The following is a 121,896-nucleotide window of genomic DNA, read 5'->3' on the forward strand; positions in this document are numbered from 1 at the left end:
TTCCTCCGCAGGGCCGGTGAAGGCGGCTCCAAGCACGGCCCTGCTCCCCGCCCTGTGCCTGTCCCAGCGGGCACGGATGGAGCCCTTGGACAGCCCCGGGCTACCCGAGCCTCGCTGCTCCCTCCCCTGGGACAGGCAGAGGGGATGAGGGCTGGGCTGGGCTGGCAGCCCCGAGGCACAGCGAGGGACATGGACCCCAGAGCCAGGAACGGAGGCTGTGCCCTCCTGGGCACACCGGGAAGGTGAGTAGGGTCTGAGGGAGCAGCCTGGGGGAGTGATGGGCTCAGAGCAATGCCCCAGGGCAGGGGGACACGGGGACAAACTGGGCAGGAGCAGGAGCATCCTTAGACCTGCTGGAATCCTCGTGACCCACTTGGGTCCTGAATCCCTGTAAGTCCCTACAGCCCATGGGGGCGAGCAGCTGGAGCTGAGGATGGCTCCTGAATCCAGGGCTCCTCTCTGGGTCATCCCTCATGGCCCCGAAGCTGAGGAGCCTCTGCCTGGCTTTGCAGAGGGGACTGTCCCACCCCTGCCCCCTGGCCACGCTGGGCTCCTTGGAAGGGACAAACATGGTGGGGAGGGAATGTGGGCACCACTCCAAGGGGGGCACCTCTGTGTGGCAGGCCCAGGATGGATGGGTGTGCCAGGCTGGAGGATCTGTGCCAGCTCACCCTCACCTCTGTGGTGACACTGTGCACGATGCGCTGTGCCAGCCTCACCTGCACAGGGACACCATCCATGGTGGGTGTGCTGTGCCAGTGTCACCTGCACAGGGACACCATCCATGGTGGGTGTGCTGTGCCAGTGTCACCTGCACAGTGACACCATCCATGGTGGGTGTGCTGTGCCAGCCTCACCTGCACAGGGACACCATCCACGGTAGATGGGCTGTGCTGGGATGGAGAGGCTGTGCTGTGTCATCCTCACCTCCGTGGTGGCAGTGTCCCCAGTGTGCTGTGCCAGCCTCACGCCTGCACTGTGACACTTGGTGACACCATGGCCAGTGTCTCCCCAGGCAGTGTCCAGCTGGACAGACCCACAGGCACCGTGAGGGAGGATCCCTGTGAGGAGCAGACGCACTCCAGGTCCCACCAGCCCTGGCAGGACTCCCTCCTTGGCTGCCCCACCCCACTCCGTGCCTTCCTGCATCCCGCCTCGCTGAGTCCCTCCAAGGACACCTGGAGATGGGGGGTGGCCTTCCCCTTCCTGCAGTGCCCCGTCTGCCCTGCCTCAGCCACAGCACTGCCTCACTCTGGCATTCCCAGTCCCCTCGAACATCCCTGTCTCCACACAGCCGTTTCTTCTCCTTGTACACGGACACAGATCCTCTCTGGTCACACGAGGCCCATCCCACTCCAGCTCCCTTTCCCTCCCTCCCATCCCAAGGGAAGCTTCTGCCCATCTCTGCCCGTGCCAGGACATCCCACCTGTCCTCGGGGTTTGCTCAGACATCAGCATCTCCTCTCTGCTCCACCAGCACATCATCCCTCTCCTCATCCCACCCCTTTCAGTGAGTGCCCACGTTCCCCGTGCTTGATCCATGCCTTTACCTGTCCTAGAGCTCCTGCCCTGCGCTGGAAGGGGCTGGCCGAGCCCAGACCCGCCGGTGCCGCTCTGCTGCAGCTGCAGCCGCTTGCGGCGGGGTGATGGAGACGCTGCAGCCAGGGGGAAGAGCTGAGGATCCCACAGCGGTGAGGGTGAGCTGCCCGCCGTGCCCGCTGGCACGGGCTGCCGGCTCCTGCCACTGCGCCTCGTTCCTAATCTCCTCAGCAAGCCGAGAATTAATTGTTCAGCGGCTCCCAGGACGCCCCGGGAACGGCCGTGCCCGGGGGCTTTGGCTCCCCTGGCCCGGAGAGGGCGGGCGCACCCCGAGGTGCCGCACCCCGAGGTGCCGCACCCCCGACGCCGGGCGGTGATGGATGGGTTCGTGCCCTCTCACCGGGGAACCCCGAGGGCACGGGGGTGAACCCGAGCCCAGAAGAGATCCGTTCCTGCTGGAAGCAAGAGGGAGCCACGAGGGGAGGGTGGTGGGAGTGCTGGGGTCCCTGGGGAGATCCCTGTGCCCTGCTCGATGCCAGGGGATGGCCACAGGGACCTGACCTTGCCAAAGCCACTGGGACAGTGGCACCGGTTCTCCTCCACGCAGATAGAAACTGGGAGCTGAGGGGGGATAACCCTGGGAGGGGGATAACCCTGGGATAACCCAAATCCCATCCTGGGCAGCTCCACTGAAGGAGCCTGTTGGCGCAGGAGTGGCTGGGAGCCGTCACCCTGTGTGCAGCCACCTCGGTGGGGGGATCTTATGGGGACAGGGATGGAGTAAACCCTGGAGCAGCCCAGGCACCTCCACCAGACATCCCAATGTGTCCCAGCAGCCCCCAAGCGTGTCGAGGGTGGTAGGATGAGTTGCACCCCTGGCCTGGCAGAGGCAGGAAGGGGGGACCAGGCACCCACCACCCCCGGGTGATGCTCAGATGGGACCCTGTGGAAGCAGGGGCTGAATCCCTGTTGGGAGACATGAAGGTCCGTGTTGGGAGATCGCAGGCACCGGCAAGAGGCTTAACTTAAAAAAAAAAGGTTTATTTATTTCAAGATCTTACTTTTTTTTTCTCCTTTTTTGTTGTTTTTACCTGTATTTCAAAAAAAGTGGGGCAAAAGTACAAAAAAAGTCAGTTGCGGAACGGCAAAGGTTTAGAAATCACAGCGCGGAACGAACCCAAGCGAGAAACACGGAGCACGAACCAAACACCCCCACGACACGGCCGAATTATCACTGGAATTTTTGTTTTCCTCGATACAAAACACACCAAAGCATGCCACGGAGCGGGAGGGACGCGGGGCGGGAGCAGAGGCTGCGGGATGGGGGGAGCCTGAGCCTGGCTCCGGCCCCTTGGCCGTCCCGGCCCCGCCGCTCACGTCAGGTTGTTCTGGAGGCAGTTGAGCTCCCCCACGTCCTGCTCCCCTTTGCCGCCGTCGTGCTTGGGCGACGTCGAGTTGTGGATGTTGAACGGCTCCTCGTCCTTCAAGCAGGATTTCAGCGAGTCCTGCAGCTTGTGGGGAGCGCTGGGATCGTCCTGCGGGAGACAGGGGGGTCAGGGCAGGGCCGGGATGGGGCGAGACTCAGCGAGGGCACCCACGACCCCTTGCAGAGAGCCACTGGGGAGACAAACGTCCCCTCCCAGCTCAGATGGCGGCACGGGGGGATCGCGGCGCTCGCAGCACAGGGACAGGGTCCGACCCCCCCCGCGGTGTCCCCCAGCACAGCCTCCCCACCTCGGTGCTGCGGCTCCCAAAGCGCCCGGGAGCTGCGCCAGCCTAGGAGCCCGTGCCAGCCACGGGCGCGTCCCCCGGCCATCCGCCCAGCGCTCCCGCCCGGTTCCCGTTCCCAGCCCGGCGCATCGCCTCGTCCCCGCGACAACCAGCCACTCCCGGCGGCGCTTGGCAGGAGCCCAGAGGGGCTGGCTTTATTGCGGTTCCTCAGCGTACAGCCGGTGCCCCCGCGCCGCTGGCAAAGCCGGGCACGCCTCTTCCCGACGTCCCCCCGCTGCAGCATCCTCCGCGCCGGGGCCGGGCTGCGCCCCGAGCCTGTCCCGCACCCCCGGCGGGAGCGGCCCCGCCGGCACCGGCGCCGGGCTCCGCTGTCGGGCGGCGGCTGCGCCCGCACGGTCCCGCTGTGGGGGCAGGAGGAGCCCGGGACTGGGGGCTGCCAGGGCGGGCCGGGCCGGGCCCCGGTGGTTCTGGTGCCACGCGGAGAGCGGCACAGACGGGGACACCCAAGGACGGGCGTCACACAGGGACAGGATCCCCATCTCCTGGGCAGTGACATCCGGTCAGTCCGGAGCTGGTGCCATTGGCTGCAGGATCCCCAAAAACCCCTTTCCGGGGGTGCTGACCCTGCTGACCCCTCCTCATCCTCGGAGCGCTGCTGCGTCCCAGGCACCGTGTGCCGAACCCTCCAGCTCCGGAGGGGACGGGGGATGTGTCAGCGCCCGGCGAGACGCCGGGGAGCGGCACCGAGTTCATCCCGAGGTTGATCCTCTCGGCAGCGGGGAGGGAGCCGGCCCCGGAGCCTCCTGCCAGGGCGGCTAGGGCTGCTAAAGGCGGTCAGAAGACGGGGAACACCGGCCGTGGGTGGGGGAAGGCTAAAGGGACCTACGCTCCTCCTCCGGCTCCGCAAAGCCCTTCGCTTCTCTCTGTTCCGAGTCGAAAGACAGCAGGTTGGAGGGGGATCCCGGGGGTGCCGGGGGGTGCACCCGGAGTGTGTCATCCTCCAGCACCCGCGGCCATCCGCTGCTCCTGCCCGGCAGTGCCGAAGCCAGGGAGCATCGCCTGCCCGTCCCCTCCCCGAACACTCCGGCACAGCCAACCCTGCCACCCGCACACGGAGCCAAAGCCATCGGGAGCTCGGGGTGGTGGCTCCTGGGGAGCCACACAGGCAGGAGGGGACGGGGAAGGGACAGGGGGGTGACACTGCCCCCCTGCCTGGCCTAGGTCCAGTTTAGGTCAGTAGGGACCCAGCAGCGAGGGCACAGAGCTGTGACCATGGCAGGATGGGGACAGGAGGGCAGCGCTGGGATCATGGAAGGGTCAGAGGTCACCAGACAGAGGGACAGGGATGGCATAGAAAGAGGGACGGGGGGACAGTGCCACACAGCTCCTTACGTTTGGGTGGGAGCCCTCGGCGATGGTGGAGAGGGAGAAGTTGTCGTTGTGCAGCTCGGACGGGGTGCGGTATCTGCGGGGTCAGGAGAGCAGGGTGAGAGCAGGACCCCCGCAGCCCCGCCCATCTTTTGGGGTGACCCTGGTTTGGGGGGGGGACTGCTCCCAGCGCTGGAGGTCTGTGGGGGTCAATGTCCCCAGGGATGGAAGTCTGGGTTAAATGCCCCCAGATCTAAGGGCTTTGGAGGGATAAATCTTCCCCACTCTGGGGCTTTGGGGTTTTGTAACCCCAGCTCTGAGGATTTGGGGAGCTAAATGCCTCCAAGTCTGGGGGCCTTAGGGACTTAGTACACCAAGAGATGGAGGTCTACGGTTTAAATGTCCTGAACTCTAAATGTCCCCAGGATTGAGCTGGCGCTAAAGGAGCCCAGTGTGACATTTTGGGGGGCTCGGTGCCCCCAGCTCTGGGGATTTGGGGGTAGCTGGGCTCTGGGCAGGAGAGCGGGAAGGGTAGCCCGGGGCAGGGCTGGAGAGGCAGACCCGGGAGCTGGCACGGAGCCTCCCTGCTAATTACACTTGGCATTTCCAAACACTAATTAACAGCTCATTAGGGACCGGGCTGGGAAGGCTCCCTCCTCCCTGCTCCAGGAGCTGGCCAGCAGTGGCCGGGGCGGGGGGGTGACCCCGAACCCTTCCCTGTCACCCCACAGCCCTGTCTCCAGCCGGACCGTCCCCGATGGCCGCCCAGCCGCTGTCCCCAGCTCCCAGCGAAGCAGATTAACTGGTGCCAGCCAGGAGCAGCTTTAAGGGATTAACCGCGGAGCAGGAGCCACAGCCACGTCCCCCGCCTCCGGCAGCTTTCCCACCCACCGTCCCCGCGTCCCCAGCGGCACCGGGAGTTCCGGTGACGCCAGCAGGACGGGCCAGCACCAGCAGGGCAGGGGTGTTGGGGGCCGCCCGGGGTGTCCCCGTCACTCACTTGGTCTTGCGCAGTTTGCTGTTCTCCGTCTTGAGCAGGTAGAGCTTCTTGGCGAAGAACACGGTGAGCATGAAGAGCAGCAGCACCACGAGCGCGGCCGAGCCCACGGCCACGCACATCACCTGGAAGTCGGTGACGATGGACTCGCAGCGCGTGCCCTTGTGCCACGTGTAGTCCTGCGTGTTGCACCTGCCGGGGGACGCGCTCAGAGGCATCCCCCGCCCCCAAACGCGTCCCCCCGCCCCAAAACGTGCCCAGAGCATCCTCGGGGGATGCGGTGTTTGTACCTGCGGGGGTTACGGGTGTCCGAGGGGGATGGGATGAGCGGGTGACACCCGAGAGGGGTGGCACCGAGTGAGATCGGGACACTGGGGCACGCCGAGAGCAGGGTCGGGGTCTCCTAGACGGTGCTGGAGCCCCGCGCCAGTGGCTTCCAGCCCCAGAGGCGGCGGGAGCGGGGAGGGGTCCCCCGCGTCCCCCCGGGCTCGGTGCCAGCCGCGGGGCACACCCCGGTGCGTGCGGCACAGCCGGCGTCGCCTCCCGGCGCAATCTGCCGGGCCCGATTAGCGCGGCCGCCCCGCAGGCTCGGCTGCGCGGCCCTGACCTAATTCCTGGGCAGCCGCTGCCCGGGGGCAGGGAAACCCCCCTGCATCCCGGGGGATGGGGCTGCGGGGCACCGAGAGCCCGGGAACGGGGTGCCGAGGGGTGGAAGGGTTTGGAGCAGAACGAAAAAGGATGGAAACACTGGGAGCAGGGTGTCAGGGGCATGGAGGGCCCAGGGATGGAGCACAGAGGATGGAGAGCCCAGGGATGAGGAGCATGGAGCATGGAGAGCCTGGGAATGGAGTGTGTGGGGAGGAAGACTGCAAGGATGGGGTTCATGGAGGATGGAGAGATGGGGAGTGGGGAACACAATGGATAGAAACACTGAGAATGCCAGGCCAGGAGGAAGGAGAGCCCAGGGATGAGGCAGAGGGAGTGGAGAGCCCAGGAATGAGGGACTTGGGGTGGGACAGACCAGGAATGGGGTGAAAGGGGTGGAGATACCAGGAATGGGTTCCAGGGAGATGGAAGCACTGGGAATAGCATGCATGGATGGTGGAGAGCCCAGGGATGGGATGAATGGAGTATGGAGAGACTGGGAGTGGGGGTGCACAAGGGCTGGAAGGACTGGAAATGAGATACATGGGAATGAGATACATGGGAATGGAGAGCCCGGGGATGGGGTGCAGGGGATGGAATGCAGGGGATGGTCAGCCCATGGATGGGGTGCCAGGATGGTGAGGCCCAGGTTGGTGTGCAGGGATGGTGAGCCCAGGGATGGTGAGCCCAGGTTGGTGTGCAGGGATGGTGAGCCCAGGGATGGTGAGCCCAGGGATGGTGAGCCCAGGTTGGTGTGCAGGGATGGTGAGCCCAGGGATGGAGTGCAGAGATGGTGAGCCCAGGGATGGTGAACCCAGGGATGGTGAGCCCAGGGATGGTGAGCCCCACACCCCCAGCCCGCCGGGCCCCGTCCCTTACCGGCAGAAGGCCCCGTGACTCTCCACCAGGTAGCACTGGCCGCCGTTGTGGCAGTAGCTGGGGACGAGGTCGCAGAGGGAGCGGCAGGAGCTGTTGTGCCGCACGTACCCGCTCCGGCACTCGGAGCCGTTCTCGGGCGGGCCCCGCTCCCCCGGCCGCGGCCAGGCCGTGGGGCTGCCCCCGGACAGCCCGGGCGGCGGCGGCGGGGCCGCGGCGCGGTGCCCGGTGGGCCGGGGCTCCTGCGGGGCCGGCGCGGCGCCGGGCACGGCCGAGGCGGGCGGCCGGTAGCCGTTCTCGTCCTCCAGCCCGCCGTCTTCCTCCTCCTCTTCCTCCTCGTCCTCCAGCTCGTCCTCGTCGTCCCCGTCGGCGTAGAAGGAGGTGGTGGGGTAGAAATCGGCGTCGTCGAAGGGCGTGAAGTCATCGTAGAGCTCGTGCAGGGCCCAGGGCGTGGCCGCCCCCTCGGGCTCCCGCCGCCGCGCCGAGCCGGCCGCGCCCCGGCCGCCCCCGGGGAAGCCCCCCAGTCCCTCGCCCCCCTCGAACAGGTCGTAGTAGTCGACGTCGATGATCTCGGAGCCCGTCCGGTCGGCCGGGGGCTTGGGCGGGCCCGTGGCGGCCGTGACGGGCTCCTGCAGCCACGTCAGGTCGGTCCAGCCGCGGGCCCCCTGCGCCGGGGCCGGGCTGGAGGCGGCGGCCCAGAGCTCCGGGGGACCCCCCGAGTCCCCCCCGGCGGCGGCCACGGGGCCGGGCTCCTCCAGCACGGGGGTCCGCGGCGCGGCCGAGCCCCCGGCCGCCAGCAGCAGGTCGGATTCGGCAGAGTCGGTGGCGAGCTGGGGCCCGGGGGGGCTCGGCAGGGCGGCCGGGAGCCCCCCGAAGCCCCCCGGGCCGGGCGGGGAGGCCGGCGTGGGTCGGTCACCGCTCCCGGGCTCCTCGGGGCTGCCGAGGGCCACCGGCACCGTGCCCCCGTCCCCGGGCCAGGTGACGGCTCGGGGGGGCACGGCGCTGGCCTCGCCCTCCCCGGCGCACCCCGGGCACCCCTCGGGCACGGCCGAAGGCTCCGTGGTGGCCGTGCCCCCCCCGGGGGGCTCTAGCTGGGGTCCTGCCGCGGTCCCCCCGGCGCTCGTGCTGTTGCTGGGTCCCCCCGGGGAGTCTCCACTCGCCAGGTCCCATTTCGGGGGGCTGCTCTCCAACGAGCCCTCCCAGGCTCTCCCCTCGCCAGCGCTGGAGTTTTGGGGGGGCCACGCGGATGCTGGGGGGGGGGGGCAAGGAGAGAGAGAGGTGTCAGAGATGCCCCCGCACCCCTGGGAGGACGTGGCAGCCTGGGGGGGTCCAACAGGTCCCCCACCTGCTCCACCTTGCACCCACCTGGATGCACGACAAGGACGTGGGGGACAGGGAGAGCTGCACCCCGAATCCTTGAGCCTCTCCCAGGGACCGATGGGGTGAACCCCACAGAAGCCCCCCAGCTCTGTGGGTGCCCCTATAGCCAGCTCTGTGCCGCCCCCCCTCAGCACAGCCCCCCCAACACAAGCAACCCCCGGCCCTGCCCCCTCAGCTGCCCTTCAAGGAGATCCATCCCTCTGCAAAGGGATCCAGCCCCACTGCAAGGGGAGCCGGCCCTCCCCAAAAGAAATCAGCCCCCCATAAGGGGATCCAGCCCTCCTGTGGTTCTTGTGAGTGCTCTCCATACACACAGCGGGGGTCAGCTCCCCGTGTCGGGATCCAGCCCCGCTCCCCGCCCCATCTCTGCGAGGGGATCCAGCCCCTCCGGCTGCTGCGGCTGCAGCCGCTACACACAACGGGATCAGCCCCTGCGGCGGGATCAGCCCCTCTGCAATGGAATTCGGCCCCTTCCGAGGGGATCAGCCCTCTCTGCCTCCCGCATGTCCATCCGGACACACAGCAGGATCCAACCCCCTGCAAGGGGATCCAGCCCTCCTCCGGTTCCTGCTAGTGCACCCCATACACAGCCCCAGATCCCGCCCTGCAAGGGGATCCGGCTCCCTGCAAGGGGATCCAGCCCCTTTCCAAGGGTATCCGACTCCCCCTGCAATGGAATCCAGCCCTTCCGAGGGGATCCACCCCCCCTCCGGCTCCTGTAAGTGCACCCCACAATCCCGAGAGGATCCAGCCCCTGCAAGGGAATCCGGTCCCTCCTGCAAGGGGCTCCAGCCCTCCCCTGGCTCCTGCGGATGCTCCCCCTGCACGCACGGGGATCCAGCTCCTGCCGCAAGGGATCCGGCCCCGGCAAGGGGATCCAGCCCATCCTGCAAGGGGACCAAGCCCCACGCACGGGATCCGGCCGCGGCCAGCGGATCCCGCCCGCCCTGCAAGGAGATCCAGCCCTTCCCTGGCTCCTGCAGATGCCCCCCCCGTGAAGGGGATCCAGCCCCCGGCAGCAGGATCAACAGCATCACCCCCCCGCAGCGGGATCAGCCCCCGCCCGGAGGGATCCTCCTTGCCCCGGGGCTGCAGCTCCCGGCAGCGGGATCCAGCCCCGGGAAGGGGATCCCACCCCGCAGCCCCCGCCCGGACCGCAGCCCCCCCCCCGCTCCCCACCCGGGGGATCCCCCCCGCCCCGGGATCCGCCCCCCCCCGCCCGTGCCGTGTCCCCGGTCCCGGTACGCACCGAGGGCGCCGATCGCCAGCAGCAGGGCCAGGGCGCGGGGGGCGCGGGGGACGCGGGGGGCCATGGCGGCATGGAGGGACCCCGGCTCCGCCACGGGGCCGGCACCGGCAGCGGCTCCGCCCGCCCCGCTCCGAGCGAGCCGCGCCGAGCCGAGCGGAGCCGCGCCGAGCCGGGGGGCCGGGCCGGGCGGCGGGGGCGGGACCGCGGACGCGGCGGCGGCTCCGGGCACGGGCACGGGCACGGCACCCCCCCGGCACCCCGCGGGCAGCGCCGGGGGGTGCATCCCGGCACTCCCCGGCATCGGGGAGCTCACAGCCCGGTACCCGCAGTATCGGGGGGACACACCCCGGTACACCCGGCATAGGGGAGCTCACAGCCCGGTACCCCCCAGTATCGGGGAGCTCCCAGCCCGGTACCCCCAGCACTGGGGGGGGATACACCCTAGTACCCCCGGTATCGGGGAGCTCACAGGCCGGTACCCCCAGCATCGGGGAGCTCATAGCCCGGTAACCCAGTATCGGGGGGGACACACCCGGGTACCCCCAGTATCGGGGGGGACACACCCCGGTACCCCCGGCATCGGGGAGCTCACAGCCCGGTACCCCCACGCATCGGGGAGCTCATAGCCCGGTAACCCAGTATCGGGGGGGACACACCCGGGTACACCGTATCGGGGGGGACACACCCCGGTACCCCCGGCATCGGGGAGCTCACAGCCCGGTACCCCCCAGTATCGGGGAGCTCATAGCCCGGTAACCCAGTATCGGGGGGGACACACCCCGGTACCCCCAGCATCGGGGAGCTCATAGCCCGGTAACCCAGTATCGGGGGGGACACACCCCGGTACCCCCAGCATCGGGGAGCTCACAGCCCGGTACCCCCAGCATCGGGGAGCTCATAGCCCGGTAACCCAGTATCGGGGGGGACACACCCGGGTACCCCCAGTATCGGGGGGGACACACCCCGGTACCCCCGGCATCGGGGAGCTCACAGCCCGGTACCCCCCAGTATCGGGGAGCACACCCAGCCCAGTACCCCCAGCATCGGGGAACACACACCCTGGCACCCCCAGCATGGGTATCCTCTGGGGACACCGGGGAGCACATTTTCGGCACTCCCAGCATCGGGGGGACACCCCGCGGAAGCCCCCAGCCATCCTCGGGGAGGGACACCGGGAGACACATCCCGGCACCAGCATCCCTGGGGCAGGGGACACAGAGGGCACACCCTGGCACCAGGGTCCCTGGGGGAACACCAGGGACACATCCCGGCATTCCCCGCATGCATCGGCACTCCTGGAGCAAGGCACGGAGACACGTCCTGCCCCCCAGCACAGGGGGAGTCTCTCCCGAACCCCCCCAGCGCCGTGCCCCTCTCTGACCTCCCAAACTGCTCCTGCATGGGGCGGGGACCCCCCAGCACCGGCACCGGGATCCCCTCCCAGCACCCCCAGCCGGTGCGGGGGAACCCTGCCTGCACCCCCACCCCACTCCGGGGGCACCGCGGGGCTCTGGCCCGGGCGGGGCTGTGCCCCCCAGCAGAGCCCCCCGTGCCGGGTTGGACCCTCCTTGCCCCCGGCGTGGGCGCCCCACGGCCCTGGCAGTGCTGGCCAGTGCCAGATTGGTCCAGATGCCACCAGCTGCCACCACGGCCTCTGTCACCCGTGGCCTGTCCCCGCGGGCACCGTGGGCTGGCTCCCTCGATGGGCGGGGGATCAGGGGGTCAGGGGGGGCAGGGGGCTGCTCCAGGCCCTGGCCCGGGTCCAGAGGCAGCGTCCGGGGAAGAGCCGGGAGAGGAGAAGGGCGCGGACCCGCCCCGCCTCGCCCCCAGACGCCACTGCCGCAGGGTGGGGGTGGCACTGGGACAGCACCCGGGGACAGCCCGGGCTGCTCTGGGCTCTCAGCCCGGCCCGGCGGTGGGAGAGCGGCTGCTCTGGGCTGTCCCTGCGCCGCTGGCTCCATGGATACCTGCCAAGGTCACCGAGCGTCCTTGGACACCTCCACCTGCAGCACAGCAGGAACGTGTCCGTCATGGCTGCTCCACAGCCGGCATCCCACCTCGGGCATTCCACATCCTGCACCAGGCATCCTGCCCTGGGCATCCCAAACCCTGTGCTAGGCATCCCACACCCCAAACCCTGCATCTCAGACCCCAAATATCGCATCCCATATCCCAAATCATGCATCCCATGTTCCAAATCCTGCATCCCATATTCCAAATCTCGCATCCCCCATCCCAAATATCACATCCCATATCCCAAATCCTGCATCCCATATCCCAAATCCTGCATCCCACATCCCAAATCCTGCATCCCATATCCCAAATCCTGCATCCCATATCCCAAATCCTGCATCCCACATTCCAAACATTGCAGGATCCCAAATCCTGCATCCCAAATCCCAAATCTCACATGCCAAACATCACATCCCATATCCCAAATCCTGCATCCCCCATCCCAAATATCACATCCCATATCCCATATCCTGCATCCCATATCCCAAATCTCACATCCCAAATCCTGCATCCCACCGCAGGAGTCCCCATTCAGACATCCCTTACCCCACACCCCACACCCCACACCCCACACCAGTGCAGGACTCCGGGGCAGTGCCAGGGGACCCCATTCCAGTGCCCCCCACTCCCACGTGGGACCCCCTGGTGTCCCCCCCGCTCCCCCGGGCCGTGGGGGGGGGCTGGGCTGGGAATGGGGTCCTCTGTCCCCCCTCTGTGCCTCCTGGCCGGGCTCCTGCTGGGAACAAGCCCCGCTCTGTCCCTCTCAAAGGGGGATTGAAGGGGCTGCACCTGCTTAGCATTCCCCAGGCTCCCGGCCCGGCCGGCGTTTCCAAGGGGACCGGCCCGGGGCCGCCGGGATGGACAGAGGGACACGGCCCTGGCGGCTGGGAAAGGCGGGGAGGGGGCGGGGAAGGGGCTGGGGGTGCCACGGGCTGGGGGTGCCAATGCCAGGGCCTGGCCTGGCAGCAAGAGGCTGAGGGATGATGGGTGGGATCTGGGAATGGGGATGGTGCTGGGATGGAGGGGATGGGATCTGGGAATGGGGATGGTGCTGGGATGGAGGGGGTGGGATCTGGGAATGGGGATGGTGCTGGGATGGAGGGGATGGGATCTGGGAATGGGGATGGTGCTGGGATGGAGGGGGATGGGATCTGGGAATGGGGATGGTGCTGGGATGGAGGGGTGGGATCTGGGAATGGGATGGTGCTGGATGGAGGGGGGGGATCTGGGAATGGGATGTGCTGGGATGGAGGCTGGGATGGGATCTGGGAATGGGGATGGTGCTGGGATGGAGGGGTGGGATCTGGAATGGGGATGGTGCTGGGATGGAGGGGATGGGATCTGGGAATGGGGATGGTGCTGGGATGGAGGCTGGGATGGGATCTGGGAATGGGGATGGTGCTGGGATGGAGGGGATGGGACCTGGGAATGGGGATGGTGCTGGGATGGAGGGGATGGGATCTGGGAATGGGGATGGTGCTGGGATGGTGCTGGGATGGGGCTGGGCAGGGCAGCAGCTCCGCAAGCTGCCAGCCCATGGAAGCTTCCAGCACCCACAGTAACCCCTGGGGGCAGGAATCTCGTGGGGCTGGCAGGGACCCCGGGACCCCTGCTCCAGGCCTGGAGCCACCCAGGGTCACATCTTGGGCACCTCCATGGCCCGAGGCTCAGCCAGCCCTAGGGACAGACCAGGAGGTGTCCTGGAGCACAGCTCCTCCCCTCCAAGGGCTCTGTGCCATGAGAGCCCCGGGGCACCTCTTGCAGGGGTGTTGCCCATCCTGGGGATCCCCTGCCACCCTCAGGTCCCCTCAGGGTATTGACATCCTGGGGCTCCAGCCAGTGTCACCCCTGGGTTCAGAGCCCCGTGAGGAGAGACCTGGTGCTCCTGGGGACAAGAGAGTGTTGGCACCTCCACCTGCCCAGGGGACAGGGCTGGGACATTCCCTGAGCCCCACGGCTCCGTACCCATCCCTGCTCCCATGGCTCTGGAGCAGCTGGGTGGGCAGGAGCAGCGAGGGTGTGACCCCAGCTGGGGCAGAGCTCGGGGGGCAGTGGGTGCTGTGCTCCTGCTCAGGGGGCAGGAACATCCCTCTGGGACAATTCCAGAGCCTCCCTGTTCCCACAGCCCCGGGGCAAAGCGGGGCTGAGCTTTTCCAGCCCTGGGCCCAAAGCCAGGAGCGGCCCAGCCCAGCAGGGAGTCACAGCCAGATCCCAGCACATTCCTACAAACCTGCCTTGGACTGGGCTTCCTCAGCAGCAGAGGGTGGGGCGAGGGATGGCAGGACAGACGGACAGGACGGACAGACAGATGGACAGCGATGGCTCTTCGGTCTCGAAGGAGAAATCCAGCACCAACTCCCTCACTTGGGAAGAACCAGCTGCTGCTGCCAAGTCTGGGTTTTCCTGGGGGAATTACTCAGAATATTAAAGATTATTTCAAAGACAGAATTGCAGCCACCGTTTGGGGCCCTTCCAGAGCAAATCCCTGAGCGCTGCCCATCCTGCAGGGATCTGGGGAGGGATCTCATCCCAAACCCCTTCCCTGCCCACTTCAGCACAGGGAGTGGATCCTGCCCTACCTGGGGATCCCCAAAAGCCCAAGGGAGGGGCTTTGCTCCCCAGTCCTGCCCCACCCTCCTGCCAGAGCTTGGCTCTGTCCCACCCTGGGCAGGCTCAGCCCCATCCCTCAGCCCATCCCAGCTGGCAGCTCCGTGTCCCAGGGGCTGGGGGCAGCCCCACACCAGCACCTCCCTCCTCCCTCGGGGCACCACTGGCTGCAGGTGCCAGCTTGGATTGTGATCCGGGATCCCATGGGGATGGACAGACAGATGAAGGCCTGGGGGAGGCCCAGGCTGGGCTGGGATCCTCACCTTCCCAGCTCCCTGCCCTCAGCTGAGCACCAGGAATTGCCCCATTCCTGTGTGCAGTGATGATGCCAGGGGCATCCAGACCCATGGATAATGGGGGCAGTGGCATTTCCCCCCAGCTTCTGTCCCTCCCTTCTCCTCTCCCTGGGCTGCCTCTCGCTCCCCCCTCAGCCAGGGGCTGGAGAGGCTCGAATCACCTTTTACCCATATTTCTTTCATTAACAATATTGGAAAAGTGCAAAGAAAATGAAGACTTGGAGCAGAGAACCAGGACTGAGGTTGGTGTTTCCTGCCCCGGCTCGGGCACTGCTCCCCTCGGCACGTGAGCCCTTCCCGGTCTCACATCATCCTGGATGCTGAGCCCGAGCCCAGGGCTGAGCCCAGCTCAGCCAGACGGGATTTAGGAACGGCTTTGTCCCGGGCTGGGGTTGACACCGCCCGGGCTGGCTCCCGGTGACGATTCCCGATGTGACACCGATCCCTGGAGGAGCCGCTGCAGCGCCGACCTTCAGCCTCCCCCGAGCCAGCCCAGGACACGCAGCCCCTTCCTGGCTCCCCCTGCCCGGAGCAGGCACAGCCAAGCTGCTCCCGCAGCCGGCCCATCCCACAACACCCCAAGGCACAGCCCCCGGAGCAGGAGCCGTGTTTGGGATTGCAGGAGCGGTCTGGGGGAGGAGGCTGGAGGCACAGACACACACAGACCCGCAACTCTGCGTGTCCTGTGGTGCTGGAGCCGGGATCTGCCCAAAAACCCTCCCGACCTGCACACGGGCTGGTGCCTTGGGTCTGCAGGGACAGAGCCCAGGCAGGGCAGGGTCCCGGTGTCTGAGCAGCCTCGGCTCTGCTGGACCTGCCCGAGGGCAGAGCCCCTGGCTCCTGCTCTCCCAGCCATCCCCGAGCCACAATCCCCTGGGGCTGCAGAGGGAAAAGGTGGGAGAGGTTTGATAATCACCTGTCACAGCTCTGAGCTGCAAGGAGCAAGGAGAGCCCTGAGTAAAGCAAGGCCAGGCTTTGGGGAGAGGAGCTGGCAGGGAGCTGCATCCCAAGGATGGAGCTGTGCATCCCAGGGATGGAGCCCTGCATCCCAGGGATGGAGCTGTGCATCCCAGGGATGGAGCTGTGCATCCCAGGGATGGAGCTCTGCATCCCAGGGATGGAGCTGTGCATCCCAGGGATGGAGCTGTGCATCCCAAGGATGGAGCTGTGCATCCCAGGGATGGAGCTGTGCATCCCAGGGATGGAGCCCTGCATCCCAGGGATGGAGCTGTGCATCCCAGGGATGGAGCCGTGCATCCCAGGGATGGAGCTGTGCATCCCAGGGATGGAGCCGTGCATCCCAGGGATGGAGCTGTACATCTCAGGGATGGAGCTGTGCATCCCAGGGATGGAGCTGTGCATCCCAGGGATGGGGCTGTACATCCCAGGGATGGAGCTGTGCATCCCAAGGATGGAGCTGTACATCCCAAGGATTGAGCCCTGCATCCAAGGCCACGTCCCAGCTGCCAGCTGTGCCAGCTGTGGTGTCTGTGCAGGTGCATGTGCACAGGTGCCAAACGAAGCTGTCCCTGAGCAGGGTCACGGGCAGTGCCAGCTGCTCCCACACCCTCCTGCCCGCCTGGAGGAGCCGCTTTAGTTCTCGCGGTTTTGCCAAGAGGGCACTCCAGGCCCTTGGGAGGAGCTGGCACCTCCCGGGCTTTGCTCTCGGTAACGCCGCTGAGTCCAGGCTGAGTCCAGGCGGCTCTTCCACAGCAGGACAAGGAGTGGGGACTCAGCTTCCTCCCGAGAGGAAGGGGAGGGCGCGGGGAGGGCTGAGCTAAGCCCCGAGGGGTGAACCCGATCTCGTCCCTCCCACGGCTGTTGAACCTCGGCAGGAGGGAGCCCAAACCGGAGAGCAGAGAGAGCCAGACCTGCAGGGCACCGAATGCACCCGGAACACCCCAGCATCCTGGTGCTGGCACTGGGAAGGAGCAAGGGAATTCCAGGGAATGGATCCTGGGGGTCTGGAGGCTCCCCAGCAGCAGCTGGAGCAGAGCTCACCGAGGAGATGTCCCTCAGGTCCCTCTGGGCTGATCCTGTGCTCCCCCAGGTCTCTGGGGAGAGTGACACGGAGCTGGGTGGGCATCCTTGGTCCTGGCACATGGGGACCACCAGCTCCATCCCAGGGCTGGAATTCTGGGAGCAAGACTGGAAGGCTGCTGGCTCAGATGGACACCAGGTTGTTTTTATCAGGCTGCAACTTATAAAGACAGAAAATGAGAGATTTGGGGGAAAAAAAATCCCAATAATCAGCCCTCAGTTTGTCCAGGGAACACCCAAGGGGTGCTGGAAGGGCCCCTGTGCTGTGACCCCAGCAGCATCCTGGGGTTCCTGTGGAAGGGGAAATTCCCAGCACAGGCAGCCAGGTGGGAGCTGCTGCAGGCAAAGGGGGACAGTTCCTGGAGAGGTGGGCAGTGATGGCCCTGGCACGGCCTTGGCACAGCCCTGGCACAGCCCAGCCCTTGGCTGGTCACCCAGAGCCACCATCAGCCCTGTCTGGGGCCCGTCTCCTCCTGCTGGGATTTGGGGGGATGATCCAGGGTGGGCAATGGGGTCAGCCCTGCACTCGTTCCTGTCAAACCTGCGGAGTGAGAGGAGGAGCTCCCAGCCCTGCAGTTCCCTCCAGTGGAAGTTTCCTGTGACAGAGGCACCGGGATGAATCAGCAGCGAGGGGACAACGAGCACTGAGCCACCTCAAACTCTCCACGAGCCCCAGGGTGCATTTTGGGCTTTAAATCGGCCAGAAAAGGACAAAAATGCAGCTTTTCACACATCTGGGGCGGAGTTGGTATCGGAGGCAGGACAGGGGAGGTTGAGGGTGTTTTAGGGATGGACAAAGGCTGTGCAGTGCCTGCTCTGCTCCACAGCGGTGCAGAGAGCAATCCCTGCGATCACCTCTCCCTTCCCCCAGGATCCGATTACCGGATGAAGATCCAAACCCCTCCCAGCTGCACCGGCAGGAGGGACAGGGAATTTTCTGGAGCAGGCAGAAGAGCTCACCCTGAGCAGGTAATTCCCTTTGTCCTAAGGACATCTGGGATTGAAGTGACCCCAAAAGAGGTTTTGGAGCAGACACTCAGCCAGCTCAGAGCCCTGTCCAACCCCCTTCAGCCACTGCACCTGTACCAGGAAACAGAACAGCCACAAATTCACCCCCTCATCCCAGTCCCTGCTCCAGCAGCAGGAGCAGCCCCAGCCCAGCTGTGGGGATCCAACACCCCAGGATGGTTTGGGTTGGACTGGAGGGACCTCAGAGCCCATCCAGTGCCACCCCTGCCATGGCAGGGACACTTCCACTGTCCCAGGTGCTCCAAGCCCTGTCCAACCTGGCCTTGGGCACTGCCAGGGATCCAGGGGTAGCCACAGCTGCTCTGGGAATTCCATCCCAGCCAGGAATTCCCAATTCCCAATCTCCCATCCATCCCTGCCCTCTGGCAGTGGGAGCCATTCCCTGTGTCCTGTCCCTCCATCCCTTGTCCCCAGTCCCTCTCCAGCTCTCCTGGAGCCCCTTCAGGCCCTGGCAGGGCTCTGAGCTCTCCCTGGAGCCTTCTCCTCTCCAGGGGAACATTCCCAGCTCTCCCAGCCTGGCTCCAGCCCTGCAGCAGCTCCAGGTCCCTGTGCTGTTGGCTCAGGGGCAGCTCTGCAGGGGGGTCTCACCTGAGGGGCAGAATCCCCAATTCCTGCTGCCCAGGCTGGGATCAGCCCAGGCACAGGGGGGTCTCTGGCCACTCCCTCAGCCACCAGCATTCCCAAACTGGGATCCCACAGCCCATCCATGGGATCCCAAAGCCTGTCCATTCCTCTCTGCCCAGCCCGGCCTCAGCAGCTGCTGCCACCATGAAGATTTGAAGTCTGTAAAAAGAAAACTCCCACAACTGACATTTATGATTTACCAGTTTCTGTGCATCCCTCAGGAAAATGATCTTCAGGATGAGAGGAGGAGAAATGACCATTGCTGGGACAAGCCTTGCTGGAATGCAAAGATCCAAGGGCTCCTTCCCTTCCCTTCCTGTCCTGAGCAGGAGCAGCTCCGAGGAGCCCTCAAGAGGATGTCCAGCAGGAGACCCCCAGCCTGTCCAAGGAGAATTCCCAGCTGGGAATGTGGCTTTCATGGCATGTCCTGAACCTGGGGACACAGCTCTATCCCTGGGCTTCTCCTTCCTAGGGAATGAAGGACTGTGGGCAGTAGGGGTGCCTGGAATGGAGGAGGTGCCACTGCCGAGGCAGAGGCTCCCACTGGGAATGGCTGGAATATCATCCAGACTGGATTCTGGTTTCAGCTCAATCAACACCACAGACCCTGCTGGAGCCTGAGGAGCCCGGAGGGAGCACAGGGCACTGAACCTGGCAGAGCAGCTGGGTGGGACAGCAGTGGGACAAGGCCTCCCCCAGCCCCATCAGAGCTGTGATCCAAGTGGGAAGCAGGACCCCAACACCAGGGCTGGGGGCTGCTCTGCTGCAGCCACTCCCTGGGCTCTGGAACCTGACAGGACCTGTCCCCCCAGCACAGTGCCAGTCTGGGAAGGGTCTGCACTTCCCCTGTGCCTTCCCTGCCTCCCCCAAGCTCAGGTTTTGTGTTTGCTCCTCTGGAGTTCACACCCAGCCCCAAAACAGCCCAATTCCCACACAGCAACAATTCCCAGCTCTTCCCACACACAAAGGCAAAGGAGACTTCACAAACTCCACAGGCTTTGTACAAAAACCGCTTTTTTTTGCTTTTATTTCACAAAATTGGGTGGCTGCTGCAGGAATCAAACCGGCCCTATACAGAGATCAGGTGAAAAAGTGGGCACAGGGATCATTTATACAGAAACAAAACAGAGTCCAGGACCCAGGTCCTCGGCAGGGTCAGCACTAGGACAGTAAAAAATAGTCTCCACCTGGATCCTGGGACCTGCTCATGCTAAAAACAACCTGAGGTTACTCTAAACTGGACTAAGGGCTGCACCAGAAATCCCACGCTCACCCCAAAGAGCCTGGAGGGGAAGGAAGCCTTGGGAAGGGGAATGGGAAGGCCCCGGCCGCTCTCTGTGCTGGAAGACCTGGCAAAGCCTGAAGTTTTAAATGCTGGAAGCAGCTCTGGAGGTTCCAGAGTCTTTGGGAGCCTCTCTCCAGCCCAACCTGGACAAAAGCCACCCCTGAGGTCAAGGAGCAGCGTCCAGACCCTCGGCAGGGAAACCCCAAACGCTCCTGGGCCAGGAGGAGGGCAGAGAACCCGAACCACAGGCAGAAAAGGACTTTTTGCAGGACTTTTCCCCAAGTTTTGGCAGCCTGGAGGTGTGCAGCAGCAGCAGCAGCTCTGGAGTGCTCCCAGACCTGCCTGCTCCCCTCCCCACCCCTCCAGCTGCACTGGGGGTGACAGGAGCTGTCCCAGCTGCCACCCTGGCCGTCCAGAGGTAGTTCTGGCATTCCCATCCCAGCCATCCCAACCCAATCCCAAATTCTAGCACTTCTTCGCTACCTACTTTAATTTTTTTTGTTTGTTTTCTTCATTTTAAAAAGTACAAAGTATATGCTCCAAAAAGAGGGACTAAAAATGGGGGGGGGGTTTATTCCTCAGTTGGCTACTGCACCAAACTACTCAGGGAAGGTCCAACTACCACCTCCAAAGGCAAAGGAAAGGTAAAAACTGGAGCGAGAGAACTCCTACCATTGAGTGGTTTTATTCTGATTGATTCACTCCTGGTTTCACTGCCACAGATCAATATTTCCTGTAATAAGTTAGAGGCAGCTCTGGCTGCAGCCACCAGCAATCCCTGCGGGCAGGGCTGCCGGGCTGTGCCCCTGCTCTGCCCCAAGCTCTGGTTTGGCCTCTCCTCTGGGTGCTTCGCTGTGCCCAGACCCAGGAACACCCAATGCCCCCGGGGTGGGCACGTCCTACAGCTCTGCTCCTGCCCTAAGACCTGCACCCCTCCACCCTTCGGGAGAAGCCCGAGCTCAAAGCACCAAGAGGAAGGAAACCAGCGTGGAGCTGTGCAAGGCAAGCAGGCCAAGGGGTGAAGGGCTCCCCAGCAGCAGCGTGGAGGCACTGCTGGCACCCCTGCCTGCAGCTCTCCCCAGGGAACGCCGCCGTGCCAGCCGTGCCAAGCACCCCCACGGCGGAGAGGAGGGGACACCTCCCCAGGGAACAGAAGGGAACTGAGGAATTCTCTTTTGGTCACCACTACGCTGCTGTGGAAGCTCCTTCCTCCTTCCTGGGCTGCCTAGGGAGCGGCTGAGGCCGGCGGGGCTCCGGCCGGGGGTGGGGTCACTCCTTCGGCGGGCGGAGCAGGCTGAGCCGGGCCGGGATCTGCGGGGACACAAGGGGACAGTGAGCGACACAGCGGGGACAGAGGGGACAGCAGGGACAGGGAGGGATCTGCGGGGACAGGGGGGACAGCAGGGGGACAGGGAGAGATCTGCGGGGACACAACAGGACAGCAGGGACAGGGAGGGACAGCAGGGACAGGGGGGACAGGGAGGGATCTGCGGGGACACAAGGGGACAGTGAGCGACACAGCGGGGACAGAGGGGACAGCAGGGACAGGGAGGGATCTGCGGGGACACAACGGGACAGTGAGGGACACAGGGGGGACAGAGAGGACAGCAGGGACACGGGGGGGATCTGCGGGGACAGGGGGGACAGCAGGGGGACAGGGAGAGATCTGCGGGGACACAACGGGACAGCAGGACAGGAGGGATCTGCGGGGACACAGCGGGACAGCAGGGGGACAGGGAGAGATCTGCGGGGACACAACGGGACAGCAGGGACAGGGAGGGACAGCAGGGACAGGGAGGGATCTGCGGGGACACAGCGGGGACACAGGGGGGACAGAGAGGGGACAGTGGAGGACAGCAGGGGGGGCTGGACACAGAGAAGGGACACCACGCCCGTGTGTCTCCAGACCACGGGACAGACAGTCTGTCCGAGGGAGTTCCTGCAGCCAGGACCCAGGAGCAGCACCATGGCAGCTCCTGAAGCTCTGCTGCACCTTTAGTTTGCTTTTCCACCACCCAGCACTGCATGGGCTCCGTGAAAGAGGAAAAAAATTCCTGTATTTTTATGGACAAGATGCTGGGGATGCAGCTCAGCAGCTGGCAAATCATGCCAAGCAAGTTCCAGAGCTGGAATTGGCACCTCTCACCTCCCAGCTCGGTGCTGGAGCCCAAATTACAGCTCTGCTCTGTGTAAAACAGATGGAACAATAGGCCTGGTATCAGCAGAGGCTGCTCCTCCCTCGGAAGGATGGATGTAGGTTGGAGCAGAGGAATGCAGAGCAGGAGGGAAGGAAGGGGGGACACAGAGGGGCAGCCTCGTGCCCAGAGAGGAGATGCTAATGGAACATGACTGACTTGTTTAGCAGGGGAGGAAAAAAGGAGAAATTAAGAGAAGGGGAGAGCGCAAACAGGAATACAACCTGACACAAGAGATTCCCAGCGGTAAAGGCTCGGGGAAAAGGATGGAAAAGAAAGGCTGGGGAGCAGAGGAACAGGAGCAGTGCCCAACCAGAAATAGCACAGAGCTCTCCTGCTGGGGCTGGGAATGCCCGTGAGTCACAGCTCACAGCAGCTCCGGCTCCTGAAGCCAAAATCAAAAGGGCTTTTCCCAGTTATTTTTTTGGGAGAGGTACTACAAGTGATGGCAATTCCTGCTCGTCTGGTGAGAGCCACACCGAGCGTTCTGGGGGTGAGGATTCCTGAGCAGCAGCTGGGCCAGGCTGCAATTAATAATGGCAAATTTATTGAGGAATTCCTGATGGAGAACTCCCCAGTCATCCCTCCCTGTGCCAGCTTGTCTTCTGCCTTCTGGGCTTGGCCACACTCTCACACTCATCCAAGCAACTCCCACACCACGGCTCCTGATCCAGCTGCTTTTTTGGCTGCCATAAATCAACCTCATTTTTGGAGGTACAGATTTTATACTGGGAATGTTCTTAACATGGTTTATCCTCTCCTTTTTCCTAATCATGATTTCCATGCTCCAGTTCCAGGGTGCCAAGTTTGCAGTATGGAATTATTGAACTGGATCCTACTCTGACCTCCACTATTTAGAAATTACAGTTAATTCCTGACCCTCCACTAAAGTCAGGAGAGGCTTTTGATCATCACCACCAAGCCTCTGTATGGTTATAAATAAAATAAGGGCTGTTATAAATAAAATAAAGGACAATGGGATGTGTTGGGATGCCCAGAGGGCTGAGGAGCACTTAAAGCTTCCAGCACATCCCTGGCAGCACTCTGGGGCTGGCAGTGTGCACAGATCCCACTATTCCCCAGGAAGCAGGAGGTTTGCAGGGCAGGGGAGCCCAGAGTGCTCAGATCCCACTATTCCCCAGGAAGCAGGGTTTGCAGGGCAGGGGAGCCCAGGGCTGTCCCAGAGTGCTCAGATCCCACTATTCCCCAGGAAGCAGGAGGTTTGCAGGGTAGGGGAGCCCAGGGCTACCCCAGAGTGCTCAGATCCCACTATTCCCCCAGCAAGCAGGGTTTGCAGGGCAGGGGAGCCCAAAGTGCTCAGATCCCACTATTCCCCAGGAAGCAGGAGGTTTGCAGGGCAGGGGAGCCCAGGGCTATCAGGGCTATCCCTGCCAGGCTGTACTCACACATCCCGTTGGGGGCAGCCAGCGGCACACGTGGCCCCAGAAGGTTCCCGGCCATCGGGGCCATCCCGGGCGGGGCCGCCCCGCCCCCGCCGTGGATGCTGCCCGGCATCATCCGGCCTGGCATGGGCTGGCCCGGCAGCAGGGAGCCGGGCAGCTGGCCTGCAGGGAGGGACAGACAGACACGCTGAGAGGCTGGGCAGGGACAGAGAGCAGGGCTGTGCCCCCAGCCCTGGCACTGCCCTGCGGCACTGGCGGCTCCATACCCCCAGCACACCCCCAGGAAACCCTTCTGACCCCCAGCACAGCCCCAGGGGCACCTGGAACCTCTCCACCAGGGCACAGTGGGGGACAGCAAGGCAGAGCCAGTGCTGGCACTGCAGGCAGGAAGGGCATCCGTGGTACCCAGGTGCTGGGCAGCAAATGCAGTAACGAGGCATCAGAGGAAGAGCCCTGATGGGAAGGAGCAGCCACGAAGGCTCAAGGATTAATTTGGTGGGAGAACTGAAATCATACAGTTGAAACTGGGCTGCACAGCAATTCCTGCTATGATTCCCTGCTTTGCTGTGAGGGAGGATTGCAAGGCTCTGCCTCACAAGCCAGCTCTGTGGGAGACCTCCCTGTTCCCAGTGCAACACCCGGCCCCAGGCACCCCCAGCTCAGGGCTGATGCTTTAAAACCTCATTTGAGGGATGGTTTGGCACAATCCAATTCCATTTCCTTCATCACACTTCCATGGAGGGACAGGATTTCAATGAGACAGGGATGGAAACAGCTCCTGCCCCCTAACCCCAGGCAAGGGGGGAAGGACCTGAGAGCCAAAGGGGCTCCAGGAGAGCTGGACAGGGACTTGGGACATGGGACAAGACGCAGGGAATGGCTTCTCACTGCCAGAGGAATGGGATATTGGGAAACTCATCCAGTTCCAAGCTCCCAAAGACTCTGAGGCTTTGGAGCAGAAGGAGATATTCACAGCTACAAGGAGTGTCACTCACTGGCAAAATTAAGGCTGATCAGGAAATAAAAATATAAAAACTGGAACAATATAGCTGTGTTTGAGAGGGCCAGGAAAGGTGGGAACTGAGAAATTCCCAGCCTGGGAGCTGCCACCTGACAGCAGCCTCAATAATTTGGCCATCCCTGAACACCACAGGCCTACGAGAGCCCCTCTCACTAATGAAGTGATTAATATTAAAATCCCTCTTCTGAAACACCTGAAGCTGAATCAGACTTTACTACACACTGAGTGGCTCCAGTGAAACTCCAGCACTGGGCAAGAATTCCCTCAGGGAAAGGCTGCCAAACCCACAGGGACGTGAAGACTCAAGGATGTTTTATATGCAAATCAACCCCAGCTGAGCTAAAACCACCACTGAACTGCAACTAAATCTACTCTACAAAGTGGCTTTTCTTCATAAATGCAAAGTGTGCCCCTGCATCCCTGGCAGTGCCCAAGGCCAGGCTGGACACTTGGAGCAGCCTGGGACAGTGGGAGGTGTCCCTGCCACCACAGGGGTGGCACTGGATGATCCTTAAGGTCCCTTCCAGCCCAAATCAACTCCAAATGTCCCAGCAATGCTCTCTGGGAAGCTCCCTCCTCCCTGGGCCATGGAGTGTCCTGAGCTTTTTTCCCTGTTCAACCCTGGAGGTTTAAAGCCAAGCAGCTGAAGTTGTGCATAAGCTGAGAAGCTCCCCTGCCCATTTTCCCCTTTCTGACACAGGATGCACCATTTCTGTCTCAAAATGAGCTCAGGGAGCTGGCAGAGGAACAAGGCCATCCCATCCCAGCTCCAAAACACCCAACTGAGAGCAGCCAGGCACTGACCCCATCCTGAGTGGGGCTGACCAAGGGGAAATCACTGCTGCCACCACAGCACAACCACAGCCCTGCTTCCACTGAGATGTTTTCTTTTTTTCCAAGAGAAAGCGCTCCAAGACAGCGGCTCAAGCAGAAAATGTGCAAGTGTGACCTACATAGCGGGGAGAGCTTAGGAGCAGCAGCTGCAGGAAGAGATGCAGCCCAAAGGTTCAGCACAACGAGACTGAAGTGACTGAAACCCCTGACACAGAGGGGCAGGGCAGGCTCACCTTCCCCTGCTGCCAGTGCAGCTCCACAGCCCAGGGCAACGGGCAGGATCTGCCTTCAGAGGCTCTCCAAGGTATTTAACTCCATTAAAAAGCCTCTCCCTCTATTAAATCAGCACTTGAGGAGCACTGGGCTGATAAGCAGCCAGAGGGGTTTTGTTTTGATGCATGAGGCTTGGAGCTGGTCCAAATCCTCCAGCACCTCTCCCTGCCCAGCCAGTGCAGGGAAAACCTGTGGGCACAGCCAGGGCTCCGTGCAGGCTGGCCTTGGGTGGGCAGGGTTTGGGAGGGCATGGAGCAGCCTGGCTGACCCCCTGCTCTGCTGCTGAGGAGCTGCCTCCCAGCCCTGACACAGGAGAGGCAGAGAACAGCTCCAGGGAATGCCTGCTGGCAGCCCAAGGTGTGCTCCTTCCCACTGGGAACAGCTTTCACAGCCCCTGGGAATCCTGGAATGGTTTGGGTTGCAAGGGACCCTAAAGCTCATTCTCATCCCAGCCCTGCCATGGGCAGGGATATTCCAACAGCAAATCCACCCTTCCCTCCCCCTCCCCAGCCAAGCAGTGTGAATAATAAACCACAACAACTCATTTAGCCTGGTGTCTGGGGAAGGAGAGGCAGAGTTTCCACTTCACTGGCACCCAGCATTTCTGTTCCTGCCCCTCCCTCCAGAGCCCTCCCGGGCCAGGGCTGGCCCTGCTCAGGGCACCATTCCCAGGGACACCATTCCCAGCCCCCCTGGGGCACCATTCCCAGGGGCACCATTCCCTGGGGCACCATTCCCAGCCCCCCTGGGGCACCATTCCCAGCCTCTCTGGAGGCACACAGGAGACACAGGAGCATCTCTGGGGAGCTGTTGCTGTCCCCCTCCCGAGGAAGGGATCCCCACCACACCCTCCCGAGGAAGGGATCCCCACCACACCCTCCCGAGGAAGGGATCCCCACCACACCCTCCTGAGGAAGGGATCCCCACCACACCCTCCTGAGGAAGGGATCCCCCACCAAACAGCCCAGGGAGAGCTCAGCCCTCGGGAGGGGAGGGCAGCACAGTGCTGGTCCCTCCAGAGGAGCTGCTGTCCTGGGGTCACTCTGACTGACTGCTTGAGTCCAGGAATCCTTAATGTACCAGATATTTACTGCTCCTGTTCACTACTCCAGCCCCAAAGAGCCACAGTGCAGCAGAGGGAGCCCAAGGTGGTGTTCACCACCCTGACAGCTCCACTCCCAAATTACACCCTGCTCACAAGGCCATGGATCAGCTCCAGCCCCTTCCACCACCCCTGACTTGGATCTCCTTTCACCCCACTGCTCCCTGCACCTCCCCAGCAAGCTCTGCACATCTGATGGAGAAACAGGAAGCACTGACAGCTGACAGGGAATATTTACCTAAAGGAAGTGAACTCAAAATCCTTTTCTGTACCCAAAAAGCTCCCTGGAATCATCACCAGTCCAATAAGGAAGCAAATAGCATCCAGCAACTCAGTGTAAACCCACAAATAATGAAATGCTCAGCAGCTGAAAAACCCCAAGCCCAAAATTCCTGACAAAGTCTTTTTTTTTGAGTATTTCAACTATTGACAGAAAATGAGGTAAAATCTATCAGGGAACACGTTATTAAAGTTGCTCATCCAGCTCTGGTGAGAAGTGTATCCTGCCCTCCTCATTCCATTTCTGCCTTAGGTGAGAAACTATTTACCAGCTGAAAATCCCACCTGCAGGAAGAGCTAACAATGACAGCAACTAATTCCCAGCTATCTCTTCCTCCAAGGATTTCCAGAAGTTTCTCCCATTCCACACCATGGGTATCACCAGAACCAGGAGCTCCCATCCCACTGATCACCAGCCCAGAGCTTGAAGAGAAATCAGTGGAGTGCCCAGAGTGGTACCACAGGAAGAAACTGGGAATTTGATTTCCTACTGCAGTGACAAGGTGCAGCTTTTCCCAGTGAAACTGGAACCCAACTTGGTTTTCCTATTCTAAAAGTTTTCATTCCAAAGGGGAATGAAAAGGGCAAAGGGGAGAACAAAATAAGCTCAGGGAAATGAGTTCTGTGGTCCAGCAGAGCCAGACACGGCCATGCCAAGGAGAAGTGGTGACCCTTGGCTGGAGATGTTCTGGAGATGAGCCCAGCACTGGAGATGCTCTCCACCACCACATCCAGACTCACAGCTGAGCCAAAACCCACACTTCTGGGAAAAGCCTCACTTTTAACTTTAGCTAAGAGCTTGACTTTACTGCTTGTGCCCCTGAGCAGGGATTTATCCTCCTCTCTTCCTCTCCAACGCCATCTGAGATCCTTTCCTCCCTCTGCTTCCCACCATCCCTTCAGCTCTTGCTCTGCTCATGCTCTGCTGAGCCCAGGGTGGCACCTCCAGCTGCTGCTGAGCTCAGAACCTGTCAGGAACCCCCAGTGAGCACCAAGGTGAGTGAGGTCTGCACTGAAACCTGGCCAGAATGCAGGAGCTGGGCAGGTACTCCCAGCCCAGCTGCTCCACGGTGCCCCTGGATCACTCTCAGGTTTGGGGGTTTCTCCTCCCCATCCCTGGCAGTGTCCCAGGCCAGGCTGGACACTGGGGCTTGGAGCAGCCTGGGACAGGCAAGGTGTCCCTGCCACGGCAGGGGTGGCACTGGGTGATTTTCAAGGTCCAACCCAAACCATTCCAGGACTCCACAATCTCCTCACACACAGCAGATTCTGGGATCTCCACAAAGGCTGAGGACACTCGGGGGCAGATCCACTGAGAGAACTCACAGGTGTGGGGTGACCAAGCTGCAGTTCAGCAGTTTGCCATTTCCTCTCCATGCTCCCAAGTCAGAATAACTCTACTGTGCAGCCAAGGAGCTTTGGCACCCCTGGGCTTGCCAGGATTCCTAACAAACTTCCTCTGATGAACCCAAGGCAATGAGCCTCCTCTGCTCCCTAGGCAAGATCAGCTGGGCTGTGGCTGGACACACAGAGGGGTTTGCTCCAAACCTAGAGTGGGCCTCAAGCTCTTCCCTTTACAAGAGCATCAAAGCAGAGAACTGTCAGAGGTGAGAGCAGATCCTGGTCCTGGGGAATGAGACAGCTCTGGATGCTGCTGGGAGCCAGGAGAGCTGAGCCTCAGCCAGGGGAGGTGCTGCTGGGAAAGGCAATCTATTGAGCAGCTTTGATCAAACCTGGAAGAGGGATGTTGTGACTAATGAACAGAGCACATTCCCTGTGCCTGGAGGGCTGTGAGGGGCTGCAGGAACAGGGCTGTGTGAGCCAGGGGAGTTCTCAGCCCCTGTGAGCAAACACAGCAATGCTTTAACCCTGTCCCAGTGCCAGTCTCCACAGCAGCGTGGGAGGGACAGCTGAGCATGGATGTGCCAGGTTCCCTCCTTTCCTCTGTTCTCATTTGCCACTTGTCCCTTCCCAGGTTATTCCTTCATATGAGCAGCCCTGAGCTGTGCACACCCCACAGAGACTCAGATGTTAAATCTGAGTCTAAAACTACACCCTGTTTTATCACACTCCCAATCTAATTCCAGCAAAAACCACACCAGCCCCCTAACAGTCCCAGGGATTTTTGTCCACCCAGGAACTCCCTGAGCCCTAAAAGCAGAGTGAGCCTGAGCCCCACCAGACACCTCTTCCCTCCCTGCCCAGCACCAGAACTCTGCACTGCTGAGGGAACCCACTCTGACTGCTCTGCAGATCCACTTGGATTTGAGCCTTCCCATTTTCCTGCTCACCTGCAGATCCTGCTCTTTTCCTGGGCCCTTCTGCTCTCTCCCAAACCAAACACTTTTTGTCTCAAGAGGAAAACCCAAGTTCCTGCAGCTTCTTGTTGCCATGTTCTATGTGGATTATGACACCCAAACTTTGCAGCTTCTTCAGCAGCTGCCTATGAAAATTCTTCCCAAATATTTTTGGCTAATAACTGATCAGGTTTTCTTCTGGAGCAGGTTTTGGTCAAGCTCCTCCTTGGCTGTATCCAGTCCCACAGCCAGGTTCCCACGTGCCAGGCACTGTTATTTGATTTTAAATTACCATTTCAACAACCTTTAGCAAGTAAAAGCTGCCAATTCCCATCACCACCTGATCAGCCTGTGGAATCAGGAGTACCCACCCTTGGAGACAGCCAGCCCTCAGCAGGACAAGTGCCCTGCCAGCAGGAGAGGCTGCACTGGAGACTTCCAGGTGACCCCTCTGACCAACAGAGTCCTGTGACCCTCCCCTGGCACCAAACAATGCAGGAGGACACAGGAACCTCTCACAGTCAGGTCTGCTGCCAAGGAAGGTCCTTGAGGAGCTTCCTGCCCCTGCTGCTCCTCCCAGTCCTTTCCCTTAATTTCTGCACATTTGGTGTGCCATGAACTGGAGAACTGGAGGAGTGATTGTTTTTGAAGGAGCATCTGCTCAGATCACCCATTATAAAACAAGTCTAAGGAAATACAAATAACCTAAAAACATCTGCAAGTGCTTTGGCAGCTCCATATTTCACTTTAGAGCTTGACTGTCCCAGGCAGGGGACTCCCAGCCCTGCTGGACAATCTGCTCTGGGGCTGATGAGCCCCCCAAGGAAGGAGGTGTTTTCCTGTGGCTGGAAGGAATTTCTGCTGCTGGTGCCCACTGCTCCCACCCTGGCACTCCCCCCCTCCTGATTTTTGGGGTTCCCCCCCTCCATAAGACACCTCCTCCCCACATCTGGGGTGGGAGCTCCTCAATGAGGCTGCAGAACGTGCAGAGCTCATCTTGGCAGCAAGCTGTGTCTGACAGTGGCACCACCATAAACCAGTAACCCAGAGCAGCAGGGCCCCCTGGGCACCCCCCCTGGCAGCCCCTCTCCCCCTGGCACACTCCTCAGGGCAGCAATTCCCTGCTCCCAGCTCTTACCTGGCTGAGGTGGGTGAGGAGGTGGCATCTGGTGGTGCATCATGGGGTAGGGTGGGGGCTGCTGGTGGGGCAGCAGCCCTGGGTGTGCTGGTGCCCCCAGGGGGTTGATGCCAGGCCCGCTGGGGTGCTGGTGGGGCTGCTGGGGGTTCTGGCTGTGCTGCTGCTCCATTTGCTGGCGAGCCCTTAACTCGGCGTACTTGAGCTGCTCCATGTGGAAGTTCTGCCTCTCTGTCAGCAGCTGCTGCCTCTGCTGCTCCAGCTGTGCCAGGACAGAAGGACAGAGGTCAGTTAGCAATGGTGCATTTCAAACTGCTCCTGCCTCTGCTGCTCCAGCTGTGCCAGGACAGAAGGACAGAGGTCAGTTAGCAATGGTGCATTTCAAACTGCTCCTGCCTCTGCTGCTCCAGCTGTGCCAGGACAGAAGGACAGGGGTCAGTTAGCATGGTGCATTTCAACTGCTCCTGCCTCTGCTGCTCCAGCTGTGCCAGGACAGAAGGACAGAGGTCAGTTAGCAATGGTGCATTTCAACTGCTCCTGCCTCTGCTGCTCCAGCTGTGCCAGGACAGAAGGACAGAGGTCAGTTAGCAATGGTGCATTTCAAACTGCTCCTGCCTCTGCTGCTCCAGCTGTGCCAGGACAGAAGGACAGAGGTCAGTTAGCAATGGTGCATTTCCAACTGTGCTCCTGCCCATCAGTGGGTTGGGCTGGAAGAAGCCTCTCATCCCAACCCCACCAAACCCAAAAGGAACTGCTGTCCTGTGGATCATCCTGTGGATTTTTGCAGCAGGTTCTGGGAAAGGCTCTGGAACTTTTCTAGCTGGGACACATGAACTCACCTTGTCCTGTCCTAAAACCTCTCAGCAGCACAGCTCGTTACTCACTGAGCTCTGCACTGAGAACTCAGCCCTAGCACAGCTCTGGAAGAAACTGGGGGTTTTCCTCTCCATCTTCTGCATGTTGGGATGAGGGAGAACAGGACTCTCAGGGGATTTTCTAGGTGAGCCTGAAGCAGAAGGTGTGTGCAGCTGCAGGAGCTCAGGGATCACAGGCAGGATCCTTCTCCATCCTGAGTGCAGGAATTGGATGCCACAGCAGCCAGACACTTATTTGCACTATTAAGAGCTATATGTAAAAAACCTCATGCCATTTAGGCCAATTAACATCAAACAGGCCACTCTGATTAATTATGAAGCCATGCAGAGAGTGAGACCTGGCCTAGGGAAGGTGCCCCTGCTCTGGGTGGAACTGGATGATCCAGAAGATCCTTCCAACCCAAACCAGTCTGAGGCTCCATGAAAGACAAAAAAAGCTACAGAAAGCATTTCCTACCACTGGGCACGTGTCTGAGGGGTCAGGGCTGTGCTGAAGGAAGTGAAGTTTGCCTTATTTCAGGAATATTGAACCATGATTCCCACAGCCCTGCCGGAGCCGGGGCTGCGTGACTGGTGTGCAAATCCTGCAGCAGTGCTTTAAGGTGGGCTCCACCATTCAGCTGAAAAGCAGGTTGCCAAGGAGACTCTCACCTAGCAGGAGTTCTCCAAAAACCCCAAAGCTGCCTCATAGCGGTGCTGGCCGGCTGGCTGCTGACGAGGCAGGCGGGGAGGGGAAGGCACAGAGGCGCCTTTGAGCAGCCCCAGCTGGGCCGAGCTCATGAATTAAACACGAGCCCGGCTCCCGGCCACAATGGCATCATTCACGCTGCCCTGGCTCTTTTCTGCTCTCATCTGCTGAGGGAAGCACCCGATAAATCCACCCCACCGCGGAAATGGGGTGTGTGGGGAAACATTCCCGAGGTGGCAGACAGCTGGGAGAGGAATTCCTGCAAATGACCCCAAACAAAGGCTCAGGCAACACTTTTTTGTTCCTTTGAGACCCTTTTGTGGCCCTGCTTTGCTCTCTTCGCGGCACCCCAGCCCCTTACAGCTTAAAAGAGTCTTTGCAAGGATGCCCAAACAGCAGCCAGTGCCTGAAGATTCACATTGGAGGAGGAAAAGCAGGGAAAACTTCCCTTCTACACAACCCCTGTGCTTGGGATGGGGAAAGGCAGCTGGACAGAGGAAAAATGCCACAGAAAGACAAGTTAGAATGTGAGCTGGTGCTAAAGCTGAGCCAAGCTTAAGCTCGGGCTCTAGTGCAGACCCAAAGCCCTGGTTCTGCAGCAGGCTCTGTCCCACCTGGCACAGCCCCCAGCTGTTCCCCCAGACTGGCACTGAAACAACTTCCACCAATATCACATTTCCCAGTGGGAACTCCACCAGTGACCTGAGCTGCTCTCCCAGCTCAGTCATTCCTGCAGCTGGAATGAGGCAGGACAGGCTGAGAGCCTTCAGCAAGGTCAGCTCTGCCCAGAGCCCCAGGGCTGGGAGGGGCTGGATGTCACCCAGGGCAGGGTCCCCTGGGCTGTGCCAGGTGGGTTTGGGATGTCTCCAGAGAGGAGACTCCAGCCCCCCTGGGCAGCTGCTCCAGGGCTCTGCCCCTCCATGGACAGAGGCTGTTCCTGTGCTGGGCTGGAGCTGCTGGGCTTTGGTTTGTGGCCACTGCTCCTTGTGCTGTCCCTGAGCAGAGTCTGGCACCTTCTCCTGGCACACAGCTGGGAGATTTGTGTGCATTGATGGGATCCCTGGGAGCCCTCCCTCCTCCAGGCTGAGCAGGCCCAGCTCCTGCAGTCCCTGCTCACCAGAGATGCCCCAGAGCCCTGAACATCCCTGTGGCCCCTGCTGGACCCTCTCCTGCAGAGCCTCCCCACAAAAGCCCACTCAGGAAACCAGCTGGAATTCAGGGAGGTGGCTCTGGCTGTCACAGCTGACAATGACAACACCCAACAGCCCTTTCTGTGCTGCTGTCAGTCGTGCACCAGGAGGGGCAACTGCAAGCACTTAATGCCACTGACACAACAAATCAGTGTGCCACAGCCTCATCTCCAGCACAGAGCTTCCCTCCAGGGGGAATTTCTCCATGGAAAGGGTGGTCAGGCTTTGGAAGGGGCTGCCCATCCCTGGGGGTGTCCCAGGAACCCCTGGAGGTGGCACTCAGTGCTCTGGGCTGGGGACAAGGTGGGCACTGGGCACAGCTTGGACTCCAAGGGCTGGGAGGGCTTTTCCAGCCTCGGGGATTCAGGAATTCCTCCCTGAACAGAACCAGCAAAGCTTCAGGTGCCATTAGAAATTGTGGGTGGGCCAAGCTCCACCAGCAGCCCCTGGTTTCCCACACTCAGCAGTGGCACTGCTGACACTGCTCAGCTCCAGCACAATGAAATAAATGTGTTTTGCCTGAGATGTGACACCCTGCAGGCTGCAGCAGCGACTCCTGTCAGCACTCCCAGCCCCTGCTCCCTCCCTGCAAGGAGAGCCAGGGCAGCAGGAATGACAGGCCCAGGGTGCAGTGGCAGCAAGGAGGCTTTGCTGCTTTAATTATTCCACTAAATATCCACAATGACAGGTGAAAAGAGCGAGTTTAACCACCAGGAAGCCAAGGGGAAAATCTGTATGCACATTTTTAAAAAGGGAAATGTCATATGCCTCAAAAGGGAGGGGGAAAAAAACCCTCCCTGTCACTAATGGAATATATCCCCCAAAGAAAGAATCTGCAGGGAACCTTTCCAAAAGGGCTGGGTCCATTTCCTGAGCTGCCACTCAAACACAGACTGAAACACTGGAGGATGTGGAGCAACCCAGAAATTCCTGCTGACATCCTGCTCCAAGAGAAGTCCACATCTTGTCAGACTCCATCAGTGTGATGAGGGGAACTCTGGGTTGGAAAAGGCTCTCCATGGAGAGGGTGGCCAGGCTCCCCAGGGATGTGGCCATGGCATCAGGCCTGGCAGGCTCAGGGAATGCCTGCAGGATGCTCTTGGGCACACAGTTTAGTTTTGGGTGCTGTGAGGAGCAGGAGCTGGACCTGGTGCCCTTTCCATGAATGCCAAATGGGGCTGTAATTCCATTAAATTCACACAGAAGGGCAAATGCAGAAATCCCTGCAACTACAACTCAACATAAGCCAGTCTGAATCTTCAACCCTCCCAGAGTAACTGTCCACTCACAACAGTGAGGCAGCTACACACAGAAAAAAATTAAAAAACTGATAAAAATGAGATTTTGAGTAATCTTTCAAGCAGCTGAAGAAGAAACACTTCTCCCAAGGCCTCTGGCACTGCACGTGACACAACTGCTGCTAATTCCTGAGTAATCCAGGCCCAGACAGCTCCTCTCCATGTCCTGACCTCACTCCCTTCCCCTCTCCTGGAGCTGCTGCTGCCTTCCCCGCTCAGGCAAACCCATCATCACCAGCTCAAAGTGAGGCTGGCACTCCTGAGCATTCCCCTTCCACATCCCACTCCCAGGGCTTTCCCAGGAGCTGCTCCGAGTGCCCCCAAAAGCTGAACTGTGTCCTTGGAGCCCCCTGGGTCAGGGGGAAGGCACACAGGGCTGGTTCCCTCCACCCCTTCCACTCCTGGCAGGGCAAAGCTGCTCTGAGGTCAGGCACAGTCCATGGGAAAGGGCCACGGGAAGCTCAGCTCCACACTCCTGCTCAGAGCAAGGAAGAGGAAGCAAATCCAGGATACCCCAGTGAGCTGCTCCTGGAACAGAGAAACACTGCAGGGAGCAGGCCAGGGCTCAGGTGGCACTGGGGGAGGGAATGATGGGCTCCAGCTAAGGAGCAGCACACAGAGGAGAGGGGAGGAGCTGCTGCTTCTCCAGATGCAGGCACACAGAGCTTTGCAGGGAGGTTGAACCCCAAATTGCACTTACTGCCTCTTTCTCCCGGTCCATGATGGTTTCCAGCTCCTCAAAGTGGCGAAGTTTTATCTCCAGCTTCTTCATCTGAGTCTCCACCAGAAGGGCCACCAGGGACTTGATCTTCCTCTCCTCCACAGCTGCCAGGTGCTGGGGATGAAACACAGGGGGTGTTCTGTGACACTGGGACAGGAAGGGGCTGGGAGGGAGGCAATCAGCCAGCTTCAGCCATCCTGCTCCACTTCTGGCAGGAAACAGGGAATTATAAATCCTGTGCTGGGAACCAGAGGCCCTTGGAAGATTCCTAAGGTTTAATCAAGTAAACAGGTGTGAAGGTTTCATCCAAGAGGTGTGGAGGATGCTCAGAGCAATCCAGCTCTGCCTCAGAGCTTCCCCAGCCCTGGGCACAGGGAGCCCTTCCAGAGGGAATGAAATGAGGGAGAAGGAAGGGGCTGTGCAGGGGAGTCAGCTGAGGGTCACCCAAAAAGCTCCCAGCAGGACACACAGAGGAGCTGTGACCCAGAATGACCCCAAACCAGGGAGATGGCACTGCCATGCCTTTGCCATTAAAATAGATTCTTCTCAAGCAGAAGGCAAATTGATTTTTATAAGGATTAGCTTCATGCCATTTATATCCACACATAAATAACAGCAGAGATCTGTGTGTCTATATCTGATCCATGAGGCAGCCATGGAAGTGTTTCACACCCTCGGAGTGTGACAAGTGTGGTCATGATGCCTCTCCCTGCCTCTGTAAAACCCTGGGCTCAGCAGGAGAACACCCTGAGAGTGCAGCCTGGGGGGCTCTGTGCTCACAGATGGGTCACAGGGAAAGGTGAGGGCTCAGGGAGCAGCAAACAAGGAGAAGCTGCAGCACATCCAGCTCCAGCTGCAAACAGACCCTGCTGAGGGAGCTGGGCCCAGCCTGGGACAAACACCCAGCTGGGGGAGCAGCATTAGAAACCTCCTGGGACCCTGGACAGAATCTGAACTTCTCAAAGCCCTGGGACAGCGTGCCACTGACAGTGTTCACCTCCCTGAGCCAGCAGCAGCCAGGGAGGGCTCAGGAAATGTGAGCAAATGCACTCCTGACTCTCTACAGTGAATTTCAAATCAGGTCTGGGAGAACCAGAGTGACCCCAAGCTCATCCAACACATCCCTGAGAAATTCCAGCAGCTGTTCCAAACCTGACCAAAGTGCTGCACACAAAATAATGAAACAAAGCTGACAGAACAGGAAATCTCATGTTAAATAACACTGCTCAGTAAAACAAACTTGTTTGTGTGAAAATTCAGAGTGAGGGAATCACCTGGGGACACAGAGTCTTCCACCAAACATTTCACTCTGTTTCACATGTGCAATTTTAATAATGAAATGGGATGAACATCTGATCAAAGCACATGATTAGGTGAAGGACAGGTATCAAATACACCTTGGAAAGGAAATTATCCCTGAAGTTTTTCCTAGACAGACTCAAAGGGGCTCAGCCTGGCACTACCCAGGGCTTTCCATGGGCAAAGGACAAATCCCTACAGCTGCAGCTGAGGAAAATCAGGAACACAAATTCAGTGGGGTCATCTGAAATGTCTGCTAAACCCATCCCTGCACCAGCCTGGAGCCATAAATGAGCAAGTGATCCTAAAGGGCTTTTCCAGCCTAAATGGTTCTGTAACAAAGAATCATGGAATGCATGAATGGTTTGGGTTGGGAGGGACCTTAAATCCACCCAGTGCCACCCCTGCCATGGCAGGGACACCTCCCACTGCCCCAGGCTGCTCCCAGCCCTGTCCAGCCTGGCCTTGGGCACTGCCAGGGATCCAGGGGCAGCCCCAGCTGCTCTGGGCACCCTGTGCCAGGGCCTGCCCACCCTGCCAGGAACAATTCCCAATTCCCCACATCCCATCCATCCCTGCCCTCTGGCAGTGGGGGCCATTCCCTGGGTCCTGTCCCTCCACCCCTTGTCCCCAGCCCCTCTCCAGCTCTCCTGGAGCCCCACTGGGATCAGGAATGGTCTCTTCAGTCCCAGGCACCTCCAAAGGAATTTGGGGAGGCCACGAGATCAGTGTTTGGCAGGAGGTGAAACTGGGACCAGAACAGCTCTGGGAAGGGGAAGAGATGGACCAAGAGCAGCAGCTCTGCAGCTCAGTCCCAGCTGGAGCAGAGCAGGAGCCATCAGGGATTCTTCTGCACAGGAAGGAAAAACCAGCTCACACTGGGTGTCCACTGAGGGGAAAGGGAGCAGAAGGTACTGAAATTCTAATGCTGTTTGTTCAGAAACCAGAACCTGTGAGAACACATTTCAGCTGTTGGTCTGTGGGAGATGCAGAGTCTCACCCTGAACATTCATCTTCACCTTTCCTCAAACAGCACAACTCAACTTCTGGAAGCCACTGATCCCAAAAGAAAAAAAACAAAACAAAAAAAAAATCCAAAAAACCCCCAAAAAACCCACAAAAACAAAACAAAACAAAACCCCCAAACAAACAAACAAAAAACAACAAAAAACAAACAAACAAACAAAAAAAACCCCAAACCAACCAAACAACAACAACAAAAAAACCCCAAAAAACCAACAACCAGGGAAAAAACCCCAAACAAACCAACCCCCCTTTCAATCCCTTGTCTTTAGCCCCCATCTTCACTCAGAATCCAGCTGCAATATTGCTCTGATAGGAAATCCTAAGGAAAAGAGCTTTTCACATGACCAGGCCTAGAGTTGATGATGAAGAGTTTAATTACTCCCTGAGACACAGACCACCCAAAGCTCTAATATTGTCTGGCTTTTTGAGGGAGTGGGAAGAGAAATCCCTGCTGAACCTGAATTCTGCTCTGAAGTGTCAGCCTCCTAATTACCATAGATTATTGCCTGTAATGGAAAGCTGAAGCTCTTCCAGAACATTATTAGTGCCATAATGAAAAGTGCCACCAGCCAGGCTCCTGCTCCCTCCAACTCCTCATCTCCAGGGGAAGGGAGCAGCAGCTCACCTTCACTTGGAGCAAGTGGCCTTGCATCAGACCCAGATGAAATCCCATGTCTCCTCACACAGACACAGGTCTGTCCAACTTGGTGAGGGTATCTGTGAGTCTGATGAGCTGAGGGACACCCACAGACTCCAGGTGATGCACAAGGGAGCCACTCTGGGCTCTGCACTTCACCAAAATGCTGAACCTCAGCTTTGCTGCAGTTTGGGATTTAATGGACAGGGAGCTGTCTGCCCTGTGGGATTGTAGAGCCTGGATTGAAAGGTAAGAACTAAACCATCCTCCATCTCCTGGCTGCAGAGGGAGGGACTGCACAGGACATCACCCACCAGCCTCACCCTGGGGAATGCAGCTGGGGAAAAAGTCTGAAGCTCAAGTGTCAAAGATCAGAGTGGAAAAGTTAACAGAACACACAACATCTCACTCAATGCATGGAAATCCATCAGGAATAAACAGCCAAGCCTTGCTCTTGGTTTTACAAAGCAGGTGCAATATGGTACTGAATCCAAGAGCGATTAAAACACCCAAATTAAAACTTGAATCCAGAGAAATTTGTAAAGAGAAAACAGATTTGAGAAAGATACTCTAAAGGCAATGAAAGCAGTGTGGCTCCTGCAAAAGGAAAGGCAAGACAACGTGCAATTAGTAATTACAGGGTAAAGAAAAGCTGATTCAACACAGCTCATTAGAGACCACACACAAACAGGATTCAAGGGGACACCAACGTGCCTGTAACACAACACAGGGTCATTGAGGTGTCTGAGAGGTGCAGTGCCAGCACTCAACATCCCTCTGTGCCTGCCCCAGCCAGAGCCCAGGGGCAGCAGGAGAGCCCATCAGAGGGTCTGTGCCCCCCAGCAGCCAACAGCCTTGCCAAGAAGCCACACACACTTTGGGGCTATTCCCTAGGGATGTTCACCCACTTCATAATCACCCAGGGAACTGCTTAATTAACACTGTTCATTATCTCCCCCAGGGGCTCAGGCAGGAGAAATGAAGGCAGCACTTGTGCCCCCGTGGGCTATCAGGGATCAGAGGGTGAGCTCCAGCTCTGGGAGCCAGGGGCACTCCAGGCCCAGCTCTGCTGTCCCTGGCAGGCAGGCCCAGGCTGCTGGCACAGCACCAACCTTGGCTTTGGTGGCAGCAGAGGCCAAGGCAGCAGCTGCAGCTGTGGCCACGTTTCCTTCCGAGATCTCGTGCTCCACTTTCTTCTTCCCAGCCTCAGCTTCTTTGTCCTTGCTGCCATCAACGTTCTCCTTGTTCTCCTCTGCCTCCTTTTCCTCTGCAAGGGCACCACACTAATTAGTCAGGCACTAATTAACTCATCCCCAGTTCCAGCACTGCTCCCCATCCAAACGCTGCCAGGGGAGCCCCAGTTTGAGAGGATCTGATCCAACAAATGGGGAACTTTAAATGCTTTTCATTCCCATCCTCTCAATTCAGCACCAGCTCCCCCTCACCATTTCCAAATCAACTCCATCAAACCCAGGCACTCCTGATTGTCCATGCTGCTAAAATCCTGACTCTTGGATGGCAGGAAAACAGCAACATGTGCATTCCCATCCCTGGCAGTGTCCCAGGCCAGGCTGGACAGGGCTTGGAGCAGCCTGGGACAGTGGGAGGTGTCCCTGCCATGGCAGGGATGGCACTGGATGGGCTTTGAGGTCCCTTCCAACCCAAACCATTCCATGATTTCATGAGGCACAGGGGAAATGACAAAAAGAATAAGGTTTTATGTAGATGTTGTTACCCCTCAGCCTGTCAAAATCCAGGCTCTGCATCACTTCCCTGGGAAACTGAGCTGAAATATTGACTTCCAAGAGGAGAAATGAGCAGAGAATCCCAGAATGGTTGGGTTGGAAGGGAATTCAAAGCCCATCCAGTGCCACCCCTGCCATGGGCAGGGACACCTCCCACTGTCCCAGGCTGCTCCCAGCCCCTTCCCACCTTTAACACCTCCAGCAGTTCCACCTCCTTGAATCCCAAATGATCAAATGCTGTGGAATTTGGGCAAATCCCCCCATTCCCATGCCCCACAGGCACTGGGGGCTGCAGCTGCTCCCCCATGCCCAGGGCTGGGAAGCTCAGGCAGGGATGTGGAGCCCGAGCTCTGCAGGGAGGCTCAGCTGGAGCCTCTGTGAGCACAGAGCAGCGCCAGGAGCCAGGGGAACGTTCCCAGCTGGGCTGGGGCCTGCCAAGGCCTCTGGGGAGGGGTGGGCAGGGGCAGCTCTCCTCACCTGCCTTGGGCTCTGCAGCCCCGTCGCTCTCGGGCTCCTTGTCCGCGTTCCGCTCGCTCTCCCCTTCCGGAACCTTCTCCCCCTCCTCGGGCTCGCTCTCGGCTTTGCTCTCCACCTGAGGGCATGGCAGGGGGACATGGCAGGGGGACATGGCACCCACTGCCAACTCTGGGCATGGCTTCCAGCGAATTCCTCACACAGTGCAAGGGGAACATTTTAGAGGGCGGCTGCTGCTCCAGCCAAAACTGACAGACAAACCCAAAATGTGAATAAAAGAGCAAGTCCTGTGACCAGGCCAAGCTGGGTTACTCTGTGGGTACAAAAACTCCTGAACTAAGACCACAGAATCATGGGATGTCTGGGAATATCCAGATTTCCAAGCCCTGAGTGAGTCTTCCCCATTTATCTGTTCCCAAATGTCCCTGTGGATCAGGGAGGCAGAAGAACTACCTGGAAGCAGAGTGGGAAATGACCCCAAGGCTGCACTGATCAGCCCCAGGTTAGTCTGAACTCCTCATCTGCCAAAGGAGGCAACAAGAAATACCTCCTGTTGCTGCAGACTCCAGAAAAGCTATTTCCATTTATTTATCAGGAATGTAGCAGGAATTAAATAATAAATAAACAAAACATTCAAAATTAAATTTACATCTATAATTAAAATATTAATTTTATTAAAATACATATTAAATATAATTATATTAGTACATAAACAAATAAACTAGTAATAATTTAAATATTAGAGTAATTTAGCAGTAACTAAACTGGTATCCTGGAATTGCTGGTTTAATCCCAGCTCATGTCTGAAACACCCACTGCAGTTTGAGGTACCTGTCTGTGGACACAGGTTATGAAAAAGCCACAAATGTGTTCTTGTGCTCATTACCAACAGGTTGAAGGAAAATGATAATTAGTGCCTAAAGAGGTGATCTTTGAGGGCAGGGTGGATCACCCCCAGCACCACAAACACATCCATGCCCAAGGGCCCTCTGGGGAGGATTCTCCTTGAGCAGCTCAGCTGGAGGCCCCAGTGGCTGTGAAACAGCTGAGTGCTCCAAAGGCAGCGTGTGCTGAGAGCCCTGCTGGCAGCAGGAGCTGGCCCTGGCCCAGGAGCTGCCCTGCAGTGCCAGCCCAGAGCCCCCCAGGCCAGGGTGCCCCCCTGGTGCAGCTCCAACCCCAGCTGCCACAGCATCCCTGCTCCCATTCCCTTCCAGAACACCTCCCTGCTGCCTCACTCCAGCACTGAGCTGGAGCTCTGTGCAGGCAGGAACTGTCCCTGTGGGGACACAAACTGTCACAGCTGTCACCTGTGTCACAGGCACCCCAAAACTCCTGGATTCAGGGTTTCAGGGGCAGGAGCCTCCCGCCAGCAGACCCAAACTCACCTTCTCTGCTGGCTGCCCCTCTGCCTCAGTTTCCATCTTCTCTTCCTCAGCTCCATCTGAGAAACAAACAGGGAGGGTTTAGGGTTTTGGAACTGCCCCCACAGCCCCTCTCTCTTCTGGGCTAACCAAACCTGCTGTTCTCCACCAGTGGCTCCAGGAAAGGGCCAGCACTGAACTGCCACAGCCCAGGCTGCCCCCACCCTGCCCTGGGGCACTTCCATGCCCCCAGCCCTAAACCAGAGCACACAGAGCCCAACTGGTGTTGAAGTGAGACCAACATGAGGACAGAAGAAGCAATAACAAAGATGATGGTTAAGGAGTCTCTGTTCCAGAGCAGGAGTGCTGGAAGAGCTGGGAGTGCATCCTGTGCTCAGGACACAGCCCTTGGAAATCCATTTATTGCTTTATAAAACACTGATTTAAAATGTTCCTGTAATGACAGCTGGTTCTGGAGAGCAGGGGATAACAACCAGCCATGGAAACACCACGGAGGTGTCTGGATAATGTTCTGGAATCTAGAATATTTTGTGGGATTGGTCAGAAGTTCAAGAAATCCTAATTCATCCACAGCTCTGCAAGGAGAGACGAGAGGAAGCACAAGCTCATGGTCCTGGCCAAGGATTTCACAATTTGTACAGAGGCATTAAAGGAGCTTATTTAGATCCTGGACTGGGGTGATGCAGAACTGCTGGTGACAAGCCCTGATCCATCTCTAAGCTTCTGAAGACATCAGCTGGTGCTGGGGGCTCATTTTCAGTAATCCTCATTTTCCTGCTAATTCCTGTGTGCTACACTGAGGAAAAACAAGGTACAAAGTGTTCTTCTTGAACAGCAACAGCTCTGAAGAGAAATCTTTACACAGGTCCCTTCCACACAAAAGAAAAACCAGCTAAAATGTCTGACTGAAGGGTAATAGTTTTCCTCTTGGCCTATTTTAAGATGATAAACCCCCTTATCTGAACTATCTGCCACCATAATTCAATTTAGGGAGACTGGGGACGTTCTCCCTCACAGGTTTTATCTCAGAGTTAGGATTTAGTGACCCAATAATGTCACAGGCAAAATCTCGATTAGATTTTGTCAGACAGCTCTTTCAAGCCTAGAAGCAGAGTTCCAGACTGGGCTGGAAAGTGTCATTCCTCCAGGAAAGGGAAGGGTTTACCAAGAAAGCTGGATTCAATCCTTTGAGACAAAGAAAGGGAGACAAAGTGCAGAACATTCTGAGTGTGCCCAGGTTGGTGGAACTCAAACCAAAAAAATACTGCATAGAAATGCCTAAATTTACATTTTTGGGTGGGGAGGATCATTGAGATCATCCCATTGCCACCCTGCCATGGCAGGGACACTTTCCACTGTGCTGGGGTGCTCCAAGCCCCTCCAACCCATCCTGGGACACTTCAGGGATCCAGGGACAGCCACAGCTGCTCTGGCCAGGAGAGCCTTCCGTGCACCATGGGAGCTGCTGAGGGACTGATGCTGCTGCTGCTGTGGAGAAATTCCCAGGATCCCAAATCCCTGAGGCTGGAAAAGCCCTCCCAGACCATCGAGCCCACCCTGTCCCCAGCCCAGAGCCCTGAGTGCCACATCCAGTCATTCCTGGGACACCTGCAGGGATGGGCACTCCAAACCTCCCTGGGCAGCCCCTGCCAAGGCCTGAGCCCCCTTTCCATGGGGAAATTGCTGCTGGTGTCCCTGCCCTGGCCCAGGCTGAGGCTGATCCCTCTCCTCCTGTCCCTGTTCCCTGGGAGCAGAGCCCAGCCCCCCTGTCAGGCTGTCCCCTCCTGGCAGGGAGGATCTCCAAACAAACAGCACATCCCAGACAGACAAACTGCTTCCAGCCACTCTTCTCAAGGCAAAGCACACAGAGCATCTCCAAGTGCTCTCAGATCCTCCTGGGTGTCAGGACACACTGATGGACACCACCCAAACCCAGGTGCTCCCTCCCATGCCCAGGGACACCTGGGAAGGAAGGGACATGTGACACCAAGATGATTCCAACACCCTGATTTGACCCAGCTCCCCTGCCCTGGCTGCAGCAGCACATGTGAGGCTAAAATGAGGCTGACAGCTTCAGACAGGTTGTGGTCAATGGGTTTTGAAAAGTGTTTTCCTGCATCAGCTGCAGAGCCCTGACACACAGTGACAGCGTGGTGGCTGCAGCTCCCAGGGCCACCAGGTCCCAGGGGTGGGACACCACGGGACAAGGGACAACAGCTTCAGTTATCCATTGTTAGTCTGGGGGAAATGAGTTTGCCTGGGTGGAAGCAGGTTTGGTTCTGAACCACAGGCTGCTCAAAGGATCCAGGGTCATTAAGGCTGGGAAAGCCCTCCAGGACCATGGAGTCCAAGCTGTGCCTGATCCCCACCTTGTCCCCAGCCCAGAGCACTGAGTGCCACATCCTGGGGCACCTCAGGACTCCAGCACCTCCCTGGGCAGCCCCTTCTAACATTGAACAGCCTCTCCATGAAGAATTCCTCAAAACAGCAGAGTCTGGTAAAACTTACTCCCTAATTCCACAATGAAAGGATGACACAAAGGCCACAACACGCCTGACCTTCTGCACAGCCATGAGAGAACTGCCTCTGGCCCTGGCACAGCCACAACCACAACTGCACTGATTTGCTGTGTGAGCTAATGAGCCTACTGAAAATACACCCCAGAGGACCTGATCAGCCTGGGACAAAGGGGAAGCCTTGACTTTAAGGAGAGAGCTCCTGAAATCCCTTTCACCAAAGATGCTCTTGAAGTCTGTTCAGCAGGATGTGGGAATCAGGGATCACAGAATCCCAGAATCATTACAGCTGGAATTCACCTCTGAGACCATGGAGTCCACCCTGTGCCAATGCCCACCTTGTCCCCAGCCTGGAGCACCCAGTGCCACCCCCAGCCCTTCTTGGGACACCTCCAGGAATGGGCACTCCAAACCTCTCTGGACAGCCCCTGCCAATATTTAACAACCTTTCCAAGGAGAAATTCCTGCTGATGCCCACCCTGAGCCCCCCTGGCACATCCTGAGGCTGCTCCCTCTCCTCCTGTCCCTGTTCCCTGAATGAAAGGACATTTCTTAGGTCAGGAAGAGGCAGATGTGTGAGCCACCCAGGACACCTCTCAAGAGGGAAAATCCACTGGGAGATGAGGAATCATCATCCCTCCAAGCCCCTCTTTCACCTGAACCAGCAGGTGTTCTGTTTCTATGGAATTTTATTGTTTTTCACATTATCTCTAAGAAAACTGAGCCCTTTTTACTAACACATGAAGAACTCAGGGCTGAGTTCTGCCCAAGCCAGTGACTTCACAGAGAACTCAAATGGACTTTAGGTCAACAAGGAAACCTGTGAAACATCTCCCTGCTAAGAACTCCCTGTGTTACCAAAGAGATGCAGGAGCAGCAGATCCAGAACCTCTGCTGTAGTGAGAGGAGCAAACAAAGCTCTGCAAACAGCAGTGGGGTCACCTGCCGGAGCTCCAGCTCAGCAAACAGTTTAAGATGCCCTCCAGACAGCCCAGACTCCTCTGTTCTCACTGAGGCAGCACACAGCCTGTCACAGCCAGGCTGGGACATGAATACTTAATTGAGAGGAAATCCTCGATAGCTGTGGAAACATCCCGGCCCTGGGTATGATAATGAAGCTGTTATCTAAACCATCATTTACATCTCCCACCATAACTCAGGGCTGCCTCTGCTCCTGCCTCACACAGCCTGGGGGCTCAGCAACAGGGGGGCTCCAGGGCAAGCCTGGGGAGCTGGGAATGCTGCTGGGGGAGCTGGAAAAGCCACAGCAGCTCCTGTGTGAGCCACAGAATTCAGCAGGAGAGGAGTGATGGGCTCAACCCCTGGGGTGCAGACTCAGGCACCAGGACACACTCAAAACTATATTGTTATTATATTATTAATTATTATTAAATAACAATATCAATACAAATACCTATTATTATTATTATTATTATTATTATTATTATTATTATTATTATTATTATTATTATTATTGGCACTCTGAATCCACTGGTTTAGGAATGCTTCCATCACCTCAGAGCTCTCACCCTGGAGAGCAGCAGACAGAGAAATCTCCCTGCCAAACATGACCAAAATAACTGGGTGTATGTGCCCTCTCTGTGTGTGGTTTTCTAGAATGTTGTGTGTTTGGGAATGAATCAAACCCGTGCCCAAAATGGTGAATTTAACTCTCCCCTGGCAGCATTTACTGGGGATGGGATGCAGGAAATCAAAGCCCCTCACTCAGGGGCACAGAGCAGCTGCAGCCTGAGGCCCCCAGGATGGTGTCAGGGGAAATATCTGCTGGAGTAAGACCTGAAATGCTCAGGTACCTCCAACACAGCCCCTGCAGAGGCTGCCTTGAGAAATCAGTGTCCTTGGCCACCTTGGAAAGACAGGAACAAAGACTTCCTAGAAATCATTAAACACCACAGGTGTGCTGGACATTCCCCTTCTCTGGAGCTTAATCCCAGTCGCAAGGGCTGGGTCCCCCTGTGCCCCAAGGGGGCTGGATCCCCCCCTCTGCCCCAAGGGCCGGGTCCCCCTGTGCCCCAAGGGCTGGGTCCCCCCTTTGCCCCCAAAAAAAGGGGGGGGCCCTGGGTCCCCCCTGTGGCCCCAAGGCTGGATCCCCCTGTGCCCCAGGGGCTGGGTCCCCGCTGTCCCCAAGGGCTGGGTCCCCCCCCTGCGGCCCAGCCGGGTCCCCCCCTCTGCCCCAAGGGCTGGGTCCCCCTGTGCCACAAGGGCTGGGTCCCCCTGTGCCCCAAGGGCTGGGTCCCCCTGTGCCCCAAGGGCTGGGTCCCCCTCTGCCCCAAGGGCTGGATCCCCCTGTGCCCCAAGGGCTGGGTCCCCCTGTGCCCCCAGGGCTGGATGCCCCCTGTGCCCCAAAGGCTGGTCCCCCTCTGCCCCAAGGGCTGGATCCCCATGTCCCCAGGGCCGGGGTCCCCCTGTGCCCAAGGGGGCTGGGGCCCCCTCTGCCCCAAGCGGGGTCCCCCTCTGCCCCAAGGGCTTGGTCCCCCCTCTGCCCCAAGGGGCTGGTCACCGCTCTGCTCCCAAGGGGGCTGGGTCCCCCTCTGCCCCAAGGGCTGGGTCCCCCTCTGCCCCAAGGGGGCTGGGTTCCCCTGTGCCCCAAGGGCTGGGTCCCCCTGTGCCCAAGGGCTGGGTCCCCCTGTGCCCCAAGGGCTGGGTCCCCCTCTGCCCCTCTCGTGCCACTGTCACTGGCACAGCTGCAGAGCAGCTCCAGTCAGTTCTTCCACAGCCTGCACTGGGGCAGGATTCAGAAAGCTCCTGGTATTTATTGTGGGCAACTGTTTTAAACCTTAGAGCAGCTTGTCCAGAGCAGCTGGGGCTGCCCCTGGATCCCTGGCAGTGTCCCAGGCCAGGCTGGACAGGGCTTGGAGCACCCTGGGACAGTGGGAGGTGTCCCTGCCAAGGCAGGAGTGGCACTGGATGGGCTTTAGGGTCCTTCCAGCCCAAACCTTTCTCTGACTCTATGAAGGCAGGAGACAGAGCCCACCACACTCACCACAGCATCTGAACCACTCCAGTCCCCTCGTACCTCCACTGAAGCCTCACTTTATCAACTTAAAAGGAATTATCACCAGCTCTTAGAAAACCTAACAATGAAGACTTAGAAGAGGAGATTCTTGGGTATTAACTTAAGCTCCTCCAATCTGTTCCAGTCATTTTCCCTTTTCACATTCCATATTGACTATAATTCACTGATATTAAAAGTTTTAAAATTATTATGGAGCTCTGATATAATTTTCCTTTTGAAATATAACAACTAATGAACTTTAATTCTAGCATGGAACCTTAGACAGATACTTTTATTTCTCCATAGTTGCATTTAAATATAAAAACAGCATTCTGTGGTTCCATTACAGAATGGATGGACAAGACACAGGGAATGGCTTTGAAGAGAAAGAGAGCAGGGTTAGACTGGATATTGGGAAGGAATTGTTCCCTGGGAGGGTGGGGAGGGACTGGAACAGTTTTCCCAGCCCTGGATCCCTGGCAGTGCCCAAGGCCAGGCTGGACAGGGCTCACCTGGGACAGTGGGAGGTGTCCCAGCCCATGGCAAGGGTGGCACTGATGATCCTTGAGGACCCTTCCAGCCCAACATCCTTCGATTCCATGCCAATAAACCAGCCAGTGGGCTTTCCTTCCCATCTGGAGCCCCAGCAGGTGTTTGCAGCCCTGCAGTACAATCCCCCAGGTCCGAGCACAGCCACAGCCCATGGCACAACCTCTGCCACGGACACTGGGGGTCCCTGTGCCCAGCTCTGGGGGGTGGGAGGCACCACAGACTGCTGAGTGACCCAGTTCACTCGGGCTGAGCAGCTCCCCCAGGGAGAACCATCTGCTCCTGCCCTAATTTATTCCATTAGTCAGAGCCCAGCACAAATCGCATTAACGCCGTGGGGCCAGGCCCAGCTCCCCTCACTGCTCACCCAGAGCTGCCTGCCTGGGACCTGCCCTGAGAGCCCCTGACAGGCACCTCACATCCCCCTGCCAGCCTGGGCCAAATTCCCCAGAGAAAGGGCCAGAAAGGGCCAACCTGCAGCCTGGCAACGGGGACAAGTCCAAGCAGCAAATGTGTTACAGGGGACATGATCAGGACAGGGGGAACAGCCTCAGGATGGGCCAGGGGGGCTCAGGGTGGACAACAGCAGGAATTCCTTCATGGAAAGGATTGTTAAATACTGGCAGGGCTGCCCAGGGAGGTTTGGAGTGCCCATCCCTGGAGGTGTCCCAGGAAGGGCTGGGGGTGGCACTCAGTGCTCTGGGCTGGGGACAAGGTGGGCATTGGGCACAGCTTGGACTCTGTGACCTTGGAGGGCTCTTCCAACTGAAATGATCCTGTGAAGTCCTTAACAAACCACAGTGACCCCTGCACTGGGAGGATATGGGAAAGGGGAACAAAGACTGGAAGAAAAATTTAACTTAAGCTGACCTTATTTTAAACCAACTCTGAAATTAAACTCAGCCCCAGATGGAGTAAGGCAGAGATTTGGTTTATAGCTGACTTGCAAATAAACCCAAAGCTTGTCCTTCCAGCAGAGCTTCAGTGCCTGCTGTCAGCTCTGAGGAACAGGAGCAGCAGATGTTCCAGATGTTTCTCTTCCCCTTCCAGCACACAATGCCCACCATCCCAAAGCACCGAGCTGCCTCATGGCAAGTCTGTCGCACTGAGTGCAGAACTGAGATGTGTGACAGAAGGGCTGAGCGGTTTGTTTGCTTCTTTCCTAATTAAAAACTATCTTGGTGATTTAAGTGGCATTCTGCAATCTAATTTTCTGGGTAGTTTTGCAATGGACATCTAGAGCTATAAATAGCAGCCCTCTGTGGGCAGCAGTTGATAAGTGAAGAGCACCAAGCACAGCCCCTCGTGATGCCAGCCCACAATGTGGCACCTTGCTCGTGTCCCTGCACAGGGTGACAGCAGGGCAGCTCTGCAGGGCAGGAGCACATCCCAAACCCAGCCTCCCAGTCAAGCTCCATCACATCCTGCTCAGCTTCCCCAGAGCCAGACGTGCCTTTTCATGTCCAGTCACTGAAGTCACTGAAATCATTTGTGAGAGGCTGAACAAAGCAGGAGCCAACAGGGCTGAGAGAAAGTAGCACTGACAAGATTGTGGATCTGTAACCAAATGAGGAGAGTAAAGCATGAGAAAGCCCTGGGGAGTGTCTGCTCCTCCTGCTGGGGAGAGCCACCAGGGCCAACAGAGAGGGGCACACGCAGCTTCACTTCCCAGGGAGCTGCTTTGACACTCCAGAGCAATCAGGAACCAATCTGCACCAGGCAGGGTTTCAGAGAAGAGACTTAATAGCAGAATATTTGCTGAACACCACAGAAATTAAACCAGAGCTTGTTAACACACACAGGTAAAGCCCAGCAGAATTCCAGCCCAACCAGAGGCAGGACTGGGTTATCATGTGCCACTCCAGCACTCCATCAGAAATGCCTCTGCTGCTGCCTCCACAGTGAGCAACACACTCAGAGGACCAGATCCACCCTAAAGCCCACTGCCCAAACCTCTCAGTTTGCTTTAACCCCCCCAAAGGCACAAACAAAACTGTAGCTAAATGCACAACATCATAAGGAGACAACAGATTTGCGTTAATAATACAAATTAATTGCATTACTTTAGCAGAATTAATAATAAATTTAGTCACTTTAGACTGAAGGTCTTGCACAACTTTCTGTGCAAAATCTTCATGACTATCATTTTGTCTTGAGTTCTCCAACACCCAACCAATGGAATATCCTGCTCTGGTATTTTTGGTCAGCCCCCTCTGTGCATCCCAAGTAACAGCACTTCCACACAGAGAGCAGAACAAACTCCTACAACTCAAGGTATCCCTAAATTCCTTAGTTCAGTGTCTGAGTCAATCCTGCAGAGAGCACAACGACCCATCCCCTTCTCCCTCCCCACAACTTCCATCTCCTGGAGGAGGAGGATTTGGAGGAGAATGTGGGGTTTCTCAGGACTCAGAGGAAATGCCCCAGGGGATGCAGCACTCACCCATCTTCTCGGGCTCCTCGGGGCCGGTGCCAGCGATGCAGCTGCTCTCCAGCCCGTAGGTGGGATCCACCTTCCCTGAGGCTCGAGCTGCTTCCTGCACCTTCTTCACGTGGGCCTCCACCAGCTCCAGGGGCACCTCCTCTCTGACCCGGGAGAACTCCTCTGGGGGACAGGACACACAACATGAGCCCTTCTGGGGCTTCTGCAGCAAATTAAGTCACATTTTCTCTGACTGGTGGGCAGGTAAAGCCTGGGACAAAGGGAATTCTCAAACAGCTGAGATCCTGGCACACAAGGTGGTTGATTCTGTATTTCAGGTGTGGTAGAAAAGAGTCTCTTCCCAATTACATGAAATTGTGTTTTATGTGGAAAAACAAGGAAAGAATTGAAAGGAACTATTTTATCAAGTGGACACACCCAATGTCCACTGAAGACTTGAACCTTCTAGTAAAAGATGTCCCTGCCCATTGCAGGAGGTGGAACAGGAGGTCCCTTCAAGACCCCTTCCAACTCAGTCCAGTCTGGGAATTCTAGGATCTCTGGCAAATAATTTCACACAGGTTAAACAGGAAAACTGCAAGATCCACACTGAATTTACCCAGAGCTGCACTGGTGACAGTGCTCAGAGCAACAGCAAGCACCAGGTGCAAATATATTGGGAGCAGTGAGGGCAGAAGGCAAGACCAGCCATTCTTGGGCACTCAGTGGCCTTCTGGAGCCACTCCAACTTCACACAGCGTGCCTGGGCTGGGAGGGGCTGGATGTCACCCAGGGCAGGGTCCCCTGGGCTGTGCCAGGTGGGTTTGGGATGTCTCCAGAGAGGAGACTCCAGCCCCCCTGGGCAGCTGCTCCAGGGCTCTGCCCCTCCATGGACAGAGGCTGTTCCTGTGCTGGGCTGGAGCTGCTGGGCTTTGGTTTGTGGCCACTGCTCCTTGTGCTGTCCCTGAGCAGAGTCTGGCACCTTCTCCTGGCACACAGCTGGGAGATTTGTGTGCATTGATGGGATCCCTGGGAGCCCTCCCTCCTCCAGGCTGAGCAGGCCCAGCTCCTGCAGTCCCTGCTCACCAGAGATGCCCCAGAGCCCTGAACATCCCTGTGGCCCCTGCTGGACCCTCTCCTGCAGCTCCTTGGGCTGGGGAGCCCAGAGCTGGCCAGGACACCCCAGCTGTGCCTGAGCAGGGCACCCTGGCTGCAGATGGGATTTCGGGGAAGCAGAACACAAACCTGGGGAGAGCAGAGCTTCTCCTACATAACTGTACCCCCAGCTCCTGTGTCTTACTGCTCACTGAGGAGTCTGCATCCCCATGGCTGGAGGGGCAGGCACACACAGGGCCGGGGACACGGGGTGAGGGAGGACACGGGGTGAGGGACGAGGGGCACGGGGACGAGGGGCACGGGGGACGGGGGGCACGGGGACGAGGGGCACGGGGGACGAGGGGCACGGGGACGAGGGGCACGGGGGACGAGGGGCTGTGCCGTACCGAGGGCAGCCTTGGCGGCGGCCGAGGCCACGCGCGGATCCACCACGGAGGCCAGGAAGGCCACGGTGCTCATGACGGGGTTGCCCGACTGGCTGAAGGGCACGGGCTGGTAGGCCAGGGGTCCCAGGGAGGCGTCCGAGTTCTCCAGGTAGGGATCCTCGATGGGCAGGCGCAGGAAGTGCAGGATGCACTCGTCCTGCGTGCGGCTGCCCACGTGCTCCGACACCTTGTTCCAGTCGTCCTTGTACATCTCCAGGGCCTGCAAAAGGCAAAAGCGGCGGCTGCTCGGGGAAAGCAAGGCTGCTGTGGGCAGGAGGATTATCCATACTGGTTATTGTGTGATGGAGCAGTAAATGGGGACCAGACAACTACTGAAAATGGGGCTTTTCTGGCATCAACGTTATCTGCGTAAGAAATGTGAGAATTTCCCTGAGGTACCAGTGACGTTGAAGCCACAGGGATCATCACAGGAGTGGATGCTGTTACTGCATCAGAAAGAATTGTCAGAAGCCTTGGGATTTACTAATATCTGCACAGTAGGTGTTTCCCCATTTTGCTTCCACAGAGAACTAAATCTGCCTTTCCACCAAGTCTCACAATCCTTTAATTCCCAGCACTCCCCCCAAGGACTCTTGTTCCCTCTCTGAAGCTCTCTGGGGCAGGAACAGGATCTATTTCTCTATTTTTATTTCTAAATGTGGACTGGCTGTGATGGTGAAATCAGTCTTTAGATCCACCAGATGCTATGGAAGTGGAAAAGCATCAAACCAATAGACCAGGGGAAAAGAGGGAAATCTATCCCACACCCTGAAGCCAGGAGAGAGCAGTTCTGCAGGAGATGTGCACAGTGTGATTTCTGTTAAATCAGGGCAAACAATCATTACTGGCTAGATAAGGCACCTGATAAAGTAAGAACCTGTAGACGATCTCAAAGACTTCCTCAAGAAAAGTCTTAAAGCAATTTAACAGCAATGAGCTCCTGAAGGCCCTGCACTAGTTCCTGAAAACCCAACACATTAATCCTGTAACAAGCTCCAAGTCACAGCCTAATAAATTATTACTCCTTAACAAGCCTTTTTTTCCTTGAAAATTGTTTTAGTGCAGTATCTGGACAGAATAAAATAAATACTGACATATCCTGAACCATGAACTTTTACATTTCTGAGAGGATCCATGGTGCAGTCACCCAGATAAGGCAAAAAAAGGCATTGAGTTTCTGGCAGAAGATGTTCAGTGTGAAAATGAGCTTTCCCAAGTAAATCTCTCCCACAAGGCTGACAACTCCCAGAAATCTCAACCTTCCAGACTGACTGAACTCTCAGAGCTGGATCTGCCAGAGGTCCCGAGGAGAACACACCCAAGGTGGGAGAGCAGAGCACACAGGGACACAGTGTCCCTGTGCTGGGGGTTTCAGCACTTCCCAGGGACAAGGGGAAGATCCAAACTGAGCCACCAGCTTGGTGCTCAGAGTTCCTCCACCTGGGAAGGGCCCAGAAAACACACCAACTTCTATGGAACACCAGGACCAGGCTGGAGGGGGCTTGGAGCTAGCTGGGATGGTGGAAAGGGGTGGGATGAGCTCTGAGGTCCCTTCCAAACACACTGCTGTCTTCAGAGCAGCTCTGGTTTAGTATTTGTTCAGTTAAAACAGAAGCTCTGAGAACTCCTCAAGGACAAAGTATTGACCTGTGCAGGGCCCTCGGGCACGGTGTGGCTGCAGAGGGTCAGCTGAGGTCAGGAAAATGTGTGCAAAAAATGCTCCTGTTTGCAAAGACGTGGAAGCAAACTGGCTACAAGGACAGATAATTCAATCCAAAGGCATCAGAGATCCAGCATGGATCAAACTGGAGGGACATGCCCAAGCTGCCTCAGTGGGCAGCACTTCCCAGAGTGATTTAAGCTTAAAGCTGGCTGAAGTTCCTCTCTCCCAGCCAGGTCTCACTGCTTAACTTGGGTGGGAGGAGGAAAACCCCCAGCACGTCTCCAGAAAGCCTCTGGCTCCCTGCTCCTTCCCTGCCAGCAGCAGGTGGGGTCAGCTGGGAATGCCCTGCTGGTGGGGAGAACACCAGGAGCTGCTGAAGACCCCGAGCAGCAGCACCAGGGGCTGGGAGAGCTCCAGGGAGAGCCCTGGGCTGGGGAATGAGCTGGGACAGCTGCACTGGCCAGCCTGCTCCCCAGCAGGGAATCACCACCCCCAAGCCCTGCTGAGCCCTTCTCCTGCCCCTGGGACCTTCCAAGGCTTTGAGCAGAGGAGAGACTGCTCAGCTCAGCAGGTCACACTCAAGGCAGATATGTATTCTCTGCTCAGCCTTTATTCCCCTTTCCCTAATTTCATCTCTGCGCTCTCAGTCCCCATCTCCATTTTTAACCCCACTGGAACTCGAGATCAGCTCTGCTTCTCAACCCCCAAATTTCTGCTTTCTGCTCCTCCTCCCTCCCCGTCTGTTGTTTTCCTGCCAGACAAACCCTCGCTCGCAATAAATGTCCTTCCTAAAAATAGCTGAAAATGCATTTAACTCTGCCTGAGCCACGGACAGGGCTGTGCAGGGAGGCTGCTTTGGGGAGGAAAACTCTACTTCCTCCCCCAAATTCTTCAGTCAACAGGCAGAAGGCCAATAATTATATTTCAGATACGATTTATTATTTGGAACTTCGCTGCCTATCTATTTGCCCAAAGCTACCCTGAGGATTTAATTGGACTGAGCTGGCTTGTTACAGCAGAATTACTTATGCTTGAACTGATATACTCTTTACTGATTTATTCATGGAGCAAGGCCATGAAACAGGAGGAACAAAAACATTATTAATTTAAACTCATTAAACAGCATTGCAATCTCAAGATTTAGGGGGGTTTTGGTTTGTTTTAAACACAGAATATGCCACTGGATTATTTCACTGGGCTACAATGTGCAGTGCAGGACCATAAGCTGAAAACATACAAACCAATGAATTTTAAATAATAGTACTATTAATAATAAATATTTAAATAATATATTTAAATAAATAAAAAAGGAAAGAAGTCAGCCTATCAAGGCATTAGCCTTGTTTCTCCTTACAAGAATGCCATGGAAAACAGCTGTTTACACCCTATAAGCACAATTTCTCCATGTGCCAATAGAAATGTATTGGCTAAACAGTGAGTATCAACCTAAAATAAATAGGAAAAAAGGGGAGATTTTGGCTGTTTGATGACCACACTCCATATGTGTGAAGACTGAATCACAGCTGCTCATTTGGCACTGACACAGGTCCATCCTCCAGGCTTTTCCCCAGGAAATTAACTTTTCAATGGGTTTATTGACACATGGGAAGACAAAAAAGCTGAAACAACCAGGCAATTGCAGTTTGCTCTGAGCTCTGCAAATAAAGCCCAGCAAAAAACAGAGCCCCAAACTAGAATTCTCAGAACTCTGAATTACTTTAAAAGAAAGAAATCAGCCATGCCTCTACATCAGGAAAATGCTCCTGTGAAAGCAAAGCTGGGGAGAAGATATTTTCTTTGCAGGAAGTGACAGCACTTTAAATTATTTCAGGCCACTGAGATTGTTGTTCTGCTGAAGCAGAGAAACAACTGCCCTGATGTGAGAGCCCAGAACCCTCTGCAGTTCCAGAGATCCACCCATCCCCTGTGCTCCAGAGCTCCCCTTGAAGCCACCTGGGGACACCAGCCTGCAGCACAAGGCACCTCATGGAGTCATCTCAGGATTTCTTTCTGGAAGACTTCCAGAAAAAGCTCAAAGAACACCCCAAGTGCAGCTACAGGGAAAACAAGGAGGAGACAGATGGGATGAAGGAGCTACCAAAGAACTTCCCTTCTCCTAGCCTCAACTGTTTCTCAACCACTTCAGCTTCCAAAATGAGCTGTTTCCCTGAGCTATGGCATAGCTTGGAAATCAAAACTTCCAAGTATTTATCTGAGGGCCAGGCAAACCTTTACCTGAATTATTTACCACTATTTGAATTAGTGACATTATTTCACACTGTCAGCGAGTCCTGCTGAATGAAAGCACCTCTCTGCACTGCAAAACCTGCTATTGACTTGTCCAAAATTGTTAAATGCTTCATTCTGGCTTGCAGGCCCAAGTTAGAAGCAAACCTGAGACACAGGCAGCCCTTCTCTCCCAGAGATGCTCCTGCCATCTCTGTTTGGTAGCAACACTCTTGTAGGCATGATGGCAATTGTCATCTAACTCTGAAAAATGCACATGTGGATTTTTAAAGCCTGACCTGCCCCTCCTGGCTTGGGTTCCTCCCCTTTGGCTTGGCCTCATGAACTCACCTCCAACAGCAGCAGTGTCTCCTGCTCTGTCCATTCTCTGCCAGCACTTGCACCTTTACTCTACAAAAAACAGGAGGGGAAAGAAGGTGAAACACAGGACTTCTAGCACAAAACCTTGTGGGAGAAAACACTGAGGAGGAAAGGGGAAGAAGCTGTGTTTTGATCCACTCAAACCTCCCCCCTCCAGCTGTCACCCCATGCAGGGGTCCATGATTTACTCCTCAGTGAAGGCACAGCTGGGTTTACACACCCCCACTTCCCACCACGCCTTCTGAGCTAAAGCAGAGGGATCTGCACCCTCCTCTCCCAGTGATCTGTGCCTGCACACACAGCAGAGGGGTTTCCTGAATAATAAACCCCTGGGAGTGCTGGAGGCAGAGTGGGCTGGGCATGGGGGGCTGGTCCAAAATAAGTTCATTTATCTCCAAGTTCATCAGTCACTCAGTAGAGAAATAACAACTCTGTACAGGGGGATGAGCTGTGTGAGAAGGCAGAGGAATTCCAGCAGGATCATCTGCTCCAAAGGCTGCTGCTCCCAAATCTGCACCTCCTGGTAAACTGCTCAGATTGGATAAAAGTCCCAAATTCATGGTGGAGCTCCCCTCCTGTGACACCCTGACCCAGCACAGAGCAGCTCAGGACCTGCTCCCAAGGAACACCAGCTCCACTGGATGGCTCCGTGCTAGACTGAGAGGAAGAGGCTATTTAGGATAATAAATGTTATCTCCAGATGCATTTCAAACAGCTCATTAACCCACACAGAACATTAATCAATGTGAGTCACCCAACTGCTGCTCTCCACAGCCAAAAGCCCCAGCACACAGAAACCAAACAGGGCAATCTGCCAGCAAACCTGCTCCAGTTCACAGCCCCTGTAAACAGAGCCAGAGCCCAGAACCAGCAACAGATTTATCAGTTTGGAGAGTATTTATACCTCCCTTAACAAGTGAAAATGTCAATCCATGAAATGTGAGATGGAACCAGCTTTATAAAAATACCTCGAGAACTGGTTTGGGTTTGTGGGGTTTTTAAAGGATGGTCTGAAGTGGTAAATAGTGTTTAAATAGTTATTTTTTAGGTTTAAACAGTGACCTCTGAGGACAATGAGCCAATGGCATGGAATTAGCCTGATACCACCCACGAGGGGCACTGCCCAGCTCTGGAGAGTCCCAGCTCCCACTGGAGGCTGTGCTCAGGTACCCTGGCATTCCCACAGCACCTCCAGGGACACAGAGGGAGCAGGGAAAAGCAGGAGGCTGTGGAATCAACATACCCCTGCAATGATGCCTCCCAAGTTTCATGATCTGCAATGACAGTGCCAAGCACCCCCTGCAATGGCCCCAGGACACCCAAGCAGGGGGCACTGGGGTCCCTGCGTGTCAGCCTGGGAACCAGGAGAGGCAGAGATCCTGCTGGAAGCTCTCTGTGTCCCAGATCCTTGGGTGGTTTGCTGATGCTGAGCTGTTCCAGCAGGACATGCAGGGACACAGTGAGCTTGGCATCTGAGGCTGACAGTGTGGACTGCTCTGGGAAGCTGTCCATGTCTTAACTCCCATGAAATCAGAATTCCAGCACAACCTCCCACCGTAGGGTCCTGCACAGGGATGGGAGACATCCAAACCAGGAGTGGAGGAGCAACACAAATCACCTCAGGGACATAGAGGGGGGGGACACCTGAGGAATAGCAAAGCTCACTGGGAGCTGGAGGGGACACTTGCCTTGGCCAGAGTCTTTTTGGAGTAGATGTCTGTACGAAGGCCAAAGTTCTGCAGGTCAGTTGGCTTCTCCTTGTTTTTCTCAGGGAAGCTCAGCATCTGCTGGGCAGCTGGAACCTGGGAACAAACATTACAGGGGAGAGGGGCAGCAACTGACAGCTATCCAAGGTTTTCAGACCAGCACCCAACAGAACATGGACTGGACACTGAAGGTGAACACAAGCCCAAGACACTAAAACAAATGTCTGAGCAATGTGTGAGTGGTTCTGCACAGAACTGCCCCAGATGCTGGGCCCAGCTGCCCAGCAAGGGGGACATTCCCCAAGTGCTCAGACAAGGGGGACATTCCCCAAGTGCTCAGACAAGGGACATTCCCCAAGTGCTCAGACAAGGGGGACATTCCCCAAGTGCTCAGACAAGGGGGACATTCCCCAAGTGCTCAGACAAGGGGGACATTCCCCAAGTGCTCAGACAAGGGGGACATTCCCCAAGTGCTCAGACAAGGGACATTCCCCAAGTGCTCAGACAAGGGACATTCCCCAAGTGCTCAGACAAGGGACATTCCCCAAGTGCTCAGACAAGGGACATTCCCCAAGTGCTCAGACAAGGGGGACATTCCCCAAGTGCTCAGACCAGGGGGACATTCCCCAAGTGCTCAGACAAGGGGGACAGTTCCCCAGCTGTCAGACAGGGCACCTCCCCCAGCTGGGCACAGCCCAGGCTGGCAGGGCAGGCAGGGCCAGGCTCACCTGCGGGGTGCGGATGTGCAGTGGCATCAGCCCCGAGGGGGTGTCGGCCAGCACGTTGAAGTGGGGGGTCGGGGGGGGCCCCATGGCCATGGGGCGGCTCTCGGGGTCCACCTGGTAGTTGATGAGCCCCCACTGCTCCAGGAAGGCGTGGACCCTGTGAAAAACAGCACAAATCCAGCCTCTGCCACCAAAGGCTTGCTTGTGCTTCGGGTGGGAGGGAACAAAGGATGGAGCTGATGATGCTGGATCAAACCCAGACCCAGGAGCTCCTCTAGTCCTTCGTTAATCCCAATGACAAATCCCAGAGCAGGAGCTCTGTGCACACCTGAGGGCACTGCAGTGTGATGGATAAACCAAAGCCTGACTGTGCCCAGTTCTGGGCCCCAAAGAAATACCCTGAGGGCTGGAGTGTATCCAGGGAATGGAGCTGGGAAGGGGCTGGAGCCCTAGGAGGGGCTGAGGGAGCTGGGCAGGGGCTCAGCCTGGAGAAAAGGAGGCTCAGGGGGGCCCTTGTGGCTCTGCACAGCTCCTGGCAGGAGGGGACAGCTGGGGGGGTTGGGCTCTGCTCCAGGGAACAGGGACAGGAGAGAGGGAACGGCCCCAGGCTGGGCCAGGGCAGGCTCAGGGTGGTCACAGCAGGAATTTCCCCATGGAAAGGGGGCTCAGGATTAGGGTTAGGGCTGCCCAGGGAGGTGACCTAGAGATGTCCAAGGAAGGCCTGCATATGGCACTAAGTGCTCTGCTGGGGCCAGGGCACGGGCTAGACTCAATCTTTGGAGGGCTTTTCCACCCTCAGTTCTCCCTTGACGCTGCTGCTGCCTGGAAATGCCCAGAAGCTGCAGGCCCAGAGGTGCCAGGGCCAGGCTGTCACCTCATGACGGCGCAGACGTCCCCGGTGAGGTTCCTCCTGCAGGCAGTGCTGGTCAGGTACTCCTGCGGGTTCAGCCGGTACGTGTCGATCATGAAGTTCCTGTAGGCCAGGTATCTGCAACACAAGGGCCACCAGCTGTGTCCCTCAGCTCCTCCACAGCTCAGGGCAGGCATTGCAACACCCACCCCCCAAACACCCATCTCGGACCAGGAAACACCAGCAGATCTCTTCCACTGGTGCAGTCTCAGAACCAGCACCAAAACCAAGAGGCAAGTGGAATTCACACTCTTCTAAACTGTTTCACTCTGGATTTTCTCCTGTGTTCACATTAGCAGCACATGGAAACATGGTGAAATTGTAAATCACACAATTATCTGTTGCAGCTTGGTCACTGAGCAAATATTCCCACAACAGAATGGAAGCTGCAGGATGAAAAGGACGGGGTCTGGTCTTCACACAGGAACAGGATAAATAATCCTCCTGCATCCCTGTGTGAAGGAAAAAAGCTGCACAGAAAAGCAGAAGGGGATGGAACACTGCTGGGGCTGCACGTGGAGTTTTTAATGGATGAAGAGATGAGGCAGGGAAGGCTGGAGAACAGCAACTGGAGAAGAAAAAACCTTTGAAAAGCAAAGACAAGAGCCCAGAGCCAGCACAGCTGGGAACAGCTGGAGCAGAAACAATCCCTCAGAGATTCCCCCATTTCAGAAAGATTCTGGAATATACTGATGCTTCCTAATACAAATTATCCCAAGGAAAATAACCTGCCATAAAATTACTGATAGCCCTGCTCTTCAGAGGGAACAAACCCCATCTGCCACAGACAGGCTGGCACCATCCAGGCTGGATGGGGCTTGGAGCAACCTGGGCTATGGAAGATACCCCTGCCCATGGCAGACAGGTGGAGTGAGATGGCCTTTAAGGTCCTTCCATACCCAAATTATTGCAGGATTCTGTCTAGTGAGTATCCAGTGCAAAGCTGTGTGTAAAACAGTGGTTATAGAGCAGATATCTGCCTTTGGAAAATTCCAGGGGGGAATGTTTCACATGCAGTGTGTGAAGCAGCTGGGAACCAAAAATATAAATCATCCAGGCAAGGCCTGAGCAGGCAGATGCTGCAAGCACATGTCCCTGCCAAAATCCCACATCTTCCTCCTGACCAGATCATATGTGCAACTGGCTGGAAGAAAATTGCTGGAGTAGGTGTTTGGCTCCATGTGGGATGCTTGGGAGGCAGGAAACAAAAAGGAGCTTCTTCCACAGAGGAACACTGAGAACATTTCTGAATGCTCCAGGGGAGGAGGGGAAGAACCTGCCCAGAACAGGTCTTGGCTGCAGGAATTAGTATTTATTAGCAAAGGTCACATCACGAGGTGGAGAGAGAAGCACAAGACAGAAACATCCCCGGGCTGGTTCTGAAGGGAGATGGTTTTGAGCCATGAGCCATCAGCTAAACCCTGCCAGCAGTGAGAAGTCAAGCAGGATTTAGATAAATCCCTTTGCAGCCAGGGCCACCCCAGGCACTGCTGTCACAAGGAGGAACCTGTGTGAGCTCCTCCTGCACAGTGTTCTGGCCTGAACATCCAGCTGAGGCCACTCAGCTCCATTCAGGGGAATGTTCTCTCTTATCTCCAAAGAAAACACAGCCAGGACCACGAGCTGCTCCTACAATCCCCAAATGGCACCACAACCAGATCTCCAGGATGACAGGAGGACTGGCAGGTGTCCCCAGGCTGCTCCCATGGCAGGCAGAGAGCAGTGGCAGCCCAGGGAGGAGCAGCAGGGGCACTGATCTGTGATGCCAGCTGCAGAAGGGCACCTGGGCCTGCAGGGACAATCACGGGCCACAGATCCAGGAGAGGAACATTCCTTCCACACTGCAGCTGCCTCTCACTCTGAAACCCCAAAGCACAATTTCCTGGGCAGCCAAAGTGCTGGAACAGAGGCAGTGCTGGATGAGCTTTGGAACAAAGCCATTTTGGAATGGCAGGGAGTGGAACAGGAGGATCCTCACAGCCCCTTGCCCCCAGCCCTGCTGGGGCTCTGGGCTCCAGCTGTGCTTCCTGCACTCCCACCTGCAAGGACTGGCAATCCTTGGGGGTGCCAGGAGCCTCAGGGGTGTCTGAGCCAAGCTCCTGCTCAAGCCATGAATTGTCACCAGTTTTCTTAGGGCTTTGTCCAGGCAGGCCTGGAAGACTCCAAGGTGGAGCAATCCCAACTTCCCAGTGCCTCATCTTGTTCAGAGCTCAAAACTCCCCTTTTCTGCAGCCAGAAGCTGCTGTTCCAGGCCAGCCTGAGCTGTTTCTGCCCTGGCACAGGCCCAGGGACAGCCTGGCTGCACCCCAGGGACCTCCTGGGGCAGGGCATAAACACCACAATGGCCCTGGAGAAAGGACAGTCCCTAATTCCTGTTTCTTTATCAGACCCAAAGCACCACAGACCAACAGCCACAGCAGAGGTGGGAGATTCCAGCACAAGGACAACCCCTGCAGGGAATCTCCTCTCCAGGCTGGGAGAGCTGGGAATGTTCCCCTGGAGAGGAGAAGGCTCCAGGGAGAGCTCAGAGCCCTGCCAGGGCCTGAGGGGGCTCCAGGAGAGCTGGAGAGGGACTGGGGACAAGGGATGGAGGGACAGGACCCAGGGAATGGCTCCCACTGCCAGAGGGCAGGGATGGATGGGAGATTGGGAATGAGGAATTCCTGGCTGGGAGTGGCTGGGATGGAATTCCCAGAGCAGCTGTGGCTGCCCATGGATCCCTGGCAGTGCCCAAGGCCAGGATAGACATTGGGGCTGGAGCACCTGGGACAGTGGGAGGTGTCCCTGCCATGGCAGGGGTGGCACTGGGTGTTTTTTAAGGTCCCTTCCAGCCCAAACCTTTCTGGGATCCCATCGAATGCTGTGTATGAGCAATGAAGGGCCCAGATGAGATCAGGACAATGAGGAGACACCTCAAACACTTCCTGTAGTCCTGATTGAAAAAACACCATCTAAAATCCCCAAAAGCTGCTTTGGAACCAAGCCAAGATCTGACACCATGACAAAGTGACCCCAAGCAGGCCAGTCCCACTGCCCACACTGACCAGCACACACTGCTGTCCAAGCCCAGCATTTCTTGGTGTGAAATCTCAGGGTCTGGATCATTTTAACAGAAACAAGCACATTGTTCAAAAGCCTTTGACCATCCTTCCTTTATCCATGGCCTTTCAAGATCACTCTGAAGAACCAAACTCAAACCAGAGAATGCACTGCACAGCCTGAGACAGGATCTGCAGCACACAGCAATAGAGCATGGCATGAGCAGAGGGAGGAACAAGCAGGAGTGCTCCACTTCTACCCTTTCATGGCATTTTAACATGACTTTGGAAGTTGATCACATCTTGTACCACACAGAGTTGAAGAATTTGTTCCAGTATTCCTTGGGGGAAAGTAGTTTTTTTTTACCTGGATAACCACTGGTAAATATCACTTTGGTGTTTAAACTTTTATCTCCACCAGCACAAAGTACAAACCCTGCCAGTGGCTGTGTCCCTACAGGAAGTACCAGGCTCACACACCCCCAGCTGAGTCCACAGGATTTATGGGGTGGGAAGCTCCTTTATGCTGCCACACTGGCACTGCCCACATTCCCAGGTTTCACTCACATTTCTGGAGTCTTGGACTTGTTTTTGCCATTGAAGAACTCTGGAAGTGCACGGCGTTCAATCACGTGGATGCTGCAACAGAACAGTCCAGGGGTCAGCCCTGAAGCAGCCCTGACTCCAGGGAGCCTTCCAGGCTGCAACAAGTGCCCTCCTCTAGAATCACTGACTTCTCCTCAAAGCCAACTTCTGAAGCAAAATAAAAAGGCTTTCAGTAGTAGAGATAAACACAGAATGGTCAGGCAATGACTAGAGAAGTAAAAGAGAGAAAGGAATGAAGGTGGGAATTAGAGGGAAATCAATGGATGCAAAACCTGTTTGAAATCCTCTTCCTCATTCCCAACCCCTGAGAAGGGCCAGAAAGATTTCAGCACAAAACATGGGAACAGACCTAAACAAGAGTCACTTCCTTCAGCTCCCAGGCTGACTGGTGAGAAAACAAAAAGTGAAGCCTGCCTGTGGAATCCTCTCAATCCTTCCCCCTCAGGGAAATCCCAGGGCTTTGCCTTGGAGCAATTTCCCATAGTTTTCCCCACCTAGGCTGAAGGAGAAGACTTCCCCATGGAGTCTTGCACACCACCATGAACCACTCCAGTTCCTTTCCCCAGATGTCCCAAATTCTGATGGTTGCTCCTTTCCCTGTTCCCTCACTGACTGTGGTACCAGCCCTGTCTCCCCTGCAGGCCAATGCCACCCCCACGTGTGCCCACACTGAACCCTCTGTGCCACCCCCATGCCCTCCCATACTTCACCTTGTGCACAGCACATGGCCAGGTCTTTGTCCCTGATTTCCCTTGGGTGTGCTGAAATAACCCTCTCTGGAACTGACCCTGCACAAAAGGCCCTGCTGCCTCTCCTGGCTGAGCTGCCCGTGCTCAGTGTGGTGTGTGCACCTGAGTGCTTTCCCTGAATGCCTCCCCAGCAGCCTTTCCACAGGAGATCCCACTGGGGAACAGGATCCAGGGAGCAGCAGCCACCCCCACGGACCCCCTGTGCCCCAGGGAGCAGCAGCCACCCCCATGGACCCCCTGTGCCCCAGGCAGCAGCAGCCACCCCCCATGGACCCCCTGGGCAGCAGCAGCCACCCCCCATGGACCCCCTGTGCCCCAGGGCCCTCACCAGTTGTAGTCGAACCAGGAGGCGTAGCTGGGGATGATGATGTGGTTGGTCTGCTCGGTGACATTGTCCTCCCCCGCGTCCAGAGAGCGGCTCTGGTCACCCTTGTTGGGGTCCTCATCCTCCTGGGGCACAGGGGGACAGCAGGTGAGGGCACACAGGGGTCCCTGAGCCCACAGACACTCTGTGACACCCCCAGGAGCAGGGTGAGGGCACACAGGGTCCCTGAGCCCACAGACACTCTGTGACACCCCCAGGAGCAGGGTGAGGACACACAGGGTCCCTGAGCCCACAGACACTCTGTGACACCCCCAGGAGCAGGGTGAGGGCACACAGGGTCCCTGAGCCCACAGACACTCTGTGACACCCCCAGGAGCAGGGTGAGGGCACACAGGGTCCCTGAGCCCACAGACACTCTGTGACACCCCCAGGAGCAGGGACAGCAGGTGAGGGCACACAGGGGTCCCTGAGCCCACAGACACTCTGTGACACCCCCAGGAGCAGGGTGAGGGCACACAGGGTCCCTGAGCCCACAGACACTCTGTGACACCCCCAGGAGCAGGGTGAGGGCACACAGGGGTCCCTGAGCCCACAGACACTCTGTGACACCCCCAGGAGCAGGGTGAGGGCACACAGGGGTCCCCCAGCCCACAGACACTCTGTGACACCCCCAGGAGCAGGGTGAGGACACACAGGGGTCCCTGAGCCCACAGACACTCTGTGACACCCCCAGGAGCAGGGTGAGGACACACAGGGGTCCCTGAGCCCACAGACACTCTGTGACACCCCCAGGAGCAGGGTGAGGACACACAGGGGTCCCCCAGCCCACAGACACTCTGTGACACCCCCAGGAGCAGGGTGAGGACACACAGGGGTCCCCCAGCCCACAGACACTCTGTGACACCCCCAGGAGCAGGGTGAGGACACACAGGGGTCCCTGAGCCCACAGACACTCTGTGACACCCCCAGGAGCAGGGACAGCTCTGGGCCCTCTCCACTGAAGCCTCCTGTGAACAGCTGCTGCTCTGCAACTCAAGTTCCAACTGCTGAGCCCCAGTGATCATGAGGAGGGCACAGAGGAGGCAGCAAAACAGGGTCAGGATGTGACAAGAACGGTACAAAACACCTCAGGTGTTGATTGAGTGACATTAAAAATAGCCAAGTGCCACAGGCAGACCTGAGGAGTCACTGGTGCCAATAATGGATCGTTATCTGTGATCAGATCTTTATCTGAGCTCTCCCAGACAACAAGGTATCACTCTGAACACATTCAGTGATCTGACATCTGTTAAAAATAGTGCCTGGCATGCCACAGATGCAATTCAATACAGAAACTATCCCTGCAGCTCTACTGAAATCACCAGGGAGCCAAAGCAGGGTTTAGATTTAGTCCTAAAACCAGAAAAACAAAGCAAAACCTCTCATCTGAAAAATGCTTCTTGGAAAATACTCAGCATCTGTCTCCTCACTCTCCTTTTCAATACACCAGGTTTAAAAATACCCAGTCATCCACAGAACCTGGAGAGTTCTAGAATAGCAAACCCTCAATGCTGTCAGTAACTGATGTAATCTCACGGATCACTGGAAAATGAGCTCAGGTGAAGCTCCTGAAGGTGAGACAGATCTTGAAAGGACACAGGGGATGACTTTGAAGAGAAAGAGGGCAGGGCTGGACACTGGGGAGGAATTGATCCTGGTGAGGGGCCAGGGTGGAATTCCCAGAGCAGCTGGGGCTGCCCCTGGATCCCTGGCAGTGTCCCAGGCCAGGCTGGACAGAGCTTGGGGCACCCAGGGACAGTGGGAGGTGTCCCTGCCATGGCAGGGGTGGCACTGGGTGCTTTCTAAGGTCCCTTCCATCCCAAACCGTCTGGGGCTGTACAATCCCAGTTGTTCCCAAATTCAGGAAGCAGCAGGTGCTCTTACCTTTCCTCCAGTCGCCACTGTCTCCTCATCCTGCTCATCTGAAAGGTGAAAACATTGAGAATTACACCAATAAACTCATTTAAATGCTCAGGAACCTTTCCAACAACACAACTGCTTAACTGGAAAGGAATTTCATTTCTTTTGGAAGGAAAGGGAAGGGAGGAGGGAAACAAAGGGGATCCCACATCACTAAAACAATTACACCTTTACATATCCCAGACCAGGGAACAGGTAAGATTACAGGAAGGATAATGAGAATTTCTCAACACTTCAGAATCCATAATTAATTACTTTCTTTCCCAGTGTCTTAGATGACTGCTGTATAATAAGATTTGGGATACGAGTTGGTATCTCATGTCAAGGCTCAGCAAAGCTCAGGGAACCTGTGATTTACCCTGATTCCCAGTAAAAAAAAAAAATCTGTTAGAAAAGAGTTTGTATGTCGTGTTAAAAAAATAAAAGCAACAGTAGCCTATGAGGGAACAGCCCTGCAGTGAAGAGCTGGTACACTGGAACTTGAATTTGTATGAAATGTGAATTATTTCAACAAAACAGCAGAAGCACAGATTGCTTTTTAAATTGAGAGATTTAGAAATACTTAAATGATATTTTAAAATGTTGACTGTTAGCAGGGTTGAGGGTGAGGCTTTACCCAGGTCTGCCACGGTTCCTCCTTTCACGGGCGTGTTCTCACTGTCCTTCTTTGGGTTCACTGCAAGAACAGAGCCATGAGAGAGCAGCAGCTCTGCAGCCTGGCCTCATTGCCCAGCTCTGCCTGCACTCCAGCAGCTCACAGCAGCACCAGGGCCCCTCTGTCCCACTGCCCTGCACTCCCAGCTCCCCTGAGAGCAGCACAGCCCTGCTCCTCCCCACAGCAAGGCTGCACACCCACACCGAGAGACTCCCAGAATCACTGCTGCCAGGGATGCAGAGGGAATTCTTTTCCCCAGAATCATTACTGCCCACATCAAGACTTCCCTGAAAAGGACTAAAGCACTTGACACGAGCACATTTTCCACTCATTTAACATCCGTATTCCGGGGGCTGGACAGGGAAATATTTTACTCCAGAAAACTCCATTTCCCCCAACATGAGCCAGTGAAATGAAACATTTAAGCAGATCATTGCAAACCTATTTTTAAGAGTGTCTTTTATAGATGCAGTTTTGTATTTTGAAAGGCCACAAGGAGGTGACACTGCTGCCCTTTTCAGCTGTTACATGCCTGACCAGATAAATTTATGGGCAGAGACCCATGGCCACGGAGCATTTCAAAGATTTGACAATTTTAATGCAGTTTCATTTCTAACATTCAAAGAGCCCAAAGTGTTCCTGTATTTTACCATTTTTGGGAAGTACCACTTCTTCTATGTTGGGTACTGGGGTGGGATCCTCCATGTCCTTGGTGAGATCCTCCTGCTCATCCTCTTCCTTCTGCCCCCTCCTTTTGCCATAGAGAGCTGCTTGTCTGGAACAGAGCAGACACAGGGGCTGTGCCAGATGCTCCTGGACAGTGCTCAGGTGCCAGGACAGGAGGGTCAAACCCTCCTGAAACAACTCTGGGAAGAGGGGCAGAACCAGCCCCATGTCTCCTCACAGAGCCCAGCTCAGGCTTTACACTTGGGAGGAGGAATGCAGATTATCAACTCATTCTTGATAAAGCTCCAGTTCTGTCTTACTACAGTCCAACAGGTCCATAAACAAGACCTGAACTTTTAGCTTTGAAGGGCTCCTCTCCATACCCACACATCGTACCCCATAGCTAGTAATTAAGTTTTTAATTACTATGAAAAACTTCCTAATTACTATTCAAGTAATAGTAATTAGGTTTTTATTTGGGTAAAATATTGCTAGAATAAGGAATTGCACAAAGTGCTCAGGAATAATCCCTCAAGCCTATCCAGAAATAATTCCAGAACCCCAGGTCACAGAGCTCTCCCCATAGGCATTTCTTGAATTTCTTCACTTCCTCATTTCCTTTCACCTTGAATTTCAGGCCTCTGGACACCTGCAGACACTCACCCTTTCTTCCCTGTCTTTTTCCTGGACTCCACAGGAGTGGGGGGAGGAGAAGGGGAGTGTTTCCTCTTCCTTGTGCTGGCTGCTGCTTTCCTGTCCCTCCTCTCGGGGCTCCTCACGGGCTGGGAGGGAGCAGAGCTTTGAGTTACCCCAAATTCTCCCACTGCAGGGCTGCAGGCTGCATCCTTCCTTAGCCCACCCCAAAACAGGATGCCACAGCTGCTCTGGGAATTCCATCCCAGCCCCTCCCCACCCTCCCAGGGAACAATTCCCAATTCCCAGTCTCCCATCCATCCCTGCCCTCTGGCAGTGGGAGCCATTCCCTGGGTCCTGTCCCTCCAGGCCTTGTCCCCAGTCCCTCTCCAGCTCTCCTGGAGCCCCTCCAGGCCCTGGCAGGGGCTCTGGGCTCTCCCTGGGTCCCTCCCTTTTCCAGCTCTGTGCATGCAGAGCTGAAGGACATTGCTGTCCCCCCAGGCCCCCTCACCTCCTCATTCTTCATGGAGATCCTCTGGCGGAAGCTGACGGATTTCCTGTTCTCATCCACCTCGTAATCCTCCTCATTCATCCACTCATTGAACACATCCGTGTCCAGAATCCACTTGGCATGAACCTGCACAACAGGAGACAGGGACAGGCTGCTGCTATGGGGAGAAATAACTCCATGAGAGACCTCCCAGGATTAGGGACATTCCTGGAGCTCTATCAGGTCTGAATGTCCCAATCCCTCCGGTTTCACACACACTCCTGGCAGTGGCACAGGGCAGGACCACAAAGGATGAACAGGACTCACAACTCAACCTCTGCTCCTCAAGCATTTTCATCCTCCTGGAGTGGGAGGTCAGTTCTGAGAGCTGGGACAGCAGCTCTGGGTTACCAGTGCTCTTTGGATGCTGAAAATTGCCATCAGAACCTCTTAAATACACAGAGCCCCTTGGCAGGTGTGCCACAAACACCAAAGAGTGAGGAAGAGCTGGCCATTCCCTGGGGGGACAATGCCAGCTGTCAGGATTATAACATCCACCTTCAGACAGTCTGGTTTACACAGCTGAAAAACCTCCTGCTGCTTTAGAGCCACTTATTACTGATTCATTAATACTTCACACAATTCTCTGACTATGCCTAGTGCGGTTTATACCCCAAAATCCTGTTTTCCAGTGAGTTCCAGCTCTTTGAACAGACTCCAAGGTCCTTTCAGCCTGGGCTGCTGTGACTGCAGGAGCACCCACAGAACACAGCCAGGGGTACACAGCGAGTGCAGAACAACCAGAGCAGGGCAACACCCAACTGCCCCAGCACAGGAATCCTGGGAAGGACTGAGCCAGACTCAGCTGCCAAGGACTGAGCCAGACTCCCCTCCCCAGGCCCAAGCCAGGCTCACCTTCCAGGGCTTCTCGGGGATGGGCGCGTCCTCGATTTCTGCCTCGATCTCGCTGGCATGGACCCAGGTGTCGTAGCTGGGGAGGGTCAGGAGAGAGCAGCTCAGCCACCAGGAACACCAGGAAAGGTTTTCCAGCAGCCCTGGTACGTGCAGCCCTCGCTGAGGGACTGCAGGGCTCATTCCCACAGGGAACAATCCTGCTTTGTGCCACAGGAACCAGGCACGGGGCACAGGGAGGGCCCCGGGGCATCCAATGCACATTAAAAGTTAAAAATCCTCTCAGTGAACCACTCCAGCTTCAAGTGCAAGTCTGCAGAGATGCAGGGGGTGAAGGCAGCTCTGAGTCACCAAACCCTGCCATTAACTTAATCCACTTCTTTCTGTTCTTGTGATCTCAAAGCAAGAGCTACTGGATTCCTGGAAGGGAGGAAGCTGCACCCTGTCCTAGAAACCTCATCATTTATATTCACTCTTCCACATTATTCCCTCAAAAGTCTATTTATTAACAAACTGCACCGAGGAACAGCAAAAACCAGAGCCCTTTGTAACCAACACCAGGTGCTGAGGACCAGGGAGGAGTCAAGTGCAAGGAAAGATGAGCACACAGCATTCCTGGCTTCATACTGGTTTGTGTGTACCTGGTTTAGAAACACCAATGCAAGCTTGACTACTGATAGAAATATAGAAATACTTAAAGGCTCTTCATCTGTATGAATAAAAAACTTCAGTGTGATTACTGTTGGCTGTCCTCCATTGAAAAGCCCCATGTGAGATAGAGTTCCTAAGAATTTGGTGTGTGAACAGATTACAGAGGCCTGAGAAAGTTAATTAAACAGCAGTCAATCCTGGGTTATCAATGTTTTGATTGATCTTCCACAGCCTGGCCTCAGAAACCAGTTATTGCAAATACAGTGAAGCTCCTATCAGCACATACATTGAATTTTAACATGTTCCCAGAGCACAGGGCAGGTTTCTCAGAGGATGCTTTAACAGTCACTTGCACCTGACTGAAGACAACCCTTGGAGTGAAATCTCTTTGTCAGAGTTCAGCCAGGTGACTGGAAGTTCTCCCTTTAAAATTTAAGGAAAGGCTCATTGCAGCTTTAAAATCAATTTCCAACCAGTTCCTTGTGGCTCTGCAGAAGAAGTCCTTTCCCAGCCTCACCCACCTGACAGTGCCACAAATGGATGTGGATGTTGCAGTTTTAAATCAATGGTTCACTCTTTTCAAGCTTTGCACAGTGGGACCAAGACTTTTCCATAAATAAACAGTGAAAACTCAGGGTTTGCTTCCCCCCAGCCATCTTTACCTGTCTGGAAAAAAGCCCCAGTGTACCAGCACCTGCTTGTCCTTTTTCATCACAGGCCTCAACCACTCATCTGCAAAGGGAACGAGACCCAGGTCAGATGTGAAGCTCAATAATTCACTTTGCCACAGGGAGTCAGAGGGGAGTTACTGCAAACCCCTCTGCTAAGGGTCTGCTGGGGCCTGAGCTGGAAGGGACCTTAAAGCTCATCCCAATTCCCCTCTGCCACACAGGGACACCTCCCACTGTCCCAGGCTGCTCCCAGCCCCAGTGCCCAGCCTGGCCAGGGATCCAGGGGCAGCCCCAGCTGCTCTGGGCACCCTGTGCCAGGGCCTGCCCACCCTCCAGCCAGGAATTCCTTCCCAATCTCCCATCCAGCCCTGCAGCTCTCAAGTACCAAATCCTGCAACCCAAATCCCGAGAACAAAGCCCAGAGAAGCATCACAGAGAAACCCAAGGATGTGAACCTGCATCTCCAATCCCTGCTGGAATTTTGGGCTGCTCCCCACAGTGTGACCTGGGGCTCAGAGCCTGAGACACACACAGGGCTGAGCCTGGTGCTGCCAGAGGGACAGAGACAAACCATTCCTGATCCCTGCAAACTGCAGGGAGCACTTCCATCTAGTGGCCAGCACAGGCCAGGGAATGTGGGAAAGGGATTTATTATGTCTGTGCAACTTGGGCTTGAGGACAATGACCCACCAGGTAATTAAATTTATTTAGGATGAAAAAGGGAAGAAATATTTTTTGCTATTTGCAGAAAGAGGCAGCTGTGGAATTGCCTTTTTTGCACCTGGCACTTCATGCAGGCAGAGTAACTTTAACACAGCCAAGGCTCATGGAAGAGCTCTCCCTGCCCCCCACACACAAGGGCTGTACCAGCATTCCCTGCAGAATTCCTGGAGAGCCAGGAACTCAGTATCAGGGAATTGCTGAGGCTGGAAAAGCCCTCCAAGATCAGAGTGCAGCCATTCCCCAGCACTGCCCTGTGTCCCCAAGTGCCACAGCAGCTCTGAAATCCCTCCTGGGCAGGAGGAACTCTCCCAATACCCAGCCCAAACCTCCCCATGCACATTATCCACAATGCAGCAAGTGCTCCCCAGGAGCAGGCTGGGAACAGGCCTGGTGAACACTTCCACAGCTTCTCAGGGATTCACTACAAGAGTATTGCCACTGAAAAACTGCCACAGAACCTTACCATCATCCACTGAGGTAGGACTGGGATACACGTGGTGGGTAGCCTTGGATTTCTCTTCAGTGACTGTTCCCTGTGGGAAAGCCAGGAGAAACTGCATGAGAAACCCTCAGCACAGCACCCCAAAAGGCAGCTGGTGCTCAAAACTGACATCCCATAAACGTCTGAGAGATTGATTCAACAGCACAGATCCCACCCTTGGATGGCAGCAGCAGGAATTAGAGCAGCATTGTGGGGTGGGATGTGGGATACTCTGGGATCAGGGGCTGAAGGGCAACAGCTCCCACAGCTCAGCAAAGGGAGCTGGAAAATAACAGAGGTTGGAGCAGGGAGGACTTGGGATAGCAGGGAGCCACAGGCACTGGGCTGGGGTGCTGGGGAGATGATGCAAAGGGTTAAAAAAATGAAAATAAGCAAGATAGTGAGGAAGCAAAGCTAGTGACAAGAAGAGAATTCAGAGGCAGAGCAAAGGAAAGCCCAAAAAGCAGAATTAGAGACAATTTCTGTTTTCATCTCCTCACATCCCTGTAGAGACAAAGCTGCTTTAAAAATCCCTTAAATCACTCATGGATCCAGCGTGGAGCTCACTACAGACTTCCTTTATGAAAGGAAAATTGACTCATTCACTCTAATTTAAGCAATAACACCCATCCTGAATCAGCCAAATCATTAAGAGCAACTTGTGAAAATCTGCCCAAGTGAGGCTGAGACAATGGTTCATAATCACAACACAGGAAATACATTAAATCTGGAAAAGAAACTCTCTGGCTACAGCTGTGACTTGTCCTGACACAAAAGCCACCAGACCATCCAGAGGTCACGTTCCAGGGTATTTCTCTGCAGACAAGTGTTTGTTTTTAAGGATGAAGCCATTAATCTTGCTCAAGTCATCCTGGAATTACGAGGGCAAGGTTCCCTGAGGCTGCCTGGGCTCTGCTCAGCACCAGCAATCAAACAGTGAAATAAAGCAAAAACCAACAACCATGCCAGTTGCCTTCTGCTGTCCCACACATCTGGAACAGCTGCCTCACTCCCTGCTTCAGACCCAGGTTTGGAGAAATCTGTGCTGAGCAATAAATCAGCTGGGGCTGCCCCAGCTCACCCAGAGCCACCTGGCAGCAGGTCCAGGTGTGCTTTTAGAGCACAGCCAGGGCTCAGCCTCCATGGGAGAATAAAAACCATTCCCCAAGGGAGCTGCTGCTGCTGCTGCTGTGTGCTCAGGCAGCCCCAGGGCTAGGCAGAACACGCCCTCTGCTCAGAGCTGAGCAGCCCTGGGTACAGCTGTGCTGTGTGACACTCACCTGGTGACGCTTGACAATGTCCTTCAGCTTGTTGGCCAGCTTCAGCTCCATGTCAGGAATGAGGTAGATGGTTGGTCTGCTCAGACAGTTGTTCTGGGAGAGAACAGCAAGGTAAACAAGGAATTAGGAGGTGATCTGTGGCAAAAATCAGAAAATTCCTATAAAATCCCCAGTGCTGGAACTCTGGTGGAACCCAGACCAGGAGGTGACACAGGTCAGTGATCCCAGCTCCAGGAGCCCTGGGACAGGGACATCCCTTCACACAGCTCCCCAGCAAAGCCCTGCCCTGGCTTTTATCATGCACTGAAACCACTATACGTGGGCAAGGGTTTTTTGTAATAAAAATATTGTTGCTTTTTGCTGTTCTTCCTGTTTCCATTGCCAATAGACACCTGAAAGTTGTTTTGACTACATCATACACTGAACTTGGCTTCAGAGATTGAAAAAAAAAATCACACATTATTCCCACTCAGCAGTTAAAAAACTAAACTTCAAATGAGACTCCACAGAGCAGCTTAATGAGTACAGATAATAACCTGTTTGGTAAAGTGAGACCTAACCTGACAAAGGCCAGTTTAGGTCAAACTGCAAGTCAGCCCTGGAATGGGTACAGGAGCAGTTACTGAGCCCCAAGGGTGCCACCTCCACAGGGACATGGGGACACCTGGCATGTGCTCTCTCCTTACAGCAGGTTTTCCTCATGTGAATAAATAATATAGAAACCTCACACAAATAAATATAATAAAAACATCTGCATATACACAGATGGCCAATGGAAATATTTCACATTTTCAAGTGAAAATGTGGAATTGTGACTGAATTGGATGGGAGAGGGAGGGGAGAGTCCCCCATTCCTGCAGAGGGCCAGGGTGAAGTCCTGCCCTGTCCTGGGTTTCTGCTGCCCAGGAGTGCTGCCTGCCCTGGCCTGGGTTTCTCCTTGCCTGCACCAGTGTTTTCTCAATGTTCATGAACATCTCCACGTTCCGGTCCATCCGGGAGGGATTCTGCAGGTCAAACCTCCTCCTGTCAAGGGAAATGATTCACAAATATTAACTCCACGTCCCCAGCTGCCAGCAGTCCAGAACCTTCCCTGCTCCACACAAACTGGATCATGGCAGGGGTGCCAGGACACTCCAGCACAGCCACAATTATTTCTGCTGCACTTGGCACCCTCACCAGCAAGAAAACCACCATGAACCACATGGAGAAATGCAGCTGATTTGTGAGATGTTCAGGGAGAAAAAAGAAGGTTGACAGTGTCCACCAAGCCCTGCAGCAGGGCTGTGCATTCCACCACAGTCACAGGGGGTAACTGAACACACAACCACCATGGATTTCAACACCAGATGAGAAAATTCATGGATGAGCTCTCATGGTTCTCTTACTTCTAGCTGCCCCCATCCAGCAGTCCTGGGCATCCAGAGAAGCAGCAACTCCTCTGCCTGGTGTGAGAACAAACCACCCCCAGAGACACAGGCAGTTGATAACCCATGGCAGGATTGTATCACCACCTTTACTGGACCCTGGTGCTTTAATTTTGTTATTTCTCAGACAAATCATCACAATTATTGCAATGCCAATGGAGATCTGTCCATCAGAAACGGGGGAGGATGCAAAACCTGAGAAATCCTCCTGGGAAGCAGCACAAGAGCTCCCAGATTCCCTGTGCTGTGCCCACCTGACCCCTGAACACATCTGGAACTCAGAGATGGGCCAACCCAAATGAGGGACTGGAGTGGTGAACCCCAGAGCCTGAGGAGGGACAACCCCAACCCCAAAGCAGCCTCAGCACTTCCCCAGGGCCCAGCAGCTGCAGGGAGTGCCACAGCTGGGGATGAGCCCTCAGGATCCAGGAGGTGCTGAGCTCTCAGGACCCGGCCCGTCCCAAAGCTCCAGGAGATGCTGAGCTCTCAGGATCCAGCCCGTCCCAAAGCTGCCCATGCTGAGCTCTCACCTTCCCCAGCTCCGGAGTGCTGCTCAGGACCCGCCCTATCCCAAAGCTCCAGGAGATGCTGAGCTCTCAGGACCCAGCCCATCCCAAAGCTCCAGGAGGTGCTGAGCTCTCAGGATCCAGCCCGTCCCAAAGCTCCAGGAGGTGCTGAGCTCTCAGGATCCAGCCCGTCCCAAAGCTCCAGGAGGTGCTGAGCTCTCAGGACCCAGCCCATCCCAAAGCTCCAGGAGATGCTGAGCTCTCAGGCTGTGTCCCCCAGATGCAGAACACGACCTGGAGCATGCCTGCACCTCCAGGTTTGGGAACTCACTGCTGCTGGGGTCTGGGAAGGCTCCCAGGGGTGTGGGGGGTGGCAGGTGTGGAACCCAAAGCCCTGCACAGCCAGGGCAGTGGGAGGCTGGCACAGCCTCCCCACGAGGCCCTGAGGCTGCAATCACCTCCCAGCTCACAGCAGCCATCCACAGCCAAGGGCAGCTCCCTGCAAACACACCCCTGCTCCCAGCAACAGATCCCTTTTGCCAGTGCACACAGGCTCAGAGAAGGTTCAGGAAAGCAAAGCTTAGCCCCAAGGCTTTCAGCCCCAAGCCCTGTGACCCCACTAAATCAAACATGGCCCCCTAGCTGGGACCACCAGGATCTCCTCCAGGGGCTCCTGGGATTTTCAGGAGGGAGGAGCCCAGGCAGGTGGATCTGTGGGAACACCTGAGGTGCTGGGCAGCTCTACCAACATCCTCTGTCAGGGGCATGGTTTCTGTCCTAAAGGAATTACCCTTCGCACTGAGGACATGGCAAACAAATCAAATGGAAGATCCTGGCACATTTACTGGCATCAGCCTTTTAGAGAGGAATTTATGACCTTGTTGTGTGCTTTGGGAAGTTCACCCTGACACGCAGAAGCAGAGCCAGCCATCAAGGCTGTCAGGTCACTGCTAAAAAGGTATTTTACCCCTCTAATGCAGAGGGGTTTTGAGTCAAGATCGAGCCCCTTCTCCAGTGTTCAGCCTTGGTTTGCTTCCAGAACACCCAGCATGGCTCCATGGGAGACAAATGCCAAATGAACACCTACAGACCTCCTGGTACCTGTGAGACAAAGACACCCAGGGCATGACCAAATGTTGACATTTTTAGCTCAAAAGCTGCACTGTGCATCCATGGAATGCTGCGTGCCCCCAGCTCCCTGCCTGCTCCAGAAAGCCAGAGCAGGACATGGACACATGAGTAACAGCACTGCTTCAGCTGCCCATTTGGATCAAATGGCACTAACTCTTCCTGGGCTCAGCTCAAGAGGCTCCCTGGGCCAGCTGGGCCAGGTTTGTATGTCCAGCTCTCAGACATACCTATTGTGGCGAGGAAGGGGACTTCTCCTATAAGACAGATCAGTCACAAACAGGTTAAGCAGGAGCGACAATGCAGACCAAAACAAAATCAAATCAAGCACAGGGCAGGCAAACAGCACAGATTACTTGGCAGAGTCAGTGGGGACACATTCCAGGCTCTAGGGCTGAGCTCAGAGTTAAGGTGCAGGATTACTGCCCACATGCACACACACCAGGCACTACCCACCTAATCCTGGGCAGCAGCAAGGCAGGGACAGGGGAGGAGGCAGCTCCAGAGCCCAGCTGGGCTGGGCAGCTGACTGCAAACCACATTATCTTATTAAAAATAAGAAATGTTCATTCAATTCAAAGGTTCCTGAAGCTGGAACCATTTCATTCCTGTATCTTAAGGCAAAGAGGTAGCAGGACACAGTGACAAACCACTCTGCAGAGAGGTGCCTGTCCCAGGTGTTGGCAGGACTGGAACAGGAAAGCCCCTGAGGGTGGTTTATTCCTGATATACCCACCTCAGACAGAGCAGATAGGAATACAAATAATTCCTAAAAACAACCAACCATCCTCAAACAACTTTGTTTTCTCTTTCAAATGGCTCTTGTGTGGAAAAGCAACTCAGTCAATTCCAGGAATGCTGCTACAGATTGGAAACATCACAGCCAAACTGTTTAAACTTGTGGACAGGAACAATCTCTCCTTAATTTTATTGATTGCTTACATTTATTGGCTTTTCATCCTCATTTTTTTTGCCCAGTGCTCTCAAAAATAGTGATTTCAAGACCAAAAATAGTGATTTCAATTGGACATTAGGGCTTGGAGCAGCCTGGGACAGAGGAAGGTGCCCCAGAGCCATGGCAGGGGGTGGAACTGGCTGACTTTAGGGGCCCTTCCAGCCCAAACCATTCCAGGATTTTATGACCCTATGCTGCTGTTCCCTTGGGAAGAGGATTGGAACTTAAAACCACCCAGGTTAAACCACTCCTGGGATGTCACAGGGATATTTTCATCCCAGCACCAACAGCTCCAGGGCAGAGTTTCTAAGTGCTTACACTGCCCATGTTTGGAGCAATGGAGATCTGAGCATTTACTAGGATCTGCAGTGCTTTGTGCTTTCCCAATCATAACTAAACCAAACATCAATACAGCAACAAAGATTTATGTCTCACAGATGTGAGACTGATCTGGCTCATTTTCCCAGTCAGACAGCAAGGAAATAAAAAAAGGAGCCTCAAACTTGTAATTAACTCCAACTACAGGCCCAAAACCTTAAACTTGGCCAACTCCTCTTTAAATTTAGAAGTGTGGGGGTGTCTCTTAAAAAAGCTACCATCAGCAAAACAGGAAAAAGTTCCCTCTTCCCATCTCCACTGCCTTGCCTGCCCAAGTCTCCAGGAAGGATTAAACTTTAGGTAGTTTGCATAAGCAATTCATGTGCTTGGTTTCATGCAAAAGGTGTATAAACCACCAATACAAACTTACCAGCCCTGCTCATTCTTGTATTTGTAAGCAGCACCAAGAATGTGACATAATGTACCTCCAGCTTTGAAATCCATGAAGCACTTTGCCTGAAACCCAGAAAACAAGGAAAAAGAGTGATAGTGATTTTTATGGAATTATTTTAAACAAATACAGATGGGTTAGCTGAGTTCTAGACATAGAACATATCAAATGAGAAGTTAATTTCCAGATGAAACATTTCTGGAGTTTGAGGTTCTCCTTTCAGAATGTTTCCTGGAGATTAAATGTATTTAGATCAAGCAGAACTCTTTGTGTTTGCAGGAACTTGATGTATCTGAAAGCTCCAAGAAGAGCTGTAAAAATCCAAAGTACCCTTTGAACACCCATTTCATAGTAAATTAAAGCTCAAATCACAGCTGTCAGGGAAGCAGCTCTTCATCTGTATGAGAGCATCAAACCAGATCATCAGGAATGAGCACCTGAAGCAGAGCTCAGCTATTCCACACTCCATCCATCCCTCCCCCAGGGAAAGCTGGGTTGCAGGAGCTGCACATCTGCCCTAAAACACCAAGCCCAGCTCATTTCTGCCCTCTCAGCTTCACCTGAGTCCCCCTTTCCCAAAGCAGGAATCCCACAACACTCAATCAGGAGCAGAGGAGGCTGGAACCTTCAGAGTCCCCCCAAGTCTCTTCTCTGAGAGGTTATTAAAAACCCCTGTTTCCTGAACAAAGGCTCGATTTTTCTGATACTTTTGAGTCTGGAATGTGCATCTTTCCTGCTCTCTGGTCTGGATGGCTGTGCCTGGGAAAGGCAGCTGCTGGCAGAGTCCTCCTGGAAATGGGGACAGGAGGATGGGGCAGCTGCAGGCAGCACAGGGAGGGCAATGCCAGGATCTGCTTTGGTCCTGGACCATTCTGTGCTCCTCAGGAAATATAAAAAACCTGCACAAAGCAGAATCTGGGGAGTTGCTCAGAGGCCAGGCTCTGGTTACCACCAGGGGCTTTCTGCTGGGAGCAGAAGAGACCCCCACAAACAGCAGCACTCCTGAGGATGCACTGAGGAGTTGTGTGCTGCTGGAAGTAACTGAGACCCAAGTGCTGTAAACTAACCTGAGCAAATCTGGCCAGATTAGAGCTTTGAAGCAGCGAGAACAAACACAGGAACAACATCTTTATGATGCCACTGCAAGGTTTATTGCCCATTTTCAAGATAAGACAAATTGATTTAAGGCTCAGGAGCACTCCAGTGGTTTATGCACTTGAGGAATGTGGGCAGGTTTATGCTTTGTGCTGTCACAGCCAAATAAAGCTCTGCAAAGCTCCCCCTGTCCCTGAAACTTCCCACTAGCACTGAGGCATCAGGAGAGGTGGTGAGATCCTAATGGCACCTTGGAGTGCTTCTGGTGCTCTCCAAAGCACCAGGAGAGTCACAAAATCCCAAAATGGTTTGGGCTGGAGGGACCTTAAGGTTCAGCCAGTACCCCTGTGCTGTGGCAGGGACACCTCCCACTGTCTCAGGCTGCTCCAGGGTCCAGCCTGGCCTGGGACACTGCCAGGGGTCCATGGGCAGCCCCAGCTGCTCTGGGCACCCTGTGCCAGGGCCTGCCCACTCTTAAAGGGAAGGATTCCTTCTAAAATTCATCTGGAATTGTTCCAGGATTCACCCCATGAGTGAAAACCCTTCCAGTGAAGGAGTGTGCACAGCCCACCCTCACGGAGAGGTTACAGGGGCAAAACCCCTGGGGACACCAGCACAGACCAAGAAAAGGACTGTCCTGTCACGTGCACCCACAGCCACAGGAGTTCTGCCAAGTTTTCAGGCCAGCTCAGCTTCAATGGGCTTCAGCCTCTTCACTGGCTAGAAGAGACTCCAGCTTTGTGTCCCCACCCCAAAGAGCCCCAGGGGCAGGGCCCCAGTGCCAGCACACATCTGTGCCAGAGCAGGACACCTGTCCTGGCCCACAGACCCCCCTGGAGCACCCAGCTGGCACCAGGCTGGCAGCCCTGCACCTCTGGGTGTGGGCAGGGCTCCAGGCTGCACTGGGGAAGCAGCAGCCCCCAACACTGATATTGTTCTGGCTGCCTGGACCCCAGGGGACTGGCATCCACCCCAGGGCCAGCAGTCACTGCCTGCTGCTGCAGAACGTGCCAAAGGCATTTCTCAGCCTTGGACACCTCACAAGTCTGGAGTTTAATAACCAAAACACCCAATGGCAGCTTGCTTGCCCTGGAAAGTGCATTTTACTCACTCAGTTGAGGATGCACCAGTCCAGATTTGACTTAAAACTGATTAATTTCTTCTAAAATTCAGAGAAATTAAACTTGTGCCACAGCATTCCAGAAATCATTTCAAATGTAGAGAGAAGCTGTATTGCACTGCAGATGTGCACTGAGGAGAGGTGTGCTACTCCAGCCTCTCCAGAGGGTGCCTGGAGGAGCCTGGGCTGGGGCAGGGATGTCCCAGTGCCCTGGACACGTCCCAGGAGCAGGACAGGGAGCTGTGCCAGCCCAGTGAGAGCCCCAGGAGGACACAATACTCACAGGAAGCTTTGTGAAGGCAGGATTGGTGACATGTTTTCCAAAGGCATCTTCCTGGAACTGCAGCAGCTGCACCACCAGCCCAGCCAAGGTTTTATTGGTAGGAGCATCTGCCTGAACGTACTGCAAGACAAGAAGCACAGTTTGTTGGGACAGGGGGGCTGCAGGGAAGGCTGCCTGGGGACACCCCAGCTCCCTCCTGCCCTTGCAGAGCACAGCTGGGGCATTTTGGGATCCCTGAGTGGCCGGGAAGGGCTGGAGGGAGGTTTGCACAGGAGGAGCAGCCAGCACAACCATTTCCCAGGCTTCAGGCTGAACATCCAGCACCCACCTGTGGCTGAGGCCCAGCTCCCCAGGGGATTCCAGACAAGGATTAACCACTCAGGCTGAGCTCAGCTCCTAATAAAGCACCAGGCTTGTGCTGCCCACACACACAGAGCCTCCTGCTGTAATCAACTCCCAATTAATCCTCAGAGCAGCCCTTGGTATAAATAGGATGTCCTGCACAGAGGGAAAAGCTGAGCCACACAAAGGCACTTGTGATGTTTTGGGACAATCTGAGCAGCTCCTGAGGTTCAATAAAATTACATTTACATTGTGAATGTGAAATCACAGCATGGAATATTAAACCCCTCCCACAGTGCTGAGTTTTTGTCACCCCTAATATTCAGTATTCACTCACTGGATGTCACCTCCTTGCTGTGCCAGGTGACTGCCAAGAGGAGAACAAATCACTTTTCCAGGTAGAAGATGGAGCAATTTGAGCTGCCCCAGTCTCTCAGCTGGGTAACTCTCAGCTTTTCCTCTTCCCTCAAGTCAGATTCTTCTAAAACCCCTTAAAAATTATTTTAAGACCCAGAACCCTCAAAGTTTTAAAGCTGTGGTGCCAGTCAAACCTAACTGAGCTTTGCAAAGCATCAGCTGCAGAGCCAAAGGCACCACAAAGACACAGAGTGAATGAGAACAATTACAATTTCAGTGTCTGACCACCCCGGGGTGAGAGTTCCCCAGCACTTTCTCAGGAGCAGGCACATATCTGAGAAATTGAATCTTCCCAACTCAAAGGACACAAATTCCCCTGAGGCTCCCGAGTGTCCTGTCCTGGGTATAAATCCTGAACTAGAAACACGAGCCTGGAAAGAACTGAAGGCTAACATTTCAAAGCTGCACTGCAATTTGCCCTCTTCCCTCCCCCAGGAATTAATGTTTTAATTACATCAAAATCACAGAATATCCTGAGTTGGAAGGGATCCACAAAGATCACTGAGTCCAACTCCTGGCTCTGCACAGGACTTTGGACAAGGGGGAACAGCTTCCCACTGCCAGAGGGCAGGGAGGGATGGGATACTGGGAAGGAATTCCTGGCTGGGATGGTGGGGAGACCCTAGAATAGAATTCCCAGAGCAGCTGTGGCTGCCCCTGGATCCCTGGCAGTGTCCCAGGCCAGGCTGGACAGGGCTTGGAGCAGCCTGGGACAGTGGGAGGTGTCCCTGCCACGGCAGGGGTGGCACTGGATGATCCTTAAGGTCCCTTCCCACCCAAACCAGTCTGGGATTTTATGAACCTCCTTCAAAAAACAAATCCAGAAGTGGCATCCTTGTACTGACTTAATCTATCTTTTTTTCCCCAGATATTTTCCTTCAGAAGGAAAACTACATGAGAATGCACCTTGCAAAGCCTATTCTTAGACATGTGAACTTTTCCAGGCAGTCATTCCTTTTCTTGCAGCTCCCATTTTTACCTCCTGCAGGAGGCACTGACAGCTGGAAGGAATAAAGGGAGACAACACCTTCTTATCCTCCCTTGCACTGCCACTATCCTGCAGATCCTTTTAATGAGAATCCCATTGCCTTGCCTGAGGTTCCCTGAACAATAAGGGGAAAAACCCTTCAAAAAGAAGCCCAAGAATCCCCTCCATCATTTCTGCATCCTAATGAGCAGCACAAATGGGTCTTTAAGCAGTAAAACACAGCAGACAATTTCCCAATCAATTCAGAGGGGCTTGAGGGACCACAGAGGCATCAAGTCCAACAGATCCCCAGGTTCTCCCCTCATTTGCTTCAGGATCATTTCGTGGACATCAAGGTTTCTAAGCAGTGAATTCCAGAGGACAGAATGATGCCCTGTTCCATAAGAGGATTTAGCTCTCATGCTGAAATGCCAAAGCCCCACGGACACAGCAGAGTCTTCCAACCTTTCCACAATAATTAGAAACACAAAGCCACCCCCTATCTTTGAGCAGAAAATGTGTGGTCAGGAAGCAGAGTGTGAGCAGCAGCAGAGGGAATCACTGCAGCCAGAGCTGCACTGCAGCTGCCCTGGGAGCATTTGTCACCGATGGGGGACAGATCCAGAGCTGGCTTTGATGTGGGCACTGACCTCAAACACGCCCAGCAGCTCTGCTGTGCACACACCTTCCCCACACAAAGGGCACTGCAGCTCAGAGCACCTCACCAGAGCCAAGGGAAACCCACACTGAAACGCTTTGATCCGGGTCTAACCCTGGATCCTTTCCAAAGGTGAGGACACAGAAGAGCTGCACACAGACCCCTCCCTGGATGCAACCCCAGGCACTCCCGGGAGGCTCCTGCCAAGGACAGCAGAGCCACAGACACTGCCAGGGCAGCCCCTGGGGACAGCAGGTGGTGCCAGCCTGACACGCTGATGGCACAACTGCCTGTCCCCAGCAGCTGCCAGTGCCAGCCCGTGCCCTGCTCTGGGACATTCCTGGCAGGGAGGAGGAGATCCCAGCTCTGCGTGGAGCTCTGCCCTGCAGACCCTCCCTGGGCAGCAGCCCTAGGCCTGGAGCAGCCCCAGCTCAGGGATGTGCTCAGACCCCTCTCCCTGGGCCAAGGGGGTCCCAGCTCTGCCCCAGAGCTCCCCGTGCTGAGCCATGCCCTGATCCCCTCTACCCAACATCCCACCTGCTCCTTACAAACCTCAGCACCCTCCTCCTGCCTCTCAAAAATCAACTGCTCTGCCCTTCTGTCTCACGGGGCAGAGCTGTCAGAGCCACCAGGGCCAGCAGATGGATATGGAGCTGGATATTGCCCTGGATATGAGCAACACACCAGGACAGCTCCTCAGGGAGCTCAGCTGCAAGGCCAAGGTCAGGGGCTGCATCCTTCATCAGGCAGCTGCTAAACCCCTCCCAAACTACCTTAGAAATAGGTCTTACAGACAATAAATAACTGCTTTGGGACACCCCATTTAAATATGTGATTGACTGAGAAAGGAACTGCCTAAACACTGCACAATGATATAGATATATGAGCATTAATACAACAAAAAGAGAGTTGCCCAGTTTACTTCTGAACTGTGAATTTCTAAATAACTATGGTGACATCACAGTGCCCATTACAGTCTACCCAAATTACTCTGAACAAGGGATGGAGAGACAGGACACAGGGAATGGCTCCCACTGCCAGAGGGCAGGGATGGATGGGAGATTGGGAATTGGAAATTCCTGGCTGGGAGGGTGGGCAGGCCCTGGAATGGAATTCCCAGAGCAGCTATGGCTGCTCCTGGATCCCTGAAATGCCCAACACCAGGTTGGACATTGGGGCTGGAGCAGCCTGGGACAGTGGAAGTGTCCCTGCCATGGCAGGGGTGGAATGGGATGGGCTTCAAGGCCCCTTCCCCCCCAAACCATTCCAGAATCCTGTGACTTTGTTCTGTTAAAGTCTGTCAGAAGCTCCAGGACTCCAAACCCATTCCCAGCTCCCAGGGAAGCAAGGCTCCAGCATCCCCCTGCACCCACACTGCCTGGGAAGGAGCTGGGCACCTCCTGCATCCCTTGATGCTCAGAAAAAACACAAAGCGACTTCCAGACATCACACACACAAACTGGGAGCAGGAGGGAGCCTGGAATAAATGAGCTCAGCACAATATCAATAATTTCCTTTTCTGTCATTGTGTTTGGTGCCTGTCCATGAGTTTTTCAAGGTGCAGTGTGAGTTTTCCACACTACTACTGAAACCTCTTTCGTTCTTAGTTGTACTCTGGAGACACAGAGAGCTCCCCAACAGCTGTTCTCTCCTAGAGACACAGAGCTCCCCAACAGCTGTTCTCTCCTAGAGACACAGAGCTCCCCAACAGCTGTTCTCTCCTAGAGACACAGAGCTCCCCAACAGCTGCTATTTTCTAGAGGCACAGAGAGCTCCCCAACAGTTTGAACTCTGGAGACACAGAAAACTCTTCAATACTAAAGCCTTGTCTAATCTCCAGTCCAAATGAGCAGCTCTGTAGATGCAGCTCTCCATTTCTCCCTGTCCCCTGGGACCTCTGGATCCTAACTGAGCTTGGTGCTGCTCTGGGACTTCTCCAACTGGTCCCCAGTGTCCCTGGAGCTAGGCACACCAACTGCTGCTGACAGCTTCACCACTGAGATGTACAAACATCTATTTTTAAGAGCATAAACTGGACAAAAGCCAGTTAAAATCACCATGTACCTCTCTGGAAGGAGCCACGCACCTACAGTGGGATGGAAAAAGAACAAGATGAACCAGAGGCCATTTACAGCCCATCCAAAAGGGAACCAGCCCTTCCCTCTGGAATGTTAAGGCTCCATCTGTAAGCACTGGTATCAACTTTCTTGTTTCCTCAAACCAAAATTACTTTTCATTTTTTTAACAGGATTGTCACAGCAAGATTCCAACACTCACCCACCCTGCAGAGTCTCCTTAGCCCAACTCTAATTACCTTCCAGAACCACGAGAAATAAATAGCAATTGTTGTAACAATTAATAACATAATAATATAATTTATATAATTTATAATATAATTTCTAAATAATAATAATGATAATAATAATTTTATAGGCAATTTGAAAGGAAGGGTTTCCCCTTGGCTCCCATTGCTGCACCACACTCCCCCTGCCCAGCCAGTACAGAGACACCAGCCTGGCTGATGGGGTTCAGAGCCACAGCAAAAACACTTTCTGTGCTCAGCAGGGCACCTGGGCCCAGCTCAGAGCAGCGATTTCCCGGGATCCCGGGGGTGCTCGGCCAGGACATGGAAAGGGAAAACCACAGCTCCTCCAGGGCGTGGGACAGCACCGCAACCGGAACGAGCCAAACTGCACAAATATTCTGTTCCATTGCCCTGTCAACACAAAGAGCTCGAGCTGCTGCTTCAAAGGGCACCGCACACCCCGATCCGAGCTGGAAGGAGCTGGAAGGACTGGAAAAACAAAAACACACCCGAGCCCGAGCTGCCTTCACCCCGCAGCGCTCCAGCTCAGATTGCCAGTTCAGATTCCCGTTCTCAGATTCTCCGCCACACAAAGAGCCCAACCAACAGCCGGTGCTCCTCCGTGGGTGACGGACACCGGGACGGCCCCGAAACCGGGAGAGTTCGGAGATTGTGCACGCCAGGGCCGCGCAGCATCCCCGGGCACGGCTCCGGCCCGAGCGCCTCCAGCACCGCTGCGGCGCGGTGCGGGCCCGCTGCAAACTTACACCGGGCCCTAACTCACGGCTCGGGCACCGAAGTTAAGTTATAAAATCAGCACACGGAAAAAAAACCCAAACACATAAAGAAAGCGAGGCAGCCGAGGGGAGCGAAGTGTGCGAGGAGGAGGAAGAGGAGCCCAAGGGCAACAGCGGGGCTGCCGCGGGCGAGCTCGGGGCAACACGCGGGGCTGAACGCGGCTCCCGGCGGCTCCGGGGGATTTTCCTCGCTTTTCCAACGCTCCCGACACCGCCGGGGCGCGGCTGAAGCGAAACCCAGCGGGGCCGGGACCTGCCCGCACAGGAAAGTTACTGCCTGGGGCGGGCGGGCACCGGCCGGGCCCCCGCGGCCGCGGGAACGTCCCGGGGCCACCGGGGCTGCCCCAAACACGGCCCCGGGCGCGGAGGGAGTGGAAACGTGCCCGGGGCTGTCCCCGACCCGGCCCCGCACCCGCCGCAGCGCCGAGGCCGCGGGTCACAAAGAGCGGCAGGAACCTCCGGCCCCCCTGTCCCGTCCCCGGCCGTTCCCCGCCCGCCCGCCCGCCCGGTGTCCGCCGCCCCCGCCGGGCCGCACCTTCTTGTAGTGCTTCCCCAGCCACACGCGGACCGAGTCGAGCTGGGACACGGTGTCGGGACTCTCCCAGAACTTGCCGGCGGGACCTCCGTCCTTGCGGCGCGCCGCGGCCAGCGCGGGGCCGGGCCCGCCAGCCGGAGCCGCCGCGGGGCCGCTCCCGGGGCCTCCGCCCGCCGCCAGCGCCGCCGCCGCCATTGTCCCCGCGCGCCCCGCGCCGCGCATGCGCCGCGCCCCGGCCCGCGCCCCGCCCACCCCGGGAGCGCGCCCGGGACCAGAATGGGCACGTGCTCGGAGGTCGGAACGGGAACGCGCACGGGGACGCGATCGCGAGTGTGCTCGGGGATGGGAACAGGAACACCAACGGGAACGTGAACGTGCTTGGGGATGTGATCGGGAAGGCCAGCGGGGAGGCGCGCGGGAACGCGCATACCGCTCGGGTGAAGCCCCGCCCCTCGAGCGGCCCCGCCCCTCCTGGCCCCGCCCGAGCCGCTCCCACTGAGAGACCCCGGGAGGAGTTCCGGGTCCCAGACGTACCGTCCGTGCCCTCGGGACCGCCCCGAACACACCGTCCGTGCCCTCGGGACCGCCCCGAACACACCGTCCGTGCCCTCGGGACCGCCCGGGACCGCTCCGAACACACCGTCCGTGCCCCCGGGACCGTCCGTGCCTTCGGTACCGCCCCGAACACACCGTCCGTGCCCTTCGGTACCGCTCCGGTGTGCTCCAGCCCCCGCCCCTCAGGCCCGCTGTGGAGACCCTGAGGTGCAATTAGGGAATAAATTGGGTGCTGCCATAATTACCTGCAGGTGTCTGCACCGAGTCCTCACTGCTGGCTGCCTTTACCTTTCCATAACCACCTCTAGACCCACGGAATGGGTCATTAGGAAGCAATTTCCCCGAAATTTCCTTTACAGAAACCACTTAGTTTTGAGTCTCTACTAATGTTTTATTTGTGAATTGAACATAACAGGGAAATTTTTTAAAAAGGTAAAAACGTGTATATAATTTAAAAATACAACACAGTTCAGGCATTATCAAATAGAGTGTCAAAAAGCCTGCCAGTAAAATCACAATCCGCAGTATGAAACCGTCCGTCGCATGACTGTAGTTTGCAAATGTTCCCTTGTTCCTGAACACTCCAAACAGAAATAAGGAAGGGAAACCTCTGGAGATACAGGGAATAACAAACCCACCAAACATCCAGAAATCTGAACTTCAGAATTTCAGAGCCGCCATTCTGAAAAGGCAGCAGAGTGAGTTCAGCCAAGAATTCCAGAAGGGTTTGGGTTGGAAGGGACCTTAAAATCTCATCCCATTCCACCCCTGCCATGGCAGGGACACCTCCCACTGTCCCGGGGTGCTCCCAGCCCCAGTGTCCAGCCTGGCCTGGGACACCGCCGGGGATCCTGTGGCAGCCACAGCTGCTCTGGGCAACTCCCTGGTCGGATGGGGGCCGGGCCTGGCCGGGTACCCCACCCAGGGACCGGGACCGGGACCGGGGCCCGAACGGGTCTCACGGCGGGGCCGAGGCTACAGCGCCCCCACAGGCCGCGCCGCCCATGGGCTCTGCCGTTGCCATGGGGACAGACCCCGCCCTGCGGTCACGCGAGGCTTGGCACAGTGGCGCCGCGGCCGGAGGGAACGCGCGGGCCGTCTCACTTCCGGGGAAGGACCGAAAGTGAAGCGCGCGCCGCGCCGGAAGCGCGCGCGGGGGCTGCCGGGAGCTGTAGTCCCGAGGGGCGGCCCGGCGGCGGCAGTCGCGGTGCGGAGGTCGGTGCCGGGCGGGCGGGGGTCGGACCGCGACCCCTGGGGAGAACCGGGGGGGCCGCGGGGGCGGGACGGCGGCGGGAGGAAGGGGAGGAGCGGGGGATGGCGGCGAGCAGAGCGGGCGAGGCGGGGAGGGCCGTGCGGGGCCGCGGCCTGTGCGGGCGGGGCGGCGCGGGCGGGGATGCTCGGCGGCACCGGGGATGCTCGGCGGCACCGGCGGCACCGGAGATGCTCGGAGGGCCCCGGGAATGCTCGGGGAGGCTCCGGGGCACCGCTTCCCGCGGGCCGTGGGCGAGCGGCCGGCGGGGAGAGCCCGGGAAGCGGCCCCGGGAGCGCGGCTGTCCCCGGAGCTCCATCGCTGCCCGGGAAGGCTCCGCTCCGCTCGGAGCCGCTCTCCCGCAGCCTCTCCCCCGGCTGCCCCGCCGTGCCCGCCTGTGCCTCGCCCCGCTGTCGCCGCCGGCCCCGTTTCGCCCCGCGGCCGCGGGAATTGTCGCTGCGGGTGCCCGTGTGGCCCCGGGGCTCGGGGCTGTCCGGAGCCCGCTGCCACCTGCAGCCTGCACTGCCGCCCTGGCAGCGGCATCCCTGCGGGGTCGGCCCAGGGAGAGCTTCCCGCACCCATCCGCTGTCCTTGGGCCCCAGTGAGCACCAGGAAGAATAAATCAGTGCTGCGAGAGGCGTGCTGGCTGTGCCCGAGCCGGGCAGGGAATCCTTGGCGCTGGGTGTGCAGACAGCAGGATTTCTCTCTCCTTTGTTCTCCTCACAAAGCAGTCGGGGCTCTGCCCCTTCCAACACCGCTGGAGTACCCCAGCAGCCAGTAATCACAATTGCTGTGGTTTTTCCCGGGTCTCTCCCGGGGATGTGGTTGTCCCTCCTGCAGTTGTTTTCCAGTGGATCGAGGAGCCCCCACAAAGGCCCAGTTCCTTCCCATCCTTGGGGATTTGATCTAGCAGTTTCTGTGCTGCAGTGCCTGGTTGCACTCTTTGCCCCAGTCTGTTGCTAACAAACTTTCAGTGTCTCTTGTGCCACCTGGGTCTCTGGAGTTTGCTGGGTGTGAGGCTCCAGGCTCCCATGGATTCTCATCCCAGCTGTTCCACTGCCTGTCCTGTGTCATCCTGGGCCATTTCTTCCCAAATTCAGTGTCCTCAGAGCTCCCACATCTCTCCTGTCATCAGAAAAAATACATTTTGAGTCTTCCAGTGCCCCTGTCCATGGTGGTCCTGCATCCCTCTGTTTCCCTGGGGGCTGCAGCAGCTGCCACAGCTGGACACTTCTTCCTATTTGGGATCAGGATCTGCAGGAGCAAACCCTGGGATCTCCCCCAGGCTGCTGGATGTGCTAAAAGTGATTCCCAGGTCAGGATCCAGGTGTCAGATTCAGCAGATCCCTTATTCTCCTCCCTGTCCTGCCCTGTCCTCCCCAGTCTGGTTCTGGCTGGTTCCCAGTAAGGCTCCCAGCCCAGCTGGGCTCTGCAGACAGGATCACACGACAGCTGGGCTGGAATCTTGCTTATCCAAGGGGATCTCAGTTGTTCCTCTTGGAACCTCATCCCCAGAAGGTTCTCTTTTTTTTTATTTCTTTGTTCTTGAGCAGAAAAGACCATTTCTATCAACTTTATATTGCATTTACCCATTTGGCTTGGAAGAGAGTGGAAGGACCATCCAGTGCCACCCCTGCCATGGCAGGGACACCTCCAACTGTCCCAGGCTGCTCCAGCCCCAATGTCCAACCTGGCCTGGGACATTCCAGGGATCCAGGGGCAGCCACAGCTGCTCTGGGAATTCCATCCCAGCCCCTCCCCACCCTCCCAGCCAGGAATTCCCAATTCCCAAGATCCATCCCTGCCCTCTCTCAGCTCAAAGCCATTTTTGGAAGAGCCCTTTTCCCCAGCCCAGTGTGGGTGAGGCATTCCCTGTTCCTGCTCCCTGTATTCCCAGGAGGGAATGTTGCAGTTCATGTGCCCACCTGTCCCAGGACACTGTGGGAGGGATTCCCTGGATTCCCTGGGGTACCCCACACACAGCCCCCCTCTCTGGCCAGAGCTGGGGTGGGGATGTGGCCAGTGCCCTGGCAGTTGGATTCCCTGCAGCATTCCCTGTCCCACTCCTGCTTCCCTCTCTCCAGTGCCTCAGGAGCGTTCAGGGATTGGCTCTTTTCTCCTGGAGCAATACTGGGCTCACCCAACTCATCCCAAATCCCCTTGGCTTTAGGCAGTTTGAGCCAGGCTGGGATGATGCCCATGAAAGGGGGCACAGGCTGCCCTGTGCCAAGCTCCAGCCTTGGGAATCTGCCTCCAGGACCACAGAAGAGCTCCCTGACTTTGTTCCCTGCAGTGATTCATCACACCAGGGACCTTTGCCTCCGAGATTCACCACAGCTCACGTGGGGTTTCATTTCTGCCAAGTCAATTTGCTCTGTTTTTATTGATTTCATCCTTGGAAAAGGCCAGGTGTGGCCCTGGCAGCCAGGGCAGGTTGGTGTCCCTGTGTCCTTGGGGAAGGAACTATGGACCAGGTGTCACAACCAGAGATGTGGCCAGAAAATGGAGTGGGTTTATTTGAAGCCTTTTGGTTTTGGGTTTTTTTTTTTATTTTTTTGCTAGTAATTTTGTGTTATTGAAAGCAAACGTGAATAATTGGAATGATAATTGCAGGCTATTAATTGCATGCACAGGAAGTCATTGATGGGGACAGTTAATGTCCACAGAATCCCAGAATATCCTGACTTGGAAGGGATCCACCAGGATCATGGAAGTCCAGCTCCAAACCAACTCTGTGTGTAAATGCTGACCTTCAGTCCTCACCCATCTGATCTGAGTTTATAGAAAATCCTTGTTACTGTTTCCAAGAATCCCTACAGTGTATTTAATACTTGGCATGACAGAGAAAACACCCCAAAACAAAGTTGGTTTTCTTTTTTGAGTGAAAGTTATAAATAGGAAGTTTAACACAGTTTCAGTAAAGAATGTCACCAGAAGTACAGTTCTCTTTCTTCTCCTGCTTTTTTTTTCCCTTTAAAGGGAATAATGGCAATAATCTACTTCATCCTGGCCTAAAAGGCTTTTGAAAACCCTTCATTTTCACCCCAGGGCAAAGCAGAAGCACCTGGAGCATTTGAAAGGAAATAGCCATTCTAACCTGCAGTTTCTTTGTCTCCCTGCTGCCGTCCCAGGAACGCCCTTCCCGCCGGGATGGAGATGTTCTCGCTGAATTCCCTCAAAGGTAGGAGCTGCCACTGCCTTGGGGGGTTCCTGGGCTCCAGGGGGAGCTGGAGCAGGGGGCTGAGGAGGAGGAGGAGTTCTTGGTGTGAGGAGGGAGCTCAGCTGTGTCCTGGTGGGTGCAGCACGGAGGGGATGTGGCAGGGAGCTGGGACAGGACAGGATTCCAGGGAAGTGGTGGCATTGGGCAGGGAGGAGCCCTGCATTGTTATCCAGACACTGGACACTAGTTTCTGTTCAGCTTCAAGTACAGTTTCTTTGCCTTTTAATTTTGTCCTCCTAAATATTCCTGCATCCCTCAGTACCAGCTCCACGAGCTCCTTGTCCTTGGGATGTGATCCTGCAGCTCCTGTCACTGTCACCACGGCTCTTCTCCCTGCCATTGCTTTGCCAGCCTTCCTTTCAATCATGTTTTGTCCTCAGAAATCCCTCCAGTCACTGTTTCCTGTTTTACCTTGTGGCTGTTTCCTGAGCTCTGTTACTTGGTCTTAAAGAGAGTGGATAGAATGGACTAAAATATTCCAGCTCTGGCTGAGGCAGGGGGACCCTCCCTCCATCCCAGGGAATTCATCCTTCCCCTGACCCAGCAGTGACCCCACCACTCCTGTCACTGCCCTGCTCTGAGCCACCAGCACTGGGATTTAGCTGAATTTAAACTAAAATCCCAGAATTCTTCCCAATCTGGGGCAGGAATTGTGTACAAAGTCACCTCAGCTGGGAACAAAGCCCCTCTCCTGCACCAAACCCTGCCCGTGGGGGTGGACTGGGGGTGGAGAGGTGGAACTTCCCTGGTGAGGGCTGGTGGTTTGTCATGGCCAGGCTGGCTGTGGGACACTGGGATGCTCCAGCCCTGGGGATAAAGGAATTCCTGAGTGAAACTTGGCTCCTTAAGGAGCTGCTGCCTCTGCACAGCCTTGGCTGGAGGGGCAGGTCCAGCCCAGCTCCTCCCAGGAGCTGCCAGAGCTGGGAGATGGCTCTGGAGATGCTGCCTGTGCTGGCTCACGCTGCTCTCTGCAAAATAAAGATACCTGGAATCGGTGACTTCTGGAATTTTGTAATAAATTGACTCTTCACTGCTGCTTCTGTGCCCACAAGATAATTTCTTATATCATTTTTGGTGACAAACCACCAGCCCTCCTCACCCTGTCCCTGTACACTGGGACTGCCTGTCAGCCTCTTCCCCAGCTCTTCCAGCCCCTGCCCGTGTGTTCCCAAGGTTTTCCAGCTTTTCCAGCCCCTGCCCATGTGTTTCTGAGGTTTCCCCAGTTTTTCCAGCCCCCCCCCACGTGCTTCCAAAGTTTTCCCAGCTTTTCCAGCCCCTGTGTATGTTTCTGAGGTTTCCCAGCTTCTCCAGCCCCTACCCATGTTTTTCCAAGATTTCCCAGTTTTTCCAGCTCCTGCCTGTGTGCTTCCAAAGTTATCCCAGCTTTTCCAGCCCCCTGTCTGTGTTCCCAGGATTTCCCAGCTTTTCCAGCCCCCTGTCTGTGTTCCCAAGGTTTTTCCAGCTTTTCCAGCCCCTGCCCGTGTGTTTCTCAAGGTTTTCCAGCCTCCCTTTCCTTCCAGTCCTCCTTGAAGATTTTATTTCCAAACCACCTCAGTTTATTCCTAAATAAATAGTAAAAATCACGGTAAAGCAGTGAAAATTATAGTTTGTGCAGCGTGCTGTCACAAGATTAACACAGGGTTAATTCCCTTCAGTGGAATGAGTTGTTTTCCTCTTTAGTGGTCCGGGTGATCTCTGGATGATTTTTGAATGAACAATCAGTTTTGAATGATTTTTTCCCATTTTAGTGGTCCAATCCCTTAAAATTTCTAATCCAAGTGCCAGAATAACTTCATATCTTTCAAAAAAAGTGTTTTTTTTTTTTGTCTTCTGGTGCTGATTCAGGATCTGGGTTTGTGTTTCCATTTGGGTTTTCTGTGGTTTTGGGTTTGTTTTTTTTTTTTTTTTGTTTGTTTGTTTGGGTTTTTTAAAGTAAAAGAACCTACAAAGACAAATCAGCAGCTAATTCAGAGGTTCTAATAAGAGAATACAGGAGAAGGCAAACTTGGTGTAATAAGACTTTTTTTGAGTGTTCAACTCTTCCTAAAGTTGTTTTTTTTTCCTTTTTCTTAGTTTGTTTTGTTTTTTCTTTTTTTCCTTTTTCTTAAAGGATTTTATTTGATAACTTTATTTGTCTTGAACCTCTTCTGATGGAGCCCAGGCTTTGTAAAACTGAGCTGTGCCATTGTATTAGTCAGTATTTTTTGCCTTATTGAAGATTTTCTTAAAAATCAGAAAAAAACAAAACAAAACCACCTTTTGCATCACGATGCTTAACCAGCCACTCATGGTAATTTTCACTTTACACACAAAATACTCAGTAATACAGACTTGGATATAAAAATGAGACCCTGGTTTAAAGAAATACAAAACCTAATGGTAATCCCAGTACAGCCAGGGCTGATACAGATTAATTGCTTAGGAAAAAAAAAAATCAGATTTAAATAAATACTCCTGTAGGGTGGGAATTTCAGCCAGCTCCACAGTCTTAAGAATTTTACACTGGAATTATTCAATGAAATAATTCATGTAGAACTGAGTAACAGGAGGAGTTGGAGATGAGAGAAGTGGGAAGCGCTGACTTATTTCATGAAGATTCTAAGATCTTTATCAGAGATTTTCATTTTAGATTGCATAGATTTAAGATTTTATAAAGATTTAAGATTTTAAGTTCCTTAAAATACTTACTTTAAAGCTTATAAAGAGTTTAATATCTCAAATATTGGCAAATAACGGGCTGCAGGAGCAGCTGGGTTTTCGGGATACGGGAGGGTGGGACATGGCTCTGTGCGCTCCGGTGTTCCCGGCGGCAATTCCCGGTATTCCCTGGCCAAAATTCCCGGTGTTCCCGGCCAGAATTCCCAGTATTCCCTGGCCAGAATTCCCGGTGCTCCAGGGCCGCAATTCCCAGTGGTCCAGGCCCGCAATTCCCGGTGGTCCAGGCCGGAATTCCCGGTATTCCCTGGCCAGAATTCCCGGTGTTCCAGGGCCGCAATTCCCAGTGGTCCAGGCCCGCAATTCCCGGTGGTCCAGGCCGGAATTCCCGGTATTCCCTGGCCAGAATTCCCGGTGTTCCCGGACAGAATTCCCGGTATTCCCTGGCCAGAATTCCCGGTATTCCCTGGCCAGAATTCCCGGTGTTCCCGGCCAGAATTCCCAGCGGTCCAGGCCCGCAATTCCCGGTGGTCCAGGCCGGAATTCCCGGTATTCCCTGGCCAGAATTCCCGGTGTTCCCGGCCAGAATTCCCGGTATTCCCGGCCAGAATTCCCGGTGCGCACGGCCAGAATTCCCGGTATTCCCTGGCCAAAATTCCCGGTGTTCCCGGCCAAAATTCCCAGTATTCCCTGGCCAGAATTCCCAGTATTCCCTGGCCAGAATTCCCGGTGTTCCCGGCCAGAATTCCCAGCGGTCCAGGCCCGCAATTCCCGGTGGTCCAGGCCGGAATTCCCGATGCTCTCCGGCCGCAATTCCCGATGCGCACGGCCGGTGGTCCAGAGCCGCAATTCCCGGTGCTTTTATAGATTCTACCGGGAATACCTACTTTATTCTTTATCTCCGTCTAGCCTCTGTTCTAAGTCAGCCTTCCCAAGGCATCACTCCCACGGCCGCAATTCCCGGAGCCCCCGGCCGGAATTCCCGGTGCCCCAGGGCTCCGGAGCGCCGGGAATGCTGCGGGTTCGGGCCCCGGCCAGGAGAGCAGCTCTTTGTCCTTGCCCCCGTCCGTCTCCCCCTCTCGGTGCCCGTTCCCGCTCCGTTCCCGCTCCGTTCCCGCCGGGCCGGGCTCTCCCGGGCCGCTCTCGCTCCTCCCGCCCGCCGGGGGGCGCTGCCGCCGCGGCCCCTGCGCTGCCCGCGGGCGCAGGGCGGCCCAAGATGGCGGCGCTGGGGCTGCTGCTGCAGGCGGCGGGGCCGCTGCGCCTGTGCCGCGGCCCCCGCGGGCCCTGCGCGGCTCCCCGCGGGCTCTGCTCGGCCCCCCGCGGGCCCGCCGAGCCCCGCCGGGACGAGGAGGACGAGGAGGAGCCCGAGGCGGCGCAGGGTGAGCGGCGGGGCCGGCCGGCGCTCGGGGCCCCGCGCGGCGCTCGCGCAGCGGAAGGGAGGGGCGAGCCCGGGCCCGCGGCGGGGCGGGGGAGCCGCCACATCCCTCCCTCCCTCCATCCCTCCCTCCCTTCCTTCTTCCCGCGGCTCCGCCGGGACCGGGATGCGCGGCCAGGGAGAGGAGCCGCCGAGCTGCGCAGGTACCGGGGGGCGCCGGGGGCACCGCGGAGCCGCTGCGGGGCCGCCCCCGCGGGCCTTTGTTGGCCGGAGTTGGGTTTCCCCGGTGATTGCCCTCAAGGTCGCCGAGCCGGGCCTGGGCGAAACTCCGGCCGCCTCCGGTGGCTGACGCGAGAGGAAAATCCCCGTGGAGCTGCGGCAGGAGAGCGGCGGGGCTGGGCGGGCCGTTAGGGCCGTTCCCCGCTCTCCGTGCGCGGGATCCCGCGGATCCGCCCGGACAGCAGCCCCGGCCAGGAGCTCCAGGCAGGATCCCCGGGCAGCAGCCCCGGACGGGAGCCTCGGGCAGCATCCCCGGACAGGAGCCCCGAGCAGGAGCTCCAGGCAGGACCCCGGACAGAAGCCCCGAGCAGGAGCCCCGGACAGCTCCGCGGCACCGGGCCCGGTCCTGCAGCGGTCCCGGAGCCCGCCGGGGCTCACGGCTCTGGCCGCGGCTTGGAAGATTGTCCCGGTTGGATATCAGGGGTGTGCGGGCCCCGGTGGGAAGCGTGAATGCCGTCGGAGTTGTCGCTGCTGTAAAAGAATGTTCAAAACTCGCCTTTGGTGCCGTGTTTTGAATCGCTTTTTGTTGGGTTATGGAGCGTGGAGTACACTTGGAGCTTGGAGGGATGCGAGTGGTTTTGTGCCAGAGGTTGTGACTTGAACCATTTTTCCTTACAAAAATCGCTGGTTTGGTTTCAGTTTTCTTTCGTGGGCTGCATTTTGGAAATTTGGAGTGTTATTATATTTGAACTTTTTCTTTTTTTTTTTTCCTCAGCCCTCATGCTTCTGTGTTCAGTGTTTTTTTTTCCCGTGCTCCAGCATTATTAAAGTCATTATTTTCTCAGTAATTTCTGGATTCTTTGGGTCTTGGTTCCATTTGTCTTTCAGAAGCTGCTGAGTTTTATCTTGGAGTTCAGAGTGGGACGGTCTTTCAGTCGTTACATTCAAGCTGTTCAGCAGAGCAAATTAACTGCCTGCTGAAGCAAGTGCTGAACCACCCCAAATTATTCATTAATGAGCTGCTTCAGGTGTTGCCTGAGAAAAGGAATAAACCAGGAATTTTTTTTCTTTCCTCTTTTGTACGTCATCCCTCATCACTTTTTTTCTAATGTGTTTTCAGGCAGTCCCTGGGTACTTTTATTTTTGGTCTTCAGTTCACTTATCCTCCCAGTTTGTATGGAGGATTGACCATGGAAGGCTCTTGATCTTGAGATGGGAGTGTGGTGATGCTGGAATTGTTTCCAATAATAGATTTGTTTTGGATGAACAAATAAAAGCCCTCAGGGTGTTGTAAACCTGCCCTACCTGTCCAGCTGCTCCTGGAACACATGGAGATCATAAATGTCATTTGAAAAACCTCTTTCTGAGGTGGGTTCTGAGCCCTCAGTTTGTGGGCTGATGTCTATTAGCTGTCCTCATTTGGCTGCTTTGTTATTAGCCTTGGAAGCAAATATGGAAGTCCACTCAGACCCAGGCCAGCTTCAGAAAGTCACTGTTAGATCCATGTTCTTATCTGAGGCTTCAGGTTTTTGGCTCACAGTGGGTTTGGGGAGCTCAGTCACTTCCCCTCGTTCCTGAGGCTGACAAGGCAGGCTGCCCCTGCCCTTGGGTTTGCTCCAGGAGCCCTCCTCCTCTGTCACTGATTAAATTTGTCCTGTAGAGCCACAGCAGAATTTGGGCTGGAGCTCTGGATCCCTTCCTGGAGCAGGGCAGGGTCCTGAGCAGCCCCAGTGGCTCCAAGGGGGAGCTTGGCCACTGCTCCTTCTCCTCAGCTGGTCCCACTTGCTTTTGGAGGAGCCTGCTCAGTGTTCCCTGAGCTCTCCTCCAGCCAGGAGGTGCACGTGGGGTTTGTTCTGTGTGTGTTGAGAGGGGCCATGGTTTGGGGATGGTTTAAAACCCCCAAATTCCCCAGAAGCCATGCTTTGGGGTACTCCAAGCTAAGCTGCCCGGTGGAACCTTCTGTTCCACTCCATCTCTGCAGTGGAGCATGTCTGGGCTAATTCCTTGTGAAATGGATATTGTGGAGCCACAGGGCTTTTTTCCTTCCTTGGGGATTTTTGACGTGTTGGAAACACATTTGGATTTATTACTTGAATTTATCATATCTTGAAGACTTTTGTCTTTGACAGTTTGTCCTTGGTGCTCATTTGTTACTTTTCCAGGGAGTAGAATTGGAGAGAAGAGAGAAACTGCTGGATTTCCTCTGTCCTCCTTGAAGAAGACTTTGGGCTGTTTTGTTTGTGCTCTGGTACCTGAGTGTTTCCACTCCTCAGATCTGTAGGGGTTTGGAGGAGGCTGGGCCACTCCAGCTGCATGGTTTGTTGGTTTTGGGGTCTGGCTTCTGTGGTTTTCAGTGTAGCTTGGAATTATCCTGGACTTTCACAATCAAATTAAGCTAAAGCACTCACTGGCTTTGAGGAACTTTAATTAGTTAATTGGCTTCTTTGATAGCCCCACCCTGGCTTGTCTGCTCTCCAAGACAGGCTTTTAATATTCCTTCCTGATGTCAGGGCTGTGGTTTGGGTGTCATATGTGGCTGTTTGGTGAGTATTGGGTTGTACTCCTTGTGCTCCCACTGACACAATTCCCACCCAAACATCCACCCTCAGCCGTGGCAGACCTGAGACACTCCTTGGAGCAAGATGCTGCAAATCCCATTTGGCAGGGAAGGGAACATTCTGCAGATCCAGTTCTGCAGTTGGGGGTTGTTTCAGTAAAAGCTCCAAGGGAGGGATGGCTTCCTGCAGGACGAGATCCTTTCAGCTCTGGAATTGGGGCAGGAACGGGCTGAAGGTGATCCAGCAGCCCTTGGCACAGTCAGAACGTGCTGCTGAATATGGCATTGTCAGCTGGGGAGAAAACACAGCACCTTGTTGGGAATTCCAAGCCTGAGCTGTCACCACAACTGGGCTTTGTTAGTCAGAGATCCTATTTTCCCCTCTAGAGCAGATTAAATATTTAGTGTTCACCGAGGAGTCACCTCAGAATGTGAGAAACTACCTCTGTCATAGGTAATTGCACTTGGGGGGGCACTATAAAAATGTGCTTCTTGCACCTCTTATCACAGAATTTCCCAGGTTATTGTTGTGAAAGAGGAAACAACTGGAAGCCAAATCACCAGGCTGGTGCTGGAGATTTGCTTTTTGCTTTTCTTTTTAATTAGTAAATTGAATGGTGCATTTGGGAGTTGTGTTACTGCTCCTCCCTCCGTTAGTCCCACCAATGTGGAATGGAATAGAACTGCAGAGTGCCAAAATCTTGGACACTTTTCCAGTTTTCCTGAGCAGGCCAGAGTCTGAATATAGAGGAACTTGCTTCAGTAGACAGAAATAGCACATTTGCTGTATAATTACAGAAAATTGGCTCATAGTTTTTCGTAAGGCTGAGACCATTTTCCTTCTCCCTTGGCCAATATATAGAAGGTAATTCATGGACAAATCGTGTTCACAAGTCAGAGTAATTCCTGCATTTCCCCTGGAGTTATCCAAGGCTATTGAAAGCATTTATCAAGATCCAGGTGGTTCTTCTATGGTTTGCAAGAGGCAGTTTCAAAACTGAGTATCACCAGTGCATCTTGTGTGCTGATCTGTGGACCAGGCTGCTGGCTTTTGCTGGAGAGGGTGATGGGATCACCAATGGCTTTTTGTTCTCCTTAGCCAATGTCCAAGGCAGTGCCAGGCCTGCAGTGGCACAGCAGAGCTCTGCTCTCTCTGAACCTCCTGTGGTTTCCCAGTTGCTCCTTCCAGCTGGGCCCTCCTGGGACAGCATCACAGTGAGCAGCTTCTCAGAGAGCATCTCTTGCACTGCCTGTGGGACAGAGCCTCTCCTGAACTCTCCTAGCATTGAACAACTCAGGAAGTGTCCAAGGCTAGGCTGGATGGGCTTGGAGCAACCTGGGATAGTGGAAGGTGCCCCTGCCCAGCTGTTAAATAAATGAATGAAAGATCTTCAAGGATCTTTCCAACCCACACCATTCTGGGATTATCTGCAGTTCCTGTGTTTCTTCATGGCAGAATTTCCAGCAGGCCATGGTGGCACATCTTGGTGGTGCTCAAGTGAGTGGCTCTTGGCACCTCATTTTTGCATTTGGTGGCTCAGTTGGAAATTCTGGTTTCTGATGTGATCTCTGTGCTGGCTTCTGATTCATTGGTGAAACTTACCCTGGATTCCTGCAGGGGATTTAGAAACTCTCTGAAAGGGAATGCTCACCCCCAGGGTGGTGTGCAGGGAGGTTACCCAAGTCCTGGCTGCCCGGGGAGTGTGTGTGGGATGAGGCTGAGTGTGGGATGAGCTGTGCTTGCTCCTGCAGAGAGGAGGTCCCATCCCTCTCCCTGTTCCCTTGTGCTGCTTTTGGTACCTGCAGGACTGTGGTGGCTGATTCGCTTGTGAGCCCAGTAAAGACCTGTGGGTTTCCTTTTCCTGCTTTGGCTTTCTGTGGGATGAGGGCTGCAGATTGGCTCCCTGCACATCTGGCTTAGTGGGATGCTGGAGCCTGGGAGAAGGGGCAGCTGCCCCTCTGCACAGTTGGAGCTGTGAGCCCTCCCTGTTTGTGAGGTGTAGGAACATCTGGAATTGCTATCACACTGGTCTGATCTTGCTGGACCTGCTGCTGCAAAAAAAGGCCCTTCCCAGTGCTGGCTATGGCAGTGGTGCAGGTAAGAGGAGCTGGAGCAGCTCCCTCACTGCCAAAACTGCTGGAGTTGGTCAGGGAGGAGGCTGGGACGAAAGGTGGGTGTGACATGGCTCTGTCTGGGGCCGTGGGATTTTATTATTTTTATTATTATTTTAAATGAGTGATTTGCTCTGACCATGAACGTCCCCTCCCTGCTGTACCCTGAGCAGCATTTCCCTGTGGGGGCAGGGGCCAGTCCCACCTGCCCTCTGTCCTGCTGCCTCTGGGGCTGCTATATCTCAAAACACTGTTGGCAAACTTCTTTCCAGGGGGTTCTCTGGGCAATTCAGTACTAAACCACATTACCAGGCTCTAATCCAGTCTCAGTCATTTCAGGAAGAAGTCCTCAGGCATTTTTGCATGTTCCTCTGCTGGTTGGATCTAATGTGTACCTTGTGAGACCCTGGATTAACCCATGGCTGGGGGGACATTGCAAACACCCAAATTGTGCAGTTGTTACTGCTCAGTTGGGTTTTGATATCGAGGAGTGACAAACAGAGCTGGTGGGGAAACAGCACCTGCTCCATGCTGGTGACAGTAGCTGGGCACAGCCCAGGGCAGGGATTGTCCCCTGTGCTGGCCCTGCTGAGGGACCCCCTGGAATCCTGGGGGCAGCTCTGGGCCCCTCCTGCCAGGAGAGCCCTGGAGGGGCTGGAGTGACTCCAGGGAATGGAGCTGGAAAAGGGCTGGAGAATTCCTGAGGGAGCTGGGAAGGGGCTGGAGAATCCCTGAGGGAGCTGGGCAGGGGCTGGAGAATTCCTGAGGGAGCTGGGAAGGGGCTGGAGAATTCCTGAGGGAGCTGGGAAGGGGCTGGAGAATCCCTGAGGGAGCTGGGAAGGGGCTGGAGAATTCCTGAGGGAGCTGGGAAGGGGCTGGAGAATTCCTGAGGGAGCTGGGAAGGGGCTGGAGAATCCTGAGGGAGCTGGGAAGGGGCTCAGCCTGGAGCAAAGGAGGCTCAGGGGGCCCTTGTGGCTCTGCACAGCTCCTGCCAGGAGGGGACAGCTGGGGGGATCGGGCTGTGCTCCAGGGAACAGGGACAGGAGGAGAGGGAACGGCCTCAGGCTGGGCCAGGGCAGGCTCAGGGTGGGCACAGCGGGAATTTCCCCATGGAAAGGGGGCTCAGGCCTTGGCAGGGGCTGCCCAGTGAGGTTTGGAGTGCCCATCCCTGGAGGTGTCCCAGGAATGACTGGAGGTGGCACTCAGTGCTCTGGGCTGGGGCCAAAGTGGGCATTGGACACAGGGTGGGTTTGATGGTCCTGGAGGTCTCTCCCAACCTCAGGGATTTTGGAGCTCAGTGGTGCCTGGAGATGCTGCAGGTGAACCCTGGATCCTCTGCCTGCCCCTCTGTCCTCCCCTCTGAGCTGGTGCTGGAACACACCTCTGCATGGGACTGCACAGCAATTGGGAGACATTTAATTCTTCTTTTTTTTTTTTCCAGATTCCAGAGATTTACTAAAGGAATTTCCACAGCCTAAAAACTTGCTCAACAGCGTGATTGGCCGAGCCCTGGGCATTTCCCATGCCAGGGACAAGCTGGTTTACATCCACACTAACGGGCCAAGGAAAAAGGTAATCCTTGCTGCTGGCAGGGTGGGACAGAGAGTGGGAAGGGAGCCATGGAACTGCTAATCCTGGGAGTAACTTCCCAGAGAAAATCATGAAAGAGTTTTAATTCCTCTTAAAAGTTTGTGATAATCTTTCAAACAAGAAATATTCTTACTTCTTATTTTTCCTGATCTTCATGTGCTTTAAAGGTGTATAAGTGCAGGTGCTGTTCCTCTTTTTTTGTTGATATTTTTATTTAAGTGACTTGCTGTATCTGGCCTTTCTCAGCAGAAGGACACACCGTCTGTGCTTAAAGGTGTCCTACTACCTTAGAAAATTAAGATTTAAAAGCTGTATTTTAGCCCTTAGGGCACCTAGATTTGATTGTAAATTCCAATAGAACAAATTCCGAAGCCTAAAATGTCCAATTGTGAGCAGAAAAGAGGAGTTTCTTTGCAATGGAGGGAGGCTTCTAATAGTACTTAAGAGCAGAATGAAATGCAGCCTCTCTGTTTGTTAAATGAAGCAGAGGAAATCCAAGCAAACAGTTTTCCAGGTAGTTTGAGCTGTCACTGGGATGCCCGAGGCCCAAATCTGGGTCGGGGCTGAGCAGGAATTCTTACCTAATGGTGCTCTGTGGTCAAGGCTGTGCCTCCTCCTGTCACACCAGCTCTCATTCCAGAGCTGAAAGCCCTTTCCAGCTGAAGTTTAACTGTAACCTACATTCCAGGAAAAGACTCAGTTCTGATGGCTTAACATTTTCCAATAACATTCTGTCTAATATTTCCCAGACAGTTTTTATTGCCACATCCTTTTTAAGCATCCCTAGATTTTAGGGGATACATTAGTAATGTTACTTCAGAGTTCTTCATGATTTGTGTTTGTTTTTCTTGCTCTTTCTCATGCAGTAGTGCAGTTTCCCGACTTAAATTTTGGAATACCATAGCCAGTGTCTCATCCCTAAAATTTGGAGTACCCCAGGCAGTTCCTCATCACTTTAGTTTGCGTAATTGGTTCCCATTCTTGCCAGCACTTAAATAGATTAATGCGGAGAGTAACTTCAGATTAAAACAAAAAACTAAACCAGGAAAATGATAAAGGAGATAAAGGAGCCCTGGGAAAAAATGAGGGTTGGCTCACAAAGAAAAAACAACCCAGCAAATGTAGGCAGAAGGACAGGTGAGAGCCTGGAGATCTCTTGCTGGATGTGAACAGGGCCTTTGTGAGCACTTGGCCTTCCTGAGACACCTTTTTTCCCAGCAGGTCTGTGCTTTCCAGGCTGTGCCTGGGGGAAAAACCCATAGCAATTCCCTCCCTGAGCCAGGTTCAGGGGCAGGAAGGCAGCCAGCCAGGTGCTGGAGAGTCAGGAGCCTGTACTCCAGCCTTGGGGGATCCACTGCTGCCTTTCATCTCTGCTGCAGAAGCAGGAGAGAATTCCCTGGGCATTTCCCTCTTGGAGCTTTGTGGCATCTGCAGGGCTGGGAGCTGAGTGAGCTCTTGATTTGGAGCACTTCTTTGAAGAGGGCAAAGTTCAGCTCTCAGCATTCTTTGCCTCTGCAGGTTTTTCATGCTCCCCTGCAGGAGCTGTGCTGGGGCTGTGGTTCTGCCTGTGTTGGGCTGGAGCTGGGTGCTCCTGTGCCCCGTGAGTGCTGGGGTGCCTGGGAGCTGAGGCACTCCTGTGCTGCTTCCATCACAGGGAGGAAGCACTTGGGAAGATTTCCTGGCTGTTGCAGCTGGAAGGTGTTGGAGAGGGGATCTGCTCTAGGGCACGCTCTGGCTGCTGCAGTGTGCAGAGGGACCCTGGGATGGAATTGTTCCTGTAATGTGCTCCTGGCATTTATCCCTGGGAGCTGACACCCTGTGACACCACAACCCCTGCTGGACCTCAGCCCTGCAGCTCCTGTGGGGCTGTGGCACCCCTGTGCTCTGCTCAGCCTTTTCCTGCAGAGCTTCTGCAATGGAGCTTCCCATGAAGGGACCAAGACAAGACAGCACTTTGTTCAGTTCTCTTCTGTATTCCTCCTCTTTGCCTGGGGTGCAGAGGTGGGTGGAGTGGGTGCGCTGTGCTGGAGGGGAGAGCTTGCCCAGCTTACCCTGTGGCTCTCCTTGCCTTTCAGAAAGTCACTCTCCATATAAAGTGGCCGAAGAATGTGGAAGTGGAGGGCTATGGGACCAAGAAGATCGATGCGGAGCGGCAGGCGGCGGCTGCGGCGTGCCAGCTCTTCAAGGTGAGCCCTGCTGCTGCTCAGCTGGCCAGGCTCACCCTGCAGTGTGCAGCCAGCCTGGCCTGCTGGTGGGAGCTCTTTCTCTTTGCCTGTGTGCTCCCTTAGTGGGCCCTCTGGTAGTCAGGGCTGGAGGGTCAAGACCTGAGTATGAATCCATTTGAGCTTAAAATCCCAGTTGCTCCAGGTAGTCCTGGTCCTTGTTCTTTTTGTCCTGGACCTTAATCAGCTCCTTAACATCTACAGCGAGCAGTTTCGCTCAGAGGGGTTTGCTGGTCACTAACTCCCACTTCTGCCAGCACAGCTGGGTGTGTTTGCAGTTGTAGGACCTTCAGAGCCTCCAAAGGCTCTTTCCTCTTCATCAAAGCCAGTGTGGCAATTACATGTTGTAATTTACTGTTGCTCTCCAGTTATGCTTTGGTTGGCACTTTTTTATGGCTGGAAATGGGTGTGTGCAGCCAGTATCAAACAGGCACAGTAAAACTATAAAGGTCACTCTTGAAGGTGTTTTATAGCTGAGAAAAATATGCAGTTTTATCTCCAGCTCTGCCCCTGGCTGTTCTGTGTTACCTTGAGCAAGTGAGACTGATTTTGGAGTTTGCTGTTAATCTGTTCCGTGGGAACAGGCATATCTCTGTGCTCAGGAGAGGATGCTGTGGATGCTCTGGCAGTGAGACAGCTTTTGATTTGCTTGTAGATCAGAATGCTCTTTGAGGAAATAACCAGCCTTCAGAAATTCAGGAGGGCAGTTTGAAACTCAGCTTCTTCAGCTGCTCAAGCTGATCCTCTAATTCTGTGATCAGCAAAACTTGCCTCACTCACTGACTTCATTCCACCTCACTCAGTCAGCATTCACTGGGAATACATCCTGGTTTTATGCTCTCTAGTCCAGTTCCCTGCTTTCTTTGAGACCCTGGAAGTTTTCAAAGGGTGGAAAATACACTACTGATACATTTTCCCCCAATTTTGGAAATGGCTGAAGTGTACTTTAGAACTTAAACCAAAACCCAGCCACCTGAAACTAGAGATTAAACATGCAAAGCTTTCTTTGCCAGCTAAACTGGAACCTGGCAGAAGACCCTTGTGATGGGAGGCCTTGTGTGATCACAGCTATAGAAAGAGCTACAAATGATGCCTAAAAAGTCATCAGTTCAAGAAAATTAATAGTGTCTAATTAGTGCAGAGAGTGAATACAGAGTCTTTGAGTAGAACAGCGGGACAGGTGAACTTTGGTGTCTTAGGCACTCCCACAGCACAAAATAATACAGCTTTTTCTAATACAGGACCATTAAAGCCATTAAATGGCCTACAACTGTAACTTTTAATTTATTAAGATGAAACCTAGAACTTATTGCAGCAGTCTGGTAATTTCGAAATGGTGTGTGCTGCACTCTGGATATGTCTGGAGCTTCCTGCAAGGTTCAGTCCTAAATGGTGATGGTAGGAGAGTTTTTAATTACTGCAGGCTTACTCCAGAACCTGTCAGGTTAGGGACATTTTCCTGCTGCTTGTACAAATAACTGTTCCTGGGAAATGGAAGGAGATGACCCATTCCCTGAATTCTCACCCTGTATTATCCTAGATTATGTTAGTTCAGACTAGCTTCCCTAAAAAGATGCATTTCCTGCTCTGAGGGTGCTTTCAAAACTTGAGGGTGCTGAATATAGCCAAGAGTTGGTAAAACCCCAGTAAATCCTGGCTCACCATTCTAAGGAGCTGTGTGGGGCTGGGAGCCATACCCTGGGAAGGGAGGGCAGGGACCAGATTCCCCTTGGGACAGAGCAGTGGTGGGGGAACGTTCAGAGCTCCTGCAAGTGCCTTTCCTCGCTCTGTCTTGGGGGAAGGAGGGACTCCTGCCCCCCGTCCCCAGCAGGGTGTGGGTTCCCAGAGCTGCCCCGTCTCTCCTGCAGGGCTGGGGCTTGCTGGGCCCCCGGAACGAGCTCTTCGACGCGGCCAAGTACCGGCTGCTGGCCGAGCAGCTGGGCTGTCCCGACGAGCGCTGGTGCTCCGAGGGCAAGTGGCGCTCCAAGTCCGGGCCCTCCCTCGCCGACCTGTCCACCTGCTGGCGCCGCATGGAGCCCGACGATGCCATCCAGCCCATGGAGCAGGGCAGGATGCCCAAAGCCATGAGGAGGGAGGAGCTGGAGGAAGGGGAGCTGGAGGAGGGGGAGCTGGAGGAAGGGGAGCTGGAGGAGGAGGCCATCGATGTCTCGGACTACCTGCCCATGGCACACCAGGACGCCCGCACCCCCGGCAGAGACGCCAGGTGGGTCTGGCTGGGAATGCTGAGCCAGGGCAGAGGGAAGGGAGGGTTTTCCTGTGCCTGGGGAGGGCTGGAGATGGGCCAAAGGAATAGTGGGGCAGCCTGGTCTGGTACCTGGCTGCCATCCAGGGAATGCATAGACTTGTTCCCTGCAGCTCTGCCCTCTGGAGAGACTGCTGCCAGTCTTGTTACCTGCCTGATTCCACTGTGCCTCAAGGCATTTCCATCCCCAGCAATGGTGCCTGTGCACTTACACCAGGTTTTGACCACCCTGGTTTTGAGGGCAATGTTAAATCTACTCCCTTCCATCCCCATAGCAGGAGCAAGATCTGTAAGAGATGTAGGTGATAGTGGTTATTTCTGTGATGTGTTTTTTACATTCAGAATTATTTATTAATTAAATCTGTCTCGGTCTGTTGATGCCATCTGGTTTGTAGCCTTGGTATAAAGGTCTGATCCCTCTGTAGTAGGTAGCTTTGCTGGGCTGGGTGGTTGTGATTGACAGATTTTAGTACCAAGGGACAGCAGGACTCTGCCCATGACCAGAATTACCTGGGCTTTAAGCGAGTACTTTCAGAGCTCAGTAGCACTGATGGAGTGAGGCAGGTCTGAGCCAAGTGGGCATTTGCACATCCAGCTCTACTCTTGTCCCGTGCAGCCGAGGAGGGAGTTCCATTGAAATGACAGATGACAACACTGCCATCCGTGCCCTGACGCAGTTCCCACTTCCCAAAAACCTCCTGGCCCAAGTGATTCAGATTGCAACCTCTTCCTCCACGGTCAAGGTAAGGTGCTGTCTGACCCCTGCCAGGGAAAAAGCTCGGGGGCTCCAACTGGAATCACTTTGCATGCTTTCTTTGGGCAGCAGAGCTGGGGAGAGGAGGGAAGTTAAAACTAGGCCTAGAGAAATCAGTGTGAGCAGCAAAGGAAAGACTTTGTGATGAGAGCTGAGGGAATGTCTTAACAGAACCCTGAGGAATGTTGCTCCTGAGGCCAGGGCAGTGGAGGAGCTGCTATCTGAATGAAGGATTTTCTAAGGTTTCCTTTCCCCATGTACCTGCAAGAAGCACAAGTTTGTGTTGCTGGGAGCGATGTGTAACTTCTGTGCTGATAGAATCTTTCCACAGCTCCATTCTTGCCCGTATCTGGTGATCCTCCTTCCCAGGATGTGTCACCCACCTCCCAGAGCTCGAGTGCTCAGCAGAAAGGAGCTGAGCTCCACCCTGAGGCTCTCAGGATGTTCCCCACAGTTGTCTGCTCTCACTTTGGCTTAGACAGCGCCTTGTGAGCTGGGGTGTGGAGTTCAGTGCAGTAACCTTCTTCTAGTGCTCCATTAAAAAAAAAATCCAACAAAATCCAACAAGTTCAGCAAAAAAACCCATGGTGAAAGGTCAGAGGGGCCACACAAGGCATGGCTGAGGTCACTGGGTTGGTTCAACTGGAGCAGAGCAGACTGAGGGCAGAGCTCAGCAGGAGCTGCAGCTCCTCCCAAGGGACAGCTCCAATCTCCCTGTGGCAGGGCCAGGACCCAGGGAACAGCTGGAGCTGGGCCAGGGCAGGTTTAGGTTGAAGATCAGAGAAGGTTCTTCACCAGAGGATGCTGGGCACTGCCCAGGCTCCCCAGGGAACAGGCACAGCCCCGAGGCTGCCAGAGCACCAGGAGCATTTGAACAGCGCTCCCAGGCACAGGTGGAGCTGTTGGGGTGTCTGTGCAGGGCCAGGGCAGGGGCTGGCTGGTCCCTGCTGTCCCACGGAGCCGTGCTGTCCTTCCTGCAGGAGTACATGCAGTTCCGCACGGTGGGCACCAAGACCAAGATCTGCAAGCTGACGCTGCGCTGGCCCTGCCCCATGACCTTCGCTGCCAAGGGCCGGCGCAAGGTGGAGGCCGAGAACAAGGCAGCAGCTCTGGCCTGCCAGAAGCTGAAGGTGAGTGCCCCTGCTGCTGCATCCCCTGGGCATGTGCCTCTGGATACAGGCTCCTTCTGCCTCACTCGCTGGCTTTGAGCCTGCCAGGTGATGCTGGAAATGTCCTGAGCTTTGACTTGTGTAATGAGCTAATGCTTAATAAACATCTATTTCCAAACCTTGGGATTCACAGCATGCCAGAACCACAGCAAGGCACTCAACAAGAGGGTTTTGCAGTCATGGCTGCTGTTCCTCTGATGGGTCTGCTTGAGACCTTGCAGGTGTAGTATCAGGGCAGGTGGTTGGTTCTGGTGTGTCTGGTCCTCCAGAGTTGAAGTGGGATCATGTCTGGTTTCCTGCTGTGGCAAGAAAAGCAGGAATTGGTGGGTTTGGGATGGTAAGCAGTTGGCCCATCCAAGCATGGCATCCAAGTGCTCTGTATCACGGCCCTTGGAGAGAGCAGCCTCAGACCTGATGGTGTTGTTTGCCTGTTTTCTGCAGAGCCTTGGCCTGGTGGACAAGAACAATAACCCCCTGAGCCATGCCATGTACAACATGACTTCCCTGAGGGAGCTGGGTGAGAACCAGAGGAAGCCCTGCCACATCAAAGTCCCTGAGGCCACCCTGCGCAAGATTGAGAACTACCTGAACCACGTAAGGCTCTGCCCCCTGAGGATCCCCTGTGCCTGATCTCTTCTCACTTCAGGAATTGGATGTGTTTGAAAGCTTCCTGTCAGAATGTTGAGGAAATTCATGGTTTGATTGTTGCCACAGAACCTGTTCACTGTCTGCTGCTCTTTGGGGAAGGGAGACCCTTTCTGGGCAGTGGCCTTCCCTTTTGGAAGACTCTGGGATTCTTAAGGTTGAATCCAAAAGATGTGATTGATTAAAAGTTCAACAACTTTTAATCCAATGAACATCTGGGCCAATGCTTTGATTTGTGTTCTAGACAATTCCTGACCTCTTGCTCCTTGTAGTTCTTCCTGTGGGATGTGGGACTTCACTTTTTTCTTTTGCCAAGACAGAATATTTCTGCTTTAGCCAAAAGCTTGTGTTTTGCATAAGTTATGTGTCTGGGTGGTGGTGTAACCTTGATAGTTTCCAAAAGTTGTCTTTGAGGGGCTGTTGCATTGCATTGCTGAAGTTACTGGTCTGTGCCTGTCAGTTCAGGCAGCAGCACTAATGCCCCTCCTAAAATAGGGAATGGGGCAAGGAGCACACAGCGGGCTGCCCAAATTAGTTCTCACTTTAAATAACCTCAGTTCAGAACATGACTGAGTTACCTAAGATCTGAGCAGACCCTGGCACTGCCTTGGCCAAGCCAGACTGGCTGAGTCTGTTCCAGGCACTTGTTCCTTTCTGTCTTTCTCAAGAGCAGCACTAACCTTGCTGTCCTTGCCTGCTTGCTCCCCCTCTCCCAGTATCCCGTGGACATCAGGGAGTCCAGGCCCCGGATTGCTGATGACATGATGAACCTGACCAAGGAATCTGGTGCCATCAGCGACGCCATCACGGGGAAGACCTACATCCCCATGCTGGAAGCAGAGGAAGTGCGCCTTAGCCAGAACCTGCTGGCCCTCTGGAAAAGGAGAGGAGCCTCCTGGCAGGAGAGCCACCCGCTGCCAGTAGACCCTCACAAGGACACCATCCTGTCAGCCATCGAGCAGAACCCCGTGGTGGTGATAGCGGGAGACACGGGCTGCGGGAAGACCACGCGGATCCCGCAGCTGCTGCTGGAACACTACATCCTGGAGGGCCGCGGCGCGCGCTGCAACGTGGTCATCACCCAGCCCCGCCGCATCAGCGCCATCTCGGTGGCCCAGCGCGTGGCGCAGGAGCTGGGGCCCAACATGAGGAAGAACGTGGGCTACCAGGTGCGGCTGGAGAGCAAGCCCCCTGCCCGGGGAGGGGCCCTGCTCTTCTGCACCGTGGGCATCCTGCTCAGGAAGCTGCAGGGCAACCCCAGCCTGGAGGGCGTCAGCCACGTCGTGGTGGACGAGGTGCACGAGCGGGACGTGAACACGGATTTCCTGCTCATCCTGCTCAAAGGCATCCAGAAGCTGAACCCTGACCTGCGCCTGGTGCTCATGAGCGCCACGGGCGACAACCAGCGCTTCTCCCACTACTTTGGGGATTGCCCCGTGGTCAAGGTGCCGGGCTTCATGTACCCGGTGAAGGAATACTACCTGGAGGAGATCCTGGCCAAGCTGGGCCGGCACCGGCACCGGCACTACGAGATCAAGGTGGGTGTGCAGCGAGGGGGAAGCTGTTCCCATGGATGGGGCACTGGCTTCTGGCCTGTCAGCAGGGGGACAGTTCGGGCCTGGGACTGCTGCTGCTTCCCTGTGGTGGTTGGACACTGTTTGATTAGCTTTAACTCCATGGCAGTCCTCCTGAAGTGAAGTCAGCTTAGTAGAACCCCAGAGTATTTTGATTAAATTCTGCATAAAGATGACTTTGCATTGGGGTCAAGTTGCTTTTGTCTCCCTTTAATGGGAAGTTTGATGTTTGAGTCGGCTGAGAGTTTATTGCTATGTGTATGTAGACACAGAGTTGAATGTTTGCACACCCCTTCGGCAAGCCTGGCTCAGGACTGGGGTGGTTGTGGCTTCCAGCACTGTTACCTCAGTGCTCACCGTCCTGCATGACTGAATTCCCTGATTGCTGCTTTCTGCAGCTGGTCTGAACCTCTGGAAAATGCCCTCCAGGCATGTGCAGTGCTCTGGGTAATCCTACACCAGTGGTGGGTCATGGAGTCACACAGTCACAGAGGTTGGCCAGCATCTCCAGACGTTTTCTGGTCCAACCGGCTGGTCTGGAGTTTGTCAGCCCATTTTTCCAACCTGGAGAGATCCGTCCCTGTGGCTGAGCAAGTGTCTGGAGTATCAGCCACTTCTCCCAGTCCTGGATCATCAGCAAACTTGCTTGAGGTATCCCACTGCCTCCAGGGCATTCTTCCTGTTTCTGTTGTGGCAGGGGTTTTATCTGAGCTTTAATAGTGTGTTCCAAAATCCTGAGAGCTACAGAAGCTCCTGCTCAGAGCCTGATGGATTTGAACTCCCAGGTGGGTGTGGCAGTTTTGTCCACAAAAATCTGGTGGCAGTTCTGTTACTTGTGAGGTGCTGTTCAGCAGAGGTGCACAGATCTGGACATTGGGAAGGGACTGTGCTTTCTCTCTGCACAGCAGGGAAGCTGGCAGCACTTGTGACCAGAGCAGGCTCCAGATGGAGCCCAGACCAGGCTCCTGGCTCCAGGTCCTGCGCAGGCTGTCCAAGTGAGGCAATTGCTGGCTGCAGAGGGTGCTTTGCAGTGCCCCTGTGCTGTGCTGACACCCCCTGAGCCCCCTGTCCTGTCCTTCCCAGCAATCCGACGATGAGTGCGTCCTTGACCTTGACCTGATCACCGACCTCGTGCTGCAGATCGATGCTCACGGAGAGCCAGGTGGGTCCTGCCTTGCCCCGAGCTCTTCTTCTGCTGGGGGGAGAGAAAGGCAACCCCTGCAGAGCCTTTGCAGAGACACCACAATGCTGAGCCTCCTGCAAGGGCTCCTTGAATTCCTGCTGGTCCAAGTGGTCTCGAGCCATGTGGCACGAGCAAATTACGAGTCTTTAGCTAAGACAGGGTTATAGGAAATCAGGGCAACCCCGACGAAGGGAGGAATGATGAGGAGGACTTTATTGATATCAGAAGGTTAATTAATTACTTTATTACATTATATTATTTTATACTCTATTATACTATACTACACTGAATCTGTGTAAGTATTTACTGACTAGAATTTTGTGACTGTCTCTTGACCGACAGTCTGGACATGCACTTGCCCTGATAGGTCAAGGAAACAAAACACTTACCACTTTGAGTAAACAATCTCCATATCTCTTATCTCTCTACATTCTACTTTGGCACAGCACAGGTGCAGCAAATGGGATAAGAATTGTTTTCTCTTTCTCTGAAGTTCCTTGCTGCAATTCCTAGAAAATATCCTTAAGAAGTTGCGCCTTGCTTTTCTCTGTAAAGAGAAATGTAGCTACACAGTAGCTGGGCAGCTGTTCCAAGACTTGTCTGTGCTCCAGCACTGGGAGCCTTGTGCTGCATAATTACCTTTTCTATTGGAGCCCCATCCCTGTCAAATACTTTTGCCTGGAAGGTGATGTGTTTGGGAATGAGGCTGGACTCTCAGGTGACTTAATGAGATTTAAGTGTTTCAAAGCTCGTGAATATTCACTATCAAACTCCAGATGGCCTGGTAGCTTTCTGCCCTGGAAATGTGTGTCTCCAGCTGGGGAAAAGCACTTGGATTTAGAGGCTGTGTGTTCTTAACTGGTGTGTTCCAGGTGGGATCCTGTGCTTCCTCCCTGGCTGGCAGGAGATCAAAGGGGTGCAGCAGCGGCTGCTGGAGATGCTGGGCTCGCAGAACAGCCGCTACCTCGTCTTGCCAGGTGAGAGGGCAGGGCCAGCTCCTTCTTCCCAGGATTTGGGAGAATCTGGGACAGTTGGCTTGATGTGCCCCTTCAGCTTTGCTCTGCTACAGAGCTGGTGAGCTTTGATGTCCCAGCTGTGTAATGGTGAGTGGTAAGTATGAGTAACTCCTCCTAGCAGAGGCTGAGTAACTCTTGTGTGTGATCAAAGAGAGTGGCTTCCCATTTGCCTCCAGCAATTTGGAATTAGGCAAGGGGAAAGCAGCTCAGTCCTGCACTGCTGTAGCTGCACGCTGAGCCTGCCCAGAAAAGATCTCAGGACCTGTTCTGTGGGATGCAGGTGGACTCTGGAGCTGAGCTTTGATCCGTGAATTTAACATTCCTTGCCCCAGGAGGAAATTTACAACAAAAGCCAGCTTTGCTCTGCAAAGTTCTTAAGGGTTTTGGCATTTTTTGTTTGTTTTTGAGCAGCTCTGTCTATTCGGTGTCAAACCAGGCCAGGCAGGAGCAGAGTTTTGAGCAGCTAGGCTGTTATTGAGTGCAGGTGTAGTTTGGTGGAAAGTGCCTGCTCTCCTCTGCCCCACTGTGCTCTGCCAGGAATTCCTGTGTGTGCTGAGCTGTGGCAGGGAAAGCTGGAATACAGGACAGCCATGGGCCCTCCATGAGAACCACTTCTGACAGAGTGGGCCCATGTGGCAGTGAGAATCCCTGCCCCAAGGGACTTTTGAGGAGGGGCAGCTGCAGAACTGGACTGTGGGAGGGAGTGGGATTCCTGCCAGGGATATTCCTGGGGTGCCACCAGGCTCTGGGACAGGAGGTGAGCAGAGCTGCTGCTGAGCCACAGGTTGAAATAGCTGAAATGAGGCCTTCCCAAATGACTTGTGGGAAATTTTTCCTGGGGTCTGGCTGGCGGGAAGCTGCTGGCTGTGCCCACTGGCAGCTGGTGTCCCCATTTCTGCCAGAGGTGACGGTACAAGGAGAAGCTCAGCTGGGCGGGTCTGACTCTGCTTTGGTTTCCCAGTGCACTCCAACATCCCCATGATGGACCAGCAGAACATCTTCCAGAGGCCTCCACCAGGTGTCAGGAAGATCGTCCTGGCCACCAACATCGCGGAGACCTCCATCACCATCAACGACATCGTGCACGTGGTGGACAGCGGCACGCACAAGGAGGAGCGCTACGACCTCAAGACCAAGGTACTGCTGCCCTGCTGCCTCTGGCTCACTTGGGGCACTCTGGAGCAGAGGGCTGTGCTCAGACGAGTATTTGAGGTGCCATTAATGGCATGATGGAGCTGCTTCCCATTTGGCCCCTGGGGCACAGGCGTTGTGTTGTCTGGGGAGAGTGTTTGACTCCTCATCGGTGTTTGCTGTGTCCAAGCTCTGGGCCAGGCTCCCCATCAAATTCTGAGTTTTTTGAAACAAATTTAAGGCAAATCCTACCCCCTTCCCAGCTCTGTTTCACCATAGAACACCGGTAGCTTTTCTGTTTGCTTTCAGCCTTTTTCTATGGTTTCATCAAAAACGTTTTGCTGGCCCTCGCAGGGCAGCCCTGACCTGTTAGATCCTGTTCCTCTTTCCAGCTCTCCTGGCCTAATCCCTGTTCCTCAGCTTTTCAAGGGGGATCTGCTGCCCCTTGGCCCGTTCCTGGCAGTGCTGGGCCCTGAGCCTGGGAAGGCTCTTGTTTGTATCCCTTTGCAACAAGTTGAAGGCACTGTGCTGCTGTTGGGAAAAGGAATTGTGGCAACATCCCTCTGCCCCTGTTCTAGAACATCATCTCCCAGGCCTTTCACACCTTGGAGCAGTTCTGGTTTAAACCCAGCCCTTTGGTTGGGTTATTTGCCCAGTTTTATCCCAGTTCAGAATGCAGACCCTGAGGCAGGGCTGGGATGGGGACCCTGGGATGGGACAGGGACAGGTGTCCAGCAGGTGGCATCTGGGTCCCATCCACGCAGCCCCGGAGCTGCTGCTGGACAGAGACCAGCGCTGCACGAGGCAGGAGAGTGGGAAAGGCTTTCCTGGCCCTTTGGGACTATTTATCAATCGTGAGAGTCTGAGTTCTCTTGGCTGCGAGGAAAGACGGCAAAGGGAGGGACTTTGGGTATGGGCCTGGAATGACAGGACAAGAGGGAATGGCTTCCACTGCCAGAGGGCAGGGTGAGATGGGATACTGGGAAGGAGTTCTTGGCTGTGAGGGTGGGGAGGGGCTGGAATGGATTTTTCAGAGCAGCTGGGGCTGCCCCTGGATCCCTGGCAGTGCCCAAGGCCAGGCTGGGCAGGGCTTGGAGCAGCCTGGGACAGTGGGAGGTGTCCCTGCCATGGCAGGGGCAGAACAGGATGGGCTTTAAGCCCAAAGCAGTCTGGGGTTCCGTGCTTTGGGCAGGCCAGAGCTGTGGGAGCGCTCACCCTGCTGCTGTCCCCACAGGTGTCCTGCCTGGAGACCGTGTGGGTGTCCAAGTCCAATGTGGTGCAGCGGCGCGGGCGCGCCGGGCGCTGCCAGTCGGGATTCGCCTACCACCTGTTCCCGCGCAGCCGCCTGGACAAGATGCCCACGTACCAGGTGCCCGAGATCCTGCGCACGCCCCTGGAGAACCTGGTGGTGCAGGCCAAGATCCACATGCCAGAGAAAACGGTGAGCACGGCACTGCCTGCGGGGACTGAGGGGGTTCGTGGAGCCCCGGGGCAGGAGCGGGCAGAACCCAGAGTGCTTTGCTGAACATGGCGCTGTCCAGGGAAGTTCAGAGCAGGAAATGTGTGGATCCCTGAGATCACAGAGTGTGTTTGGAAGCTTGAAGGAATGGAGAGGGCTGAGTCATATCCCTGGAGACAGACAAAGAGGGAACTGTGCTGCAGTCTGGGTTCCTGAGGGCTCTCACAGCTGGATGGGAAATTGGCTCACTTTTTCCCTTTTCCCTTCCCCTGCTGTGTTGCAGGCAGTTGAATTTCTCTCCAAGGCTCTGGACAGCCCTGACATCAAAGCTGTGGATGAAGCCGTGATCTTGCTGCAGGAGATTGGTGAGATAATTCTGTGTCATGGAAACATGTTTGCTGTCTTAGCATGGCAGTGGGACTTGGCACAGGCTGCTGTGGGGCAGACTGGGCAGGATTGTCCCTGGATGGGGATAGCAGTTGACAGTGACTTCCCCAAACCACGTGCCCTATGCTGTTTTGTTTTCCGCACTGCTTTGCTTAAAATTTTGGGTTAACCTTCCAAGGTTTAAAAAATAAAGGGGAGGCTACAGAAGGAAGTGGTGATCTGGAGTTCAGAGGTGGGGGACAGAAGGAGGGGAAGTGGTGATCTGGAGTTCAGGGCTGGGCCTTGTGAGTGCTCCTGTGGCTGTGACAGCTGTTCCGTGTCCTGTGCTCAGTAAGACCTGGGGGGTTCTGGGTGCTTCCTGCAGGCCCCTGTCCCTGTGCCTCTTCTGGAGGTCACCCCAAATCTTCCCAGCCGTGGCAGTTCCCCCTCCCCTGTTTTGGCTGCACTGGGAGCTGATGGATGTGCCACACGGGTGGCTCTCCTGCAGGAGTGCTGGACCAGCGGGAAGCGCTGACCACTCTGGGCAAGCGCCTGGCGCAGATCTCCACGGACCCTCGGCTGGCCAAGGCCATCGTCCTGGCCTCCATCTACCGCTGCCTGCACCCGCTGCTGGTCATCGTGTCGTGCCTGACGCGGGACCCCTTCAGCAGCAGCCTGCAGAACCGTGCTGAGGTGGACAAGGTGAGCAGCCCCCCGGCACAGGGCGGGAGCTGGCCCGGGGGCTGCCCGTGGCTCAGCTGTGTCCCTGTCCCAGGCCAAGGCCGTGCTGAGCCGGGAGAGCGGCAGTGACCACCTGGCCTTCGTGCGGGCGGTGGCGGGCTGGGAGGAGGTGCTGCGGCGCAGGGACAGCCGTGCCAGGGACAACTACCTGCAGGACTACTACCTGTACGGGCCCAGCCTGCGCTTCATCAACGGTGAGTGCAGAGCCACCCTGCCCCTCCCCTGGCCCCAGGCGGCTGCTGCACAGGGAGGGACACGGGGCACAAATGGGCTGTGCTGGGATGGTGACCCTGGGATCGAGCAGGGTCTGGCTTTGGCCCAGGACAGGTCTTCTGTCCCAGCCCGGGCTGGTGGTGCCTTGCTGAGGTGACTCATTCCATGGAGGGAAGGAGAGGGTGAATCTCATCCCTGGGGCTGTCTCCTCCCTCCAGGCCTTGTCAAGCAGTTCTCTGAGAACCTCTATGAAGCCTTCCTGGTGTCATCCCCGTCTGACTGTACCATGCCCTCATCTGTGTGTAACCAGTACAGTGAGGAGGAGGAACTGGTCAAGGGTGTCCTCATGGCTGGGCTCTACCCCAACCTCATCCAGGTACTGGCACTGCCATCGCTGTGCAGGGATGTCTGTCACAGCAGGTGGCACCGGGGAGTGCTGAGGTGCCAGAGAAGCTTCTGCTCTCTTGGGAGTGAGTGTCCAAGCAAGGTGTCCTGCCCTGGACTCCAGCCTGTGCCCCAGTGCTGTCCCTGATCCCCACTCACGAGGAGTGGCCACGCCAGCTTGTGTGGGTCCATGTTTAGGTTCTCATCACTGGGTTTGGGAGCCATTGAAGTGGCATTTTTCTCCTGTTTGCTGCCTGAGGTGGCATCTTCCTCCTCCTGTTTGCAGTGGCACTGAGTGACTGTCAGGTGTGGTCACCCCAGGAATGCTCCACTAACCCATGGAGCTCCTGGGAGTGGAGGGACATCATCCCCTTCCCCGTGTCAGAGGGGGGCTGTGGTTGTCAGGGCTGGTGCAGGTGTGTGACAGTCCCCTCCCATGGCAGGTGAGACAAGGCAAGGTGACACGCCAGGGGAAGTTCAAGCCCAACAGTTACGCGTACCGGACCAAGGCCGGCACCGTGCTGCTGCACAAGTCCACCATCAACAGGTGGGTGATGGGGAGGGGGGGGTCCCATGGGGCAGTGGCCGTGCCAGGGCCTGGCCAGGCTGACAGAGCCGCTCCTGCAGGGAGGCATCCAAGCTCTACAGCCGCTGGCTCACCTACTTCATGGCCGTCAAGTCCAACGGCGGCGTCTTCGTGCGCGACTCGTCGCAGGTGCACCCGCTGGCCGTGCTGCTCATGACTGACACCGACATCCACGTGCGAGGTGAGTGCTCGGGGCACCCAGCCCGCTCCAGCTGCTCCCTGGCCCCAGTTCCTGCTTCCCGAGGCTCTCAGGCTGGGCACGCGTTGCTGTGGCAGGGCCACAGAGGTGATGGTTTGTGAGCTGTTCCCAGCTGCTGCTCTGCAGGGAGACAAAGCCAGCCCTGGCAGGCTGAGCCTTAGGGCTGTGCCTGATCATCCTGGGGGAAGGAGCTGAGCTGGCAGGATCCCACTTGTCCCTGGGGATGTGTCTGTTCAGCCCGTGGGGTTTTGGCAGTGCAGCAGTCTGTCTCTAGCCCACGAGCTCAGCAGGGCTATGCCATCGGTCACCTCCTGTGGGAAAGCAGGAGGATCCCAGTGTGTGCTCAGAGCTGCCTGGCTTTTGTGGAGCTGTCGGCCCAGCTGAGTCCCCGGACCAGCTAAAAGGAGTGTGGGGAGGAGCTGCCTCGGGGGCGGCGGAGGAGCCCCAGCAGCCCCGTTCTCCTCACGCGCTCTCCCTCCCCCCAAGATGACGGCTGGCGAGCGACGGTGTCCCTGACGGACAGCGACCTGCTGGTGCTGGAGGGGGACTCCTACACCATCCGCCTGCTGCGCGACTTCCGCGTGTCCCTCTCCAAGATGGTGGAGACGTGCCTGTGCTACGAGATGGCCGCGATCCCCGGGGACCTGCACCACCAGCACAGCCAACTGCTCGACATCCTGGTGGATCTGCTCAAGGGCCCTCCCGGCAGCTTCGGCTCGTAGGCGGAGCTGCAGCCTCCTGTGGGGACTTGTAATTTGTATAAAGATGTTCACAAATGTTTATTTAAATAAAGTTCTATTTATCCCTTGTGAAGTCATCTCTCTCCATCCTAGAAGATTAATGTTGTCTGAATCTCCTGCTGTCGGCTCCGTGCATGGTCACCGCGTGGGAAGAGCAGCGCAGTCCCGCCAGGAATGGACTGGGAGTGCCGACGGACCCCGGCTCGTGGACGCCCACCCGCCTCCTCCGCTCGTCCCTGACCGGGAACAAGGCCACGGCTGCTGCAGGCCTCCTCTGCCCCCTCCCCACGGGGCCAGAGCTGTTCCGGGCTCAAGAGGAGGACGGATGTCCCGGCTGTGCCAGGATCGTGGATGCAGCAGCTGCGTCAGGGAGGGGATCGCTGATCGTTGTCTCTCCACGTGGAGGAAGCCCTGAAGGCGCTGGATGGAGAGGAATTCCACGCGGGATTCGAGGGGCCCTGCCAGCCCCAGCACAGTCGTGGCGTCTGAGTGTGAGATGTGACTCGTCCTTCCCAACCTGCCTGTACTTCTCGTCCTCTTGCGTTGTTCTATGATTTTTTTTTTTAATTCCTGTTCTCCCCACGTGGAGGAGGCCGGATCCCTGTCCCTTGTGCAACACAGGACGTGATTGTAGCTGCCAGGCTGCCTGTGAGCGCCGCTCCTGCGGGAAGCCAGGAGCAGAGGCACAAAATCCTTTGTTTTCTATGAACAGGGACCATATTTCTGTGGAAGGAGGATTGTGACAGGCACAGCACTCACTGAGGAATCTGGAGTTTAATCCCAGCTTTGCCTTGGATTCTCTGTCCGAAGAAGACAGTGACCTACCTCACAGGGCTGTTGTGAGGGTCGGGGTTTGTAACGGGAGCCCTTGGACCCAGGGCTGTGCCCCCCGGGGCCCGGGCTCCTTTCTTTTTATTCCCATTTCTTACGCTCTTTGTACCTGCAGCCGGGAATGGGAGCGAGGCCGTTTCCATGGCCCCCGGGGCCACCCTTTGGTTCTCCCAGTTCTACCATTTAAGTTCCTGCTCATGGGCTTTAGGGCACCGTGGCTGTGCCAGCACAAGGCCCGGGGGCCCCTTCCGAGGCCCCGCTGCCCCCGGCCGTGGGGGGCCCTTGGAGTCCTGCAGCCTGGGGTCACTCCAAACTGCTCATCTTCATTTCACTTGCTTGAGGTTGTCACTATTATTTGACCAGTGTTTGTTTCTTTTGACCTGTATAATGGGCAGTATGGTTTTCCCTTCCAGCAGGTTTAAAAAAAAAAAAAAGAAAAAAAAAGACAAAAAAAAAAAAAGACTAAGCTATTGTCTAAATGGTTCCGAACTAGTGTGATATTGGGATACTTCCGTGGCTGTTATGTGATACTGGATCTTTTTACAACATAGATTAAAGACAATAAAAAGGGATAGAGTAGGAACTGCCTCTGTCCTCTTCATTCTTCTCTTACTATTTTTTCTGCAAAGGTTGGAATTTTGTGCCTTTCCCTGGGTAAGGAAGAGCAGCAACAGCTGCTTCTCTGCTGGGAGAGGTGCAGAGCTGCCCTGGGGCTGTGAGGGGCTGCAGGGCCATGCTGTGCCCTCACACCGACCCCAGCCACCCCGCGGGGACAGCGGCCACAGGGGGCTGCTACTGAGGGAGGGCTGCTGGGGGGACACGGCCTGGTGCTGCTGGTGCCTGGGGAAAGCAGCCCAGCGTGTCCCAGAGCTGCCCACGCGTGAGGAGGCTGACCCAGGCTGTCCCGGTGCTCCTGTGCCCGTGTCGGGGGCAGCCGAGGGTGGATGGAGCAGGGGCTGTTTGCACAGCAGTGCTCAAGGAGAGGCACAGGAGTGGCTGCTTCAGGCACAGGGACCTGGAACTTGGCTCCCCATCCTGTTTGGGTCTCAGGTCAGGTCCAAGCCAGGGTGGGAAACCTTTCCTTTATCTGTGTGAGTGGCCAGGGGCACCTCCAGCTGTGCCAGCTGTTCCAGCTGTGCCATGGGCACCGAGGCTCCCACAGGGCCCACGTCAGCCCAAAGCCCCCTCCCCTCTGAGCCCAGGCTTGCGGAGCAAAGCCAGGGATGGGAATTATTCTCCTGTGGCTGCAATCAGAGACACCCAAATTCCTTCAGCGCCTTCCTTAGCGCTCTGCCAGCCCCACATCAGGAGCCCCGGGCTGTGCCGCCGCCCCCGCCCGGCCCTCCCGCCCCACAGAGCCACAGCAGCCTGACGAGGAACATCTAGAAGCTTTATTTCAACCCTTTACAATAGTAAGAATCACAACATCAAGTCAGGAAATGTTGCTAAGGAGACGACGCTCTTACAGCCCCCGGGGAGGGGAGACACAAAGGCAGAAGCAACCGCTGGGCTCCCCCCGGAGCTGCTGTCTCACACCGAGCACTGACCGCCCCTCCCCAGCCCTCGGCTCCCCCACCGCGGCGCAGGGACAGCGGAGTCCCCCCTCCTCGGGCCCGCCCTGCAGAATAATCCTATGACACAAAATAATAATAACACGTCACATTTAGAGAACACGTCACGCGCTGCTCGCGCCTCACAACAGCCCGGTGAGGTAAAATTGAATCCCCCCCACCTTTGCAGATGGGGAAACTGAGGCAGAGAGGTTGAGTGGCTTCCCGAGACCACGGAGGGAGCCGAGGGCCGGGATCGCCCTCCGGGGCTCTGCCCCGAGCCCTCCTGCCCGGCCGCACGCCCCCAGCCCGCGGTCCCTGCGCTCGCTCCTGGCTCGGTGCTCTGCGTGAGGGACAGCGGGGGCGGCGGGCGGCCGGGCGGAGACGGCGAGGGGCGCTGGGGCCTCGTGTGATTTCGGCCGGCGGGACCCGTGCGAGGAGGGCGGAAGGCGAGCACTGCCGGGCTGGGGCTCAGGCGGGGAGGGAGGAAGGAGAGCCGGAGCCTTTCAGAGCCCTTTCCATGCTGCTGCTGCCGCCCGGAGCCTCTTTCGCCCCACCCGCCGGCTCCGCGGGCCACGAGGCCTTGGGGGACATTTCCCCTCAGCCTGGAGCTGCTGGGCCCCAGCGCGGCCGCTCAGCCTCAGCAGGGCCGCGGCTCCGCGGGAACTCGGCCCTGCCCTCAGGGGAGCCCCGTCACCCCGAGGACGCCACCGACACCAAGCTCCAAGAAAAGTAGGAATTCTGCCTAGACACGAACACGCGAGGGTCCCGGGGCCCCTCTCACACACCACACTACGCGGAGACAGCGCGAGGGGCAGCGTAGAAAACTACATTCAGTTTGCGGCCGGGAGCCAAACGGGAGCCACGCTGGGGCGGCCGCGGCCTCGAGCCCACGAACTCGGTTACTTGAATGTTGCTGTTTAACAGTACAAAAAACCCAAGGAACTGTGTATGCCACTGATTTGCCGGGAGGCGCCGGGCTCCGGCTGC

General features: G+C 55.8%; 3 protein-coding genes across 5 annotated transcripts; 1 reads left to right on the top strand and 2 right to left on the bottom strand.

Annotated features, from left to right (window-relative positions):
- Positions 1-2,565: 2,565 nt before the first annotated feature.
- Positions 2,566-9,575, bottom strand: CSPG5 (chondroitin sulfate proteoglycan 5). The gene is given in 6 exon segments (XM_050970917.1): positions 2,566-3,074; positions 4,663-4,735; positions 5,639-5,827; positions 7,160-8,405; positions 8,847-8,981; positions 8,984-9,575. Coding segments are annotated over 6 exon segments (2,244 nt in total). The 5' UTR covers positions 9,423-9,575; the 3' UTR covers positions 2,566-2,912.
- Positions 9,576-19,390: 9,815 nt separating this feature from the next.
- On the bottom strand, positions 19,391-86,558 carry SMARCC1 (SWI/SNF related, matrix associated, actin dependent regulator of chromatin subfamily c member 1). Its single transcript, XM_050970915.1, has 28 exons — positions 86,349-86,558; positions 80,328-80,447; positions 77,809-77,894; positions 73,989-74,070; positions 73,048-73,140; positions 71,750-71,819; positions 70,555-70,624; positions 69,245-69,320; positions 68,351-68,476; positions 67,870-67,988; positions 67,191-67,315; positions 66,502-66,561; positions 65,850-65,887; positions 63,930-64,051; positions 62,814-62,885; positions 59,173-59,286; positions 58,302-58,455; positions 57,556-57,669; positions 55,838-55,897; positions 51,559-51,817; positions 50,078-50,239; positions 41,557-41,612; positions 40,175-40,289; positions 39,065-39,219; positions 34,970-35,104; positions 30,222-30,480; positions 23,281-23,439; positions 19,391-20,990 (listed from the first exon to the last, which is right to left on the bottom strand). The coding sequence occupies exons 1-28, from the start codon at positions 86,541-86,543 to the stop codon at positions 20,905-20,907; spliced, it is 3,282 nt and encodes a 1,093-aa protein (XP_050826872.1). The 5' UTR covers positions 86,544-86,558; the 3' UTR covers positions 19,391-20,904.
- A 1,490-nt stretch (positions 86,559-88,048) lies between these two features.
- On the top strand, positions 88,049-119,939 carry DHX30 (DExH-box helicase 30). Of its 3 annotated transcripts, XM_009085743.4 has the most exons (20): positions 88,049-88,118; positions 91,284-91,333; positions 101,732-101,862; positions 103,956-104,066; positions 105,971-106,326; positions 106,982-107,108; positions 108,100-108,249; positions 108,730-108,882; positions 109,650-110,471; positions 111,591-111,669; positions 112,563-112,667; positions 113,668-113,843; positions 115,072-115,278; positions 115,580-115,661; positions 116,171-116,364; positions 116,438-116,597; positions 116,835-116,992; positions 117,444-117,547; positions 117,628-117,767; positions 118,272-119,939. In XM_009085743.4, the coding sequence occupies exons 2-20, from the start codon at positions 91,303-91,305 to the stop codon at positions 118,505-118,507; spliced, it is 3,522 nt and encodes a 1,173-aa protein (XP_009083991.2). In that variant the 5' UTR covers positions 88,049-88,118; positions 91,284-91,302; the 3' UTR covers positions 118,508-119,939. The 3 variants fall into 3 exon arrangements, with proteins under 3 accessions (XP_009083991.2, XP_050826678.1, XP_030086194.1); XM_050970721.1 differs by lacking the exons at positions 88,049-88,118; positions 91,284-91,333 and adding an exon at positions 95,225-95,406; XM_030230334.2 differs by lacking the exons at positions 88,049-88,118; positions 91,284-91,333 and adding an exon at positions 95,471-95,605.
- Positions 119,940-121,896: the final 1,957 nt, after the last annotated feature.

The sequence above is a fragment of the Serinus canaria genome, chromosome 2, assembly GCF_022539315.1.
Source record: "Serinus canaria isolate serCan28SL12 chromosome 2, serCan2020, whole genome shotgun sequence".
Classification (NCBI taxonomy): Eukaryota; Metazoa; Chordata; class Aves; order Passeriformes; family Fringillidae; genus Serinus; species Serinus canaria.

Bases quoted from the DNA above. Each gene is read 5' to 3' on its own strand.
- SMARCC1 (XM_050970915.1), bottom strand. From the start codon at position 86,543: ATGGCGGCGGCGGCGCTGGCGGCGGGCGGAGGCCCCGGGAGCGGCCCC. The intron at 41,613-50,077 runs GTGAGTGCTGCA...TTTGTTTCTCAG, and splicing joins CGAGGAGCCCGAGAAGATGG to ATGGAGCTGAGGAAGAGAAG. The intron at 40,290-41,556 runs GTGAGTTTGGGT...CCATGCCCTCAG, and splicing joins AGGGGCAGCCAGCAGAGAAG to GTGGAGAGCAAAGCCGAGAG.
- DHX30 (XM_050970721.1), top strand. From the start codon at position 95,244: ATGGCGGCGCTGGGGCTGCTGCTGCAGGCGGCGGGGCCGCTGCGCCTG. The intron at 116,365-116,437 runs GTGAGCAGCCCC...TCCCTGTCCCAG, and splicing joins ACCGTGCTGAGGTGGACAAG to GCCAAGGCCGTGCTGAGCCG. The intron at 116,993-117,443 runs GTACTGGCACTG...CTCCCATGGCAG, and splicing joins TCTACCCCAACCTCATCCAG to GTGAGACAAGGCAAGGTGAC.